This window comes from Anolis sagrei, chromosome X (assembly GCF_037176765.1).
Source record: "Anolis sagrei isolate rAnoSag1 chromosome X, rAnoSag1.mat, whole genome shotgun sequence".
Classification (NCBI taxonomy): Eukaryota; Metazoa; Chordata; class Lepidosauria; order Squamata; family Dactyloidae; genus Anolis; species Anolis sagrei.
Genome location: NC_090034.1, coordinates 66,272,025 through 66,379,903, shown reverse-complemented (window position 1 = coordinate 66,379,903; position 107,879 = coordinate 66,272,025). Strand labels below are relative to the sequence as shown.

At 45.1% G+C, this 107,879-nt stretch overlaps 1 protein-coding gene and 1 long non-coding RNA gene across 2 annotated transcripts; both read right to left on the bottom strand.

Moving 5' to 3' along the window:
- Positions 1-13,042: 13,042 nt before the first annotated feature.
- LOC137097875 (uncharacterized) lies at positions 13,043-22,493 on the bottom strand. The gene is made up of 3 exons (XR_010910493.1): positions 22,453-22,493; positions 20,565-20,612; positions 13,043-13,141 (listed from the first exon to the last, which is right to left on the bottom strand). It is a non-coding gene; the product is annotated as an uncharacterized lncRNA (long non-coding RNA).
- A 42-nt stretch (positions 22,494-22,535) lies between these two features.
- LOC132780820 (cation channel sperm-associated protein 4-like) lies at positions 22,536-61,355 on the bottom strand. Its single transcript, XM_067460742.1, has 11 exons — positions 60,934-61,355; positions 59,428-59,571; positions 53,497-53,598; positions 49,691-49,788; positions 44,604-44,724; positions 38,779-38,912; positions 33,189-33,381; positions 28,472-28,686; positions 27,113-27,275; positions 22,722-22,802; positions 22,536-22,613 (listed from the first exon to the last, which is right to left on the bottom strand). Exons 1-11 carry the CDS (start codon positions 61,087-61,089, stop codon positions 22,536-22,538), a joined length of 1,485 nt encoding a protein of 494 aa, XP_067316843.1. The 5' UTR covers positions 61,090-61,355.
- Between the last annotated feature and the right edge of the window lie 46,524 nt (positions 61,356-107,879).

Sequence of the window (107,879 nt, the reverse complement as noted above, 5' to 3'; positions counted from 1 at the left end):
AAACCCAGAGAAAATATACGAGGATGAAGAAGGTAGAATATTAATGGTCAAAGTGAAGCTGCAACACAAATATATTCTTTTAGTAGGGATCTATGCACCTAACACAAATCAAAAAATATTTTATAAAAAGTTATCAAATATCTTAGCAGAAGTAGGGGAGAAAGAAATGTTATGGCTAGGTGACTTTAACGGGGTAATCGACCCAAAGATAGATAGGAATTTTAAAAGAAAAAAAGACTCTAAGGAAGGGAGACTCCCGGGCACCCTACTCGCAGATTTAAAACACTGGGATTTATACGACCTATGGAGGATACAAAAGTCAGACAGAAGGGAATATTCATACTATTCTCATAGACATGGATCATCATCCAGAATAGACTACATTTTCGCTACTAAAGAATTGGTGGTCAAAACTGAGAAGGTGGAATTCCTCCCCAGAGTGTTCGCAGACCATAACCCGATGTTGTTACAATTAAAAGGGGGAGTGTGGGAAAGGAAGCCCTGGAGACTAAACGATTACATACTGAAAGACCAAAAAATTAAGGATAAGATCAGGTTAGGAATACAAAATTACATCAAAGAGAATAACAAGGGGGACATAGCGGTAAAGACAGTTTGGGATGCAGGAAAAGCGGTGGTAAGAGGTCTATTAATCCAACAACATGCTATTTGGTGTAAAAAAAGAAACAATATGCAATTAGAGATGCTCACTAAAATCAGAGAGAAAGAAAAAGAATTAGATACATCTAAGGGGGACAAGAAAAAAGCAAAACAAGAGTTAGTTAAAGTCCAGCAGCAATATGAATTATTCTTATCAAATGAATTAGAAAAGAAAATTATGTACAATAGGCATAATTTTTTTGAAAATGCAAATAAACCGGGTAGGCTCCTGGCTTGGCAAGTGAAAGATCATAGGAAGAGACCACTAATTGCCAAAATAAGGCACAAAGGAGAGACAATTACAAACATAAGAAAAATTCAAAAGGCTTTTGAAGATTATTATAGAAATCTCTACAAAAATAATCCAATAGATATAAAAAAAATAGACCAATACCTAGCGGACATAAAGGTCACCAAGTTCACAGAAGATATGAAACTAGATCTGGATAGACAAATAACATGGGAAGAATTGAATACGGCCATAGATAAAGCTAAATTAAATAAAGCCCCAGGTCCAGACGGATTCTCCGCTCTGTTCTAAAAGGTATATAAAGAAGAATTAGGTCCGTTATTGCTATCTACAATGAATCAAGTACTCCAAAAAGGAGAGATGCCAGGGTCCTGGGAGGAAGCTACAATAGTTCTCTTACCTAAACAGGACAGAGACTTGGAGCAAATAAAGAACTATAGACCAATTTCATTGGTTAATAACGATTATAAATTATTTGCGGAAATCTTAGCAAACAGGTTGAAACAAATTCTAGCTAAAATAATACATGGGGATCAAGCAGGCTTTCTTCCAGGCAGACATCTAAGTCAAAATGTGAGAACGGTGATAGATATATTAGAGTATGCTGAACAAGACCCAAGCAGAGAGATTGCATTACTATTCTTAGATGCAGAGAAAGCATTTGACAATGTGCAATGGGACTACTTGATTAAAGTATTGGACCATTTTGGAGTGGGTCCGTATTTCAGAAAGGCCATAGGAGCCATTTACTCAAAACAAAGGGCTAAACTAAAAATAAATGACCAAATGTCAAGCTATATAGAAATTCAAAAAGGAACAAGACAAGGCTGTCCCCTATCACCGCTATTGTTTATTTGGATATTAGAAATCTTGAACGGAAGAATTAGAGAGGCAAGTGAAATCAAAGGAGTTAAGGTAAAAGGGCATGAATTTAAAGGGAAAGCATATGCAGATGACGTGGTTTGTTTTTTAACGGACCCGTTAAGAAGCACGCATACCTTATTGGAGATTATTAATGAATTTAGCACTGTGTCAGGTTTTAAAATTAATAAAGAGAAATCAGTATTTCTAACTAAAAACTTATCTACAAGAAATATTGCTAAATTGGAGAAACTAACTAATTGTAAGGTAATGCCAAAAGTAAAATATCTTGGAATATGGCTCCCCAACAAAAATAGTAAACTTTACCAAAATAATTACGACAAAACGTGGAAGGAGATCAAAAGAGACCTCGTAAATTGGCAAAGACTTCAACTTACCTGGTTAGGGAGGGTAGCGGTAATAAAAATGATGGTATTACCTAAAATGTTGTTTTTGTTTCAGAACTTACCGATTATCAAGGGAGTAAAGGTTTTCAAAAAATGGAAGAGAGATTTGGTCAATTTCATTTGGAAAGGCAAAAAAGCCAGAATTGCTTATAGGAACCTTATTGATGGGAAAGACAGAGGGGGCTTGGCTCTGCCAGACCTCAGATACTATTATGAAGCAGCCAACTTTAGTTGGCTAAAGGATTGGATCAGACTGGAAAATAAGGAACTGCTTAACTTAGAAGGACATAATCTAAGATATGGATGGCATGCCTATCTATGGGATGAAAAGGATAGGGTGAATAAAGAATTCAATAGACATTTAATAAGAGCCCAGCCTTTTGGCAACGTGGAAAAGGTACAAGAAGGGGATAGAGCCCAAAATCCCCTTATGGCTGCGTCCACTGGAAGCTGTGCAGAGACCGGCCACACATTCTGAATCTAGAACTTATGAAGAATATTTAGTTAAAGAGAAAGGGCAATGGACACTCAAAGGTAGAGAAGAATTGGGGATAAAAGATTGGTTTTGCTTCTTTCAATTGCATGATAGATTTAGGAAGAACATAAAGGTAGGAATTGCCTCTAAAAAGTCAGAGCTAGAACTTATTTTTGAGAAGGGCAACAAAGGCCTCATATCCAGGCTCTATAAATTTATCTTAGAATACAATTTAATAGATAACCAGATAAAACCTGTTATGATTACGTGGTCCAAAGATTTAGGCAGAAATATTGATTTGGAAGAATGGGAACATTTGTGGAAAAAGGGGTTTTAATTTTCAGTGGCCAGCTCAATTAGAGAAAATATGTTTAAAATGTTTTATAGAACCTACATAACTCCAGATTTATTGGCTAAAATAGAGAAAACAGGACAAGGAACTTGCTGGAGATGTAAGAAGGCGAAGGGTTCATTTTTCCGTGTATGGTGGATGTGTAATATAGTTAAAGAATTTTGGGAAAAAGTGGTGAAGGAAACAAACAATATGATTAACAAAAAAGTTAAGAAAAACCCAGAAATGTGCCTTTTAGGATTATTTAGAATGCGTATCAGTGCAGGAGATGAAGAAATTTGTCAATATTGCTTTGTTGTGGCAAGACTAATAATAGCCAAAACTTGGAAAGGGGAAAAAGAGTTATCTATTAATGATTGGAGAGATAAGTTAGCAGACTATATCCAAATGGCCAAGCTGACAAATAGCAGCAGAGGAGGAGATAATGAAGAATTTGCAAATAAATGGAGGCTGGCACTTGGGTATTTGGAAAAGAAGACAAAGGTAAACTTGAAGATTGCCATAAAGGGGATTCAGTGAAAGAAGATATTTGGGTAGTTGTTGTTTTGGAATGCGATCCTGTTTTGAGGGGTGTCGGAGGTCAGGGGGTGGGGTTCACGGGTGGGGGATAGAGGGTTAGGTAATGTTAAGGTATAAATAATTGTACAACCAAATCTGATTGTACATATGTTTGATGAGCACTGAATGTTGACTCTTTTGTAAATTTTTTGCATATGTTTTCTTTTTTTACTTTTTTCCTTTTGTTTGTTTGTTTTGTTTTCTGCATACACTATAAAACAATAAAAATTAAAAAAAGAAAAGAAGATTGGGACCACATTGGCCCTCCTCCAATCTGCTGGAACTTCTCCCGTTCTCCAAGAACTCTCAAAGACGATTGCCAATGATTCCGAGATGACTTCCGCTAGTTCCTTCAATACTCTTAGGTGTAGTTGATCCGGCCCTGGTGACTTGAACTCGTTTAGAGCGGTCAGGTATTCCTGGACAACTTGTTTCCCTCTTCCACTATATCTTGCTAAGGTTGAAGATGACTTTTTTTTTTGTGAGAAGACCGAGGCAAAGAAGTAGTTCTGCCTTTTCCCTATCCCCTGACAGCAGTGTCCCATCTTCTCCTCGAAGAGGCCCTATAACAACACAGGAACATTAGGGCCAAGTATCTGGGATCCATCTCTGAATATCGGGCTTTTATTATTATTTGATTTATATCTATATATATAAAAATGCTCATGTTGTAATGAGTGGCTTAAAAACAAAAGAACTGCTGGGCCAATATCCACCAAATTTGGCAACAAAACTCTTCACCATACAAGGTGTGACCATCAATAATAAAAAAATAAAATAAAACTGAAAACAACTTAGAAATCCTTAATAAAAGGAGAAGCCATTACAGCGCATGCGTGCAGCTGTGGGGGGAGCGCACGTGCATGTAAGAGAACTCCTCCATCGTCTCGCGGCGGAACTTGTGGCGGCAACGGCTGCTGGGCCTCCCGGAGCCAGCCACAGCTCCACCAAAATTTTAAATCTGAAACACCAGCCTGACCGACGGAGACAGAGGGGCCTCTTCGAGCGAGGGAGCAAAAGCAGGAGGCGCCTTCTCCACTCTGTCGCCATGCTGCTGGTGCTGAGCCTGCCATAGCAACTGCACCTGGGAGAGGCCTCCCCGCCTTTCCCAGGAGGAGTTGCAGGCAGAGAGGACTCCTGCTTCTGACCCCTCCGTCGCCAGAGATTTGGCCCTCACCACACAGCCGTTTTGGACCCGGGCGTCCTCCCTCCCTCCGTCCGTTCCCCCCAAGAGGTCTCCCAGAGGCCCTGCACCAAGCCCCGCCCGGCCTTCCGATGCAGCACGCCTCTCTTCCTGAGCCCCACCGCCTTCCTGGCCAGGCACAGCTCTTTCACCCCCCCCCCCACTTCCCCGTAGCTCATGGGGCAGCCACAGTGCTCTGATCCTTCCTTCCCTTATCTTCTGTTTTTCCTCCCTCCCCTCCTCCCCTCCTCCCCTCCTCCCTCCCTCCCTTCCTTCCTTCCTTCCTTCCCTTCTTTCCCTTATCCTCTGTCTTTCCTTCCTTCCTTCCTTCCTTTACTTTATCTTCTGTTCTTTGTTTCCTTCCTCCCTCCCTTCCCTTTCCTTCCCTTCCCTTTCCTTCCCTTCTTTTCCCTTCTGTCCTACCTTTCCTTTCCATTCTTCCCTTCTTCACCTTATCTTCTGTCCTTCCTTTCCTTGTTATCTTCTGTCCTTCCTTTCCTTGTTATCTTCTGCCCGTTCTTTCCTTCCTTCCCTTCTTCCCCTTCTGTTTCTCCTGCCTCCTACCCTTCCCCTTCCTTCCTTCCTTCCTTCCTTCCTTCCTTCCTTCCTTCCTTCCGTTTCCTTCTTCCCCTTATCTTCTATCTTTCCCTTTCTTTCCCCTTCTGTCCTACGTGGGGTGAAAGAGCGAAGGGCCCGTGCCCCCCCCCCCACAAGCAACTCCCAAATGTCAAGGTCTTCCCCAAACTCCACCATGTTCAAATTTTGCCATCTTTCTGTTGGTTCACAGTGTTCTGCAGATGTAAGTGGACTGCTATTGTTGTTGTTGTTGTTGTTGTTGTTCTTATTCTTATTATTAACCTGAAGCTGGCTATCTCTCAGGAGTGGTTAGATTGTGCTCTCTCATTTCCCAAAAGGGGCTGATCTGGATGGCCCCTTCAGGTCTCTTCTATACTAGGATTCTTCTATTATTATTATTAGTAGTAGTAGTATATAGTAGTATTATTATAGTATTATACTGAGGCTGAATGGCCATCTCTCAGGAGTGGTTTGATTGTGCTTTTCCCTTATGCCAGAAGGGGCTGGACTAGATGGCCCTTGGAGGTCTCTTCCATAAAAATGCTCTGTGCATAATGACTGCCTTAAAAACAAAAGAACCAATGAATGAAATCACACCAAATTTGGCAAAAAAATGTCTCACAACACAAGGAGTGACCATCACTCAAAAAATTATGATTTTGTCATTTGGGAGTTGTAACTGCTGTGATTTATAGGTCACCTATATTCAAAGAGCATTCTGGACTCCACCAACGATGGAACTGAACCACACTTGGCATACAGGAATCCCCTGACCAACAGAAAATATTGGAAGGGTTTGGTGGGCCATTGACCTTCAGTTTGGGAGTTGTAGTTCACCTACATCCAGAGACCACTACAGACTCAAACAATGATGGATCTGGACCACACGTGGCACAAGCACTCAATACACCCAAATATGAACACAGATGGAGTTTGGGGGAAATAGACCTTGACATTTGGGAGTTTTAGTTACTGGGATTTATGGTTCACCTGCAATCAAAGAGCATTCTGAACCGCACGAACGACAGAATCAGGGCAAACTTCCCACACACAACCCCTATGACCAACAGAAAATACTTGAGGCCATCCAATCCAGCTCCCTTCATCAGGGCAAGAAAATGTAATCAAAGTCCTCCTCACAAAGACCCATCCAGCCATAGAAATAGATAAATAGATAGATAGATAGATAGATAGATAGATAGATAGATATGATTCACACACAGAGATATAGTATCATAGATTTGAAAGGGACCCTTAAAGAAGGACAATGTCATTGGACATTTCCACGATCCTGCAGAAGGATCCAAAGACGATTACTGAAACCCAAAAGCCAGAAGATCGCCACAGACGTCGTTGTCTTCCTTTGCCTGAAAGACAAGCTCAGATTAAGGCCTTGAAAATGGCGCCTGGTGTGGGAATTGTTAAAGGGGAACTGACCTCCCTATGGTTAAGTCCCAAAGAGAAACAGTGCAGGTGTAGACGCCATACGAGAAAGTTCCTCCGGAGGAGATGTCTCCGGCCGAAGAAACTCTGAGGGGGCTGATCCTGAGAAAAATATTGGGGAAGCTCCAACTCAAGATGCCCTAGTGAGTAAGATCGCATCTGAAGGGGTTTCTGCAAAGGGGGAGAACACTTCCGCCAACATACAGAACAAAGAAATGCCCGGAAGTCAACAATTTGAACATGTATCGGAAAGAGCTACAAGCCTTAGTCCATCAAAACACAGAGCCCAGCAGAAAGGCTACAAAACCAGAACCTTTTGGGGGGCTGGTTTTGGGGCCGGGACAAGAATGCTGAAGTCATCTTCAACACAAAGGAGGAATATCTCTCCAGTTAGGGCTACTATTAACACAAACAGGGAAGATAGGGCCACAGAGGAGGGTCATTCTAAAACTCCAGCGGTTAGAGGCTTGTCCCCTCAGTGCAATGGAACACCTGCACGCCCTAAACGACGTTTAGGAGACTTAGCTTTTACTCCGGCCCCGCTGTGCCCACAGGTTGGTGCCTAAAATCATACCCACTCGGGCCTTGCGTCATTCCCTTTTTTGGAGGTGTTTCGAACATCGGGCACCTAACTGATGAACCCAGTACTGGGAGGATAATCCCAGTAATCATCGGGAGAGGAATATATGAGAATGATAGCATGCTGGTCTCTAAAAAGAGACAAAGTCAGCGACAGATTCGGCTTCCATCTGTTTTATGTGATATTCCCAAACATGATAACGAGAACCCTTCTCCTTCGTCCCCCTTGACCTTGCAACTGATCAACGCTAGGTCAGTGGTGAACAAAACGGCCATGCTTCGAGACTTTATTCTTGATCAGAAGACAGATGTGATATGCATTACAGAAACCTGGATACGAGAAGGAGATAATATTCTCTCATATGAACTAACATCTTCAGGTTTCCAGATACTTCAAAGATCTCGAAAGGGGGGTCGAGGAGGGGTGTGTGGGAATAGTAGCCTGTTATCATTTCTCCATCAGAACTATCCTTACCCCAGATATTATGGGTATCGAATGTATAGGTTTGACATTGGCTACTAGGGAAAGTGTGACTATCCTCTTAGTTTATCGGGCCCCTGGGCCCCCGAATGAGAGCATCCCCAAGTTAATAGACCTTGTGGCAGACTGGGCCCTGAAGTTCCCAAATCTCATCGTATTGGGAGACTTCAATGTACATGCAGATAGGTTGTTGTCTTCTTCGATAGCAAGGGACCTAGTACAATCTATGGAAACAATAGGTTTCTCATTAATGGTGACCGGTCCTACTCATCGGGCTGGGCACACCTTGGACTTGATTTTTAGTATCGGAATACAAGTGACTCTATCCTCAGTCTTAGAGAATCCTTGATCTGATCACTACATCCTGAACACCCAAATAGAGATTCCACCACCACAGCGTCCGGAGACTGAACAAATTTTCGCGCGGCCAAGGAAGCTGATGGATCCTACTAGACTTTCGAGTGTCCTTAAAGAACTGGATTACACTGCTGATTCTCTAAGTGAACAAGTGGAAAACTGGAACAAAAATCTATCAACTGCCTTAGACATAGTTGCCCCTAAACGGGCTCTTCGCCCCCGCCAGAATAGATCTCCATGGTTCACGGATACATTACGTCAGATGAAACTTGAGTGGAAGAGATTAGAACGTAATTGGCGCAAGAAACCCGATGAAACATCGAAGTCAGCTTTCGAAATATATCGAAAAATCTATGAAGCAGCCACCATAGAGGCCAAAAAAGAATACAATTCCTCATTGATAGCTTCCGCCAGATCTCGACCTGCTCAAATATTTAAAATTGTTCGTAACATCACAAATCCAACCCATCCAGCCAAAGATGTGTCTAGTCAAGATATTACAGCAGAGACTTTCCAGAGCCACTTCATAAATAAGATCAATCTGCTCCGTGAAGGGCTACCTCCCACAGAGGACACATTGAGGGAACTAGAAGCCTCCTGGCCACTTAGTGGCCAATTTCTCGAACATTTTGTGTCATTAGAAATGGAAGACCTGGAAAAGACTCTAGCTGCAGCAAGACCAACCACCTGCTCCCTCGATCCTTGCCCCTCCCGGTTGGTTAAGGAGTGCTGGGAGGGACTACAAAATCCCTTAAGGAGCATCATCAACAGCTCCTTGGAGCAAGGAATTTTTCCAGATTGCCTTAAAGAAGCAGTGGTCCACCCTCTCCTGAAAAAACCAACCCTTGATGCTGCCATACCTAGTAACTACCACCCAGTTTCAAACCTTCCGTTCCTGGGCAAGGTAATTGAGCGGACAGTGGCGGGGCAGCTACAGCAATTCTTAGATGAGACTGCAGGTTTGGACCCCTTTCAATCAGGCTTTCGTTCAGGTCATGGGACAGAGACTGTCTTGGTAGCTATTACTGACAAAATTCGTCGTCAGTTAGACTGAGGCGGATCAGCGCTATTGGTACTCTTGGACCTCACAGCTGCATTTGACACCCTTGGACCATGACTTGCTGATTCATCGATTGGCTCTGTCTGGTGTACGAGGTTTAGCCCTCAAATGGTTCAATTCATTCCTCCGGGACCGGAGACAGAGGGTGGAGTGGTCAGGCCAAAGCTCTGAGAGCTCCTGCCTTTGCTGTGGAGTTCCCCAGAGTGCTATCCTCTCACCCCTGTTATTTAACATCTACGTCCGACCACTTGCTGGACTGGTGCGGAGCTTTGGCATAGAGTGCTACCAGTACGCAGATGATACCCAGCTACTCTTGTGTCTCGAACCTGGGACAACTGTGATTCCTGAGAACTTTAAGCTGTGTTTGGAAGCAGTGATGAGTTGGCTACGAGCAAGCAGACTAAAAGTCAATCCTGCAAAAACTGAGATACTCTGGCCCGGCCAGACGCCAGAATTAACCCAGTCTCTGCCTGATTTTGATGGGGAAGCTCTGGTTCCGTCTGCCACTGTTAAAAGCCTTGGGGTTGTGTTGGACTCATCGCTGACAATGGAGGCCGCGATCACTGCCATAAGTAAGCAGGCCTTTTTTCATCTTCGCCAGGCAAGGAAATTGGCATCCTACCTTTCGGTAGAAGCATTGGCAACGGTAATCCACGCAACAGTCACCACTAGGTTGGACTATTGCAATGCCTTATATGCTGGCCTTCCGAAGTCAATGACCCAGAAGATTCGGATGGTCCAAAATGCGGCAGCCAGGCTGCTAGCGGGATCATCTATAAGATCCCATATTACACCGATTCTGCAACAACTGCATTGGCTACCAATAGAACATCGGATCTCTTACAAGATACTGATCCAGACATTTAGAGCTCAAAATGGCCAAGCACCTTTATATCTTAGGGACCACCTCATTCCTTTTCCCCATCAGTGGTCACCTCGATCCACCCAGGAAAATCTCCTATACATACTGGGTCCTAGGGAGGCACATTTGGAAGCTACAAGGCTGTAGAGCTTTTTCAATCTATGCTCCAATTCTGTGGAACTCATTGCCTCCATATATTAGAGCAATGTCGGAGTTGCAACCTTTTGTAAAGGCGCTCAAGACTTGGCTGTTTGGTTGTGCATTTAAGTAATCGGATCAAATTTTGCCATAGTCACTGCTGAATGTTTTTATGTTGAATGTTTTTATGTTGAATGTTTTTATATTGAATGTTTTATATTGTGTATAAGCTATTTTAAATTGTAAGTCGCTTGGAGCACTTTGGTGGAGAGCGACTAATTAAGAAATAAAGTGATGATGATGATGATGAACTATATGTTCCATGTTCCAGGGTGGGCAAACCAGGCACTCTCCACATCTACACTGACAAAGAAACAGCAAGAAATACTGTTTATCCACAAGCAGAAAGAAATTACATATATTAGAAACCAACACTTTCTCATTACTTTATTTGCCAGATCAACAGACTGGGCCACAGCAACGCGTGGCAGGGGACAGCTAGTATATTATATATTAGTACAGCCAAATCATGTGTAGGTTCCTTTTACATTGCAGCAGTAGCTGTTCATTGACAAAAATGGCATCACTGCCCTCCAATGGTTGCAGCAGTTATGTGTTGTTTGTGCCAGATCGAAGTATTGCATGCTGAATGGGGACTTGGCACAGAGAACAGAACAGTCTACCTTGGGGGTCCCCAAACTAAGTAGCCGCAACAGATGGCCACCCAAGCCTTTCAACAACAACAACAAGGGGCCGTCCAGCCCAACACCCTTCTGCCATGCAGGAAAAGCACAATCAAAGCACTCCAACAGATGGCCATCCAGCCATAATAATAATAATAATAATAATAATAATAATAATGTATTGTCGAAGGCTTTCATGGCTGGAATCACTGGGTTGCTGTGAGTTTCCAGGCTATCTGGCCATGTTCCAGAAGCATTCTCTCCTGATGTTTTGCCTGCATCTATGGCAGGCATCCTCAGAGGTTGTGAGGTTTGTTGGAAACTAGGCAACTGTGGTTTATATATCTATAAATGCTAATCAAGGTGGCCAGTTGAAACATTTACACCTACCTCCAACAGAAAAGTGTTCTTTCTCCCACCCTGGACATTCTACGGATATATAAACTCAATTTTCCTAGTTTCCAACAGACCTCACAAACTCTGAGGGTGCCTGCCATAGGTGTAAGTGAAATGTCAGGAGAGAATTCTTCTGGTACATGGCCAGGCAGCATGGAAAACTCATAACATCCTAATAATAATAATAATAATAATAATAATAATAATAATAATAGAAATGTCACGAACTGGACATCACCTGGCAATGATCAACTGTATTGATTTTGCCTTAAATATCTGATTAGCCTGCACTCAAAAATGGCTGAACAATTCAATGAAATGCTGTAAACTGGAAACATCAGCAAATGAGTAACAACTGGGAAGACATATTTGACACAGAGAGATCCAGGAAAAGGGATAATACTAGGAAACTACAGGCCAAAAACATGTCTGCCTACAATGTTCAAACTGCTGACAGGCATAACAGCTGATCAAATGCAGGATTATTTGGAGGCAGATAACATCTTGCCAGTAGAACAAAAAGGCAATAAAAGAAGAAGTAGGGGCACAAAATATCAGCTCCTGATTGACAAAATGATACTGGAGAATTGCAAAAGCCACAAAACAAACCTCTATGTAACTTGGTTTGATTACAAAAAAGCATTTAACTCGCTGCCACATTGTTGGATCATCAAATGTCTAGATGTCATTGGGGTTTGTGAAAATATTAGAAAGTTCACTGAAAATGCAATGAAATAATGGAAAACTGAGTTGTTTGTGGGCAATGAAAGCTATGGAATTGTTAACGCCCAAGAGAGGAATTTTCAAGGGTGACTCACTGTCACCATTGTTGTTCATCACTGCAATGATCCCACTATCAGTAATTCTACAGAAAACAAACCTAGGCTACCAAACAGCGAAAAATTCACCAAAAATTATTACAACAACAACTACAACTCCAGGGGCCATCCAATCCTGAAAGGGTTAACAGAACTTAGAAGTGTTCAAAATGCTGAAATGCAAACCTAAAGAGAGGCTTGTCCCTCTCCTCTGGCCTGCAGAAGACCAAAAGCTAAGAGGAGATAAAGTACCTAGAAGACACAAGATGCTCTATTGTCAAGTACGCCCAGGGAGTACCCAGGGTGGGTTAACACCCAAAATGCTTATCTGTAACAATAATGTGTGTGTTTACGTAGTTTGTAGAGGGTTATCAGTTAGAGACACTGAAGTGGCAAAACATGAGAAAAACATGTTTTTGAATGGTTGATCTGATAAGAGAGGTGTGTGCCCATGACGCAGCGAAAAGACATGTATATAAGTGACTGAAAGATCCAAATGTCAGAGACAGCCTTCTTTGAAGACACTGGTCTTGGCTGTTTCTCCCTGTGTGGCCACACTTGAATAAAGATTTTGCTTCACTTACGGAGACTGCTTGCTTTCTGTCACTAGCCTTGGGGTGCCTAACTAAAGGGGTACCCTTCAATCCAACACCCTTCTAATCCTAATTAACACGACTCTCTCATCAGTCAAAAGCAGGCCCACACTTCCCATTGAAATACTGGTAAGCTTATATTGGTTAACATTGTTCTTCATTTTAAATACGGTATTGTTCTTTCACGGTGTTTTGCACTTCAAATAAGATATGTACAGTGAATGTGAATATTAGTACATGTTGCAACCTATGTGCAGACGACAATAGAGAAGCAAGTTCCACACAGAAGTAATTTATGATGAAAAGCAGTTTTAGTTTGATAAATGCTTGAGACAAATTGGTCATGCTGCATTTGGAGATGTTCCACAGCAATCTTCTCTCTTTTTCACTTTCAGTGATGAAGACCTGTCTAAAGAAGCAGATAACATTTACATGTATGTATACACATATTTGTAATATACAATTCAGCATGTCATTATCCTGCTATGAATCTGGAGGCAACACAATAAAAAAGCCAATTTGTATCGATGTCAATGTTCATGGCCATATTCCATATATGCGCGCGCGCACACACACACACACTAGCCTTCTCCTGCCACACATTGCTGTGGCCCAGTCTGTGTATATGTGTTTTGTTTGTGTATATATGTGTATATGTGTGTGTATTTGTGTATATGCATATATATGTGTGTTTGTGTGTATGTGGTTTTGTGTCAGGATCCAGTTTCCGTAGCCCTGATTTCGGCGCCGAAAACTAGACTCCTGACAATCCTAGCTGATAACGACCCTGCAGGTGGTGGCCTTGGAGTACAGCGGTTTGCTTGGTGGCGGGAAGCTTTGGCGGGAGTTTGGTGGTTGGCGGGAATGTATGTTTCAAATGTGTAGGAGGGTATATAAGAGGTGGCCTGCAGCCATCCAGCAATTCCGGCTTTTCTGTGTTGCAGTATCTGATAGTAAAGTTCTTTGATTGACATGAAGCAAGTCTCCTGTCTTCATTGAGCCTAGCCGTCGTGAGCTGACATTAAGCCGGAATTCCTGGCACCATCCTGCAACCGCAGTGAGGTGATATGATGGACGAAGGGAACGAATCCCCTGCAGAGGAGGAAGAAGACACCGTCCTCGGGGCGATGGGAGGAAAACCAACATCGCTTCTGGGTGAGGCTGAAGCAGAACTCGAAAGAGTGACTGCACTCGCTTCATCAACAGCGTTCGCTAACCCTAACGGAGTCACCCAAAGGCGAGTGAGGGAGACCGCAGGGGGAGGCAGCAGCGACATGGACTTTAACTCTCCCCAGAAGCAGGGATACCTAGAAGAGAGAGTAGCTGCCATGGAAACCACGCTATCCGTGATGTCCCGACTAATGGAGCGCCTGGCCCCTCTGCTGGAGGAACAACCACCCCGCACGGAATCCCCGTGGGATGCCAGTACAGGGAGCAGCCAGATCCTGGGAGCGAGACGCAAGACCCAAGCGGCACCGAATGAAGGGGGAGACGGTCCGTCCCGGGGAGTGACGATAACCCCGCAACCCCTTCCCATGGGAACCGGAGCAGGACGCGGAGCAGGGCGAATAGAGGCACCATTCGGGCAGCCCGCACCCCCAGTAGGAATGATGCAAGCAGGCACACAAGGAATGCAGTTCCAGCCTTTACAACAGAGAAGGGAGGATCTGCGTGCCGAATTCGGAGGGAAGCCTGAAGACCTTGACTTCTTCCTGACACTGGTAAGAGGGTATTTGGAAGATAATGCACATACCTTCAGGTCGGAGGCCAGCCGAGTGAGAATTGTAGGAGCAGCATTGAGGGGAGGCGCAGCAAGCTGGTACGTGCAACTGCACGCTCGACACGATCCATGCCTAGGGTCGGTGAGAGCATTCCTGGCTGCACTAGAGGCACGCTTCCGAGACCCCCTTGAACGCATCAAAGCAAGAGACAAGCTGAGAACGATTACACAAGGGCAGAGGAGCGTATCGGAATTCGCTGAGGAATTCCAGATGCTGGCTGAACGGGTCCCAGATTGGTCTGCCCAGACTAAAGTGGAGATCTTCAAGGAAGGTCTGAGGAAAGAGCTGCTGACATGGGCTCTGCATCGCGACGATCCAGGGACGATCCAGGGCTGGATCCAACTAGCCGGACGAGTGGAGACAACGTTGAGCCAAATTGAGCGACACCGAGGAACTACCATAACATCCAGACCGCAGAAGAGAGAGGACAGGAAGCCATCTGGAGAGCCGCCAAAGAAGGAGCCAGCGAGCAGAGAGAAAAGCCGACAAACCGGATGTTATGTCTGCGGCCGTCCTGGCCACCGAGCCTCGGCATGCTGGCAGCGGAAGGGAGGGGATCTCTCACGGCCGATACCAAAACCAGTGGCCGGGAGGAAAGCAGAGGAATGCTCCCTGCCTGAGAGTCTTAAGGGAACTTTGGTGAGTCAAAGCAATGGAATGCTCATTTTCCCCATAAGACTAGAGGGGTTAGATAAATGGGCCGGTTGCAAAGCTTTCATAGACTGCGGATGTTCTAGAAATATCATGACCCCTGAACTAGCTGAAGAGCTAAAATGTAAGACCATAGCTCTGCAAACCCCCATAGCATTTACCCAATTAGATGGGTCGGTGGCTTCCGGAGCCCCAGCTAAATATGAGGTCGGAGGAGTGAAGTGCAAAGTAGGCGACTGGGAAGGCGAAGTGGCATTTGTGGTGGCCCCATTAGCAACCTACCATGTAATCTTGGGAATGCCATGGCTACAAGGAGCAAACCCCCAAGTAAATTGGGAGGAGAGGAGCATAAGCTTCTCACAACCAAAGATGGGTGGCAGATGTGAGGAAAACACACCAGAAGAGTGGGTACAGAACATTCCACCACAATATAGAGACTTTGCTGATGTCTTTGATGAAAAGGAGGCCGACAAACTACCCCCTAAAAGAAGGGTTGAGGTTAAAATTGAGATTGATAAAGGTGCAACGCTTCCAAAAGCAAAAATATACCCAATGTCGGCCAGGGAAATGGAGGAACTGAAACAATACATAGACAAGAATCTAGCACGGGGGTTCATTGAACCTTCGGACTCCCCTCTCGGAGCCCCCGTACTATTTAGACGGAAGAAGGATGGGTCATTGCGCTTGTGTGTAGATTATAGAGGTTTGAATGCGGTGAGCACTACAACTTGTTACCCTTTACCATTAACCAAAGACCTACTATCCAGACTGTCGGAAGGGAGGATATTTACAAAACTGGACTTGGTGGAGGCTTACCACAAAATCAGAATCAAGCCAGAGGACAAGTGGAAGACGGCTTTTTCTTCCGCAATGGGATTATTTCAATTTTCCGTGTGTCCCTACGGGCTAAAAGGCGGGGGAGGGGCATTCATGCAGATGATAAATGAGGTGCTACATCCCTTGTTGTACCGGGGTGTGTTTTGTTATATCGATGACGTAATAATTTTTAGTAAGAATGAATCAGAACATTGTCAGTTGGTGAGAGATGTATTACAAAGGCTAAGGGAGGCAAAATTGTTCGCCAAACTAGCCAAATGCGAATTTAATAAGAGGCAGATTGATTTCTTGGGATACAGAATATCCCACAAAGGTATCGCAATGGACCCTACGAAAGTAGAGGATGTGAGGGTCTGGGAGCCACCTACCACACGAAAACAGTTGCAGTCATTCCTGGGATTCGCAAATTTCTATAGGTCATTCATAAAAGATTTTGCACAGCTGACATTACCCCTTACAGAACTACTCAAAACAAAAGGGAAGGGGGAAACAGCCAAGACACGATCCCCAGGGGCAAAATTAGTGTGGTCAGACGAATGTCAAAAAGCATTCGACCAACTTAAGCAGCGATTCACTGAGGAGCCACTTTTAACCCACCCAGATATGGCCAAACAATTCATACTCCATTGCGACGCCTCAGATTGGGCATACGGGGCAGCGCTCATGCAAAGAGACTCTGAAGGAGCCTTAAGACCTTGTGGGTTCCTATCCAAAAAGTTTACTGAAACAGAACGAAATTGGCCTATCTGGGAGAAAGAAGCACTGGCCATCATGAAAGCATTAGAGTGTTGGAGACACTTGCTAGAAGGGAGCGGCGCCCCATTTGAAGTTTGGACTGATCACAGAAACCTCCAGTATCTTACATCTCCCCGTAAATTGTCAGCCAAACAAATCAGATGGGCTCAATATTTCTCACGTTTCCAAATAGAATTAAAATTTCATCAAGGAAAAAAGAATGTCCTCGCAGACACGCTGTCACGTATGCCCCGACAAGAGGGAGGAAGAGAGCGAGCCGCTGAGAGCCTCATATCAATCCAAAGGGGGAACATGGCCGTAGTAACTAGAGCCCAAGCCGAGCGCAATCGGGAGATAGTGGGAGTAGAAAGTAGAGGGGGAGAAAGTTGGGAAGAAGAATTGAAACAGGCCTATAGAAAGGACGGATGGTTAAAAGATAATGAGAAAAAGGTGGAATGGAAGGGTGGACTGGTGTTTGTGAATAGAAAACTGTACATTCCGGAATCTTTGAGGGGGGAAATGTTGAAGAGATGTCATGATAATAAAAGTGCAGGCCATTTTGGGGTCACCAAAACAACGAAATTGCTGGCAAGGCAATGTTGGTGGCCAGGGATGAGAAGTAACACTAAATCATATGTCTCACGCTGCGAAACGTGCGCTAAGAGCAAAGCCCCCACACAGAAACCCATAGGCCTTTTGCAAAAAGTAACCGAGCCTACGAGGCCGTGGAGTTCGATTGCGTTTGATTTTGTTGGGGAACTTCCACCAAGTAAGGGGCAACGTTACATTTGGACCGTCCTAGACCTATTCTCAAAAAATGTACATTTTGTTGCACTCCCAAAACTTCCTTCCGCAGAAAAACTAGCGGAATTGTTTGTTAAACACATTTACAAGTTACATGGATGTCCGGACCAAGTCATCAGTGACAGGGGAGTCCAATTTACTGCAAGATTTTGGAAAGAGTTCATGAGGTTGCTAGGAGCTGAGAGGACATTGAGCTCGGCTTTCCATCCCATGACGAACGGGGGGGTAGAACGCACTCAACAAACTCTCGGGACATTCCTCAGAACATACGTAAACCAACAGCAAACCAACTGGGTAGATATCCTCCCCTTCGCAGAGCTAGCATACAATTCAGCCCCACATTCCACAACCCAGGAGTCACCTTTCAAAATAATTTATGGCCAAGAAGTAGCCCCCCTTCCTAGACTCCCAGAATGGCCGGAGGGAGAACAAGAAAGAGGGGAGGATTGGGCCCAGCAAATGAGAGATAACTGGGGAAAGGTGGTGAAAGCATTGCGAGAAGCACAAAAACAACATAAGCTGTTCGCAGATCGCAAAAGGAGGGAGGGAGACAAGCTAGAAGAAGGAGAATTGGTATGGCTGTCCACAAAAAACATCAAACTTAACACACCATCGAAGAAACTCACGCCACGATATATAGGCCCATTCAGAATCATTAACCAAATAAACGAGGTCACATATAGACTGAAGCTACCAAAGGATTTGGGAAAAATACACCCGGTATTTCATTGCGGACTATTAAAAAAATACCTGGGGCCCCTCGACCCGGAAAACGATTAGATATATGTTCCATTTCCCTTTCAGGAGGAAGAAGTGGAGGAGGAAGTCATGTCAGGATCCAGTTTCCGTAGCCCTGATTTCGGCGCCGAAAACTAGACTCCTGACAATCCTAGCTGATAACGACCCTGCAGGTGGTGGCCTTGGAGTACAGCGGTTTGCTTGGTGGCGGGAAGCTTTGGCGGGAGTTTGGTGGTTGGCGGGAATGTATGTTTCAAATGTGTAGGAGGGTATATAAGAGGTGGCCTGCAGCCATCCAGCAATTCCGGCTTTTCTGTGTTGCAGTATCTGATAGTAAAGTTCTTTGATTGACATGAAGCAAGTCTCCTGTCTTCATTGAGCCTAGCCGTCGTGAGCTGACAGTTTTGCACATGCGTTGTAATGTATTTTTTGTTTTTTGGCTTTTTAAGTGTGTTCTGCTGTATTTTTCAGTGTTTTTATGAGTGATGGTCACTCATTGGCCTAATAGGTGTATTGTGTCCAAATTTGGTGTCAATTCATCCAGTGGTTTTTGAGTTACGTTAATCCCACAAATGAACATTACATTTTTATTTATATAGATATGGAGCCGCTGAGCTGCTGAACCTGCTGACTGAAAGGTCGGCAGTTCGAAACCAGGGAGCAGAGTGAGCTCCCACTGTTAGCCCCAGCTCCTGCCAACCTAGCAGTTCGAAAACATGCATATGTGAGTAGATCAATAGGTACTGCTTTGGCAGGAAGGTAACACTGCTCCATGCAATCATGACCTTGGACGTGTCTATGGACAACGGCGGCTCTTAGAAATGGAGATGAGCACCACCCCCCAGAGTCAGACCGGACTAGACTTAATGTCAAAGGGAAACCTTTACACACACACACACACAATCTGTGAATAGGTAATAGACAACTATTGTGTATACACACTGTAAGTAATGGAGTATTTCTATGTTATCTATTCATCTCTTTTAGAAAGTTATTCTTTTTGCATTTTTCCTCTTCCCCCTGCTCTCTACCTCCCCATCCCCCTGCCACATTTACCTCTATATCTTTATCTTTTACCATGAACACAATTTTCTTAATCTTTTTTTACAGTATCTATATTGGCTGCACCTCTTTCGATCCATTCCATGCTAGTAGCCCATTTCTCTTTAATTTCTATCTTCCTGTGTATCCTCTTGAACTATACATGCTATAATGTTTAAAGACCCACATTTTCCCTGTTCTATCCCTTTCTGGACAAAAAGATTGAAGTTTTAGGAGAGAAAACTAAGAAGCCAGGGTGAAACAAAGGAGGATACTGGTCCAATGTGATGGGATAACCAGAGGTTGGAAATGTTAGGGGTTTTTTTGGACCACTAGGATTCCCCCCTAGACATCTTGGTTGGAGCATTGTAGGAGCTGCAAGTCAAAGGGAACTCTTCCATGATCTGCAGGTGACAGCAATGTCTTCATCTACTAGAATAATAGAATCATAGAGTTGGAAGAGACCTCATGGGCCATCTAATCCAACCCCCTGCCTAGAAGCAGGAATATTGCATTCAAAGCACCCCTGACAAATGGCCATCCAGCCTCTGCTTAAAAGCTTCCAAAGAAGGAGCCTCCACCACACTCCGGGACAGAGTTCCACTGCTGAACGGCTCTCACAAGAAGTTCTTTCTAATGTTTAGATGGAATCTCCTTTCTTGTAGTTTGAAGCCATTGTTCCGCGTCCTAGTCTCCAGGGAAGTAAAAAACAAGCTTGCTCCCTCCTCCCTGTGAGTTCCTCTCACATATTTATACATGGCGATCATATCTCCTCTCAGCCTTCTCTTCTCCAGGCTAAACATGCCTAGCTCTTTAAGCTGCTCTTCATAGGGCTTGTTCTCCAGACCCTTGATCATTTTAGTCGCCCTCCTCTGGACACATTCCAGCTTGTCAATATCTCTCTTCAATTGTGGTGCCCAGGATTGAACACAATATTCCAGGTATGGGACACAATATTCCAAGCCTGATAACTTTGGCCCTTTGAGCCCTTCTCCGTGACAAATAGGGAAAAGTGCCCACTGAAAGTAAACCTTAGCAGGGTAGTTATTGTGGCCCCTTCCCTTTCTACGTTGCCAAATAAAAGCCAGATTATCTGCTTTGAACTGGATGATATGGCAGTGCAGACTCATATAATCCAGTTCAAAGAAGATAATCTGGGTTGTCTGCTTTGATCATCTGGATTATATGGCGGTGTCAAAGTGGTCTGCGGCGCATCTTCGTAAATGTATCCCTCCCGCATCTTACCAGACTCTGCCTGCGGTGATGACCGTGGGTCTTTTCTGATGGCTCCGGCTTTGAAAGTGGAGAACAGAAAGAAAGATAAAACATAACATGTATTTGCCCCACCCCTCCCCCAAAAGTCTCTTTGACTCTTCAAGCATTAGGCAAGCAGCTCGATATACAATTGATTTATTATTATTTTAAATTATATTTATTTATCTTCCCTAAAGGGGACTCAAAGCGGCTTAACATAAAAGCATCAGCATGGGTAAGAGGTGCCTAGAAGTAAGACATATTTAGTAGTGGAGCTCTCCTGAAATGGGCATTACTAAAGAGAGGTTGGGTAGTCATCTGTCAATATTTTATTTATCGTGTCAGGCAACCGAACAGCTGTATTACATTTTTGACAGAACAAACAAACAAACAAACATACAAAAGACACAGAGTTTGCAAGCTTGGTAGTTGATTAAATGTCATTTGACCAATATCTGGCCACTTGGAGTGCTTCTGGTGTTGCCGCAAGGAGGTCCTCCATTGTGCATGTGGCAGGGCTCAGGTTGCATTGCAACAGGTGGTCAGTGGTTTGCTCTTCTCCACACTCACATGTTGTGGATTCCACTTTGTAGCCCCATTTCTGAAGGTTGGCTCTGCATCTCGTGGTGCCAGAGCGCAGTCTGTTCAGCACCTTTCAAGTCGCCCAGTTTTCTGTGTGCCCAGGAGGGAGTCTCTCATTGGGTATCAGCCATTGATTGAGGCTCTGGGTTTGAGCCTGCCACTTTTGGACTCTCGCTTGCTGAGGTGTTCCAGCGAGTGTCTCTGTAGATCTTAGAAAACTATTTCTTGATTTAAGTTGTTGACGTGCTGGCTGATGCCCAAACAAGGGATGAGCTGGAGATGTCTCTGCCTTGGTCCTTTCACTATTGGCTGCTACTTCCCGGCGGATGTCAGGTGGTGCAGTACCGGCTAAGCAGTGTAATTTCTCCAGTGGTGAAGGGCGCAGACACCCCGTGATAATGCGGCATGTCTCATTAAGGGCCACATCCACTGTTTTAGCGTGGTGAGATGTGTTCCACACTGGGCATGCTTACTCAGCTGCAGAGTAGCATAGCGTGAGGGCAGATGTCTTCACTGTGTCAGGTTGTGATCCCCAGGTTGTGCCAGTAAGTTTTCGTATGATATTGTTTCTAGCACCCACTTTTTGCTTGATATTCAGGCAGTGCTTCTTGTAGGTCAGGGCAAGGTCCAGAGTGACTCCTAGGTATTTGGGTGCGCTGCAATGCTCCAGTGGGATGCCTTCCCAGCTGATCCTCAGAGCTCGGGATGCTTGTCTGTTCTTGAGATGGAAAGCACATGTCTGTGTTTTGGATGGATTAGGGATCAGCTGGTTTTCCCTGTAGTAGGCAGTAAGAGCACCTAGGGCTTCGGAGAGCTTCTGTTCAACAATCTCAAAGCTCCCTGCTTGAGCAGTAATGGCACGATCATCAGCATAGATGATGCTCTCTGTCCCTTCTGGCAGTGGCTGGTCATTTGTGTAGATGTTGAACATGGATGGAGCAAGCACGCTTCCCTGAGGCAGGCCGTTCTTCTGTTTCTGCCATCTGCTTCTCTGGCCCTGGAACTCAACAAAAAAGCTCTCTTGAATTGTGGTGCCCAGAATTGGACACAATATTCCAGGTGTGGTCTAACCAAGGCTGAATAGAGGGGTAGCATTACTTCCCTAGATCTAGACACTATGCTCCTATTGATGCAGGCCAAAATCCCATTGGGTTTTTTTGCCGCCACATCACATTGTTGGCATTGAATGTTTGCTGTATATGTGTTCTGTGATCCGCTCTGAGTCCCCTTCAGGGTGAGACAGATAGAATAGAAGTACTGTAAATAAATGAACTGTAAATAAATATGTGGTTCTTACCACACTGTGTCGGCGAAACGTTTCATCTGTAGCTTCATGCTGTAAACGAAAAAGAATAAAAAATCAGGGCCAGGAGGTGCCACTCAGAAGACCCACCACACTCCCTTTTCTTGATCTTTGGCAATCAAAGTCAGGCAAGACTTGGTGAGAAGACCATTCAGCTGAGCAAACAGCCAAACAAATGCAAAACAGCATTTAAACAGACCACAATGTAACCAAGGGCATTCAAAATAAATGTAAGGTATGCATTAAGTCACTGTTCTACATACCTTTCCCAAGGACTGCCGCCGTGCTCTCAGAGTTGCTGTTTTCACTGCTCCCCTTTGGTATTCTGCATCAAATACACTGGACTGACAAAAGGAAGATGGTAAAGAGAAAAAGAATTTTAGAGCTGTTGCAAGACTGTCAACTCACAACAGCCGTTCCCAATAACGACACAGGACTCCGATCCGTAATCAATTAGAAACCTTTAATGCTGGATGTTCAGACACAAAGAAAGCCGGGATTGATCAGCAGCCGCTGGTCATCTCTTTTATACACTCCCCCACATTTGAAAACCTTTTTCCCGCCAAGCTGAAAGTCCCGCGCAACGCTCCCGCCAAATGCCAACTGCTTTCCCCCGAGGTCACCAGCTGCACAGTCCTTATCAGAGTCCTAGGTCAGGACCCTGGTTTTCAGCGCCAAAATCAAAGGCCTGGAAACTGGTTCCTGACACAAGACATTTTACTACATTTAAAAATGGATGACCCAAACAATTACTGTCCGGTCAGCCTCACGTTGATACCAGGCAAGATTCTGGAAAAGATTGTTAAGGAAGTGGTCTGCAAACATTTAGAAACAAATGCGGTCAACGCTAATAGTCAACATGGATTTATCAAAAACAAGTCATGCCAGACTAATCTGATCTCTTTTTTCAATAGAGTTACAAGCTGGATAGATGGGGGAATGCCGTGGATGTAGCATACCTGGATTTCAGTAAGGCCTTCGACAAGGTCCCCCATGACTTTCTGGCAAACAAAGTAGTCCAATGTGGGCTAGACAAAACTACGGTGAGGCGGATCTGTAATTGGTTAAATGGACGAACCCAGAGGGTGCTCACTAATGCTTCCTCTTCATCCTGGAAAGAAGTGACAAGTGGAGTGCCGCAGGGTTCCGTCCTGGGCCCAGTCCTGTTCAACATCTTTATTAATGGCTTAGATGAAGGGCTAGAAGGCATGATCATCAAGTTTGCAGACGACACCAAATTGGGAGGGATAGCCAATACTCCAGAGGACAGGAGCAGAATTCAAAACTATCTTGACAGACTAGAGAGATGGGCCAAAACTAACAAAATGAAGTTCAACAGTGACAAAAGCAAGATACTCCACTTTGGCAGGAAAAGCAAAATGCAAAGATACAGAATGGGGGACAATGCCTGGCTTGAGAGCAGTACGTGTGAAAAAGATCTTGGAGTCGTCGTGGACAACAAGTTAAACATGAGCCAACAATGTGATGTGGCAGCAAAAAAAGCCAATGGGATTTTGGCCTGCATCAATAGGAGCATAGTGTCTAGATGTAGGGAAGTCATGCTACCCCTCTATTCTGCTTTGGTTAGACCACACCTGGAATATTGTGTCCAATTCTGGGCACCACAATTGAAGAGAGATATAGACAAGCTGGAATGTGTCCAGAGGAGGGCGACTAAAATGATCAAGGGTCTGGAGAACAAGCCCTATGAGGAGCGGGTTAAGGAGCTGGGCATGTTTAGCCTGAAGAAGAGGAGGCTGAGAGGAGATATGATAGCCATGTATAAATATGTGAAAGGAAGCCACAGGGAGGAGGGAGCAAGCTTGTTTTCTGCTTCTCTGGAGACTAGGACACGAAACAATGGCTTCAAACTACAAGAGAGGAGATTCCATCTGAACATGAGGAAGAAGTTCCTGACTGTGAGAGCCGTTCAGCAGTGGAACTCTCTGCCCCGGAGTGTGGTGGAGGCTCCTTCTTTGGAAGCTTTTAAACAGAGGCTGGTTGGCCATCTGTCAGGGGTGATTTGAATGCAATATTCCTGCTTCTTGGCAGGGGATTGGACTGGATGGCCCATGAGGTCTCTTCCAACTCTTTGATTCTATGATTCTATACTGGAAGCAAAGGAACAGAAGGTCCCTCAACCTGGCACTGTCCAGATTGTGCTGGACCACAACTCTCTCCATCCCTGGCCAGAAAACCTACAGGCAGAGTGAGTGTGTGAGAAAAGAGTATTTGGAGAGTGCCAAGTTAGGGAAGGCTGGACTGAGTGATACTAAGGACCTCATCAGAGCATGGATCCACTTTAAATCTGGTTGCGGTCTCCTGCAGCATTCTGGGCTTGTAGTTTAGGGGAGGAGGCTTTAAAATGCCCAGCCAGGCGGGTCCTAGACCTCACTAAACTACAAACCCCAGAATGCTGCAGAAGGCAGCAACCAGATTTAAAGTGGATCTATGCTCTAGTTTGATGAGCTAGTAACTTGCAACCTCATCAGACAGGCAAAAAACAGAAAGAAATACAGAAAGAGAGCGAGAGCGAAACAGACTGATATAAAAGAAGGCTAGATGGGCGAGTGGGAACAAAACCTCGAGGAAGAGAACTTGGAGAGATCTGGCCTTCTGGAGCAATCAGCGAACATTCTTAAAAATGGACTATGAGAATATTATCGTCCTGAACTATTATGGTTAAGCCAGAAGAGCTTTCGAACCCAAGAGTTATAGGTGGAAAATATATTTGATGTAAATACAGAAAGAGAGAGGGCATGATAATAATAAAATGATATAAACATGAACCTACTAACAACGTAAATGAAATTGTAGAACTTTCTTGGTAGGTATTAATAATAATGCCCTTGCAGACAGCCAATTTTCTCACACCAGAAGCAACTTGCAGTATATTCTGAAGTCACTTCTGACACAATAAAAAATTAAGAAAAGTTTTAATGATGCAAAGATACAGAATGCCTGGCTTGAGAGCAGTACGTGTGAAAAAGATCTTGGAGTCCTCGTGGACAGCAAGTTAAACATGAGCCAACAATGTGATGTGGCGGCAAAAAAAGTCAATGGGATTTTGGCCTGCATCAATAGGAGCATAGTGTCTAGATTCAGGGTCCTGGTCAACATCTTTATTAATGACTTAGATGAAGAGTTAGAAGGCATGATCATCAAGTTTGCAGACGACACCAGATTGGGAGGAAGAGCCAATACTCCAGAGGACAGGAGCAGGATTCAAAACGATCTTGACAGATTAGAGAGATGGGCCAAAACTAACAAAATGAAGTTCAACAGTGACAAATGCAAGATACTCCACTTTGGCAGGAAAAACAAAATGCAAAGATACAGAATAGAGGACGCTTGTCTCGAGAGCAGTACATGTGGAAAAGATCTTGGAGTCCCCGTGGACAACAAGTTAAACATGAGCCAACAATGTGATGTGGCGGCAAAAAAAGCCAATGGGATTTTGGCCTTCATCAATAGGAGCATAGTGTCTAGATCTAGGGAAGTAATGCTACCCCTCTATTCTGCTTTGCTTAGACCACACCTGGAATATTGTGTCTAAATCTGGGCACCACAATTCAAGAGAGATATTGACAAGCTGGAATGTGTCCAGAGGAGGGTGACTAAAATGATCAAGGGTCTGGAGAACAAGCCCTATGAGGAGCGGCTTAAGGAGCTGGGCATGTTTAGCCTGAAGAAGAGAAGGCTGAGAGGAGATATGATAGCCATGTATAAATATGTGAGAGGAAGCCACAGGGAGGAGTAAGCAAGCTTGTTTTCTGCTTCCTTGGAGACTAGGACGTGGAACAATGGCTTCAAACTACAAGAGAGGAGATTCCATCTGAACATTAGGAAGAACTTCTTGTGAGAGCCGTTCAGCAGTGGAACTCTCTGCCCCGGAGTGTGGTGGAGGCTCCTTCTTTAGAAGCTTTTAAACAGAGGCTGGATGGCCATCTGTCAGAGGTGATTTGAATGCAATATTCCTGCTTCTTGGCAGGGGGTTGGACTGGATGGCCCATGAGGTCTCTTCCAACTCTTTGATTCTATGATTCTATGATTCTATGAAACTGTTTTTTTGCACTACAAATAAGGTATGTGCAGTGTGCACTGGAATTCATTCATGCTTTTTTCAAATTATAATCTGGCCCTCCAACAGTTTGAGGGACTGTGACCTGGCCCTCTGTTTAAAAAGTTTGAGAACCCCTGGGCTAAGACATCAGCTAAACAAATTAATATTGACTCTACACTTCAACGTTACTTGTAACGTGGTTGTACTGCCCATTTTAATTAGTAGGGATTGCTGCGTTTTGTTGAGTATTTTATCTAAATTGAGTTAGGCTTTTTATCTTTTGTAAGTATTGTTTTATGTTAATTGATATTGTTATTGTCATAAATGATAATGTATTTTACTTGTATTCTATGTGTCCTTATGGTACTATTATGTGCTGTTTTGTAAGCCACCCCAAGTCCCTTCTGGAAATTTATGGCGGGATATAAATAAAGGTGTTGTTGTTTTTGCTATTGTTGTTGATGATGATTCAATGTTCCCACATGACAGGGTATTGGCTTGGGTGGCTCTTAATAATAATAATAATAATAACACATTATTATTTATTCTTGTGGTCTCCTTCCTATTCTGTGATCCTTTATTGCAACTTACCTTCTCCAGGTTCATCAATGTAGCCAGAACATCGCCAGGCTTCCCCTGCATTATGTCAGTGCCAAGTACGGTTTCTGAGATGTTGGCCCCACGGATATTTCGTAAAACAACCTCTTGCTCCTGTTCTACGTTGAATCGGATAGACCTCACCTCCTGAACTATTCTGTAAGAATCATAGTAGTCAAAAAGACAAAAAAAATCTTTATGGCTCCTTCAATCGAATGTATTTGCATCCCTATCAGGTAACTTCTCAGAGGTGAGGCACTATTTTGACATTTAAGAATAGAATAGAATAGAATAGAATAGCTTGATTGTCTATATGCAAATGGACAAATGATCCAATAATTTGGTGGATAAAAATAACAAAGAGTTCTTAAAGAGATAGAAATGGGTCATGGCATATCTGGAAGGAGAGTCAAAGAAGTGAATTGTAAACAGCTCCAAGAGGAATTTATGGTTAATATATATATCGTTAATATATGCAGAGGAACTTTGTTTTCTGTAGACCAGGGGTCCTCAAACTTTTTAAACAGAGGGCCAGGTCACAGTCCCTCAAACTGTTAGAGGGCCAGATTATAATGTGAAAAAACATGAATGATTTCCTATGCACACTGCACATATCTTATTTGTAGTGCAAAAAACACTTAAAAACAATACAATAATTAAAATGAAGAACAATTTTAACAAATATAAACAGTATTTCAATGGGAAGTGTGGACCTGCTTTTGGCTGATGACATAGGATTGCTATTGTTGTGTGCTTTCAAGTCATTTCAGACTTAGGTTGACCCTGAGTGAGGCCCGGGTAAATGACCTTGGAGGGCCATATCGGGCCCTCGGGGCCATAGTTTGAGGACCCCTGCTGTAGAGGTTCTCCCAATCAAATTGCCAGCATGTCCGCATGGGCACCTTTTATTACCTCCCTACTGAAGCGGCACCTATTTATCTAATCACATTGATATTTTTGAACTGTTAGGTGAGCAGAAACTGGCTGATGGTTGGGAACTCACTCCAACCTGGGCTTGAACTGGCGACCTTTTGATCAGTAAGATTTTCTGCAGCAGGTGGTTTAACCCACTGAGATAAAGCCCGGCCCTTAGCTCAGCAGGTTAAGCATGTCAGAAGAGTAAATAAGAATTGTAATAGGCATCATAGTGACTAGGGATGGAAGTCAAGGTGGTGGGTGCACGGGTGAGTGGGATAGGGGTCAACTTTGTGTAGGATGTGGGCAAGAGGATTGTCTTATATGTGGTGTTGTGTATGATATGTGCACCGTGTGTATTTATAACATTTGTAAATTTGAATTTTTAAAAAAAGGGGGGGGGGAGATAACAAACTCTATAGAAGACAAACTCTTAACCGGTCAAGCTCATCCCGGATCACTCGGTATTCCTTCAGATTCTCGTGGATCGCTTCCAGGACAACACAGAGTTCTTCACAAGTGGCTTCATTCAGGTTGCCTAAGTTCCCACCGCACAGCAGCTCCTGCCGGTGGACCATGGGTGTTCCAAGCATGACCTCTTTCACATGCACAGGTTCAGACTGGCCCATGAAGACATCATCATCCGTGTCATCCTGCTTAAGCACAAAGAAAAATAAGAGGCATCCCATACACGTCAGCCAACCAAGCCACATATTTGTTGGTGAGTAAGTTTCCATATTGCTTTGCCTTATGGTTTGTGTGGCTGTGCGCTCAGATCAAAGATTAGTGTGTTTGGTACTATGGAACTGAATCTCTTATGGATGAGGCCAGGTTTTCCAAGTTTTGAAATTTGTAGAATTAATGCAGCTTGATGCCATTTTAACTGCCATGGATCAATGCTACGTAATCACAGAAGTTGTACAACAGCAACAACAACAACAACAATGGCATGAATGTAACTGCAGTCTTGCTGGGTCAGATCTATCTAGTCCAGACATGGGTCAACTTTGGCCCTCCAGGTGTTTTGGACTTCAACTCCCACAATTTCTAACAGCCTGCTGGCTGTTAGGAATTGTGGGAGTTGAAGTCCAAAACACCTGGACAGTCAAAGTTTGCCCATGCCTGATGTAGACCCACCCTAAAAGAAGGGTCATATAGCATAGGTAGGGTCATAGATAGTCATAACATAGCAAAGGATGACCACCTCACCTGCTTCATAGGAAATCAGCTACAAAACAGGAACTTTATTGTTGAGTCCCATGGCCAGAGAAGCAGATGGCAAAAACAGAAGAACGGCCTGCCTCAGGGGAGCATACTTGCTCCATCAATGTTTAACATTTACACAAATTATCAGCCACTACCAGAAGGGACAGAGAGTTTCATCTATGCTGATGACCATGCCATCACCATTCAAACAGGGAGCTTTGAAATGGCGGAATAGAAGCTATCTGAAGCTTTAGGTGCTCTTACTGCCTATAATAATCATCATCATCATCATCATCATCATCATCATTATCATCATCTTTATTCATACCCCGCCACCATCTCCCCCAACGGGGACTCAGAGCGGCTTACATGAGACCAAGCCCAAACAACAAATTACAATAAAATAAAAACCAAAGACACAGACAATACAGTAAAATACATAAAACATATGAATATAATAAGCAATATAAAAATACAATATCCACAATCACAATGACAATGAGCAGGCCACATGTGCAAGATAAAATGCTAAAACTCAAGGTGAGATAAAAGAGGAGATTATTTGTGAGAGAGAACTCATAAAGAAACGGAGTTGTAAAAAAAAAAAGGCCTTCATACAAGCCTATTAAAGGGAAAACCAGCTGGTTCCTAATACATCTGAAATGCAGACATGTGTTTTTCACTTTAAGAACCGACAAGATCTTGAGTTTACGTGGGAAGGAATCCCACTGGAGCACTGCAGCACACACAAATACCTGGGAGTCACTCTGGACCGTTCTCTGACTTACAAGAAGCACTGCTTGAATATCAAGCAAAAAGTGGGTGCTAGAAATAATATCATACGAAAACTGACTGGCACAACCTGGGGATCACTAGCATACACAGTGAAGACATCTGCCCTTGCGTTTTGCTGCTGAGTACGCATGCCCAGCGTGGAATACATCTCACCATGCTAAAACAGTGGATGTGGCCCTTAATGAGACATGCCACATTATCCCAGGATGTCTACGCCCCACACAACTGGAGAAATTATACTGTTTTGCCGGTTTTTGCACTACCTGATATCTGTCGGGAAGTAGCAGCCAGTAATGAAAGGACCAAGGCATTGACATCTGCGGCCCATCCTCACATATCAGTCAGCATGTCAACATTTTAAAACAAGAAATAGTTTCCTAAGATCTACAAAGATACTCGCAGGAACACCTCAGCAAGTGAGAGTCCAAAAGTGGCAGGCTAAAACCCGGAACTGTAATCAGTGGCTGATACCAAATGAGAGACTCCCTCCTGGGCACACAGAAGATTGGGCAACTTGGAAGGCGCTGAACAGGTTGTGCTCTGGCATCACGAGATGCAGAGCCAACCTTGTAATAAGAAATTCAATGTGCAAATTTGATAAATGTGAATTTAATATGATGTGTGGGAATGAATGGAAGAATGGAAGTTGTATGGATGGAGTTAATAATTTTGGGAACACCAGTATAATATTAAGGCCTGCAGTGACCAACTTCCTGCTTGCTGCTTTGTGATTAAATCCTATTAAGGAGATCTGAAGAGTAAACTCTGATAAGAACTGGGACAGTGATAAAGGAAATGTTTGCAACCTTCCTTATGTTAAGAAGAAAGTCAACAGAAGATCAACACCAATCAAGAAGATCAACACTGAGATGGATCCAGGATGGAAGACGTCTATCATTAATTTACAACTTTGGGACTACATCAACAGAATTTTCCTATAAAAGACTCAGGCTAATAATGCTCAAATCGTGGCAGACCGAGGAGTCTGATCCACCCGCCATGCTCTGCTCCATGGGAAGGAGAGAGGTGGTGTATTTGGAGAGTGTCAGATATGCTATGGGAAAGCATGATTCTGGACACTTTGGGGCTTCTTTCTCAAGGGGAGAGGAAGAAGTGCGCTTTTGGAGTCTTGAATTTTGTGCAGGGATTCAGGTTCTGCTGTATGGAAAACAGAGATCTGGTCCTTGGCACTGTTCTTAGGGAAAGAGGTTTTGGCATTTCGGCGTTTTGAAGTTATGGCGTTATGGAAGTTATGGAACTATGCGTTGGCAGGCTGCAGGAAATCAGGGTCTGGCCTTACAGGTGCTTCTTCAAGGAGGGAGAAAGGATATGGTAATATTTGGATGCATGTGGATGAATGCATGTACATGTGTGTGAATGCTGAGTGAAAATGTAATTCCCCTTTGTTTGTTTGTTAACCAATGTAATTGTGAATCCAATGTAGTTGCATAGAATCTGTATGTCTGTATGTCCAATGTCATTCTTTGTCTAAATGTTTTCTGTAATCTGATATATCTTCTCACACTGGAAATTACAATAAAAAGAACCTATGCTTCAAAGTTATTGAAAAGTCATTCATAACATAATTGGTGTCAGGAGTGGGATATTCTTTTCCAATGTGGGAAAGTTATTCATGACATATTTGACGTTATTTGGCATTCGTTTCCAGTATGAGAGAGAAGAATAACACTTGCTTTCAGAAGTAGGATATGATTTTTAAATTTAGAGGTTACTTTACTATATGTTGCATATAGATTTAAAATGAAATCTATATGCAAGAGGGGGAATATGTAATAAGAAATTCAATGTGAAAATTTGATAAATGTGAATTTAAAATGATGTGTGGGAATGAATGGAAGGATGGAAGGATGTATGGATGGAGCTAATAATTTTGGAAACACCAGTATAATATTAAGGCCTGCAATGACTTACTACCTGCTTGCTGCTTTGTGATTAAAACCTGTTAATGAGAAGCTGGGATAAGAACTGGGACAGTGATAAAGGAAATGCTTGCAACATTCCTTATGTTAAGAAGGAAGTCAACATAAGATCAACACCAATCAAGAAGATCAACATCTGGCCAGGAAACTGGGATGGATCCAGGATGGAAGACGTCTATCATTAATTTACAACTTTGGGACTACATCAACAGAATTTTCCTATAAAAGACTCAGGCTAATAATGCTCAAATCGTGGCAGACCGAGGAGTCTGTTCCACCCGCCATGCTCTGCTCCATGGGAAGGAGAGAGGTGGTGTATTCAGAGAGTGTCAAATATGCTATGGGAAAGCATGATTCTGGACACTTTGGGGCTTCTTTCTCAAGGGAAGAGGAAGAAGTGCGCTTTTGGAGTCTTAGATTTTGTGCACGGGGTCAGGTTCTGCTGTATGGAAAACAGGGATCTGGTCCTTGGCACTGTTCTTAGGGAAAGAAGTTTTGGCATTTCAGCGTTTTGAAGTTATGGCGTTATGGAAGTTATGGAACTATGCGTTGGCAGGCTGCAGGAAATCAGGGTCTGGCCTTACAGGTGCTTCTCCAAGGAGGGAGAAAAGGATATGGTAATATTTTGGATGCATGTGGATGTGGTGTGAATGTTGAATGAAAATGTAATTCCCCTATGTTTGTTTGTTAACCAATGTAATTGTGAATCCAATGTAGTTGCATAGAATCTGTATGTCTGTATGTCCAATGTCATTTTTTGTCTAAATGTTTTCTGTAATCTGATATACCTTCTCACACTGGAAATTGCAATAAAAAGAACCTATGCTTTAAAATCATTGAAAAGTCATTCATAACAACCTTATAAGAAATGGGGCCATAAAGTGAAGTCCATGACATGCGAGTGCAGAGAAGAACAAACCACAGACCACCTACTGCAATGCAGTCTGAGACAACATGCACAATGGAGGACCTTCTTACAGCGGCACCAGAGGCACCCCAAGTGGCCAGCTTCTGGTCAAAGGAAATTTAGTACAATGACAAGTTTAAACTTTGTGGATTTTTTTAATACGTTATAGACTATATTTACAATTTGCTTCTGACACGATAAATAAATAAATAGGTACTCCCAATTATCCAAATCTAAATCTGGCAAGTTATAAACCGCTCTGTGCCTAATATTTTTCTGGTTTCCAGCCCCTGAATTGAGAACTCACGTCCAGTCCTAAATTAGCCGCTTCAAGGGGGGACTGCGATTGCAGTTGCTTCTCCACGTTGTATTCAGCCATGGACTGTTCCAGGTTGGTTGTCACCACAGCCACAAGGAGATTTGCAAAGATGAAGGCCCCAAACGTGATGAAGATAAAGAAGTAGAGGGCCCCTCCTATCTCCAGGGCAAGGCCTTCTTGTCTGCAGAGGAATTAAAACACCTTGTTGAGTCACATTAAAAAAACAACAATAACATTTGTGTTATGAAGTAGCAAAAATAGTTGCTGCAAAAATCTGGATGCCACAAGCTGCTGCTCCAAAACACATTTTACCTCCACAAACGAAATGCAAGACTCATCTTAGAATCATAGAATCATAGAGCTGGAAGAGACCTTGCGGGCCATCCAGTCCAACCCCCCTGCCATGAAGCAGGAAAATTGCATTCAAAGCACCCCCGACAGATATCCGTCCAGCCTCTGTTTAAAAGCCTCCAAGGAAGGAGCATCCACCACACTCTGGGGCAGAGAGTTCCACTGCTGAACGGCTCTCACAGGAAGTTCTTCCTCATGTTCAGATGGAATCTCCTTTCTTGTAGTTTGAAGCCATTGTTCTGTGTCCTAATCTTCAGGGCAGCAGAAGACAAATTCGCTCCCTCCTCCCTGTGACTTCCTCTCATGTATTTATACATGGCTATCATATCTCCTCTCAGCCTTCTCTTCTCCAGGCTAAACATGCCCAGCTCGCTAAGCTGCTCTTCATAGGGCTTTTTCTCCAGACCCTTGATCATTTTAGTCGCCCTCCTCTGGACACATTCCAGCTTGTCAATATCTCTCTTCAATTCCAGGTGTGGTCTAACCAAGGCAGAATCGAGGGGTAGCATGACTTCCCTGGATCTAGACACTAGATGCAGGCCAAAATCCCATTGGCTTTTTTTGCTGCCACATCACATTGTTGGCTCATGTTTAACCTGTCCACGGGGACCACGCTTCCCCCATTCTGTATTTTTGCATTTCATTTTTTCTGCCTAAGTAGAGTATCTTGTATTTGCCACTGTTGAACTTCATTTTGTTAGTTTTAGCCCATCTCTCTAATCTGTTAAGATCAATTAAGATCTGTTATTATTATTATTATTATTATTATTAGTAGTAGTAGTAGTAGTAGTAGTAGTATATTTATTTATACTCCATTTTATCTCCCCCAAGGGGTCTTAAAACAGCTTTATAAAAAAGCATTGGTATCCAATTTGAAATATACAAACATTAAAACAGAATGAGCACTTTAAAAAATCTCTTAAAATCCATCAAAACATAATCAAAGTTAAAAACATAGCATCTCCTGACTAAATCTAAACCACCTTCATCTTTAAATGTCTGCCTAAATAAAAATCTACACTGATTCTATCACAGGCCTGGGCCAACTTTGACTCTCCAGGTGTTTTGGACTTCAGTTCCTAATAACCTGCCTTGTTTATGCCTGATTGTTTTTCTTGAACAACGATCTCAATTCACCCAAAAACAAACAAACTCCAAAGTAGATACTTCAAGCCCGAAATTTGCTTACCCTGACTTAAAATGAGCTTTGTGAAGCATTTTTATTACTTTACTAGCTTGGGGACCCGGTGCTGCACGGGTAATTTGAGAAAGGCATTGTGTGCCAAGATTGGTCTTTATCGGTCATTTATGTGGCTCGCAGTGCTCTCAGGAAGTTAGTAAAGGTACTGCAAGTCCCATCGTCCATGGTCCATCGTCCTCCAAACAGCACCAGGATGTAGAGTGGGCCATGGGGGCTCTGTGTGTCTAGTTTGGTCTTGATCAGTCATTGGATGAGTGTCACAGCAGTCTCGGGAAGTAAGTGGTTGTACTGCAAGTCCCATCATCCCTGGCCCACCCTCCTCCAAACAGCAGTAGGATGTAGAGTAGGTCATGGGGTCTGTGTGTGCCAAGTTTGGTCTTTATTGGTCTTTGTTGGGGGCCGCAGTAGTCTGTCGGAACAAAAGGGTGGGAAAGTACAACAAATCCAATCATCCATTGTTCGTCCTCTCCCAACCCTCATCAGGACGGAAAGAGGGTCATGGGGGTTATGTGTGCGAAGTTTGGTCTTGATTGGGCACTGGATGAGGGTTGCAACGGTCTCGGGAAGTGAGTGGAGGTACTTCAAGTCCCATCATCCATGGAGAGCCCTCCTCCAAACTGCAGTAGGATGTAGAGTAGGTCATGGGGGCTCTGTGTGCCAAGTTTGGTCTTTATTGGTCTTTGTGGGGGGCCACGGTGAAAGTACTACAAATGCCATTATCCTCTGTCCGTCCTCCCCCAAACCTCACCAGGACGTAAAGGGGGTCATGGGGGTTATGTGTGCCAAGTTTGGAGTAGGTCCATTGCCCGTGCTGGTCACAGTGGCCTGTGAAAGTGGCAGCCAATCAGAAAGCTGCCACATACACCGTCCTCCCTCTGCATACAAACACTGACTTTTATTATATACATAGATTTACTCAAATCTAATGCTCATCATTTTTGGCAAAATGACCTTGCAAAAAAAATTAGGATGAGCATTACATTCGAGTCATACGGTCTTCTTAGTGCTGAGCCAAAGCAAAAGGGGAAGCTATTTCAGGAAGAGCTGGTGAACCTATTTGAAGGACATTATCTCTAATTTCATTGCCATGGCTCAATGTTATGGCATCCTGAGATTTGTAGTTTGGTGAAGCACCTACATCCTTTGATAGAGAGGGCTCAAGGCCTAGTCAAACTACAGCCCTCGTGATTCCACAACATTGAACCAAGGCAATTAAAGTGGATTCATTCTACATTATTGATGCACTCCAAGGTTTTATTTTCCATTGCTGAAACTTTCATGTTCCAACACTTTTGTTTTTAAAGAAGAGATTCCAAGCAGGTAGCAACTGGAATGGTCACATTACAAAGAATGCACTTTTTGCCACTGCACATCACATTCAACGGCAAATCCTTTTTCTTTTTGGTGTCAGGGTTTTAAAAAATTGAAGTGTGCATTAGATTCAATGGCGCATTAGACTCGATTTGCATTCTGTCCTCTCACAGAATGCAGTTTGAAGAGAAAATTGAAAGGAGACTTTTTTTCATATCAAAAGCATTGCATAAATTAGTATAAAACTGATAAAAATAGAAGGGGCACATGTGGCTAAATATCTTTTGACCAGAAACGGGAAACAGCAACCGTATTGTCTGTAGCCTCAAACAATTCTTCCTCTGTGCATGAGGCAGGACATTGTGGACAAGCATACAGATGTGGAGTTGTCTGTTCTGCTCCACAGTCACCACAAAGTGGATGGTTTTTCTAGGTCATGCTATTTTGCCAGGTTGTCTTTTGATCTAACCACTCCACTTCTGAGTCTGTTCAGGGACTTCCACGTTGCCTATTCTTGGTTTGCCTCATGGAGGGGGGCATCCAGTTGGGATTTCCTGGTTTAGCTGCCCACAGGGATATTCTTCCTGTTGCTTGGGGAATGTTAAGAGGAGTGCTTTTCCCTGATTTGAGTCTACTGGGAGGAGGCTGATAGCCATATAGTGGGTGGCTTTCACAGTGTTCAACCGTATTTCTCTCACAATTGACAGCAACTTTCCGTCGCTCATCGGGGAGGCGGGGGGGGGGGGGGGGGAATGCCAGCTAGTTAGTAGAGTTTATGAACAGGTGTAGGTTTGAGACATCCTGTGATTGCTCTGCATGTTTCATTCAATGCTATATTCACCTGCTTCACGTGGGCAGACTTCAATGCTATATTCACCTGCTTCACATGGGCAGGGAAGGCATACTCAGCAGTTGAGTCAGACAAGGCTAGAACTGATGTTCTTATTAGTTTTGGGTCTGCACTGCATGCGCTATCAGTAAGTTTCCACAGGATGTGCATCTAGTTTGTGCTTGGTGTTCATGTAGTGTTTCCTAATATGTTAGTGTTCGAGCTAAGGTAATACCAAGATATTTAGGATGGAAACAGTGTTCAAGCTCTTGGCCTTCCAAGGTAACTTTCCATTTCTTGTTAGCTTCATTGTTCTGTAGGAGACGTGAGAGCCATGCATAAATATGTGAAAGTGTCAAGATCCAGTTTCCAGGCCCTCAGTTATGGCGCTGAAAACCAGGGTCCTGACGTAGGACATTGATAAGGAACTTGCAGCTGCTGACCTTGGGAGAAAACGGCTAGCAGTTTGGCAGGGATATTGCGCGGGATTTTGGTTTGGCGGGAAATGCATTTTCAAGTGAGGTGTGCCATCGCACCTGGGGGCTATTATTCTTAATGAAGGAGGGATGGACGTGGCATCTATCCCCAGGGGATTGCTTCTTGCCCTCCTATAGGAAACTGGAACTCTCAAAAACCCAAAACGCTGTAAATAACTCAAAATAAGTTTTATTGATCACAAAGAGTTATTTCTTTAAAACAATGAGCTGGAAACTTCAGAGGGGTGAAGGAAAATATACGTTACAGTCTCAGTTAGTCCTGGGTCCAAGGTGTTTGAAGCTGAGAAGCTTTTCCAAGTTTCCTCTTTCCTCAATGGCTGTGAATGCTGGAGCAAACCACAACCCCAGTTCAGATGGCCTATGTTTGAAGACTCAGGATCTTCCTTTGGTGCCAAAAGAACCGGTTTGAAGGCGCTTGAGACTTCCAACGTTGTTCAGGTTGGTCTGAACATGAAGCACAAGTCTCAAGGGTAAAAACCTCAGAACTGGTGCTGAGAGGTAATTTCAATCAGGGTCTTTTAGAGTCAAGTCTCTTATGTCCATCTGGTAGAAACTCTGATGGCAGAATGAAAAGAAAGGAAACACTCCCCTCCTGCAGGAAGAGGTGGAGCCAAACAGTACTGATTGACAACTATAAGTAACCAATCCATACAACTATACATAAGCAGGGTAAAAGGGCAGGACTAAGCATGATACAACAGTTTAAATCTTGCAACTAACAGTTCTATACATAGGTGGTGCCACTCGCGCCATCACAGAGGGGTGTGTGTATATAAGGAGTGACCAACTGGCGCTGAGCAATCTCGGCTTTTCACATGTCTGTGTTTCCAGCAGTAAAGTTTCTCTTTGACACCAGAGCACATTCCTGTGTTTTCATTGGGAGCTACCGCTGTGAGCTGACATGAAAGGTTGTCATAAGGAAGAGAGAGCAGGCTTGTCTTCTGTGCCCTGGAGATTAGGGGCCCTTCCAGACAGGCTCAATATCCCAGGATCTGATCCCAGGTTTTCTGTTTATCCCAGATTATCTGGCATATAATCCAGTTTAAAGCAGAAAATCATATCCTGGGATATAGAGCCTGTCTGGAAGGCCCCTTAGACTCAATGGAGTCATGGATTCAAATAACAGGAAAGAAAGGAAATTCCACCTGAACATTAGGAAGTACTTCCTGACCATAACAGCTGTTCAACAGTGGAACTCTCTGCCTGAGTGTCCAATGAAGTCTCCTTAAACAGAGACTGGATGGCCATCTGTCGGGTGTGCTTTGATTGTGCTTTTCCTGCATGGCAGAAGAGGGTTGGACTGGATGGCCCATGTGGTCTCTTCCAAATCTGTTATTCTATGATTCTATAACTTACTGTGACTCAATGTGGGAAGAGATGTGTACTCACTCAAAGTCATCATATATGATAATCCACCCGTCCTGAGTTATACAGATGAAGAGAGTGTATAATGCAGTACCCAGGTTCCCAAAATGTTTTGGGACAACACTTCCAAAGAGCGTGACACCAAAGACAGAGAAGACCTACGAAAAGAACAAAACAAGGACAAAATGAAAAAAGTTTGCAAAACTGATGTTTACAGTTGGTTAAAAGGAGCAATACTACAACATGGACCTAGACAGATGCTTAGTAATACCAATCTGTTGTTATGGGTCCTGTCAATTTGACTTACAGTCATCTTTTCTTTTTAAAAAAACTACATTCAGTGTAGTTGTGACAAGATGTGCGGTTGTTGAAAGTTAAGGATTCCCTGATGGACCAAACTTGCCAGGTGTTATATGGGGATTCCAGGAACAGTTTTAATTTTACCTTTAATACACATATAATTGTTTGGTTTCAACTGTATCTGTTCTGTACTCAATTTTAAACATATTTATTAAGCTGTTTTGTCAGTGTCTTTCCATGCTTTTAACTATATCCTTTTGTGTACCATCCCAATATGGCCTGTTATGTTCCCCAATACAGCTTGCACACACTTCTTTCTATATAACAATTGCATTGTTTGTTGACTGTAATAAAAGCATCATTAATTGATTGATTGATTGATTGATTGATTGATTGACTGACTGACTGACAATATGGCCCTTGTGGTCCCTTCCAACTAAGATTTTATATACATAATACATAACTTTAAGATCAATTCAGGGGTCCATGCTAGTCAGTTTAGAACCCCTTTTATCTTAAGTGTTGAAAACCTGCTTGAATATATGAAGTGGTCCATGCCTTAGTCACCTCCAGATTCGATTACTGTAATTCACTCTACGTGGGGCTGCCCAGGCTGTTAACTGGTGCTCCTTACAGGGAGCGGTCAACCCTCCTGTTCAAGGAGCTCCACTGGCTACCGTTCATTTTCCGGTCCCAATTCAAGGTGCAGGTTCTTACCTACAAAGCCCTAAACGGTTTGGGACCCGCCTACCTTTGTGACCGCATTTCTGTATATGAACCCACACGATCTCGTCGATCATCTGGAGAGGCCCTGCTCGCGCTCCCACCTCCATCGCAAGCGCGATTGGTGGGGACGAGGGAAAGAGCTTTTTCGGTGTTGGCCCCTCGACTCTGGAACTCCTTCCCCAAGGACATCAGGCATGCCCCAACTCTGGCAGTCTTTAGGAGGCGCCTGAAGACATGGTTGTTCCAGTGTGCTTTCCCAGAATAAGGAAACTCCTAGCGATATGTCCCTAAATGCACCCTAAATGCACTTTATCAATGATCTAGGATTGTCTGCACACCCCTTTCCTCTCCAAAATTCTATCCTAATTATATATTTCACCTGGTCAAGCTCAGCAATATTTTTTAAAAAAATTAATTATTACATTTGGCCCAGCCATAGGTTTTTAATGTGTTGTTGTGCTATTGTTAATGTTTACTGCTGTTTTTTGTTTATGAGTTTCATATTGTTTTGTGTTGTTGTTGTTTTTGCTGATGTATTGTGGGCTCAGCCTCATGTAAACTGAACCGAGTCCCTTGGGGAGATGGTAGCGGGGTACAAATAAAGTATATATATATGCTCAACTGCTTGAAAAAAAGAAAACAGAGAGAGTGACAGACTATCCTTCCTTAGTAGGGGCAATATATAGTCCCTCTCTAAAAGAGTCGTGCATTCGGGGTAAACCTTGACCTGTTTTTGGGAGCTTCCTGAAATCGGGAAGGCAGATATCTGTTTTTGGGATGCCGAAAGATCTATTTTCTATCAGCCCATTATATCAGTGTAATGTCAAAACAGTATATATTATATAAGTTTAAAATGTCCATATTGCTAGCTGTGAGAGAGTTAATTTTTAGAACATAATGAAGCATGCGTAGAGCAAACAAGAAAGATGTGCAATAGACAAGGAGGCTGGACACTGAATTAATAAGCTGATAAACGTTTGGTATAAATATAGCAGACGTAATTGCTTTGTTTCTTCTCTCTTGCATCATGACTGTGCTAACGAGAAAGTGTTGCTGAAATGAATGAAATGTAAATAAAGATAAGAGCTGCTTGTTGAAGCAGAAACAAGTGTCTGAGGCCAGTTAATTAGATGATAAGCAAGTTGGCCAGCAAATTGTCTTGATATATTATGGGGGGGGGGGGCTTCCTACCCAGACTCCTCTTCCCGGCGCTTCAAGGAGGCTTCTTTTTACCTGCTGTTTCTACTTTAGAGGAGGTACTTGACTGCAGGCACTGGCAGGCGTGCATGCTTTCTGGGTCTGCACGCTATACACGCAATCTCTTTACAAGCTCGAATGTTTTTGATGTTTTCCCCACAACACCTTTTGATGTGGGGAAAACATGTTTTTGATGTTTTCCCCACAAGCTGAAGAGATCAAGAGAAAGTGGCGAGACTATACAGAAGATCTGTATAGGAAGGATATTAATATCGAGGATAGTTTTGATGGTGTGGTGAATGTATTAGAACCAGACATCCTGAGGAGTGAGGATGAATGGGCCTTAAGAAGCATTGCTAACAAGGCAGCAGGAGACTACGGGATCCCAGCTGAACTGTTTAAAATCTTAAAAGATGATGCTGTCAAGGTGATGCATGCCATATGCCAGCAAATATGGAAAACACAAGAATGGCCATCAGACTGGAAAAAATCAACTTATATCCCCATACCAAAAAAGGGAAATGCGAAAGACTGCTCAAACTTCCGTACAGTGGCCCTTATTTCTCATGCCAGTAAGGTAATGCTCAAGATCCTGCAAGGAAGACTCCAGCAATACATGGAGCGAGAGTTGCCAGATGTTCAAGCTGGGTTTAGAAAAGGCAGAGGAATGAGAGACCAGATTGCCAATATCCGTTGGATAATGGAGAAAGGCAGGGAGTTTCAAAAAAACATCTATTTCTGCTTCATTGACTATTCTAAAGCCTTTGACTGTGTGGATCATAATAAATTGTGGCAAGTTCTTGGTGGGATGGGCATCCCAAGCCACCTTGTCTCTCTCCTGAGGAATCTGTACAAGGACCAAGTAGCAACAGTAAGAACTGACCACGGAACAACAGACTGGTTCAAGATTGGGAAAGGCGTACGGCAAGGCTGCATACTCTCACCCAACCTTTTTAACGTGTATGCAGAACACATCATGTGATGTGCGGGGCTTGATGAATGCAAAGCTGGGGTGAAAATTGCTGGAAGAAACATTAACAACCTCAGATATGCAGATGACACCATTCTGATGGCCGAAAGCGAGGAGGAGCTGAGGAGCCTTCTAATCAAGGTGAAAGAAGAAAGCGCAAAAGCTGGGCTGCAGCTAAACATAAAAAAACCCAAGATTATGGCAACAAGAATGATTGGCAACTGGAAAACAGAGGGAGAAAATGTGGAGGCCGTGACAGACTTTGTATTTGTAGGTGCAAAGATGACTGCAGATGCAGACTGTGGCCAGGAAATCAGAAGATGCTTACTTCTTGGGAGGAGAGCAATGTCCAATGTCGATAAAATAGTAAAGAGACATCAGACTGGCAACAAAGATCCGCCTAGTCAAAGCCATGGTATTCCCTGCAGTAACCTACGGATGTGAGAGCTGGACCTTAAGGAAGGCTGAGCGAAGGAAGATAAATGCTTTTGAACTGTGGTGTTGGAGGAAAGTTCTGAGAGTGCCTTGGATTGCGAGAAGATCCAACCAGTCCATCCTCCAGGAAATAAAGCCCGACTGCTCATTGGAGGGAAGGATACTAGAGACAAAGTTGACGTACTTTTGCCACATCATGAGGAGACAGCAAAGCCTAGAGAAGACAATGATGCTGGGGAAAGTGGAAGGTAAAAGGAAGAGGGGCCGACCAAGGTCAAGATGGATGGATGGCATCCTTGAAGTGACTGGACTGACCTTGAAGGAGCTGGGGGTGGTGATGGCCGACAGGGAGCTCTGGCGTGGGCGGTCCATGAGGTCACGAAGAGTCGGAGACAACTGAACGAATGAACAACAACAACAACCCCACAAGGGGAGTTGGAGCTGACAGAGGGAGCTCATCTGCGCTCTCCTGTCAGTCTTCATTCCTGCTATCACAAGGGTTTAACCCATTGCGACACCAGGGGCTGAGGAAGAGTGATAACCTCCTGGAAGAGGAGAGTAGTTTTCAGGGAATGAGGGGGTGTACTTTTTGTTTGCTGGGGAATTACCATATTTTCCGGCATACTAGATGACCTTTTAAGCCTGGAAAATCTTATGAAAAGTCAGGGGTTGTCCAGTACGTCGGGTATACATTAAAATAATAATAATTAAAAGAAAAGAATAAAATCTCCCTTAGTGGCGTGGCCTGAGGAGGGGGGAGGAGGAGGAGGAGGAGGAGGAGGGTGGGGGGAGGGAGGGCATGGGGAGGAGGAGTGGCAGGCTGCATTGCCACAGAGACCAGCTTGGGGTGATGGCCTGCTGGGCTTTCCCTGCGCCCCCGCTGGTCTCCCCACTCTCCTTTCAAGGACCTCCTCTGCCCTTGCCGCTCACCTCCTCCGAAGGCCACTGTGCTTGCCTAGGCCCAAGGAAGTGCCTCTGGACGACAACTTCCAGCAGTGTGCCTTGGATATGTTTGCTGAGGCATTCTGTGAAGCTGTAGTTCTCTGACTCCTATTGCTCCCAGAATATCTCAGCGAGCACATCCAAGGCATGCCGCCGTCCAGGGCTGCTGGGAGTCATCATCCAAAGGTGCAAGGAAACATCTCTGGACAACTCCCAGCAGCCCTGGGTGGCAGTGTGCCTTGGATGAGCTCGCTGAGACATTCTGGGAGCAGTAGGATTCAGGGAAATACAGCTCCCAGAATGCCTCAGTGAACATATCGAAGGCACGCCACTGCCCAGGGCTGCTGGAAGTCATCATCCGGAGGCACTTCCTTGGGCCTAGGCAAGCCCAGTGGCCTTCAGAGGAGGTGAGCGGTGAGCAAGGAGGAGGCCCTTGAAAAGAGAGCGGGGAGACTAGCAGGGGCATAGTGTTGGAAGAGGGGTAGTCTTAAATGGCGAATATATCCCTAACTCAGTATTTTATCTTTAAAAGTTGGGGGTCATTTTATACCCCCAGTCGCCTTGTATGCCATAAAATATGGTAATAAAAAAGATTAAACTGTGATGCCGAAAAGCAGGCTTGGAGCCAGCACCCGTTTCCACTTGCTTTCATGTTGAGCTGATTTTCGTACCAGGAGGGGCCTTCCTGTTACATGCTCCTGAAGTACCGAAAGAAATGAAGGAAAAAGGAGAAATGAATTCCGTGCACAATTCTACTCTCTAACCACTGAAACATGTTCTCATTTGACTTCTTAACCCATGGCTCCCTCCACAGTAAGGGTATCTCCACTGCAACACTGCCAATGTAGAAAGAGGGACTTTATAATTTGTTTGGAAATTTGAGCATCAGAGAAAAAAATTAAGGGAAGGGGAAACAGAAGAGCTGGATCCAATGCATCCAAATAAATTGAAGTCAAACATGTATCTTCAAGTCACTTGTTGACATTCTCATATGTGTCACTGAGTTTTCCTAGGACTCAGAAATGATTTGTCATTGCCTTCTTCCCATCTTTTTTTTAAGCAATGTATGTGTATTTTGAAAAGTGCAGGAGGGCAGGGCATGGTTCAGAAGGGCATGTTGTCGATTTCCCTTTTTTATATTAAAATGTGCTGGTGTGGAAAAAAAATCCTACACTTTTATCTATGTAGAGATGCAAAAGTAAATAGAGACAAACGGGGTTAGAGTTTGTGATCATTAGAATCTGAGGAAAGGTAGGGAGAGCTGATGAAGGTGTCTCACCAACATGATGGCAAAAAGCAGGACCATGATGTTCACCATGTCAGGACCAGACTGTAGGATCACCTGAATCATCCTTGCCAGACCACCCACCAAGGTACACACCTGCATCAGTCGCATGACTCTGGAAGGAATGGGGAAAATAACAGGCCTGTGTGTATGTATATCTGCCGAGTAGCAGAGCTGCAACCCTCTAATCCAGAGCTTTACAAATTTTCCATACTGGTAACACGGTTTTCAGACATGCATCCTTTCGCGACACAGTAATTTAGTTTTACTAGCAAACGGTGGTTGAACCAAACCCTTTTAGGAGTTTCATACAATATATGGTATATATTATAAAATATATAATGTACATATATAAATATAAATTATATACATGTATATATATAGAGAGAGAGAGGTAAAGGTAAAGGTTTCCTCTGACACTAAGTCCAGCTGTGTTCGATTCTGGGGTGGTGGTGCTCATCTCCATTTCTAAGCCGAAGACCCGCCGTTGTTCATAGACACCTCCAAGGTCATGTGGCCAGCATGACTGCATGGAGTGCCGTTATGTTCCCACCAAGACAGTATTTATTGACCTACTCACATTTGCATGTTTTTAAACTGCTAGATTGGCAGAAGCTGGGCCTAACAGTGGGAGATCACCCTGCTCCCTCGATTCAAACCTCCAATCATATATATATTGGGGGTGGCGCAGCAGGTTAAACCACTGAGCTGCTGAACTTGCTGAATGAAAGGTGGGCGGTATATATAAAACATGAGTTTCAAATAATCTGTGCTGTATAATCTGTGAAGTTTGTACATTTTTACTTTACATTTCTTAGGTACTACAGTTGATTTCTGTGTAGTTTTCTCTGTTGCCTCTCCATGGGGTTTCTCACAAACATTATTGTCAACAGATTTTCTTAATCTGAAACTAATAATAATAATAATAATAATAATAACATTTCTTCCCTGCCTCTCCTCACGGCTTGAGGTGAGTTATAACATTGCTAAAACACATAATCAAATCACACAATCATTTAAAAACACTCTGTAGAATACACAGATTGAAACATATTTCCATAAAATACATATTAAAATACACAAAATGAAAAAAATAATATCCACTTTAGTGGTAATTACTGCAACTCAATCAATACACTGTGTAAACTATAAGAGTTATAACTGTACCTATGCTTGAACAGCACCATCACTACACCTCTGTAGTGATGAAACCTCTCAGAATGTTTTTAAATGGAAGTCAGATGGCCGTCTGTTGGGAATGCTTTGACCAGGCATGGACAAACTTGGGTCCTCCAGGTGTTTTGGACTTCAACTCCCACAATTCCTAACAGCCTCAGGCCCTTTCCTTTTCCCCCTCAGCCACTTAAGCACACAGTTTGGAAAGCTCTGCTCTAACCAAAGCTTTGGAAACCGTTTGGTTCCTCTTCAACTCCAAGGATCCTGTAGCTTGCCTGGCAATTGAACATGCTGACAAATTTTTACCATCTTTTAAAAAAACTTTACTCCTAACCTGCGAGGGAGAAAATAGCCTTTGTATAGAGAAAGAATTGGGGAGAATCTGAAAATCCCAATGGACCCCAAATAAGTGTGTTGCTTTTCTTCTAGAGACAACAAGGATTGAATATGGGACTTTCTGCATGCAAAATATGTGGTCAACCACTCAGCGGTAGTCACTTCCTGCTTGGGATTGACATTTATCTCAGTGTTGTGCAGGCCTGGCAAGTCCTTCTTTAAAAATGTAAGACACTATATATTTGTCATGAGTGGATTGCATGAAATTGTATGATTGGGGTCTGGCTAGGAGCCTATTAAGGCTTGCCAAGGCAGAAGATACCATCCTATAACTGAAACCTGGGGAAACACCATTACGGGGGGGGGGGGGGGGGTGTGAAGATTGGATTGACTGCGGTATGAAAAGTGCTAATGGAGGAAACTGTTTTACTGACCTAACTGACGTGGGATCTTTTGGTGTAAACCAGAGTTTCTCAACGTGAGGGTTAGGACTCCTGGAGGGGTCACAAAAGACCATCACAAAACACAGTATTTTCCATTGGTCATGGTGAATAACTCGGGACTATGTCGGTTCTTGTTTTTATTGTATTTTAAAGTTGGTTGTATTGTTTTAATCTACTGCTGTAAACCGCTCCGAGCCAAATTGGGAGTGGTGGTATACAAGTTAAATAAATAAATAAATAAATAAATAAATATATTCTGTGTGGGAAGTTCGGCCCAATTCTATCATTGATGGGATTCCTATTGCTCTTTGATTGGAGGTGAACTATAAATTCCAGCAACTACAACTCCCAAGTGTCAAGATCTATCTTCCCCAAACTCCACCAGTGTTCACATTTGGGCATATTGAATATTGGTGCCAAATTTGGTCCAGATCCATCATTGTTTGATAGGCTTGGGCGGTTTCGTTCGTTAATTTCGTAATTTGTTATTAATTCGTATTTAAATTAGCTTACGATCCGATATTGAGCCATGCAGGAGTAATTAAAAATCGAAACAATTTTTTCAATTTATTTCGAAACAATTTCGAAATTGTTTCTAAATTGTTTCTAAATTGTTTCCGTATGTCTGGTGCAAGTTTTAGGGTTGTTGTTTGTTTTATCAGTGATAAAAAATAAATTATCACACCAACAGTCAACAACAGAGGGAGAGGGAAGCTTCAGAAGTTCCCCCTGTCCCATTTGGAGGGTTTTTTAGCATATTGCGCAATCGCATCCGCCTTTAACGAATCGATTCGTAATTGTTTCATAATTGTTTCGTAATTTTACGAAATTTCGTATATTTCGAATTTTTTAAAGAAAAACTTTGGAATTCTTTTAAAAAACGAAATGCAAAAACCCCCTAAAAACGAAACGAGTTTAGAACCAAATTTTTCCATAGTTACCCAAGCCTATTGTTTGAGTCTACAGGGCTCTCTGCTGAGAGCCGTTCAGCAGTGGAACTCACTGCCCCGGAGTGTGGTGGAGGCTCCTTCTTTAGAAGCTTTTAAACAGAGGCTGGATGGCCATCTGTCAGGGGTGATTTGAATGCAATATTCCTGCTTCTTGGCAGGGGGTTGGACTGGATGGCCCATGAGGTCTCTTCCAACTCTTTGATTCTATGATTCTATGATTCTGGATATAGATAAACTTCAACTCCCAAACTCAAGGTCAATGCCCACCAGACTCTTCCAGTATTTTCTGTTGGTCATGGGAGTTCTGTGTGCCAAGTTTTGGTTCAATTCTGAACTCCACATTCACCTTCAATCAAAGAGCATTCTGAACGTGGAGTTCAGAATTGAACCAAAACTTGGCACACAGAACTACAACTCTCAAATGACAAAATCAATTCCACCGCAGTCCTGTAACCCCACCAGTATTCAAATTTGGTCATATCGGGTATTTGTGCCAAAATTTGGTCCAGTGAATGAAAATACATCCTGCATATTAGATATTTACATTACGATCCATAACAGTAGCAAACTCAGAGTTATGAAGTAGCAATGAAAATAATTTTATGGTTTTGGGTAACCACAACATGTGGAACTGTATTAAGGGGTCACAGCATTAGGAAGGTTGAGACACTGGTGTAAACAACACATGAGATAATTGCTCATTAAGTTTAGGAAGTCAGAAACAACAGCTGCTTAGGTTAAGGATGAAAAACAATACATGTTCGGAACTGATGGAGTTTCAGCAAGTCTTAGCTGAATAATAGGTTGTAAAAACAATCCAGAACACCAACAGCAAGAATTGCTACATAAGGAGACCCTTTCCTCTCAGAAAAGTGTGTCAGATCTGCGGGGAATGCAGAGTCTGAACACCCACCTCCAGAGGCAGCTCAACACGGTATGCATTATGCTTTTGCGTATAGCGTGCGTGTTGGGGGGGGGCGCTCTTGAGGAGCTCTTGAGGTGCCACTGCCCCGAAGAACACCAAGAGGCAGCTCACTCTCCCTCCCTCACAAGTGCCCATTGGGCCTCTCCTCCTCCTCCTCACAGGGCAAGGGAGACAAAAACGCCAGTGTGCGTCCCTCTCCAGGTGTTAGGAAGTGCGCGGAGAAGGAGGGGCGATGCAGGGCGCGCACTTCCTAACGCCGGGAAAGGGATGTGCAGAAGTGTTGCCGGGCATGCAGGAAAAGAGGCATGCACGAGGCCTCTTTTCCCGCATGCCCAGCAACTCCGCTGCGCATCCCTTTCCTGGCGTTAGGGAAACGCCAGCGTGTGTCCTTCTTCTAACAAAAACGCCAGCGTGCGTCCTTCTCCTAGCACCTGGAGAAGGACGCACACTTGCATTTTTGTCTCCCTTGGCCTGCGGGACTTGCCACGCGCGCCTCCCATTGGGCTGAGCCCTGTTGGCCCCGCCCCCTTTCGCTATGTGAGCCTGCAAAGGTAAGTAGAACGCGCTCGGACCCAAAATGGCTGCGGCAGGGCTTTGCCTTTCGCACAGCTTTCAGGCCGGGACGACAAGGGCTCACTCTTTCAGGACCGAATTTCCCTTCTGAGTGGTCAATTTCTCTCACTTCCTGCTGTCTCACCCCTGTTCTTAACTAGGAATTGGATGTTTGGGACTGCCTGTAGTCTTTTTTAATGGGTGGGTTGTTGATTTGATCTTCGAGATGTGAAATGAGAGGGATTTGGGCAGTGTTGGCCCTTTTGCAATTGGCTGGTCACTATCTGAAACCATAGTGTTTTTTTGAATGGATTGGAATATTGGGATACATATATATACACATGCCCCTATATTTATATGGTTTGGGGTGGGGTGGGGGCAAAATACTGTTTGCTTACCATTGAAAATTACCTAGGGCCGCCTCTGCCCGCCTCCTTCCAAGATGAACTGATTGAAGAAGGACAGTGAGCATGGATGGATACAATGTATGTGGAGCGAATGCTAAGTAAGTGTGAATGTTCCCCTTGTTTGTGTAACCAATATAGCTATTATAAAACCAGTTCTGGGTCTGTGTGTCTACTTCTTCCTCTGAAAGTAATCTATGCCAATGAAATTGGAGGAAAGAACATTTTTAAGGTTCTAAAGGCATTCCTGACATATTTTGGGGAGACAAATAGGCTCCCAGTTCCCCAGTCCTACCTGAGCATGTGGAAAAAGGTTTTATCATTCAGCGATGGAATAAGAAAGCCAATGAAGAGAGCTACCACGATAAAAAAGTTGAGGATGTTCCAGCCATCCTGTGAAAAAAGAACAATAGAGAGAAATACTGTTTGAAGCTTACACTGATATACCTCTCACACAGCCCACGAAAAATCTTTTGTATTGTAGACTAGCTGTACCCACCACGCGTTGCTGTGGCCAACCTTCCCTCTTTCTCTCCTTCTTTCCTTCCTTCCTTCCTTCCTTCCTTCCTTCCTTCCTTCCTTCCTTCCTTCCCTCCCTCCCTCCCTCCCTCCCTCCCTCCCTCCCTCCCTCCCTCCTTCCTTCCTTCCTTCCTTCCTTCCTTCCTTCCTTCCTTCCTATCTTTCCTTCTCTTCCTTCCTTCTCTATCCTTCCTTCCCCCTTTTTCTTTCTCTTCTTTTGTCTCTTCCTTCCTTCTCTTTCATTCCCTCCCTCTTTCTCTACATCTTCCCCCTGCCTTTGCTCCCTCCTTCCTTCCTTCTTTCCCTTTTTTATTTCTTTCTCTCCTTCCTTCCTTCTCTAACTTTCCTTCCTTTTTCTTTCCCTCCCTCTTTCTCTCCTTTCTTCCTTCTCTACCTCTTTCCTTCCTTCTCTCTTTGCTTCCATGCTTCCTTCTCCCTTTCCTTCTTTCTTTCCCCCCCCTCTCTCTCTTTCTTTCTTTCTTTCTTTCTTTCTTTCTTTCTTTCTTTCTTTCTTTCTTTCTCCCCTTTCCTCCCTCTTTCTTCCCTTTTTTCTGTATTGTCATTTTGGTCATTTAGCTTTTGGGGGCCTTTTACGTCCCTTCTGGTGTGTTTTTCAGTGTTTTTATGAGTGAAGGACGTACATTGGGTTGTTAGGTGTATTGTGTCCAAATTTGGTGTCAATTCCGCCAGTGGTTTTTGAGTTCTGTTAATCCCACATACATTTTTATTTATAAAGATGGCACTAATAATAATGACTGGGGCTAATGGGAGTAGTAGTCCAAAAAAGTATTTTTCCAGTTTTATTTGGAACCAATGTAGAGGGGTTTTTTTAAAGTATTTAACAGCAACATTCATAATAGTAATAGTAATAGTAATAGTAATAGTAATAGTAATAATAATAATACTTTATTTATACCCTGCCACCATCTCCCCGAGAGGACTCGGGCAGTTTACATGAGGGTCCATCAATACAGTAAACACAATATAACGCAAAAACACAACAGAAAATCAGAAAATAAAATAACGTAAAATACAGGACCAATGTAAATAAGCAGCCAAACAATATAAAATCAAAACATTAGAACAACTGAAAATGATCACAGTGGGCAGGGCCAAACCAAAGATTAAAATTTTAAAACACTTTTTTTTTTGTCGTGTCAGGAGCAACCGCTCCTGTTGTGAGAGAATTGGCCGTCTGCAAGGACGTTGCCCAGGGGACGCCCGGATGATTTCTGATGTTTTGTCATCCTTGTGGGAGGCTTCTCTCTTGTCCCCGCATGAGGAGCTGGAGCCGATAGAGGGAGCTCATCTGCCTCTCCCGGGATTCGAACCTGCGACCTGTCGGTCTTCAGTCCTGCCAGCACAGGGCTTTAACCCACTGCACCACCGGGATAGGGCAATGTAAAATATCAGGCAAGGGGTCCCGGGGGGGGGGGGAGTAGGATTTAATTGCACAAACCAGAAAATAAAGTGCTTCTGAGGGTATTTTATGCAAAGTTAGGCCAGGGGTTATCATACATTCACTCGTTGAAGGCACATTGGAACAGCCACATTTTCAGGCTCCTTCTGATAAATTGCCAGGGTGGGGGCTTGCCTAATATTTCTGGGGAGCGAATTCCAGAACTGGGGGGCCACCACAGAGAAGGCCCTCTCTCTAGTCCCCACAAGTCACGCTTGCGATGAGGACAGGAGCGAGAGAAGCGCCTCTCTAAAAGATCAAAGAGGTCGTGTCGGTTCGTAGACAGAAATGCGGTCGCGCAGGTAGGCGGGTCCAAAACCATTCAGGGCTGCACCTTGAATTGGGACCTGTTTTGTCAGGATTAAACTTAATCCTGACAAAACAGAGGTCCTTCTAGCCAGTCGTAGGAATGATCGGGGTATAGGATGGCTACCCGTGCTTGATGGGGTCACACACCCCTGAGGACACAGGCTCGCAGCCTGGGGTTCCTTCTGGACTTCATTTTGACACTTGATGCTCAGGTGTCATCGGTAGCTGGAAGGGCCTTTCACCCGTACCTCGTGAAATCTGACTTGGCCATGGTGGTCCATGCACTAGTTACATCCAGGTTGGACTACTGCAATGCACTCTACGTGGGGCTGCCCTTGAAGACAGCCTGGAAACTTCAGTTTTCCAAAGATCTGTGGCCAGATTGCTCACGGAAGCTAGTTACAGGGAGTGGTCTACCCTCCTGTTTAAACAGCTCCACTGGCTTCCAATAAGTTTCAGGTCCCAATTCAAGGTGCAGGTGATCACATATAAAGCCTTGAACGGTTCGGGACCTGCCTATCTTCATGATCGCATCTTCCCCTATGAACTAGTACGGACCTGAGATCTTCTGGGGAGGCTCTGTTCTCTCTTCCACCACTATCTCAAATGCGGCTGGTGTCAATGAGGGAGAGGGCCTTTTCAGTAGTGGCCCCCCAGTTCTGGAACTCCCTCCCTAGGGAGCTCAGACAGGCTCCCACTTTGTCCTCTTTTCAGAGGGAACTAAAAACCTGGATGTTTCCTTGTGCCTTTGATTAAGCAGTTCACCAGAAAACTGTCCTGTCCTGTCCCTACTTTAAGCTCTGCACTTTATTTTGGCCCTCTTATTGGCCACCTCGACACATTCAGCAGTAGTTCCCCAGCCCTTGTTTCTTTCAATTTCAGCACCTTCCATGGGCTTCTGTCAGGAATTAATGCACTTTTGAACCAGAACTCAGCTATGTTCCCTTTATTTCAGCCATACTGCTTTATGATGTTGTTTTTGATTGTGTTTGTTTTATATTTTATTTGATTGATTTTATTGTGTTTTTGTTTTTATCTGTAATTTTTGGGCTTGTCCCTTGTAAGCCCCTAGGGTGGTGGCGGGGTATAAAAAAAGTTAAAATAAAGTTAACATTAAAAACAACATAACATTATAAATAAAGGCATCACATCCACCTCTGCAAAAGTATTTAGTACCGTCTCCCAATTTTGTTTGTGCAAATAAGGATATGAGCTTAAATTTAATTTGAAATAGAATTAAAATGGATTTTCCAGAACATCAAAAGCTCTGACAGAGTGTGATATGGAGAAATTCTATTCTAAAAAATAACAGATCCAGCATATCTACAGATCTCAGTTGGCATTTGTGTTTGGCTACCTACGCTAGTTAGGGGGCCGCGGTGGTGCAGCGAGTTAAACTGCTAAGCTGCAGAACTTGCTGACCAGAAAGTCAGCGGTTCAAATTCATGGGATGGGGTGAGCTCCCATTGTTAGCCCTAGCTTCTGCCAACCTAGCAGTTTGAAAACATGCAAATGTGAGAAAATCAATAGGCACCGCTCTGGTGGGAAGGTAATGGCACTTCATGCAGTCATGCCGGCCACATGACCTGGGAGGTGTCTATGGACAATGCTGGCTCTTCGGCTTAGAAATGGAGATGAGCACCACCTCCAAGAGTCGGACGTGACTAGACTTAATGTCAAGGTCTTTACCTTTACTTTACCTACACTAGTTAGAAAGCTGAAATAGAACACAGTACACATGCATGTTTTTAGGAGATTGACAAAACACCCAGTGAAAATTGACACGTGCTTCAAGATTGGTGTCCTGTTCTCACCTTCCAATACAACAAGAATCCATAGTACCAGCTGAGAAAGACTTCACAGAGAAGTAAAGATAGGACAACAGTATCTATGGCAGAGAAGAACTCGAAGTATCTCTACAAATAAGCACAGAAAAGAACAAACAGGCAGTTTAGATTAGGACAAGTAGAAAGACACATGCAGAGTCAGAGGCCCTACCTATGCTGCCATTATAATCCAGAGTGATCTGCATTATATGGTCATATAATCTAATTCAATGTGGTTAAACTGAATTATGTGATCACATAATGCGGTTCAGTCTGCATTACAACGGGAGTGTAAGTAGGACCAGAGAGTTTAGATGTACATGTGCACCCAACCACAACCCCTTCCTCACTTACTCATTGGGACTGATGGGCAGGACAGGAACATTAGGGCTCCATCTGCTCTGCCATATAATGCAGGCTTTAATATTTTAGTTTTCAGTTTACCACTCTACCTTTCTACCAATCTATCCTCAAAGTGGCTAAGAAGGATTTCAAACATCGAAACGTCTGTATCTGACATACATATATATATACATGTACACAATTTTTATTCTCTTATCACTTCCAGATTGCTTATTATTATTTTTTTATTATTAACTTTATTTGTACCCTGCTAACATCTCCCGAAGGACTCGATGCGGCTTACAAAGGCCAAGGCCCTCAATAAAACAACAACAATACATTATATAACTCATAAGCAAACCAAAAAACATTAAAGCAAGAACAATAAACAATAAAACAATACACCATGACACATTTAAAAACTAGGGCCGGGCCAAATGTAATGGGTACAGTTAAAAGTGCTGGACATGACAGGTGAAATGTAGGATTCTAGGATAGGTGCAATGTGCAGACAATCTTAAATCTCTAATAAAGTGCGTCTGGGACATGATGCTGGGAGTTTCCTATTCTGGATAGGCCCACTGGAACAGCCAGGTATTCGAGCTCTTCCTAAAGACTGCCAACGTTGGGGCTTGTCTGATGTCCTTGGGGAGGGTGTTCCAGAGTTGGGGGGCCACCACAAAGAAGGCCCTGTCTCTTGTCCCCACCAAGCGCACTTGTGACGCAGGTGGGATCGCGAGCAGGGCCTCTCCAGATGAACGGAGGGAACATGTGGGTTCATATACGGAGATGCAGTCATGCAGGTAGGCAGGTCCCAAACCGTTTAGGGCTTTGTAGGTAAGCACCTGCACCTTGAATTGGGACCGGAAAATGAATGGCAGCCAATGGAGCTCCTTAAAGAGGAGGGTTGACCTCTCTCTGTAAGGAGCACCAGTCAACAACCTGGCCACCACCCGCTGGACCAGCTGAAATTTCCGAGCCATTTTCAAGGGCAGCCCCATGTAGAGTGCATTACAGTAGTCCAATCTAGAGGTGATTAAGGCATGGACCACCCCGGCCAGATCAGCCTTTACGAGGTACGGTCGCAGTTGGCGCACGAGTCTCAATTGTGCAAAAGTCCTCCCGGCCACCGCCGACGCCTGAGCCTCAAGCGTAAGTGATGAATCCAAGAGGACTCCCAAACTGCGGACATGTGACTTCAGGGGGAGTGTAACCCCGTCCAGCACAGGTTGCCACCCTATACCCCGATCCAGTTTACGATTGACCAGGAGGACCTCTGTCTTGTCAGGATTGATCTTCAGCTTGTTCATCCTCATCCAGATAGACACAGCGGACAGGCACTTGTCCAGCACCCAAGGGGCTTCCTTGGAATTAGGTGGAAAGGAGTAGTAGAGTTGTGTGTCATCTGCATAGAGATGGCACCCAACTACAAAACTCCGGATGACCTCTCCCAGCGGTTTCATGTAGATGTTGAAAAGCATGGGAGACAGAATAGAGCCTTGCGGGACCCCACAGGTCAAAGGCCAGGGGTCCGAGCAGGCGTCTCCCAGCTTCACCATCTGGGATCGACCCTCCAGGAAGGACTGGAGCCACGACAAAACCGTGCCCCCGAGACCCATCCCAGAGAGTCGTCCCAGAAGGATACCATGATCAATGGTATCGAAAGCCACTGAGATGTCCAAGAGAACCAACAGTCACACACGGTTCGTTTACATGGTTCGTTTACTCTATGTTTTATTTTAATTGTAGTAGTCACCTTACATTTATTCTCTACTGCCTCTTGGAGCTTCTTTATTCTATTTTTACCAATACTTGTAAGTTTTCTTTTTAAAGAAGTTAGTAAAGTTATTCCAGTTTGTTTTGTTTAATGGTGATCTATTCTGGGCAATTTTTTGGGTTAGCAGATCCATATTCATAATGTCCATTGCTTTCTGAATCCAACTGTCTTTCGCTTTCCAAAATGCCAATGACTTTTTATATCTTTTTTGTTTATTTTGTTTTGTCTTTCCGTTTTAAATAATTGTCGATATTTGTCTGTGTCTATGTTAATGTTATCCACTAATAAAAACAAAGTTAAAAAAGGAGAAAGATTTCAAACATAAAAGGGAAATGAAAACAATATATGAGGGTTATCCGAAAAGTAAGGTTACAAGATTTGTTTTAAATAGAAAAGAATGAATATATTTTAATAACACTTACATGGATTGTAGCATACATATTACGTTATTTTTCCACGTAATCACCATTCAAAGTGTTTTCCACCCAGATGTTCCTTCAATTTAGTGAACAAATAATAGTCACTGGGTGCGAGATAGGGGCTGTGAGAGGGATAGCTTAAAATATCCCAACCAGAGGAAGTCAACAACTCCTGTGTTGCATGAGCGGTGTGTAACACGCATTGTCATGAAGGAGACTGACTCCCGCCGTCAGCATCCCACCACATTTGTTTTGTTTTTAAATTTTTAAAATTATTTTATCATACTTCAAATCATTTGTTATACATTGTTTATTTTATAGCAGATACATATTATTCAATACAACCTACCATACTTTAACTTTTGGCATCTACTGTTATTTTTCTGCTTATACATATTATCTATCCCTCACCACTGTGCTCCCCTTCCCCCCTCCCAAGCCACAGCTTTTACATATCATATTTCCAAAATTTCAATTCTTCTTGTGGAGGTAACTTTCCTTTTTTCTTTTTAAATCCTTTTTCAATAAATTTTCTCCATACATCATCAATTTATTTATTATTTATTTATTTACGGCATTTATATGCCGCCCTTCTCACCCTGAAGGGGACTCAGAGCGGCTTACAAGATATATTTTCATACAATATATTATATTATTAGCATAGTACAATATAAGTATTATATATTACTATATTGCACTATACCATTATATTGTAATATTATTATAATATAATCACTTTGTTTCCATATACCTCTTTTAACTTTTAATGATATCAGCTTATCATTTAATGTTAATAAGTTTGTTATTGCATCTTTATCCTCTTTTTTCAATTGTTTATTATTATATAATGATAATAAAGCTATACTAGGACTTATTTCTATTTTAATGTTCATTGTATCCTCTATTTCTCTAAATACTTTCCCCCAAAAATTACTTACATATTTACATTGCCACCACATATGTATATATGTTCCTGATTCTTGGCATCTCTCCAGCAATTTTTGAGTAGTTTATATTTTCTATTCTTACTGGTGTTAGGTACCAATTCCATATTAACGTATAGTAATTTTCTTTAACCCGTATTGATAATTTTTTAAAATGTCTTTGTCTCCATCATTGTTGCCACTCCGTTTCATTTATTTTTATCCCTAAATCTTCTTCCTAGACCTCCTTGAGGATGTACCACATTTGTTTTGGATGGCTCTGTGAAGTGTCTTCATGGTTGCATTACATACTCATTTTGTCACATGCTGTCTTGACATTACATCCTCTCCATAAACTGAAATGATTTTGTGATGAATCACAGATGCGTTCATGCCTGTTGCATTTAGGTAGCGCATTACAGCATGAACTTTGCACTTGGAGGGAAATGGAATGAGAACACTCATCTCTAACCTTCACCACAATGCCAGTCAATGAGCTACTGATGACTGGCAATGCTCGTTCGCTTCCGCTGGCTTCCCACTACTCGACAGTGATACCAACTTACCCTGAGCAAATTCCCTGCAAGTGCTATGTGCCTTGTAAACGTACTTTCTGGATAAACCTCATAATATCATTATACTAACAGATCTATTAAAACTTTTTTTAAAAGATTAGAAAAACCCTCTTAACTCATAAGGAAATAATATGTACAAGTTATTGAATCTACAGGGTGTGGCAGCATAACTTCTTTTTTTAAAATGTGCGCCATTCAGTCAGTTGAAGACGTAGCGGAGCGCTAGTGGTCTCGTTTGAGAGGCGGGAGTATAAAGTTTTGTCCTGACACAGTTCAGTCGCCATCATGCGTTGGAACAGTGAGGAGTGTGCTTTTGCCACTGAGGCCTACTTTTCAAGCGGATGTTCCATGATTGCAACCCAGCGCACCTTTCAGAATCGCTTTAATTTAGCCCCATTGGCTCCTGTCCTGGACAATCAATTGTGACGTGGGTCACTACATTCAGACAAACTGCAAGTGTGACAAGATGAAGAACTGGAGTCCCTTGGCCCATAAGATTACCTGAGAATATTGAGGCAGTGAGAGCTTCAGTGTTGTGATCATCATGGCATTCTGCACGCAAACATGCGTCTGCCCTTGGACTTTCCGATCGTTCTGTGAGGAGAATTCTTCATGATGATCTTCATTTCCATCCTTACAAGATGGCGATTGTGCAGGAACTTTCTGAACGTGACTTCACTTCTTGGAGGAACACGTGTGAGGTTCTTCTCGAAGTCGTTCCTGAGGACGCTATTGTTTTTTTTTTAGTGATGAAGCCCATTTTCATTTGTGTGGCTCCATCAACAAACAAAACATGAGCTACTAGGCTGACAACAATCCTCGAGAATTGCATCAAAGGCCTTTGCATTCACCTAAAATCTCCGTGTGGTGTGCAATTTCCTCAGCTGGAATTATTGGTCCCTGGTTGTTTGAGGAAAATGAAGTCTCAGTGACAGTGAATTCGAACTGGTATGTAAACATGTTACAGGATTTTTTTTCCCCACGGCTAGATGGGTTGGACTTAGGGGACATTTGGTTCCAACAAGACGGTGCAACTGCACACACTTCAAGAGCATCGATGGCTGTTTTGAGGGAACACTTCCCGGAGCGCCTCATTTCAATTAGGGGGGATTTGGAGTGGCTGGCCTGCTCTCCAGATTTGGCCCCTTGTGATTTTTTTCTATGGGTTTTTTTGAAATCCCATGTTTATGTGAACCGTCCAAGGACCCTACAAGATTTGAAGACCAACATCCAGGAAGAAATTGCCAATATAACGCCTGCTATGCTGGCAAGAGTCATGACAAATGCCAGAAATCGGTTTACTCAGTGTATGGAGAATGGGGGACGTCATCTACCTAATTTGACCTTCAAAACTACGTAAAGCAAAACTTTAGTTATGTGCCTACATTATAAAAAAATTCTGATTCATACAATAGGTTTTATTAAGTTTTGAAAAAAGGAAGTTATGCTGCTGCACCCTGTAGAAGTTCAGGTAGCTGGCACTATTTAGGGGAAAGGATTTCTCACTCTGCCTCGGACCTATAGAAATTAGTGTGATGTGGGTAGGAAAATCTTCTGTTTTATTTCAAAATGGGCTGTGGCAAAGCTTAAGGGAAAACCAAAGATCTCAAACATTTTACTTATCCCGTGTGATGATGTCCCTTGTTTTCGCCACATACTCCACCCGGAAAGAAACACACACAGAATACAGTCCACTGAGAGTAGTGGCCACTCTGTTCCTGCTTTTGGAGGAGAAATATGAGAGGCTGCTGAAGTGGCCAACTAGCCATACCACCCTCTCCCTGGCCAAAGGCCTGAACATAATGAAAAGGGGAATGAAAGAGTGCACTGTATCTCACTAAAAGGCTCTTCAATCCTGGCCGCAAATAGCTTAGTAAACATACCTCTTCCAAAGTGGGGTCTGTCCGCATAGAAATAAGAATGGCATTAAACATGATGAAGGTGGCCAATAAGATCTTGAAGGCTTTGTGATGGAGAAACATCCCCATACATGTTTTTGAGACAAACTCTTCCACATCCCAGTCATCCTGTTTGAGAAGAGAAAGCAGAGCTGCATCAGACTGAAGAAACGCCCCGGCTCCATCTGAGCCTTCCTACAACTCCCTCATCCGCCCCCATTTAGTGTTGTGAGTTGGTTGTGGCTGAGCGCATTGCCATAGCTTAATTGGCTTGCTCAAGGAAACTGACTCAGAATTTTCTGCAACTGATTTCCTGATTTTAGGATCAGTCACAGCCTGAACGTTTTCCATTCTGCAAAACAGGCTTCATACCATGAATTCTAAATGCTTAATTTCTTCATTGTTTGTTGCATGTATGTGGTCAACAGCATCCAGCTGGGTCCATCTCTTCATGTTATTTACCATACTTGTAAAGCTTAAAGGCATTTGAAATTAAGCTAAGAATCACTTGAAACACAATTGGATGCCACAGGGGATTTACCTTATACAGACCACATTATAGACTACAAATATCACATGCAGACTGATGGGATGAGCGATCCTTGGCTTAGCAGCAGTATATGTGAGAAGGAGGTTCAGTTATGGGCAACTCAGTTTAATTTATTTATTTACAGCTTTTATATTCCGCCCTTCTCACCCCGCAGAGGACTCAGGGCGGATTACAGTGTACACATATATGGCAAACATTCAATGCCAATTTTTGACATACAGACATATACAGACATACACAGAGGCTATTTAACTTTTTCTGGCCACCATGTCGCTTTCATTGTCCATCTGCGACGCTGATGAAGCACTTCCGCATTCCCCGCATGCTTCCCCGCTGGAATGCTTTGCTGGAGTCTTCTTTATGGCCTCATAAATCAGTTAATTTAAGAAGGATAAAGGCCCCTTCTACACTGTCATATAAGCCCATGGAAAGCAATAGTTTAAATCAGCACCCCTGGGCTCAGATGCAGAATAATTGCACCGCATGGAAAGCAATGGTTCAAAACAGCATCCGTGCCTCAAAGGTTCAATGGGGTTTGACGCAGAACAATTGCACCCCATAGAAAAGCAGCGGTTCCAAACAGCACCTCGTCTCAAGAGTCCAATAGGTTCCGATGCAAAACAATTGCATCCCATGGAAAGCAATTGTATAAAAAAGCACCCCTGTCTCAAGGGTCTAATGGATTTTAGATGCAGAACTATTGCATCTCATAGAAAGGGATTCTGGCAGATTTGCATGAAGAAAAAAGCTGGGGGCAGAGACTTAGTGCCTCTGTGTGATGAGGAAGGGAGAGGGTGCCTACAGGGAAGCACTAAAAAGTCCAAGGAGCGAGGGAGGATAAAGTCAGCTCCCGATTCCTCTCTTTGCTTAGCTTATCAATGCTTCTCCATTCTGCCATCTGATAAGGTCCCTAGAATAGAGAACAACAACAAGAGTCATACCTGAATACAAGTGATGTCCTTGCAGTTGATCTCCACTAGCTCCTGGTCGCTTGTGTTTCCTCGGTTAGTCTGCTTATGTGTCCAGGAGACATGGAAATGTGCAAAGATCTTTTTTAAGCACCAGCAAATGAACTTCCCGAAGACGTATCCCAACATCTAGGCGGCACATCTACTATACCATCTGCAATGCTTAGGAGTGTTCCCTTTTTTTTGGATGGCAGCTCCCCAAATCCTCTGGCCAGCATGACATGCCCTCCAACTGTTCCGATCTGGCAGGGACAGCCCCAATTAGTTCTGTCTTGGCCCACTTCTTCAGATGCTTTTAGGCCCCTTCCACACAGGTGTATAAAATCCACACTGAACTGGATGATATGGCAATGTGGACTCAGATAATCCAGTTCAAAGCAAATATTGTGGATGATCTGCTTTGATGCCCTGGTTATCTTGTGCATTGTATATAAAATCCAAGTATTTATTTATTTATTTATTTAAAACATTTATATTCCACCCTTCTCACCCCAAAGGGGACTCAGGGCAGAGCATAGCATATACACGGCAAACATTCAATGCCGGGACACAAATTCACATACAATACATAAACATTAAAAAACATTTATCAAAATATTAAAATACACCATTTAAAACCGTCCTAGTCATCCACGTCAAATCTAATTGGCCTGGTCATCTTTCCCACAGCCAAGTTTTTACCATTCTTCTAAAGGACAGGAGGGAGGGGGGCGACCTGATCTCACCAGGAAGGGAGTTCCATAGCCGGGGAGCAATCACTGAGAAGGCCCTGTGTCTCGTCCCCACCAATCATGCCTGTGACAATGACGGGACGGAAAACAGGGCCTCCCTGGAGGATCTTAATCTCTGCAATGGTTCATAGGGAGATATGCATTCTGACAGGTAATTTGGGCCAGGGCCATTTAGGGCTTTATAAGCCAAAGCCAGTACTTTTAATTGTGCCCGGTAGCAAACTGGCAGCCAGTGGAGCTGGCGTAACATGGGAGTTGTATGCTCCCTGTATGCCGCCCCAGTTATTAACCTGGCTGCTTCTCATTGGACTATTTGAAGTTTCCGAGCAGTCTTCAAAGGCAACCCCACATAGAGTGCATTGCAGTAGTCTATCCTAAATGTAACAAGAGCGTGGACCACCGTGGCCAAGTCTGACTTCCCAAGGTACGGGCGCAGCTGGCGCACAAGTTTTAACGCTCCTCTGGCCACCGCTGCAACCTGGGATTCCAGGCTCAGTGATGAATCCAGGAGATAGCTTTTGTAGTGTGTATACACACACACAGAGTGTTCCCTTGCTGCTTCGCTGCTCGCTGTTTTGCGGGTTTTTTAAAAAAATGTATTTTTAAAATAAATATGCATTTATTGGTGCTGGCAGCCATTGATTGGTGCTGGCGGAGGGAGGGCACTGAGGCATTGCTGTCGGGGAAAGAGGAGGAGGAGAGGAGGCTGCCATCCAGAGCAAGGGAATCATCACTACTTTCAACAAACCCTCTGCGGCCACCTTCTCTTCTCCCATCCGTGCCTCCTTCCTACTCCGGTGAGCTCTCCTTCCCTCCCTCTGCCTCCTGCCTGCCTGCCTGCCTGCACCACGGGCCATGGTGCCCAGCGAGGAGAATCAACTGGTCCCCAAATTGGTAAGCAGGGTGGTCTGAGGCCCAAAGGCGCTGGAGGCGGAGGGGACAGGGTCGAGGAGAGGGTTGGGATGGCGAGGGCCACTTTCAGCAGAGAAAGCCTCGGCCAGGCAAGCACGCTATTTCTCTTCCTCCCTGCCTGAGGGCCAGTCCTGGCCTTTCCTCAGCGGCCTCAGCAGCCTCACATCGAAGTGCTGGTGATTTAGGAAGGAGGGGGGAAGAGAAGGAGGAAGGGTGGGGGAGCCAGGCATCCCTATTTCGCTTATTGTGGCAGGTCCTGGAATAGAACCCCTGCAATAATTGAGGTAACACTGTATAGTAAAAAAATTCAAAAATTCTGCTAAAATTAATTGATGAGTGTAATGTAAGGAGACGACGGGATCCCAGCTGAACTGTTTAAAATCTTAAAAGATGATGCTGTCAAGGTGATGCATGCCATATGCCAGCAAATATGGAAAACACAAGAATGGCCATCAGACTGGAAAAAATCAACTTATATCCCCATACCAAAAAAGGGAAAGGCGAAAGACTGCTCAAACTTCCGTACAGTGGCCCTTATTTCTCATGCCAGTGAGGTAATGCTCAAGATCCTGCAAGGAAGACTCCAGCAATACATGGAGCGAGAGTTGCCAGATGTTCAAGCTGGGTTTAGAAAAGGCAGAGGAACGAGAGACCAGATTGCCAATATCCGTTGGATAATGGAGAAAGGCAGGGAGTTTCAGAAAAACATCTATTTCTGCTTCATTGACTATTCTAAAGCCTTTGACTGTGTGGATCATAATAAATTGTGGCAAGTTCTTGGTGGGATGGGCATCCCAAGCCACCTTGTCTCTCTCCTGAGGAATCTGTACAAGGACCAAGTAGCAACAGTAAGAACTGACCACGGAACAACAGACTGGTTCAAGATTGGGAAAGGCGTACGGCAAGGCTGCATACTCTCACCCAACCTTTTTAACGTGTATGCAGAACACATCATGCGATGTGCGGGGCTTGATGAATGCAAAGCTGGGGTGAAAATTGCTGGAAGAAACATTAACAACCTCAGATATGCAGATGACACCACTCTGATGGCCGAAAGCGAGGAGGAGCTGAGGAGCCTTCTAATCAAGGTGAAAGAAGAAAGCGCAAAAGCCGGGTTGCAGCTAAACATAAAAAAAACCAAGATTATGGCAACAAGAATGATTGACAACTGGGAAATAGAGGGAGAAAATGTGGAGGCCGTGACAGACTTTGTATTTCTAGGTGCAAAGATTACGGCAGATGCAGACTGTGGCCAGGAAATCAGAAGACGCCTCCTTCTTGGGAGGAGAGCAATGTCCAGTCTCGATAAAATAGTAAAGAGTAGAGACATCACACTGGCAACAAAGATCCGCCTAGTCAAAGCCATGGTATTCCCTGTAGTAACCTACGGATGTGAGAGCTGGACCTTAGGGAAGGCCGAGCGAAGGAAGATCGATGCTTTTGAGCTGTGGTGTTGGAGGAAAGTTCTGAGAGTGCCTTGGACTGCGAGAAGATCCAACCAGTCCATCCTCCAGGAAATAAAGCCCGACTGCTCATTGGAGGGAAGGATACTAGAGACAAAGTTGAAGTACTTTGGCCACATCATGAGGAGACAGCAAAGCCTGGAGAAGACAATGATGCTGGGGAAAGTGGAAGGTAAAAGGAAGAGGGGCCGACCAAGGTCAAGATGGATGGATGGCATCCTTGAAGTGACTGGACTGACCTTGAAGGAACTGGGGTGGTGACGGCTGACAGGGAGCTCTGGCGTGGGCTGGTCCATGAGGTCACGACGAGTCAGAGACGACTGAACGAATGAACAACAACAACAACAATGTTCTGAAATTTGGTGGGCTAACAGTGGTACTGTTATAGCAAGTTTAATCACAAAAGCTCCAAAAATGAGGGAGAAACAAGCCGCTAAAGTTTACCCACTTGGAAGTGAGAGGGGTCTTCTCATTTCAGCAGGAGTCTACTGTATATTTTTGCGGTGGACATTGCTGACCTAGGGATCAATAGAGGCAGATGGACTTCTAGGAGGGCGGTTTGTGACTCTCTGGCCCAAATCCTATCGAAAAGACCATGGGAAATAAGATTGAAAGCCATAACTTGGCTGCGGAGGGACTACCAGTCACTTGACCGCTCCACGTGTCTTTTAATTACACCGGAAGACAATTTATGGCTTGGCAAGCTACTGGCAATGCGATCTTGCCTAAAGAAATGGGGCATCACCATCAGAAGGGTAGTTGTGGACCCTCATATTCGCCCCCTTATTGACACAGTGGTACCTTCTCACCTTGTTCCATCAGGTCCCTGTAATAAATCCACAGATAGCTCCCCGGTTAGGGCCCCCCCTCCTGGTCTGTACCAATTTGAAACTCCATATGTTCCAGTTGTCCCTACACAATCAGCCACACTTTCCCGCCCAAGAACACTTCCCCTGTTTAGTCCACTTAGTTCCCTCGATGGCTCTCCTTCCAGTTTAACATCGGAAGCATCCCTACCTGAAGCCCAAGGGAGACTATACTCCAGCCTTTCTTCTTCTGAAAGTTGACTAGCCACAGATCCCAACCATGTAGGGGGGACCGGAGGAGGGGGGCGCCATTCAGGTCGTGTGGGGGAGGAGACTTGCGGGTCACCAACGCCCCAGGGAGAAGCGCAACAGAGTTCTTGCAACCCTGGAGAAGGTAGGAAGTGGTAGGCCCCATGGCAGTCCCCTCAGCCTTAAGGTCTTGCTGATTAATGCCAGATCCGTCAATGGTAAGACCGCTGCCATTCAGGGCTTGATCCTGAATGGGGGGGGGGGGGCGGATCTGGCTTGCATTACCGAGACCTGGCTGGACGAGCTGGGGGGAGTAAATCTCACTCAGCTGTGCCCACCGGGCTTCGGAGAGCATCAGCAGGCCAGGCTGGGGGGGGGGGGGGAGGCGGGGAGGAGTGGTCGCAGTTATCTATCGGCAATCCATTGCTGTGGTCAGATGCTGTGTTCCGCAAGCATCTGGGTTTGAGTGTGTCCACCTGAGGGTGGGGAACCGTGATAGCGTGGGGTTTCTGCTGGTGTACCGCCCACCCCGCGGCCCAGTAGTTTCCCTGACTGAGCTAGCAGAGGTGGTCTCCAATTCGGCTTTGGTCTCCCAGCGCCTGGTTGTGCTGGGAGACTTTAACATTCATGCTGAGACCCCCTTGACTGGTGCAGCTCAGGATTTCATGGCCGCCATGACGACCATGGGGCTATCACAAATTATAGCTGGTGCTACCCATCAGGCTGGACACACACTCGACCTAGTTTTTGTGGCGGACAGTGGAATGATCAGAGTGGAAGAACAAAACATCCTTCCTGTGTCATGGTCTGATCACTATCTGGTCAGTTTTAGACTCTCGGTGACCCTAAACCTCCGCAGGGGTGGAGGACAAATTAAGATGGTCCGCCCCAGGAGACTGATGGATCTGGAGGGATTCCTGAGGAATCTTGGGGTTCTTCCTGCCATGGAGCCTGGCGATCCTGTCGACGTCTTGGTCGATCTCTATAACAGGGAAATGACCAGGGCGATAGATACGATCGCTCCCGAACGCCCCATCACGTCGCGTCATGACAAGCCGTCTCCCTGGTTCACCGGGGAGCTGGCTGTGATGAAGCATATGAGGAGGGGGCTAGAGCGCACTTGGAGGAGTTCTTGGGACGTGCCTGACCGAGCATGGGCTGCAGCCTCTCTTAGGGCGTATACCGTGGCTATACAGGTAGCCAAGGAGTCCTATATGACTACCCGTATAGCGTCTGCAGCAAAGAGATCATCGGAGTTGTTCCGGGTCGTCGGGGAACTCCTTCAGCCACCTGTGGTGGAGGAGACTTTTGACGACCCAGCAACTCGGTGTCGCGATTTCGCACACCATTTTGCAGACAAAGTCGCTCAGATACGCCTTGAGCTCGACTCCAATTTCACCACAGTGCCAGGAGAGGTGATTGAGGCACCTGCTTGTCCGATTTTGTGGGATTCTTTTAGGCTTGTTCTTTCTGAGACCGTGGAGGAGGTCCTTGGGGCTGTGAGGGCAACCACGTCGGCTCTGGATCCTTGCCCGTCTTGGCTAATTAAATTGGCCAGGGAGGGGCTGGTTGATTGGTTTGTGTTGATCGTTAATGCATCGTTGGAGCAGGAGGTTTTTTCCATCTCACCTGAAAAAGCTGTGGTTCGTCCACTCCTGAAAAAGGTTTCCCTTGACTCCACGGTGCTGAACAATTTCAGACCAATCTCCAACCTCCCTTTCTTGGGTAAGGTGCTGGAGCGGGTGGTTGCCTCCCAGCTCCAGGGCTTTTTAGATTACATCAACTACCTAGATCAGTCACAGTCTGGTTTCAGGCCTGGTCACGGCACTGAGACAGCCTTGGTCGCCTTGGTGGATGACCTCCGTAGAGAGCTGGACAGGGGGAGTGTGACTGTTGGTTCTCTTGGACATCTCAGCGGCTTTCGATACCATCGATCATGGTATCCTTCTGGGACAACTCTCTGGGATGGGTCTCGGGGGCACGGTTTTGTCGTGGCTCCGATCCTTCCTGGAGGGTCGATCCCAGATAGTGAAGCTGGGAGACGCCTGCTCGGACCCCTGGCCTTTGACCTGTGGGGTCCCACAAGACTCCATTCTGTCTCCCATGCTTTTTTAACATCTACATGAAACCGCTGGGAGAGTGCCTGGCCGCTGTGTCTGTCTGGATGAGGAGGAACAAGCTGAAGATCAATCCTGACAAGACAGAGGTCCTGGTCGATCGTAAACCTGACCAGGGTATAGGGTGGCAACCTGTGCTGGACGGGGTTACACTCCCCCTGAAGCCACAGGTCCGCAGTTTGGGTGTCCTCTTGGATTCATCGCTTACGCTTGAGGCTCAGGCGTCTGCGGTGTCTGGGAGGGCTTTCGCACAATTGAGACTCGTGCACCAACTGCGACCGTACCTCACAAAGGCTGATCTGGCTGGGGTGGTCCATGCCTCTTTCACCTCCAGATTGGATTATTGCAATGCACTCTACGTGGGGCTGCCCTTAAAAACAGCTCAGAAGTTCCAACTGGTCCAATGAGCAGCAGCCAGGATGTTAACTGGGGCCCCTTACAGAGAGAGGTCAACCCTCCTGTTCAAGGAGCTCCACTGGCTGCCGTTTATTTTCCGAGCCCAATTTAAGGTGCAGGTGCTTACCTACAAAGCCCTGAACGGTTTGGGGCCATCCTACCTGTGTGACCGCATTTCCATCTACGGACCCACGCGTTCACTTCAGTCATCTGGAGAGGCCCTGCTCGTGATCCCGCCTGCGTCGCAAGCGCGTTTGGTGGGGACACGAGACAGGGCCTTTTTCGTGGTGGCCCCCGACTCTGGAACACCCTCCCCAAAGATCTTAGACAGGCCCCTACATTGGCAGTCTTCAGAAAGAACTTGAAGACCTGGCTGTTCGGATGTGCCTTCCCAGATTAGGAAATCTCCAACAACAAGTCCCATAAGCACTTTATTAGAAGTAAGATTGTTGCACGCTGCACACTGCACTTGCCCTATAATGCCTTATATACCACCTGTCACAGCACTTTTAATCCTGTACCTTTTACTCTGGCCCGGCCCAGTTTTATTGTGTCTTAGTGTATTGCTTATTGCCTGTTGTTTATATTGCTTTAATTGTTTTTAATTTGCCTTAGGTTTTGTATTGTTGTATTGTATGTTGAGGCCTTGGCCTTTGTAAGCCGCATTGAGATGCTAGCGGGGTACAAATAAAGTTTAATAATAATAAAATAATAATAATATATCATGCAGCTATGGACAAGTCTACATAGGGACCACCAAATGCAGCATTGCCCAAACATGAATCAAGAAACATGAAAGCCACTGCAGACTAATGCGACCAGAGAAGTCAGCCATGGCAGAGCACCTGATGAACCAACCTGGACACAGCATATAATTTGAGAACAAAGAAATGCTGGACCACTCTAACAACCACCATGTCAGACTACACAGAGAAGCCATTGAAATCCACAAGCATGTGGAAAATTTCAACAGAAAGGAGGAAACCATGGAAATGAACAAGATCTGGCTACCAGTATTAAAAATTCTAAAATCAGAACAGTAACTAAAGAAGAAGACTCAAAAAGCAGGGGAATTCCAGTCAAGAATTAATCAGGGCCAGCTAACACCTCCCAACAAAGGATCCCCCCCCCCCCCCCCCCCCGCGCCCGGGCAGGAAGCAGCCAAGTCTTTAAATGCTAATCAAGGTAGCAAATTGCAATATTCACTCATGCCTCTAGGAGTCAGGAGCGCTTTCCCCCACCCTGGACATTCCACAGTTTGAAGCCATTGTTCCATGTCCTAGTCTTCTGCTGCCCTGGAGACTAGGATGCAGAACAATGGCTTCAAACTATAGGAAAGGAGATTCCACCTGAACATTAAGAAGAATTTCCTGACTGTGAGAGAGAGAGCTGTTCAGCAGTAGAATTCTCTCTCTCTCTCTGCTCCAAAGTGTGGTGGGCGCTCCTTCTTTGGAGGTTTGTAAGCAGGAACTGGATGGCCATCTGTTGGGGGGTGCTTTGAATGTGATTTTCCTGCTTCTTGGCAGAATAAGCTTGGGCTTGGATGGCCCACAAGGAATCTTCCAACTCTAGGATTCTATCATTCTATATTTAAACCTCACTTACTTAGTTTCTGTCAGACCCCTCAACCTCTGAGGATGCCTGCCATAGATGAAGGTGAAACATCAGGAGAGAATGCTTCTGGAACATGGCCAGACAGACCAAAAAAACTCACAGCAACCAAGTGATTCTGGCCATGAAAGCCTTCGACTTTGCCCACTTGCTCAATTACTTAACAAAAACAATAATGAAATAATAATAATAATTTATTTATATCCCGCTACCATCTCCCCAAGGGACTCGGTGCGGCTTACATGAGGCCGAGCCCACAGTACATCAGTAATACAAACAATAACAACAATAATACAAACAATAAAATAAAACTCATAACAAAAAATAAGCAATAAGCATTAACAGTAACATAACGACGTTTAAAAAACCTATGGCTGGGCCAAATGTAATAATTAAAAATTTAAAGCATGAGCATGAACAGGTGAAATATGACTAGGATAGAGTTTTCGGAGAGGGATGAGGCATGCAGACAATCCTAGTAATTTCATTACTCTTGTTATAGTAACAAAATTTTCACAAACAATACTTTAGAAACAGTTTGGAAATGCTCCCCAGCTTCGGAATGACTTTGAAACATCTTTTTCATCGATCGCACAGGCTTACTCTGTCTGTCTGCCTTTTCAACATATTAAAGCATCCCTACAAAGTGCTTCAAATATTAATTAAAAAAAAGAAGCACTTTGCAAATGAACTGTTTTCTTATTTTGTGTGTGTATTCTGCAAGGGGGAGGTGTGGTTTGAACTTGGAAGCCTTGTTTATTAGCAATGCACAACCATGCATGTGGTTATTGTTTCAGGCAACCATCATAAGTGCCTATGCACCAACACTATATGCTGAGATACAGCTTAATGGTGTAACATTAGAAAATGTTGACCATTTCCGCTACCTTAGCAGCCACCTCTCCACCAAAGTCAACATCGACACCGAAATACAACACTGCCTGAGCTCTGCGAGTGCAGCATTTTTCTGAATGAAGCAGAGAGTGTTTGAGGACCGGGATATACGTAGGGATACTAAGGTGCTTGTTTATAAAGCTATTGTCCTCCCAACCCTGCTATATGCCTACAAAACGTGGACTGTCTACAGACGTCACATGCAACTCCTGGAACGATTCCATCAGCGATGCCTCTGGAAAATCCTGCAAATCTCTTGGGAAGACAGGCAGACAAACGTCAGTGTGCTGGAAGAAGCAAAGACCACTAGCATTGAAGCGATGGCCCTCTGCCATCAACTCCGCTGGACCGGCCACGTTGTCTGGATGCCTGACCACCATCTCCAAAGGCAGTTGTTCTACTCCAGCGGTTCTCAACCTGGGGGTTGTGACCCCCAGAGGGTCATTAGGCCATTTTCGGGGGGTCGTGAAGCTGCCTTGGTTGGCCCCGCCCCCTCCAAAATGGCTGCCTTGTGGGCAGCCTTTCCACCTGGCCCACACGCCTTTCTGAACTCGTCAATTCCTCCCAGCCCCCTCCAGCATTTTCTGGTGATCACTGGGGTTCTGTGTGCCAAGTTTGTTCCAGGTCTATAATTTGTGGGGGTCTCAGTGGTCTGTGGAAGTCAGAGTTGAATTGGTTGAAGGTACTGCAAATCCCATCATCCATCGTCCATACTCCCCGAGCATATTGTTTTTGTAATCACTGCTTTAGTTATGTTCAATTTCTAACAATGAAAATACATCCTGCATATCACGTTTCCATTATGATTCATAAGAGTAGCAAAATTACCGTTATGAAATAGCAACAAATATATGGTTGGGGGTCACCACAACATGAGGAACTTTATTTAGCGGTCACAGCATTAGAAAGGTTGAGAACCACTGCTCTACTCTGAATTCAAAAACGGAAAACGGAATGTTGGTGGACAGGAAAAGAGATTTAAAGATGGACTCAAAGCTAAGAGCTGGGCCTTGAGTGCTCCAGCTGGAGGTCAGCTGTGACCAGCAGTGCTGCAGAATTTGAAAAGGCACGAATGGAGTGCGAAAGAAACATGCCAAGAGGAAGGCACGTCAAGCCAACCCCAACCGAGACTGCCTTCCACCTGGAAACCAATGCCCTCACTGCGGGAGAAGATGCAGATCAAGAATAGGGCTCCACAGTCACCTACGGCCCCACCAGAACACTGATCCTACTTGGCCAACGAGGGATTGCCTAAGTAAGTAAGTATTGTTTCACAATGATTCAGAGTGCCCACCCACAATCCATATATTGAATAATATCCATCAAGGGATCTCTATGCCAGGTCTCCTCTTGTAGATCTGGCCCAATATCGCACACCAAGGAGAAGTTGATGCCTAACAACCTGGTTTCTTTGAGAAATCAACTGCTAAGATCTCACCACTGAGCTCCGGCGATGGTTCTCCATTCTGCCTGTGGTGCAGTCCAGCCCTGACCACACCGTTGCTTCTCTTGCATTGTGATGATGTTGATGTTCTAACTTTGTGGAATTCTGTCAGCATGAAATGACAGAAGTCATGCCTCTTGTAAGACCATTCTGTAGGTAAGGAAAGGGAAAGCTTGGAATGTGCTGAGGGATAGAACACAGCAGAGAAAATGGCAATCGGGTGGTGTGGGGAAACCCAACAGTCCATGACCATTAGCTCTACTGATTAGCATTTCTGAGAACTGATTTGAAATGCCTGGAGTAGGAAATATTCCTCAAACATTGCTTAGGAAACTTGTGAACAAGTCGGTAATAGCTATGAAAAAGCCATTCTAAAATAAAAAACAGATAGTTCTTAAGATGCTATCACATTTCCTTTTTTTCTTTCTTCCTCCGTTTTTCTTCTTCCTTTGTAGTCTTTCTGTTTGGCTTTAATTTTGCTAGACTTATGCCTGCACATCTTGGCCACAAAGGGGAGACAGGAGATGGCAAAACAGAAAGGAAGTATTGAGCAACCATTCCAATTACTGTATACTCTTGTCTGAGATCTAGTCTAAAGAAAGTATAGTAAAGCCCAGGTTGGTCCTCTCATAGAATCATAGAATCCTAGAGTTGGAAGAGACCTGGTGGGCCATCCAGTCCAACCTCATTCTGCCAAGAAGCAGGAAAAATCACATTCAAATCACCCCCGAGAGATGGCCATCCAGCCTCTGCTTAAAAACCTCCAAAGAAGGAGCCTCCACAATTAAAGCCCCAACTAAGAATCTCACAGGGCCAACCTGTTTTTTTCAACAAATAAAGAAATTGGGATCTCTGTGATCCATTACAATTAATTTGCACATCTTTTAGCCAATGATCCTCAGGGCCCTTCTACACTGCCATAAAATCCAGGTTATCTGTTTTGAACTGTATTATATGTCAGTGTAGACTCGACAGTCCAGTTCAAAGCAGATAATAATGTGGATTATCTGGTTAGACAATTTGGATTGCATGGCCTTGGGCTGGTTATATACTGCAGAATTTTGGCAGCACTTTAACTGACACGACTCAATCCTATGGTATTGAAAGGGTCTTTGAGTGAAATTAGCAAAGCTAAGCAAGGGGCTTTGAATGAAATTAGCAACAAAAGAAAATATACCCTTTCTCTGTAGAAAAGGAGCAAAGTGGAAGAAAATGTTTTAAAAACAAGAGATGACATGTAGAGGTCATACAAAGTTCAAGCTTACATAGGAAGTTAGGTTGTGGTTAAGCACAAAGGTTGTGGTTAAGTGCAAAGTCTGCAGGTGCAAGAAGGTACTTTCCATCAAAAGGTCAAGGGAGGGGGGCTGGAAAGAGAGTACTTTCCATGACCAAAAAATCCTTGTATTACTTGAGTATAAAGGTCAGCAAAAACAGAGGAGGGCACGGAAGTCTGTGAAAGCTCATACAGAAGTGCTGTCTGTCTGCCTCATGCCAATCAGCATGAATAAATGGTGTCTTACATGAACCTATTGGACTCTGTAGATTTCTTCGAAAGGGGACCCCGCACCCTAAACCCGTGATCCCTTACAATATGGTATTTATTTATTTACAGTATTTATATTCCGCCCTTCTCACTCCAATGGAGACTCAGAGCAGATCATAGAACACATATATGGCAAACTTTCAATGCTGTATATACACTGACAGGACAGACAACTGTACATAGATAGAGGTATATATAAGTTTCTCATCTTGGGCGTCTTGTTTGGCTGACAATTTGCGGGGAGATGTTAGGTACTGTAGGTTTCTATGATCAGTCCACACCTCAAATGGGATTCTGCTCCCTTCTAATAGGTGCCTCCAACATTCCAGTGCCCTCATTATCGCTAGTGCCTCCTTTTCCCAAATCGGCCAATTATGTTCTGTCTCAGTGAATTTTTTGGATATGAACCCACAAGGCTTCAAGTTCCCCTCAGAATCTCTTTGCATAAGTGCTGCTCCATATGCCCAATTGGATGCATCGCAATGCAGCACGAACTGCTTGGCCGTATCAGGGTGTGTTAAAAGTGGTTCCTCTGTAAATCTGCACTTTAGCTTTTCGAAGGCATCCTGACACTCCTTTGACCATACTAGCTTAGCCCCCGGGGATCGTGTTTTGGCTGACTCCCCCTTCCCTTTTGTTTTCAGCAGTTCTGTGAGTGGTAACGTGAGCTGGGCAAAATCTTTTATGAATGATCGGTAAAAGTTTGCGAACCCCAAGAATGACTGTAGCTGTTTGCGTGTGGTTGGGGGCTCCCATGCTCTCACGTCCTCCACCTTTGTGGGATCCATAGCAATACCTTTGTGGGATATCCTATATCCTAAGAAGTCAATTTGCTTCTTATTAAACTCACATTTGGCTAGTTTGGCGAACAATTTTGCCTCCCTTAGCCTTTGGAGTACCTCCCTCACCAATTGGGTATGGTCCGCTTCATTTTTACTAAAAATTATTACATCATCAATAAAACAAAAGACCCCACGGTACAATAATGGGTGTAACACTTCGTTGATCATCTGCATGAACGCTCCTCCCCCTCCTTTTAGGCCGTGAGGTAAAACACAGAATTGGTACAATCCTTGCGCACATGAGAATGCAGTTTTCCACCTGTCCTCTGGCTTCACCCTGAGTTTGTGGTAAGCCTCAATCAAGTCCAGTTTCGTGAACACCCTCCCCTCCACCAGTCTAGATAATAAGTCCTTGGTTAGGGGTAGAGGGTAACAGGTGGTTGTGCTCACGGCGTTTAGCCCCCTGGAGTCTACACCCAGTCGAAGCGAACCGTCCTTTTTCCGTCTAAATAGCACGGGGCCCCCGAGGGAGGAATCGGAAGGCTCAATGAACCCCCGCGTGAGGTTTTTGTCTATGTACTGTTTCAATTCGTCCATCTCCCTAGCCGACATCGGGTAGATTTTGGCTTTAGGGAGTGTAACGTCCTTGTGCAGTTCAATTTTCACCTCAACCCTCCTTTTGGGAGGTAGTCTGTCAGCTTCCTTCTCATCAAAAACATCAGCAAAGTCCCGGTATTGGGGGGGAATGTCCTGCACCCAATCCTTAGGCTTGCTTTCCTCACCTCGACCACCCATTCTTGTTGGCGTCTTTGGGAATCTCAGGCTCCTCTCCTCCCAATCTATGCAAGGGTTTGCTCTTCGTAGCCATGGCATACCCAGGATTATGTTGTATGTTGCTAATTGGGAGATAACAAATGTTATCTCACCCTCCCAGCCGCCCACTTTGCACTTCACTCCCCTAACTTCAAACCTCGCCGGGGCGCCTGATGCCATCGACCCGTCTAATTGGGTGAAAGCTATGGGGATCTGCAAAGTTATCTTCTCGCATTCCAGTTCCTCTGCTAGTTCGGGAGTCATTATGTTCCTGGAGCACCCGCAATCTACAAAGGCTTTGCAGCTGGCCCATTTACCCATCCCTTCTAGCCTGATGGGGAAGACTAACATTCCAGGGCTGTGACTCACCAAGGATCCCATTGGGGCCTCCAGGGGGAAACATTCCTCCGCTTTCTTTCCAGCAGCGGCTTTCGTTTTGGGCCGCGGGGGATCCCCCCCTCCTCTGCCAACAGCCGGAGGCTTTCTGGCCTAAACGGCCGCAAATAAAGCACCCGTTCTGCCGGCTTCTCTCTCCGCTCGCAGGCTCTTTCTTGGGCGGCTCCCCTCCAGGCTTCCGGCTCTCCATCCTTGGCGGTCTGGTCTGCGCCGCCGCTCCTCGATGCCTCCTGATTTGGGCCAACGTCATCTCAACCCGCCCGGCTAGTTGGATTCATCCTTGGATCGTTCCCGGGTTGTCGCGGTGAAGCGCTCAGGCCAGCAATTCCTTCCTCAAGCCCTCTTTAAAGATTTCGACTTTGGTTTGGGCTGACCACTCTGGGACCCTTTCGGCGAGCAACTGGAATTCCTCGGCAAACTCTGATACACTTCTCTGGCCTTGAGTGATGGTTTTCAGCCTATCTCTCACCTTGATGCGCTCGAGGGGGTCCTGGAAGCGCGCTTCCAAAGCAGCTAAGAACGCCCTCGCTGACCCCAGGCATGGGTCGCGTCGGGCATGGAGTTGGACATACCAACTTGCTGCGCCTCCCCTCAACGCTGTCCCTACAGCTCTCACTCGGCTGGCCTCCGATCTGAAGGTATGCATGTTGTCCTCCAGATACCCTTGTACCAGCGTCAGGAAGAAATCAAGGTCTTCAGACTTCCCTCCAAATTCTGCACGCAGCTCCTCTCTCCTCTGCTGCAGGGGTTGGGGCTGCATCCCCTGGGCGCCTGCGTGTGCCATTCCTCCCGGTTGTGCGGGTTGCCCGAACAGTGCTCCGGGTTGCCCCGTGCCACGTCCTGCCCCGGCTGGGACTGCTACAGGAAGGGTCTGCGGGGTTGTTGTGGCTCCCCGTGGCATTCTCTCTCCTCCGTCGCTCGGAGCTGCTTGGGTCCTACGCCTCACCCCCAGGATCTGGCTGCTCCCCGCACTCCCCTCCCATGGCGACTCCATGCGGGGCTGGGGTTCCTCCAGCAGGGGGGGCAGGCGATCCATCAGCCTTGACATCATGGCTAATGTGGTTTCCATGGCAGCTACCCTCTCCTCCAAGTAGCCATACCTTTGGGGGGAGGTGAAGTCTATCTCGCTGCTGCCTCTTCCTGTGACCTCTCTCGTTCGCCTTTGGGTGACCCCGTTAGGGTTAGCATATGCTGTTCAGGAGGCGAGCGCCGCCACTCTTTCGAGCTCTGCCTCGGCCTCGCCGAGAGGCGAGGTTAGTTTTCCTCCCATCGCTCCGAGGACTGTGTCTTCTTCCTCCTCCAAGGGGGATTCGCTCCCCTCTTCCATCATAGCACCTCACTACTGCTGCAGGATGGTGCGAGGAATCCCGGCTTAAAGTCAGCTCACGATAGTTGGGCTCAATGATGACACGAGACTTCCATCCTAATCAAAGAACTTTACTATCAGATACTAAGACACAGAAAAGCCGGGATTGCCTGGTCGCAGCAGGCAATCCCTTATATACATTCCCACCAGTTCAAAACGTGAACTCCCGCCAAACCCAAAACCCCGCGCAAAAGCTTCCCGCCACCAGACAACTGCCTCCCTCCAAGGCCACCAGCTGCAGATTCCTTATCGGGGTGAAACGTCAGGAGTCTAGTTTTCGGCGCCAAAGTCTGGGCTCCGGAAACTGGATCCTGACATATTTATCTACTCACATTTGTTTTCAAACTGCTAGGTAGGCAGAAGCTGGGCTAAAGGCCAGGAGTTCACCCCAATCAGGGCTTTGCTGCCAACCTTTCGATTGACAAGATTTATTGCAGCTGGTAGATAACCTGTTGTGCTAAAGCCCAGGTTTGTCAAGTTTTATTCAATGCTTAGACCATAGGTCTTTCACATACAGTATAAGGCAAACAAATAAATACATGAAATCCAGATTATTAAATAAAATATAATATACACCATTAAAATCCTATATAAATAATTAAAATGCTACATATATCAATGGTGAGATACGCCCTTAAAATACTATATAAGATACTGAAAGGAATAGTGCCTACATATATATATATTTTAAAAAAACAAGTAAATTCAGCATGATTAAAACTTAAGCAGGAAACATTTTGGATGTAAACATACATTATTGGTTAAAAGCATGCCCAGCAAATTTGACTGCAATATCATAAATTAATCTTGCCTGGATTTTCTGTGCTGACAGGGCAGAAAGAGACACCTTGTGCGTAACCACAGGGTTCGTGTCAGGCAAGAGGTAGACCGTCTTTTCTGACACCGTATTGGTTTGGAGGAGATAAAGAAGAGGCTCTGGGGTTTGTAGTTTGGTGAGGAGACAGCACTCTTTGGCAGATTGTAATTGTCAGCCTGGTGGTGCCCAACTGCAAAAGGCCACAAAACCCAAGTTAAGGAGATGACTATGGGCGCATTCAGACAGTCCTTTAACCTGGGTCCTCATCCACACACGCCGCAGAAAGTGTGCTTTCTGGGGTGGGTGTCCAGATGCACTCCCAGAGCTTTCCAGGAGAACACCTGGACACTCTAACCCTCTCCCCCAACCCCCCCCCCCCTTTTAAAATTAAAAGAATGTATCCATAATCCAGCCAAGATGAAGTACTTTGGCCACATCATGAGAAGAAAAGAAAGCTTAGAGAAGACAATTATGCTGGGGAAAATGGAAGCAAAAAGAAAGAGGGGCCAACCAAGGGCAAGATGGATGGATGGTATCCTTGAAGTGACTGGATTAACTTTGAAGGAGCTGGGTGTGGTGACAACTGACAGGGAGCTCTGGCGTGGGCTTATCCATGAAGTCACAAAGAGTCGACTGAACAAATGAACAACAACAAACATCAGGTCTCAATTCGCACAGTGCTGGAGCTCTCCGGGTGCGTCATTCCTACGTGCCAAGAGAGCTCTGGCACCATGCTAATGGAGGCTGGGTTTCTGAGACTCCAGGAGAGGAGGGGAGAGCAGGCATGCTCGGCGCATGGCAGAGTGATATGCATGTGCGGGTGAGGGAGAACGTGCCAGGCTGGAGAGATGTGCTGCAACTCAGGATAGTATTCACCTTGCTCCAGACACCACCACACCAAAGCTGTAGGTTTTTGTAGTTTATTGAAAAAAGCAAAATCAAAACAAATAGAAATGCAATAGGTCTATAGGCAAAACAGAGACTTAAATGCAAAGGCAATGTTCCAAAGGCACATTCCTTTGGATTCCAAAGATCCAAAGATCCAAAGGCAAAAACATGATGCATAACCCTTTAGCAATGGTCAAACAAAAGTCCATGGTAAACAGTTGAAGACAAGACCCAAATCCTAGACTCAGGAAGCTAGAAGCGTGTTGCTAAAAGCCAAGGAAAATCTCCAGAAAATAACATGGGAAGAGCAATGTTGAACTGACAAAAACTGCCTGTCACCTACAAGACTAAATACCCTTTGCGAACATGAAAGCATTGCGTTGACCTTTGGCACCTTTGGCTTCTTGCTTGCTGGCCAAGCGAGTGCTCCTTCTGTGCAGCTTCGGAGCCTTAATTGCAAACGATCTGGTCTGTTCATTAATTCATTATCTTCAAGGCTATGCAACCCCTTGTCTGGGTGCAGTTGGGACGGATCTCCCACCTGGCCATGTGGGATTTCACTCTCACTATCAGTCTCTCTAACTGCAGGAACATTCCTTTCCCTTGAGAACTGACTTGCTGTTTCTCCTTCAGCAGCCACACTATCAGGAGGCCCATCTGAAACATGTACAGGAATCTGTAACCCATCAGCCTCCTCGTCATCCTGCAGACCAAAGTCAGGCTCAGAAGGCCCAAACAGCTCAGCTTCAGACTCAGAGTCAAGCTGAGTTACAACAAGATGCTCATGCCAGTGAGTGCCTTCAAGCCATGGGGGTTCTGTGTGGGACGTTTGGCCCAATTTTATCATTGGTGGGGTTCAGAATGCTCTTTGATTGTAGGTGAACGATAAATCCCAGCAAACTACAACTCCCAGATATCAAGGTGTATTTCCCCCAAACTCCACCAGTGTTCACATTTGGGCATATTGAGGTGTTGTGACAAGTTTGGTCCAGATCCATCATTGTTTGAGTCCACAGTGCTCTCTGGATGTAGGCGAACTACAACTCCAAAACTCAAGGTCAATGCCCACCAAACCTGTCCAGTACTTTCTGTTTGTCATGGGGGTTCTGTGTGCCAAGTTTGGTTCAATTCCATCATCGGTGGAGTTCAGAATGCTCTTTGATTGTAGGTGAACTATAAATCCCAGCAACTACAACTCCTAAATGACAAAATCAATCTCCCCCAACCCCATCAGTATTTAATTTTGGACGTATTGGGTATTTGTGCCAAATTTGGTCCAGTGACTGAAAATCCATCCTGCATATCAGATACTTATCTGATAAGCCGGCTTGCTCCTCCACAAGTATTGGCTGCATCTGTCTTTCTCAACATGTGGCCTTGCTCTGTTAACTCTGAGAGATGAATTTCAGTCCACATGGAATAAGGTAGTGCAATCAAAATCGCAACTCTAGGCTTCTCTCAAGGACGACTGCTAGGTATGGGATGGGACCAAGCCAATGATCTTATTAGACAACTTGTGCGCCAGCTGCGCCCGTACCTTGGGAAGTCTGACTTGGACACGGTAGTCCGCGCTTTGATTACATCCTGTTTAGATTACTGCAACGCTCTCTACGTGGGGTTGCCTCTGAAGACTGCCCGGAAGCTGCAGCTAGTCCAACGCTCGGCAGCCGGACTACTAACGGGTGCTGGCTGCCAATTAGCTTCCGAGCACAATTCAAAGTGCTGGTGTTAACCTATAAAGCCCTAAACGACTCCGGCCCTGTTTACCTCTCCGAACGTATTCTCCCCTATGAACCATCAAGATTATTAAGATCGTCTGGAGGGGCCCAGCTCTCGGTCCCACCGGCCTCAGAATCGTGTCTGGTGGGGACGAGGGACAGGGCCTTCTCGGTGATGGCCCCACGACTCTGGAACTCTCTCTCACCGGAGATCAGAACCGCCTCTTCTATCCTGACATTTAGGAAACAGGTGAAGACGTGGTTATGGAGACAGGCTTTCGATGAGTGAGACAACACACTAAGATATGGATGGATGATGATGTATAATTGATTTTAGTATGATGACTGGCCACTGTAGTTTTGAATATATTTGTTGTTTTAATATGTTATTGTAATATGAACTATGATGTTTTTACCAATTGTATGTGTTTTTATGGTTGGAGTCCCTCAAAAGAGGTGAGAAGGTCGGTATATAAAACTTTGAAATAAATAAATAATAAATAAATAATCCTGGATATAGAGCGACAATCAGACTTAGCCTGCTCTCCAGCGTTCACCATTAGCGAAGATAACAGATATCTCATTGCTCCCATGGCTTACTTAGCAAACCTGGAGGTGCCTAAACACGGAAGAGCTTTCACTTTGGCAAGATGCCATGCCCTTCCATTGGCAGTACTGGAGGGGAGGTACCGGAAGACCCCTGCCCAGGAGAGACTGTGCCCGTGTGAGTCTGGCTACATTGAAACAACTGAACATGTGCTCCTCCAATGTGTTTTCTATAGAGACATTAGAGCTAATTTCATCACTCCTTGGCTTTTAAAACATCCAGGGCGCACTGAAAGATATTACACCTCCCTGTTGCTCTCGGACTCTTGCTCTGCGACAACCTATAGTGTTGCCAAGTTCTGTGCAGCAGCAATTAACATTAGACGGCTGATGACTGACTCCACCAGGCAACTTCCTGCCGGGAATATAGTTAGAATGATTTGTAATAACTGAAATGCTGTAAATGCTCCCCTCTCATCCCTTTTTAGAGCTTCCCAGTTGTCTGATATTTGTTATTAGCCGCCCCCCTATTTTAGATTCATACATGCACTTCAAACCGTAAGTTCAGTCTGTTTTATTTTTTTAAGTTGTCTCTTTTATAACATGTTTTTAATCTGCTTTTATACCTGACCTACTTGGGAACTGTGATTCCCTTCCTTGGGCACCGATGCCCCATTCTATACTGTGCTGGTCAAAGACCATAATAAATCACTGATTGATTGATTAATAACAGTAGCAAAATTACAGTTATGAAGTAGCAACTAAGATAATGTTATGGTTGAGGGTCACCACAACATGAGGAACTGTATTAAGGGATCATGGCAGGAAGAAGGTTGAGAATCACTGACCTAAAGGCAACTAACTATGCAACTCACTCACTAGATGGAGACAAAGAGTTGCAAGTGTTTGCAGCAATGAAAAAACCAAGGGGCGCTTAAGTGTAAGGGCATTTCTTATTTCAGGAAGTCCATCACAACATGCGTTTCATCGAATGAAGCCAAACTGTAAAACTGACATTCAAAATGTGCATTTCATGGTTAAAAAGTTGTGTAGCAATGCATAAACTGGAATTTTTTCCCCCAGCCCTTAATGCCGAATTTCATTCTGTGAATCCCTTATTATCACTTTTCAACTTCTTTTCTAAAGAAGGAAGCTACTTCCTTATGTCACTCTTCCAGCTCAGGGCCCAACTGCCATATAATCTACAGGGCTACAACTGCCATATAATCCAGTTTATCAAAGCGGATAATCCACATGATCTGTTTTGAACTGGATTAAATGAGTCCACACTGCCAAGGTGGATAATCTGGATTTTATATGACAGCCTTGAAGGGGCCTCAGTGTCCACAGAACATCTGAGTTGAGCCAAAAGTTGTGAACCCTGTCCTTGACAAGCAGAGCAGAGCTTGGACATAACTAGTTAACTAATTTGTTAAATTAACAACTCAATCTGGTTCAGAAATGTTCAGAAATGTCCATACTTTAGTTGCCTGGGTGGATGATTTGAAAGAGATAAAGAAGAAGATTTGTAGTGTGGTGAGGAGACAGCACTCTTTGGCAGGTTGTGCGCAGAACTAGATAAGGAGAGTGTGATCTATTTGGTTCTCAATCATGATATTCTTCTGCAGAGTATTGTCCAGGTGATGGGATTAAGAATCCAGCTTCTTGGAAAGGGGGAAATGTCATTGTGGAAAATGGCACATGATTTTCTCAGCATTGGGAACTGTCATGCCATGTGATGAATGGCTTTTGTAATGTCCAGGTAGCTGCACAAAGGATGGTAGTCTGAACTCAGACTCCTATGGTCCTTTGCACAGCTGGATTTATGGGGTCAGTAGAGATAGACTGGCCCTGAAGGCGATGGGTGATTGATTTTATTTATTTACTAGCTTGGGGACCTGGCGCTGCCCAGGTTATTTGAGATAGGCATTGTTTGTCTGTTCTGTAGTTTTAGTCTAGATCCAATGTCTGATGGTTCAGTGGGTACGAGTGAACTACAACTCTCATATGCAAGTCCCATCGTCCATGGTCCATCCTCCTCCACACTGCACCAGGATGGTGGGTGGGTCATGGGGGCTTTGTGTGTCAAGTTTCTTCTTGATCGGCCATTGGTGTGGGTCGCAGTGGTCTCAGGAAGTGAATGAAAGTACTGCAAATCCCATCATCCATGGTGCATACACCTTCAAACTGCAGCAAGATGTAGAGTGGGTCATGGGGACTCTGTGTGCCAAGTTTGGTCTTGATTAGTCATTGGTTGAGGGTCGCAGTGGTTTCAGTAAGTGAGTGAAGGTACTGCAAGTCCCATAATCCATGATCCACCTTCCTCAAAACTGCAGCAGGATGTAGAGTGGGTCATGGGGGCTCTGTGTGCCAAGATTGGCCCTGAAGGCGATGGGTGATTGATTTTATTTATTTATTGTATCAGAAGCAAACCAAGGGAACAGTTGTAATGCATTTTAAAACACAAAGTTTTAAAAAAACTTGGCATAATACTAAATGTTCTTTGACCAGTAGCCAGCCACTTGGAGTGCCTTTGTTGTTTATTCGTTCAGTCGCTTCGTGACCTCCTGGACCAGCCCAGGCCAGAACCTCCTGTCGACCGTGGCCACCCGCAGCTCCTTCAAGGTCAAAGAATCATAGAATCATAGAGTTGGAAGAGACCTCATGGGCCATCCAGTCCAACCCCCTGCCAAGAAGCAGGAAAATTGCATTCAAAGCACCCCTGACAGATGGCCATCCAGCATCTGTTTAAAAGCTTCCAAAGACGGAGCCTCCAGCACACTCCGGGCCAGAGAGTTCCACTGCTGAATGGCTCTCACAGTCAGGAAGTTCTTCCTAATGTTCTCCTTTCTTGTAGTTTGAAGCCATTTTTCCATTGCATCCTAGTCTCCAGGGACGCAGAAAACAAGCTTGCTCCCTCCTCCCTATGACTTCCTCTCACATATTTATACATGGCTATCATGTCTCCTCTCAGCCTTCTGGCTAAACATTATTATTATTATTATTATTATTATTATTATTATTATTATTATTATTATTTCGGTTGCTTCTACCCCGCCCTTCTCACCCCGGAGGGGACTCAGGGCGGCTTACAAAAGCAAGGCACAATTCGATGCCCACATCACATAACAGCAATAAGACAAATAACATCAGTTAACAAAAAACAGCAATTCTAACAATAACATCAATTAACAGAAACAATAATTATTGTAGGCAAAAACAACCATAAAACCAATAAAACCAATACAAACCATTTCTCCTCATTGACGGTCAGCATTTCGCAATCTCATAGTTCAAAATTCCAATTCCACAATTGTCAGTCCTTTCAGTCCTATCCATCTGGTTGTCCATATCTAGTTGTCAGATTGCCCAAAGGCCTGGTCCTCCTTTCTCCTGAAGGAGAGGAGGGATGTTGATGCCCTAATTTCCCCCGGGAGTGAGTTCCACAGGTGAGGGGCCACCACTGAGAAGGCCCTGCTCCTCATCCCCACTAGCCTCACTTGTGATAGCAGTGGGGTTGAGAGCAGGGCCTCCCCAGATGATCTCAAATTCCGGGGTGGGATGTAGAGGGAGATACGTTCAGACAGATACAATGGACCGGAACCGTGAAGGGTTTTGTAGGTCAAAACCAGCCCCTTGAATTGTGCTCGGAACTGAACCGGCAGCCAGTGGAGCTGACACAGCAGGGGGTGGTGTGCTCCCTGTATGTCGCTCCGGTGAGCAATCTGGCTACCGCTCGCTGGACCAGTTGAAGTTTCCAAACAGTCTTCAAGGGCAACCCCACGTAGAGTGCATTGCAGTAGTAGTCTTTTCGGGATGTAACAAGAGCGTGGACTACTGTGGCCAGATCAGACTTCCCAAGGTATGGGCGCAACTGGTGCACAAGTTGCCCACCTCTTTAAGCCGCTCCTCATAGGGCTTGTTCTCCAGACCCTTGATCATTTTAGTCACACATTCCAAGCCAGTCCCTTCGAGGATACCATCCAGCCACCTTGCCCTTGGTCGGCCCCTCTTCCTTTTTCCTTCCATTTTCCTCAGCATCACTATCTTATCCAAGCTTTCCTTTCTTCTCTCATTATGTGGCCAAAGTACTTCATCTTTGCCTCTGATATCCTTCCCTCCAGTGAGCAGTTGGGCTTTCTTTCCTGGAGGATAGACGGGGTGGGATATTCTTGCGGTCCAAGGCACTCTCAGAATTTTCCTCCAGCACCACAGTTCGAAAGTGTCTCACTTCCTTCGCTCAGCCTTCGTTTGCTCAGACATTGTGCATGTGGCAGAACTCAGACTGCATTGCAGTCAGCGGTCTGTGGTTTGCTCTTATCCACACTCGCATGTTGTGGACTCCACTTTATGGCCCCATTTCCTGAGGTTGGCTCTGCAACTCATGGTGCCAGTCTGTTCCGTGCCTTCCAAGTTGTCCAGTCTTCTGGGTGCTCAGAAGGGAGCTTCTTATCCAGTCTCAGCCACTGATTGAGGTTCTGGGTTTTAGCCTGCCACTTTTGTGACTCAGGGCAGCTTACATGGGGACCAAGCCTAACGTAGGCAACATTATAAAGTAAACACAATTAAAAACATATAACAGATAAACAACATAATCAAAACAATTAAAACCAGAAAAATAAAAACATCATAAAAATACATCAACAACCAGTAGTTGGAAAAAGTGGGCATGTTCAGACTTGGGGGGAGATGCAAGGCAGGGGCTTGTGCAAAATGCAGGCTATAGGGCTAGGGCTGGGAATAAAGTGCTGGAAGGAACATAAAATATACACATCAAATGGGAAAAATAGGAACCCATGGATCCCGGGGGCTCCCACTGAGGGAACCAGGGCACCCACGAAGGTGGCCGTTGGCAAATGGGTTCCAAGGAGACAGGATGGCAGTTACTGTGGGAGAGAGGGAGAGAAGAAGCCCCGTTCTGGTGGCCGTGGATGGTCGTGGGGGCTTTGAGGGCCATGTGGCCCAAACAGCCACTGGGCCTGCTGCAGAGGGCAAAAGCCAATGGGATTTTGGCCTGCATAAATAGGAGTCCAGTTGATATCAGGCAATACCACCCCCCCCCCTCATAATTAAGGGCAAGGGCACCAGACTACACAACAAGGGTTAAGTCTTGGCCACATTGCCAAGACACTGACAACAACAAGGACCCCATGAGGCTTTTTGGGAAATGGCTGGATCTTGTGACTTCTGCCCTTTTGTGAGAGTTGTAGTTCCCCAAGGGCTGAGCGATGGATTCTGTTATTGATTAACTCAGCGCCCATCTGCTGGCTTCTGCCTGAAACCATGACTCTCTGCTGCGTGGACTGGACTGTTTGCCACAACCCTGGCCATGAACTTTCTGCTTGCTTGCTTTGAACTGCAAGCCACTTCCATTTCCACAAACTTTCTCCAGAACCATGGGACTCCAAGTTTTCAATTAAAATCAATTCCTCTATTAAATATACTTGGGATGTGGGACAAAGATGGGGTTTTGTTGCCATGAAATGTGTGTAAGGAGATATTGTATGAAATGTAACATGTTCCCCACCCTGCCTTTCCTACTGACCCTTGCCCCATAAGGATGTGACCTGAAGATTACTGTATTGCCTTGGGGAGAGGCTCCTTTGTTCTCCCCAAGCCCTCCCTGATTGACTCACTAGCATGGAACAATACTGTTGATCCCCAACCCTAGCCCTCCAGCGAGGGGAAGGGGTCAACAGAAACCCGGAAGAAAAGGACTGATTACATCACACAAAGACAACGTTGATCCACCCTTTTGAGGTCCGTTGTCTAGCCAAATATTCTTTTCCCCAAAGCCATTCCAAACAGGAAAACTTTTGTTTGCCAGGATCACACCTTGCCGGCCTGAGACAAAGGCTTGCTGGCAACTCCTAATCCCATCATTTCCCCCCTCCATTGTTCACGGCCGTACCGCCTCCTCTCTCCTGATTTGTCCATCTTGCGAGGCGAGCGGAGGGCGCTCATTGGCCCCCTAGAGGCGAAGAAACGCGCTGATTGGTCCAGAGCAGGGGCGGGCCGCCCAGCCTCCTCCCAGCTGTTCCAGCATCAGCCAATCAGCGTGAAGCCGGCCGGCAAGGGGCGGGCGGGAATTTTGAAAGTTTTCCTTTGTATTTTTACTATAAATATGCCTGTATTCTTTGTACTGGTATGCTTGCAGTGGAATGATTCCTGCAATGCATCTGATTTCAGCTGAATCACAAATAAACTTCGGTTGCTGGAAACTTCTTCCACCTTGATGAGGCATTATTATTTGTAATATTTTGAGATTGGCTTCGCTGGCCTCACCAAGGGATCCAGGGCCCTTTTTGGCGCGGTCCTCGGGCTCCTCTCTCTTGAGGAGACCCCACTAAAAGCAGCTCGATATCACAGTGCCTAGATCAGTAGAGTAGCCAGAAAAAAATTCGGGGGTGGGTGGGTTAAACATTTTTTTAGCGAATCATGAAGAATAGTTACATAACACAAAATCATTTAAATAGTATAGTTCATTCTATATTTTATACAGACTTAATTAAATCTATATAAAATATAGAGTGAACTATACTATTTAAATGATTTTTTGTTATTTTATTTTATACTAGCTTGGGGACCCGGTGTTGCCCGGGTTATTTGATAAAGGCATTGTGTGTCAAGGTTGGTCTTTATCAGTTATTTATTTGGCTCGCAGTGCTCTCAGGGGGTTAGTGAAGGCACTGCAAGTCCCATCGTCCATGGTCCATCCTCCTCCAAACTGCACTAGGATGTAGAGTGGGTCATGGGGACTCTGTGTGCCAAGTTTGGTCTTGATCATTCATTGGAGTAGGTTCGCAGTGGTCTGGGGAAGTGAGTGAAGGTACTTCAAGTCCCATCATCCATGCTCTCTCTGCCCTCCTCCAAACTGCACCAGGATGTAGAGTGGATCATGGGGACTCTGTATGCAAAGTTTCGTCTTGATCAGTCATTGAATGAGGGTCACAGCGGTCTCGGGAAGTGAGTAAAGTTACTTCAAGTCCCATCATCTGTGGTCCATCCTCCTCCAAACTGCACAAGGTTGTAGCGTGGGTCATGGGTGCTATGTGTGCCAAAACTGGACTTGATCAGTCATTGGATTAGGGTCGCAGCGGTCTTGGGAAGTGAGTGGAGGTACTTCAAGTCCCATCATCCATAGTCCGTCCTCCTTGAAACTGCAGCAGGATGTAGAATGGGTCATGGAGGCTCTGTGTGCCAAGTTTGGTCTTTATTGGTCATTTTTTGGGAGCCTCAGTGGTCTCTGGGAACCAAAGTGTTGGAAAGTACTACAAATCCCATCATACATTGTCCGCCCTCTCCCAAACCTCACCAGGATGTAAAAGGTGTCATGGGGGTTATGTGTGCTAAGTTTGGTCTTGTTCAGCCATTGGATGAGGATTGCGGCGGTCTCAGAAAGCGAGTGGAGGTACTTCAAGTGCCATCATCCATGGTCTGACCTCCTCCAAAGCGCAGTAGGATGTAGAGTGAGTCATGGGGGCTCAGTGTGCGAAGTTTGGTCTTTATCGGCCTTTGTTGGGGGCCACAGTGTTCCCTGGGAACCACACTGTTTGAAAGTACTACAGATCTCATAATCCATTGTCCACCTCCCCCAAACCGCACCAGGACGTAAAGGGGTTCATGGGGGTTATGTGTACCAAATTTGGTCCAGGTGCGTCACCCGTGTTGGTCACAGTGGCCTGTGAAAGTGGCAGCCAATCAGAAAGCTGCCACATACACTTCCGCCCTACTTCCTCCCTCCGCATACAAACAAACACTCTCTTTTATTATATACTAGCTTGGGGACCCGGCGCTGCCCGGGTTATTAGAGAAAGGAATTGTATCTCAAGGTTGGTGTTTATCAGTTATTTATATGGCTCGCAGTGGTCTCAGGAAGTTAGTGAAGGTACTGTGAGTCCTATCATCTGTGGTCCATCGTCCTCCAAACTGCACCAGGATGGAGAGAGGGTCATGGGGGCTCTGTGTGCTAAGTTTGGTCTTGATCAGTCATTGGATGAGGGTCACAGCAGTCTCAGAAAGTGTACTGCAAGTCCCATCATCCATAGTCTCCCTCAAACATCACCAGAATGTTAAGTTGGCCATGGGGGCTCTCTGTGCCAAGTTTGGTCTTTATTGGTATTTGGATGAATGTCACTGTGGTTTCAGGAAGTGAGTGAAGGTACTGCAAGTCCCATCATCCATTGTCCGTCCTCCTCCAAACAGCACCAGGATGTAGAGTCTCTCATGGGGGCTCTGTGTGCCAAGTTTGGTCTTGATTGGTCATTAGATGAGGGTTGCAGCAGTCTTGGGAAGTGAGTGGAGGTACTTGAAATCCCATCATCCATAGTCTGTTCTCCCCCAAACCTCACTAGAATGTTGAGTTGGCCATGGGGGTTCTGTGTGCCAAGTTTGGTCTTCATCAGTCATTCGATGAGGGTATCAGTAGTTTCACTAAGTGAGTGAAGGAACTGCAAGCCCCATCATCCATGGTGCATCATCCTCCAAACCGCACCAGGATGTAGAGTGCATCATGGAGACCCGGTGAGCCAAGTTTGGTCATTATCGGAAACTGGATGATGGTTGCAGTGGTCTCAGGAATTGAGCGAAGATACTGCAAGTCCCATAATCCATGCTCTATCCACAGTCAAACCACACCATGGCGTAAAGTGGGTCATGAGAGGTCTATGTGCCAAGTTTGGTGTTGTTCAGTCATTGTTGAGGGTCGCAGTAGTCTTGGAAAGCGAGTAGAGGTACTTCAAGTCCCATCATCCATGGTATGCCCTACTCCAAACCGCAGTAGGATGTAGAGTGGGTCATGGGGGCTCTGTGTGCCAAGTTTGGTTTTGTTCGGACATTAGATGAGGGTTGCAGCAGTCTTGGGAAGAGAGTGGAGGTACTTGAAGTCCTATCATCCATGGTCTGTCCTCCTCGAAAGTACACCAGGATGTAGAGTGGGTCATGGGGACTCTGTGTGCCAAGTTTGGTCTTGATCAGTCATTGGCAAGGGTCTCAGTGGTCTCAGGAAGTGGGTGAAGTGACTGCAAGTCCCATCATCCATTGTCAAATTCTTCCAAACCTCACCAGGATGTAGAGTGGGTTATGCGGGCTCTCTGTGTAAATTGTGGTCCTGATCCATCATTGTTGGCAGTTATAATGGTTTTAGGAAGGGAGTGCAGGTATTGCAAGTCCCATCATCCAAGGTGCATCCTCCTCCAAGCCGCACCAGGATGTAGAGTGCATCATGGAGACTCAGTGTGCCAAGTTTGGTCTTTATCGGTAATTGGATGAGGGTTGCAGTGGTCTCAAGAATTGAGCAAAGGTACTGCAAGTCCCATAATCCATGGTCCATCCCCCGCCAAACCACACCAGGACGCAAAGTGGGTCAGGAGAAGTCTATGTGCCAAGTTTGGTCCTGATCAGTCATTGGATGAGGTTAACAGCGGTCTCAGAATGTGAGTGATGGCACTGCAAGTCCCATCATCCATGGTTCATCCTCCTCCAAACTGCAGTAGGATGTTGAGTGGGTCATGGGGGCTTTGTGTGCCAAGTCTGGTCTGTATTGGTAATTGTCTGACTCAGACCCTGGTCTTTTCCTTTCCTCTCTTTGTCATCTCGGAATCTTGGAATTGAGGCTGGCCAATCAGAGACCATATGCAAATTTGCTTCTCATGTCCCCGTTTCTGCCATGAACTCTTTTCTCCACCAGGGGCTCCTATTGAAGCTGGCCAATCAGAGACCATACGCAAATAGCACCACTGCGGCAGCTAATCAGAATGTTGGAACTTTCAGGCTGGCCAATCAAAATGCTGGCACATACACCGCCACACCGCCACACTTTTATCCTCCGCATACAAGTTTTGATTTTTATTATATACATAGACTAGCTTGGGGACTGGCGTTGCCCGGGTTATTAGAGAAAGTGGGTAATGATGGTTCTGTATGCCAAGTTTGGTCTTTACTGGTCTTTGGATAACGGCTGCATTATTTTCAGGAAGTGAGTGAAGGTACTTGAAGTCCCATCATCCATGGACCATCCTCCTACAAACAGCAGCAGGATATACAGTGGGTCATGAGGGCTCTGTGTGCCAAGTTTGGTCTTTATCAGTCATTAGATGAGGGTGGCAGTGGTGCCAGTAAGTGAGTGAAGGTAGTACAAGTCCCATCATCCAAAGTCCATCCCCTTTCAAACTGCAGCAGGATGTAGAGTGGATCATGGGGGCTCTGTGTGCCAAGTGTGGTCTTGATTGGTCATTAGAAGAGGGTTGCAGCAATCTTCGGAAGGGAGTGGAGGTACTTGAAGTCCCATCATCCATGGTCTGTCCTCCTCCAAACTGCACCAGGATGTAGAGTGGGTCATTGGAGCTCCATGTGCCAAGTGTAGTCTTGATTAGTCATTGGCGAGGGTCTCAGTGGTCTCGGGTTGTGAGCAAAGGTACTGCAAGTCCCATCATCCATCTCCAAAGTTTTCCAAACAACACCAGGACGTAACGTGGGTCATGAGAGGTCTATGTGCCAAGTTTGGTCTTGATCCGTCATTGGAGAGGTTTGCAGAGGTTTCAGAATGTGAGTGAAGGTACTGGAAGTTCCATCATGCATGGTCCACCCTTCTCCAAAACTGCAGCAGGATGTAGAGTGGGTCATGGGGGCTCTGTGTGCCAACTTTAGTCTTGATTGGTCATTAGATGAGTTTTGCAGCAGTCTTGCGTAGTGGAGGTACTTGAAGTCCCATCATCCATGGTCTGTCGTCCTCCAAACTGCTCCAGGATGTAGAGTGGGTCATTGAAGCTCCATGTGCCAAGTTTAGTCTTGATGAGTCATTGGCGAGGGTCTCAGTGGTCTCAGGAAGTGAGTGAAGTGACTGCAAGTCCCATCATCCATTGTCAAATTCTTCCAAACCGCACCAGGATGTAGAGTGGGTCATGCTGGGTCTCTGTGTAAATTGTGGTCCTGATCCATCATTGTTGGCAGTTGTTATGGTCTTAGGAAGGGAGTGCAGGTATTGCAAGTCCCATCGTCCATGGTGCATCCTCCTTAAAACTGCACCTGGATGTAGAGTGTGTCATGGAGAGTCAGTGTGCCAAGTTTGGTATTTATTGGTAATTGGATGAGGGTTGCAGTGGTCTGAAGAATTGAGCAATGGTACTGCAAGTCCCATAATCCACGGTCCATCCCCGGCCAAACCACACCAGGACGTAAAGTGGGTCATGAGAGGTCTATGTGCGAAGTTTGGTCCTGATCAGTCAATGGATAAGGTTAGCAGCGGTCTCAGAATGTGAGTAGTGGTATTGCAAGTCCCATTATCCATGGTTCATACTCCTCCAAACTGCAGTAGGATGTAGAGTGGGTGATGGGGGCTCTGTGCCAAGTTTCGTCTGTATTGGTAGTCTTCTGACCCAGCCCCCTCTGGCCTTTTCCTTTCCTCTCTTTGTCATCTCGGAATCTTGGATTTGAGGCTGGCCAATCAGAGACCATATGCAAATTTCCTTCTGTCATGCCCCGTTTCTATCATGAACCCTCTTCTCCACCAGGGGCTCCTGTTGAAGCTGACCAATCAGAGACCATATGCAAATAGCACCACAGTGGCAGCCAGTCAGAAAGCTGCCACATACACCTTCCGCCCTTCCTCTGTCCTATACAAACAAACACTCTCTTTTATTATATACTAGCTTAGGGACCCGGCACTGCCCAGGTTATTTGAGAAAGGAATTATGTATCAAGGTTGGTCTTTATCAGTTATTTATATGGCTCGCAGTTGTCTCAGGAAGTTAGTGAAGTTACTGTGAGTCCCATTATCTGTGGTCCATCCCCCTCCAAAGTGCTCCAGGATGGAAAGTTGGTCATGGGGGTTTTGTGTGCCAGGTTTGGTCTTGATCGGTCATTAGATGAGTGTTGCAGAGGTCTTGGGAAGTGAGTGGAGGTACTTGAAGTCCCATCATCCATAGTCTGTACTCCCCCAAACCTCAACAGAATGTTGAGTTGGCCATGGGTGGCTCTATGTTCCAAATTTGGTCTTTATTGGTTTTTGAATGAGTGTCGCTATGGTTTCAGGAAGTGAGTGAACGTACTGCAAGTCCCATCATCCATCGTCCATCCTTCAAACAGCACCGGGATGTAGGGTGGGTCATGGGGACTGTGTGTGCCAAGTTTGGTCTTGATCGGTCATTAGATGAGGGTTGCAGCAATCTTGGGAAGGAAGTGGAGGTACTTGAAGTCCCATCATCCATGGTCTGTCCTCCAAACTGCACCAGGGTGTAGAGTGGGTCATTGGGGCTCCGTGTGCCAAGTTTGGTCTTGATTAGTCATTGGCGAGGGTCTCAGTGGTCTCAGAAAGTGAGTGAGGTTACTGCAAGTCCCATCATCCATCTCCATTTTTTTCCTAATGACACCAGGACGTAAAGTGGGTAATGAGAGGTCTATGTGCCAAGTTTGGTCTTGATCAGTCATTGCATGAGGTTTGCAGAGGTCTCAGAATATCAGTGAAGGTACTGGAAGTCACATCATCCATTGTCCGTCCTCCTCCAAAACTGCAGCAGGATGTAGAGTGGGTCATGGGGGCTCTGTGTGCCAAGTTTGGTCTTGATCGGACATTAGGTGAGGGTTGCAGCAGTCTTGGGGAGTGGAGGTACTTGAAGTCCCATCATCCATGGTCTGTTCTCCTTGAAAGTGCACCAGGATGTAGAGTGGGTCATGGGGACTCTGTGTGCCAAATTTGGTCTTGATCAGTCAGTGGTCTCAGGAAGTGAGTGAAGTGACTGCAAGTCCCATCATCCATTGACACCAGGATGTAGAGTGGGTCATGGGGACTCTGTGTGCCAAATTTGGTCTTGATCAGTCAGTGGTCTCAGGAAGTGAGTGAAGTGACTGCAAGTCCCATCATCCATTGACAAATTTTTCCTAACCACACCAGGATGTAGAGTGGGTCATGCGGACTCTCTGTGTAAATTGTGGTCCTGATCCATTATTGTTGGCAGTTGTTATGGTCTTAGGAAGGGAGTGCAGGTATTGCAAGTCCCATCATCCAAGGTGCATCCTCTCCAAACTGCACCAGGATGTAGAGTGCATCATGGAGACTCAGTGTGCCAAGTTTGGTCTTTATCGGTAATTGGAGGAGGGTTGCAGTGGTCTCAGGAATTGAGCAAAGGTACTGCAAATCCCATAATCCATGGTTCATCCCCGGCCAAACCACACCAGGACATAAGGTGGGTCATGAGAGGTCTATGTGCCAAGTTTGGTCCTGATCAGTCATTGGATGAGGTTAACAGCGGTCTCAGAATGTGAGTGATGGTGCTGCAAGTCCCATCATCCATGGTTGCAGTAGGATGTCGAGTCGGTCTTGCAGGCTCTGTGTGCCAAGTGTGGTCTGTATTGGTAATTTTCTGACTCAGCCCCTAGCCTTTTCCTTTCCTCTCTTTGTCATCTCGGAATCTTGGAATTCAGGCTGGCCAATCAGAGACCATATGCAAATTTCTTTCTCATGTCCCCGTTTCTGTCATGAACTCTTTTCTCCACCAGGGGCTCCTCTTGAAGCTGGCCAATCAGAGACCATATGCAAATAGCACCACTGCCCAGCCAATTGGAATCTTGGAATTTCAGGCTGGCCAATCAGAGACCACAGTGGCAGCCAATCAGAAAGCTAGCACATACACCGCCACACTTTTGTCCTCCTCCACATACAAACTTTCACCTTTATTATATACTAGCTTGGGGACCCGGCGCTGCCCGGGTTATTAGAGAAAGTGGGTAATGGCGGTTTTGTATGCCAAATTTGGTCTTTATTGGTCATTGGATAACGGCTGCATTGTTTTCAGGAAGTGAGTGAAGGAACTTGAAGTCCCATCATCCGTGGTCCACCCTTCTCCAAACGGCAGCAGGATATAGAATGGGTCATGGGGGCTCTGTGTGCCAAATCTGGTCTTTATCAGTCATTGGATGAGGGTCGCAGTGGTTTCAGTAAGTGAGTGAAGGTACTTCAAGTCCCATCATCCATCGCCAAATTTTTCCAAACGACACCAGGACATAAAGTGGGTCATGAGAGGTCTATGTGCCAAGTTTGGTCTTGATCAGTCATTGGATGAGGTTTGCAGAGGTCTCAGAGTGTGAGTGAAGGTACTGAAAGTCCCATCATCCATGGTCAACCCTCCTGCAAAACTGCAGCAATATGTAGAGTAGGTCATGGGGGCTCTGTGTGCCAAGTTTGGTCTTGATTGGTCATTTTTTGGGAGCCTCAGATGAGGGTTGCAGCAGTTTTGGGGAGTGGAGGTACTTGAAGTCCCATCATCCATAGTTCGTCCTCCTCGAAAGTGCACCAGGATGTAGAGTGGGTTATGGGGGCTTTGTGTGCCAATTTGGCCTTGATTGATCATTGGATGAGGGTTGCAGTGGTTTCAGTAAGTGAGTAAAGATACTGCAAATCCCATCATCCATGGTCCATCCGCCTTAGAACTGCATCAGGATGTAGAGTGGGCCATGAGTACTCTGTGTGCCAAGTTTGGGCCTGGTCTGTGATTTGTAGGGGCTACAATGTTCTGTGAGAAGTGAATCGGGTGAAGGTACTGCAAATCCCATCATTAGTGGCCCATCCTGCCCTGAACTGCACTGGAAGTCCCATCATCCATCGTCCGTCCTTCTCCAAACGGCATCGGGATGTAGAGGGGTCAAGGTGGCTCTGTGTGCCAAGTTTGGTCTTGATCGGACATTAGTAAGGGTTGCAGCAGTCTTGGGAAGGGAGTGGAGGTACTTGAAGTCCCATCATCCATGGTCTGTCCGCCTCGAAAGTGCACCAGGATGTAGAGTGGGTCATGGGGACTCTGTGTGCCAAGTTTGGTCTTGATCAGTCATTGGCGAGGGTCTCAGAGGTCTCAAGAAGTGAGTGAAGTGACTGCAAGTCCCATCATCCATAGTAAAATTCTTCCTAACCGCACCAGGATGTAGAGTGGGTCATGCGGGCTCTCTGTGTAAATTGTGGTCCTGATCCATCATTGTAGGCAGTTGTATTGGTCTTAGGAAGGGAGTGCAGGTATTGCAAGTCCCATCGTCCATGGTGCATCCTCCTCCAAACCGCACCAGGATGTAGAGTGCGTCATGGAGACTCAGTGTGCCAAGTTTGGTCTTTATCGGTAATTGGATGAGGGTTGCAGTGGTCTCAAGAATTGAGCAAAGGTACTGCAAGTCCCATAATCTATGGTCCATCCCCCGCCAAACCACACCAGGCGTAAAGTGGGTCATGAGAGGTCTATGTGCCAAGTTTGGTCCTGATCAGTCATTGGATGAGGTTAACAGCGGTCTCAGAATGTGAGTGATGGTACTGCAAGTCCCATCATCCATGGTTCATCCTCCTCCAAACTGCAGTAGGATGTCGAGTGGGTCATGGGGGCTCTGTGTGCCAAGTGTGGTCTGTATTGGTAATTGTCTGACTCAGCCCCCTCTGGCCTTTTCCTTTCCTCTCTTTGTCATCTCGGAATCTTGGAATTGAGGCTGGCCAATCAGAGACCATATGCAAATTTCCTTCTCATGTCCCCGTTTCTGCCATGAACTCTTTTCTCCACCAGGGGCTCCTATTGAAGCTGGCCAATCAGAGACCATATGCAAATAGCACCACTGCGGCAGCCAATCAGAATGTTGGAACTTTCAGGTTGGCCAATCAAAACGCTGGCACATACTCCTCCCGTCGCACCGCCACACTTTTGTCCGCCGCATACAAACTTTCACCTTTATTATATACTAGCTTGGGGACCCGGCGTTGCCCGGGTTATTAGAGAAAGTGGGTAATGGTGGTTCTGTATGCCAAGTTTGGTCTTTATTGGTCTTTGGATAATGGCTGCATTATTTTCAGGAAGTGAGTGAAGGTACTTGAAGTCCCATCATCCATGGGCCATCCTCCTACAAACAGCAGCAGGATATAGAGTGGGTCATGGGGGCTCTGTGTGCCAAGTTTGGTCTTTATCAGTCATTAGATGAGGGTGGCAGTGGTGTCAGTAAGTGAGTGAAGGTATTGCAAGTCCCATCATCCAAAGTCCATCCCCTTTCAAACTGCAGCAGGATGTAGAGTGGATCATGGGGGCTCTGTGTGCCAAGTGTGGTCTTGATTGGTCATTAGAAGAGGGTTGCAGCAGTCTTGGGAAGGGAGTGGAGGTACTTGAAGTCCCATCATCCATGGTCTGTCCTCCTCCAAACTGCAGCAGGATGTAGTGTGGGTCATTGGAGCTCCATGTGCCAAGTTTAGTCTTGATTAGTCATTGGCGAGGGTCTCAGTGGTCTCAGGAAGTGAGCAAAGATACTGCAAGTCCCATCATCCATCTCCAAATTTTTCCAAACAACACCAGGACGTAACGTGGGTCATGAGAGGTCTATGGGGCAAGTTTGGTCTTGATCCGTCATTGGATGAGGTTTGCAGAGGTCTCAGAATGTGAGTGAAGGTACTGGAAGTTCCATCATCCATGGTCCACCCTTCTCCTAAACTGCAGCAGGATGTAGAGTGGGTCACGGGGGCTCTGTGTGCCAACTTTGGTCTTGATTGATAATTAGATGGGTTTTGCAGCAGTCTTGGGGAGTGGAGGTACTTGAAGTCCCATCATCCATGGTCTGTCCTCCTCCAAAGTGCACCAGGATGTAGAGTGGGTCATTGGAGCTCCATGTGCCAATTTTAGTCTTGATTAGTCATTGGCGAGGGTCTCAGTGGTCTCAGGAAGTGAGTGAAGTGACTGCAAGTCCCATCATCCATTGTCAAATTCTTCCAAACCGCACCAGGATGTAGAGTGGGTCATGTGGGCTCTCTGTGTAAATTGTGGTCCTGATCCATCATTGTTGGCAGTTGTAATGGTTTTAGGAAGGGAGTGCAGGTATTGCAAGTCCCATCGTCCATGGTGCATCCTCCTCCAAGCCGCAGCAGGATGTAGAGTGGGTCATGGAGACTCAGTGAGCCAAGTTTGGTCTTTATCGGTAATTGGATGAGGGTTGCTGTGGTCTCAAGAATTGAGCAAAGGTACCGCAACTCCCATAATCCATGGTCCATCCCTGACTAAACCACACCAGGACGTAAAGTGGGCCATGAGAGGTCTATGTGCCAAGTTTGATCCTGATCAGTCATTGGATGAGGTTAACAGCGGTCTCAGAATGTGAGTGGTGGTACTGCAAGTCCCATCATCCATGGTTCATCCTCCTCCAAACTGCAGTAGGATTTTGAGTGGGTCATGGGGGCTTTGTGTGCCAAATCTGGTCTGTATTGGTAATTGTCTGACTCAGCCCCCTCTGGCCTTTTCCTTTCCTCTCTTTGTCATCTCGGAATCTTGGAATTGAGGCTGGCCAATCAGAGACCATATGCAAATTTCCTTCTCATGTCCCCGTTTCTGTCATGAACTCTTTTCTCCACCAGGGGCTCCTATTGAAGCTGGCCAATCAGAGACCATATGCAAATAGCACCACAGCGGCAGCCAATCAGAACGCTGGCACATACTCCTCCCGCCACACTTTTGTCCTCCGCATACAAGTTTTGACTTTTATTATATACATAGACTAGCTTGGGGACCCGGCGCTGCCCGGGTTATTAGAGAAAGTGGGTAATGGCGGTTCTGTATGCCAAATTTGGTCTTTATTGGTCATTGGATAACGGCTGCATTGTTTTCAGGAAGTGAGTGAAGGAACTTGAAGTCCCATCATCCATTGTCCGTCCTCCTCCAAACAGCATCGGGATGTAGAGTGGGTCAAGGTGGCTCTGTGTGCCAAGTTTGGTCTTGAGCGGACATTAGTAAGGGTTGCAGCAGTCTTGGGAAGGGAGTGGAGGTACTTGAAGTCCCATCATCCATGGTCTGTCCTCGAAATTGCACCAGGATGTAGAGTGGGTCATGGGGACTCTGTGTGCCAAGTTTGGTCTTGATCAGTCATTGGCGAGGGTCTCAGTGGTCTCAGGAAGTGAGTGAAGTGACTGCAAGTCCCATCATCCATTGTCAAATTCTTCCAATCCGCACCAGGATGTAGAGTGGGTCATGTGGGCTCTCTGTGTAAATTGTGGTCCTGATCCATCATTGTTGGCAGTTGTAATGGTCTTAGGAAGGGAGTGCAGGTATTGCAAGTCCCATCGTCCATGGTGCATCCTCCTCCAAACTGCACCAGGATGTAGAGTGTGTCATGGAGACTCAGTGTGCCAAGTTTGGTCTTTATTGGTAATTGGATGAGGGTTGCAGTGGTCTCAAGAATTGAGCAAAGGTACTGCAAGTCCCATAATCCATGGTCCATCCTCGGCCAAACCACACCAGGACGTAAAGTGGGTCATGAGAGGTCTATGTGCCAAGTTTGGTCCTGATCAGACATTGGATGAGGTTAACAGCGGTCTCAGAATGTGAGTGGTGGTACTGCAAGTCCCATAATCCATGGTTCATCCTCCTCCAAACTGCAGTAGGATGTCGAGTGGGTCATGGGGGCTTTGTGTGCCAAGTCTGGTCTGTATTGGTAATTTTCTGACGCAGCCCCCTCTGGCCTTTTCCTTTCCTCTCTTTGTCATCTCGGAATCTTGGAATTGAGGCTGGCCAATCAGAGACCATATGCAAATTTCCTTCTCATGTCCCCGTTTCTGTCATGAACTCTTTTCTCCACCAGGGGCTCCTATTGAAGCTGGCCAATCAGAGGCCATATGCAAATAGCACCACTGCGGCAGCCAATCAGAATGTTGGAACTTTCAGGCTGGCCAATCAAAACGCTGGCACATACTCCCCCCGTCGCACCGCCACACTTTTGTCCGCCGCATACAAACTTTCACCTTTATTATATACATAGATATAGATATAGATATAGATATAGAAGATATAGATATAGATATAGATATTGATATAGATAGATATAGATAGACTTAATTTTGTTTAATTTAATTTTGTTTTATTTAATTTTGTTTAATTTTGTTTTGTTTTCTATAGACTTAATTAAATCGGAGCCCCTGGTGGCGCAGTGGGTTAAACCACTGAGCTGCTAAACTTGTTGATTGAAAGGTCGCAGGTTCGAATCCAGGGAGTGTCATGAGCTTCCTCTGTAAACCCCAGCTTCTGCCAACCTAGCAGTCGAAAACATGCAAATGTGAGTAGATCAATAGGTACCACCCCAGCAGGAAGGTAACGGCGCTCTATGCAGTCATGTCAGCCACATGACCTTGGAGGTGTCTATGGACAACGCCAGCTCTTTGGTTTAGAAATGGAGATGAGCACCACACTCCATAGTCGGACATAACTGGACTTAATGTCAGGGGAAAACCTTTACCTTTACTCAATTAAATCAATGTAATGTTTGCTTCTCATAGACTTAGCATGGTGCATGAGTAAACCAGTTTTTTTTAAACCTGATTTTTTTTGGGGGGGGGGGGGTTGAACTCCTAAACCAGGGGTTCCCAAATTTTTTAAACAGAGGGCCAGGTCACAGTTCCTCATACTGTTGGAGAGCCGGATTATAATTTGAAAAAAAAATGAATGAATTCCTATGCACACTGCACATATCTTATTTGTAGTGCAAAAAACACTTAAAACAATACAATAATTAAAATTAAGAACAATTTTAACAAATATAAACTTACTAGCTTGGATGACCCGGCATTGCCCGGGTTATATGAGAAAGGAATTGTCTATCAAGGTTGGTCTTTATCAGTTATTTATATGGCTCACAGTGGTCTCAGGAATCATAGAATCAAAGAGTTGGAAGAGACCTCATGGGCCATCCAATCCAACCCCCTGCCAAGAAGCAGGAATATTGCATTCAAATCACCCCTGACAGATGGCCATCCAGCCTCTGCTTAAAAGCTTCCAAAGAAGGAGCCTCCACCACACTCCGGGGCAGAGAGTTCCACTGCTGAACGGCTCTCACAGTCAGGAAGTTCTTCCTAATGTTCAGATGGAATCTCCTCTCTTGTAGTTTGAAGCCATTGTTCCGCGTCCTAGTCTCCAAGGAAGCAGAAAACAAGCTTGCTCCCTCCTCCCTGTGGCTTCCTCTCACATATTTATACATGGCTATCATATCTCCTCTCAGCCTTCTCTTCTTCAGGCTAAACATGCCCAGTTCCCTATGACGCTCCTCGTAGGGCTTGTTCTCCAGACTCTTGATCATTTTAGTCGCCTCCTCTGGACACATTCCAGCTTGTCTATATCTCTCTTGAATTGTGGTGCCCAGAATTGGACACAATATTCAAGGTGTAGTCTAACCAAAGCAGAATAGAGGGGTAGCATTACTTCCCTAGATCTAGACACTATGCTCCTATTGATGCAGGCCAAAATCCCATTGGCTTTTTTTGCTGCCACATCACATTGTTGGCTCATGTTTAACTTGTTGTCCACGAGGACTCCAAGATCTTTTTCACACGTACTGCTCTCAAGCCAGGCATCCCCCATTCTGTATCTTTGCATTTCGTTTTTCCTGCCAAAGTGGAGTATCTTGCATTTGTCACTGTTGAATTTCATTTTGTTAGTTTTGGCCCATCTTTCTAATCTGTCAAGATCGTTTTGAATCCTGCTCCTGTCCTCTGGAGTATTGGCTATCCCTCCCAGTTTGGTGTCGTCTGCAAACTTGATGATCATGCCTTCTAACCCTTCATCTAAGTCATTAATAAAGATGTTGAACAGGACCGGGCCCAGGACGGAACCCTGCGGCACTCCACTTGTCACTTCTTTCCAAGATGAAGAGGAAGCATTGGTGAGCACCCTCTGGGTTCGTCCATTTAACCAATTACAGATCCACCTCACCGTAGTTTTGCCTAGCCCACATTGGACTAGTTTGTTTGCCAGAAGGTCATGGGGGACCTTGTCGAAGGCCTTACTGAAATCCAGGTACGCTACATCCATGGCATTCCCCGCATCTACCCAGCTTGTAACTCTATCGAAAAAAGAGATCAGGTTAGTCTGGCATGACTTGTTTTTGATAAATCCATGTTGACTATTAGCGATGACCGCATTTGTTTCTAAGTGTTTGCAGACCACTTCCTTAACAATCTTTTCCAGAATCTTGCCTGGTATCGACGTGAGGCTGACCGGACGGTAGTTGTTTGGGTCATCCTTTTTTCCCTTCTTGAAGATTGGGACCACATTGGCCCTCCTCCAATCTGCTGGAACTTCGCCCGTTCTCCAAGAACTCTCAAAGATGATTGCCAATGGTTCCGAAATGACTTCCGCTAGTTCCTTCAGTACTCTTGGGTGTAGTTGATCTGGCCCTGGGGACTTGAACTCATTTAGAGCGGCCAGGTATTCCTGGACGACTTGTTTCCCAATTTGGGGTTGGATGTCCTCCAATCCCTCCTCCACTCCATCTTGCTGAGGTTGAAGATTACTTTCTTTTTGTGAGAAGACTGAGGCAAAGAAGGCATTAAGTAGTTCTGCCTTTTCCCTATCCCCTGTCAGCATTGCCCCATCTTCTCCTCGAAGAGGTCCTATCGCCTCCTTGTTTTTCCTTTTTCTACTGACATACGAAAAGAAGCCCTTTTTATTGTTTTTAATGTCCCTGGAAAGTCTGAGCTCGTTTTGTGCTTTAGCCTTGCGGACCTTTTCCCTACAGGTGTTGGCTATTTGTTTGAATTCTTCTTTGGTGATTTCTCCCTTTTTCCACTTCTTGTGCATGTCTCTTTTGTGTCTTAGCACAGTTAGACGTTCTTTGGACATCCATTCTGGCTTCTTTGCACTTGTCCTATTTTTTCTCTTTGTTGGCACAGTTTGCAATTGCACCTTGAGTTAGTGAAGGTACTGTGAGTCCCATCATCTGTGGTCCATCCTCCTCCAAACAGCACCAGGATGTAGAGTGGGTCATGGGGGCTCTGTGTGCCAAGTTTGTTCTGTATTGGTAATTTTCTGACACAGCCTAAGGCCTTTTTCTCCGCTCTCTTGTCACCTCAGAATCTTGGAACTTTCAGGCTGGCCAATCAGAAACCATATGCAAATAGTACCACAGTGACAGCCAATCAGAAAGCTGGCACATACACCGCCCTATGTCCACTGCCAGGCATGTAGCCAGTGGGGGGGGGGGGGTTGAGTGGCTTCAGCTCCCCCCCCCCTGAAATTCTCATGGTGGTTCGCGAAAAGGCCTTACTGGTGCATTATTTAAACCAGGGGTCCTCAAACTACGGCCCGGGGGCCGGATACGGCCCTCCAAGGTCATTTACCCGGCCCTCGCTCAGGGTCAACCTAATTTTGAAATGACTTGAAAGCACACAACAATAACAACAATCCTATCTCATCAGCCAAAAGCAGGCCCACATTTTCCATATTTGTTGAAATTGTTCTTCATTTTAATTATTGTATTGTTTTTAAGTGGGTTTTTTTTAACTACAAATAAGATACGTGCACTGTGCATAGGAATTCATTCATGTTTTTTTTCAAATTATAATCCGGCCCTCCAATAGTTTGAGGGACTTTGACCTGGCCCTCTATTTCAAAAGTTTGAGGACCCCTGATTTAAACTGCTATGTTTATTCATATCATGATCTGATCACCATACTCAATATATATCATGTGCATGGGGGTATTGGGGTAACGATACAAAAGGTTTGCTAGGGGAGACCCTCTTTCATTCAGACTCAGCCCCCCCCCGAAACAAACTCAGCCCCCCCCCCCCCCCCCCCGAATCAAAATCCTGGCTACGGGCCTGTCCACCGCACACCTGTCCGCCACACTTCCGTCTGTCGCATACAAACACTGACTTTTATTATATACATAGAGATATATATAGATTAGTATTTCAATGGGAAGTGTGGGTCTGCTTTTGGCAGATGATATAGGATTGTTGTTGTGTGCTTTCAAGTTGTTTCAGACTTAGGTGGACCTGAGCGAGGGCCAGGTAAATTACCTTGGAGGGCCGTATCTGGCCCTCAGGCCTTAGTTTGAGGACCCCTGTCCTAAACACACCCCCCCCCCCCATTTGAACCTCCAACCTGTCAATCTTCAATCCTATGTGAAAATAAGCACCGGGAATAAAGAATGTGCTGTTTAATGGAAATTTGGCTCAAGCAGAGTCTTTGCCAAGAAACAAAACAATATGAGCAACCCTATTTCATATGCCCCCCCCCCCGCTTTGATTTTCTTGGAAATGATTGAGGATCACTGAAGGGCCATATTTCCTCCTTTCCCCTATTCCAGCCACTTTCCCAAGGTGATGAAACAGATTCCAAGGAGGGACATGGATGCGCCCCTTTGCCTTCCTCTCCCAAGGTTTCAGGCAAAGGGAAAAGGAAGGCGGAAAGGCGGGGAGGGTGAGGCGGAATGTTTTCCGCGTTTCCATGCTCAGAAGTTCAGGAGGAAGAACAATTAACGGGGGGGGGGGGGGGGCTAAAGAGAAAATTCGTTACAATCAATAGTTAAAATAGTTAAAGATTTTGGGGAAACTTCGGGCCTTACAATTAATTTTAAAAAATCGGAGATACTACACAAAAGTAGTATGGGAAGAACTCAAAAAGATTCAAAATATTATGGGAGTTAAATTGGGGGGGGGGGGGAGATGAAATACCTGGGGGCAGATATACCAAAAAATCTCAATAATATCATACCAATGAATTTTAATTGTATATGGAAAAATATAAGCAAACAAATTAACACATGGGGAAAGAAATTCCAAGACATATCCACAAGGTTAAAAATGTATAAGATGAAGATTTTGCCCAAATTCCTATTTTTGTTCCAAACTCTCCCAGTGTTGGGTGATACATAACTAAGGAATGTATAGAATGTCAGTTAAGGAATATTTACTCTTGGAATAATGTTTATTGAAATAAGCCCTGTATGGCAATTTTTTTATTAATTGTTGGGATGTATCAAAATAAAAATTTTAAAAAAGAGAGAAAAAATTCCTCTCGGCCTTCTTCTTCTCCCTCCCCCCCCCCCCCCCCCCCACCTCCTGTGCATGGCAACAAAATAACAACCTTGCATAGAAATGCCATGCAAGAGGCAGGTACTTGCAAGGATTTCTGTGGCCCCTTCTGCACTGCCATCTTATCCGGATGATCGGAGGCTGGATGGCCATCTGTCAGGGTGCTTTGAATGTGTTTTTCCTGCTTCTTGGCAGAATGGGGTTGGGACTGGATGGCCTACCAGGTCTCTTCCAATGCTTGTTGTTTATTCGTTCAGTCGCTTCCAACTCTTTGTGACCTCATGGACCAGCACACGCCAGAGCTCCCTGTTAGCCGTCACCGCCCCCAGCTCCTTCAGAGTCAAGCCAATCACTTCAAGGACACCATCCACCCACCTTGCCCTTGGTCGGTCTCTCTTCCTTTTTCCTTCCACTTTCCCAAGCATCTTTTTCTTCTCTAAGCTTTCCTGTCTTCTCATGATGTGGCCAAAGTATTTCATCTTTGCTAGGATTCCAATGCTAGGATTCTATGATTCAGTGATTCTATGATCCACATTGTCCCGGGGGCCTTCCATACAGCCACTTGGCCCAGAATATCAAGGCAGATCATCCACAATATATGCATTGAACTGGATGATCTGAGTCCGTACTGCCCTATAATGCAGTTCAATGTGGATATTATACAGCTGTGTGGAAGGGACCTTCTTTGAACTGGATTATATGAGGCCTCTTCTATACCACCATGTAAAATCCAGATTATCTGCTTTATATGGCAGAGTAGAATAATAGAAACCAGTTCAAAGCAGATCATGTGGAGCCCCCGGTGGAACAATGGGTCAAACCCTTGCGCTGGCAGGACGGAAGATTGACAGGTCAGAGGTTCGAATCCGGGGAGAGTGGGTTGAGCTCCCATCAGTCAGCTCCAACTCCCCATGCGGGGACGTGACAGAAACCTCCCACAAGGATGGTAAAACATCAAACAACACCCGGGCAACGTCCCCTGGGCAATGTCCTTGCAGACGGCTAATTCTCTCACGCCAGAAGAGACTTGCAGTTTCTCAAGTTGCTCCTCACATGAAAAAAATGTGGATTATGTGACCTTCTTATGTCAACTAGCATAAGTGGAAAAGGACAGGCTTTGGGAAGGTTGGGTGCAATTTGGGAGCAGGGGAGGGATATGAGTTTAAAAGGCTGTTTTAAGTGCATTTATTATATTTTAATTCTGTTTTTACTGTGTAATCGGGATTTGTTTATTTGTTTGTTTTTTACTTTTCTGTTGCGCTTTTAAAACTTGCCTAGTGTGGAGTGTTAGCCGGCTTGAGTCTCCACAGAGAGAAACGCAGGGTATAAATACAGATGATGATCATAGTAATTTACTTTGCCAATCTGGATGGATATGGCAGCGTAGAAAGGGCCAACGCTTAGACCAAGGGTCCTCAAACTAAGGCCCGGGGGCTGGATATGGCCCTACAAGGCCATTTACCCGGCCCTCGCTCAAACTCAACCTAAGTCTGAAATGTCTTCAAAGCACACAACAACAACAACAACAACAATCATAGAATCATAGAGTTGGAAGAGACTTCATGGGCCATCCAGTCTAACCCCCTGCCAAAAAGCAGGAATATTGCATTCAAGGCACCACTAGCCTCTGTTTAAAAACCTCCACCACACTCCGGGGCAGAGAGTTCCACTGCTGAACGGCTCTCACAGTTAGGAAGTTCTGTGAGATGGCTTGAAAGCACACAAGAGTTCCACTGCTGAACGGCTCTCACAGTCAGGAAGTTCTTCCGCATGTTCAGATGGATTCTCCTTTCTTGTAGTTTGAAGCCATTGTCCCGCGTCCTAGTCTCTAGGGAAGCAGAAAACAAGCTTGCTCCCTCCTTCCTATGACTTCCTCGCACATATTTATACATGGCTATCATATCTCCTCTCAGCCTTCTCTTCTTCAGTCTAAACATGCCCAGCTCCTTAAGCCGCTCTTCATAGGGCTTGTTCTTCAGACCCTTGATCATTTTAGTCGCCCTCCTCTGGACACATTCCATCTTGTGAATTGTGGTGCCCAGAACTGGGCACAATATTCCAGGTGTGGTCTAACAAAGGCGGAATAGAGGGGTAGCATTACTTGCCTAGATCTAGACCAGTGGTTCTCAACCTTCCTAATGCCACAACCCCTTATTACGGTTCCCCATGTTGTGGTGACCCCCAACCATCAAATTATTTTTGTTGCTACTTCATAACTGTAATTTTGCTACTGCTATGAATAGAAATGTAAATATCTGATCTGCAGGATGTATTTTAATTCATTGGACTTAACTTGGCATAAATACCCAATATGCCCAAATTTGGTTCCGGAGTGGGGGGAGGGGGGTTGATTTTGTCATTTGGGATTTGTAGTTGCTGGAATTTATAGTTAACCTACAATCAAAGAGCATTCTGAACTCCACCAATGATGGAATTGAACCAAACTTGGCACGCAGAACTCCCATGAGCAGCAGAAAATACTGAAAGAATTTGGTGGGCAGTGGCCTTGAGTTTTGGAGTTGTAGTTCACTTACATCCAGAGAGCACTGTGGACTCAAACAATGATGGATCTGGACCTAACTTGGCATGAATATTCAATATGCCTAAATGTGAACACTGGTAGAGTTTGCGGGAAATAGACCTTGACATTTGGGAGTTGTAGTTGTTGGGATTTATAGTTCACCTACAATCAAAGCGCATTCTGAACCCCACCAACGATAGAATTAGTCCAAACTTCTCACACACAACCTCCATGACCAACAGAAAATACTGTTTTCTGATGGTCTTTGGCGGCCCCTCTGACACCCCCTTTCGACCCCCCACTGATCTAGACACTATGCTCCTATTGATGCAGGCCAAAATCCCATTGGCTTTTTTTGCCGCCACATCACATTGTTGGCTCATGTTTAACTTGTTGTCCACGAGGACTCCAAGATTTTTTTCACATGTACTGCTCTGGAGCCAGGCATTGTCCCCTATTCTGTATCTTTGCATTTCGTTTTTTCTGCCAAAGTGGAGTATCTTGCATTTGTCCCTGTTGAACTTCATTTTGTTCGTTTCGGGCCCATCTCTCTAATCTGTTAAGATCGTTTTGAATCCTGCTCCTGTCCTCTGGAGTATTGGCTATCCCTCCCAATTTGGTGTCGTCTGCAAACTTGATGATCATGCCTTCTAGCCCTTCATCTAAGTCATTAATAAAGATGTTGAACAGGACCGGGCCCAGGACGGAACCCTGCTGATGGCACTCCGCTCATCACTTCTTTTCAGGATGAAGAGGAAGCATTAGTGAGCACCCTCTGGGTTCGTCCATTTAACCAATTCCAGATCCACCTCACCGTAGTTTTGCCTAGCCCATCTCATCAGCCAAATCCTATCTCATCAGCCAAATGCAGGCCCACACTTCCCATTGAAATGCTAATTCGTTTATATTTGTGAAAATTGCTCTTCACTTTAATTATTGTATTGTTTTAAAGTGTTTTTTGCACTACAAATAAGATGTGCAGTGTGCACAGAAATTCATTCATGTCTTTTTCAAATTCAAATCCGGCCTCCAACAGTTTGAGGGACTGTGACCTGGCCCTCTGTTTTAAAAGTTTGAGGACTCCTGGACTAGATTGTCCTAAACCCC

Excerpts from the sequence above, each read along its gene's own strand:
- LOC132780820 (XM_067460742.1), bottom strand. The coding sequence starts at position 61,089 with ATGTTGGGATACGTCTTCGGGAAGTTCATTTGCTGGTGCTTAAAAAAG. Across the intron at positions 38,913-44,603 it reads TGCTTTTTGCCATCATGTTG|GTCTTCTCTGTCTTTGGTGT; the intron begins GTGAGACACCTT and ends TTCTTTTCGTAG. Across the intron at positions 22,803-27,112 it reads CATTGATGAACCTGGAGAAG|TCCAGTGTATTTGATGCAGA; the intron begins GTAAGTTGCAAT and ends TCCTTTTGTCAG.